Below are 118,753 nucleotides of genomic sequence, written 5' to 3'. Positions count from 1 at the left end.
GACTTTACTGATTTTAGCTATGTAACATCATTGTTTGATTGCCGTATCAAAATATGTTGTAATCATCATGAAATTATTTGCAAACAATCAAGTAGAGACTTAAAAGAGATTTAATTTCAAAACCAAGTTCGTCTAAAAATTTTATCTTTTATAAAAATTTATCTTTAGTTGTTATTATAGACGTGAACAATAAAGTTTGTACATATGAAAGTGATGATATGATTGTCGATGAAAATGACGAACGAATGACAGAGTCATTAACTTCATCTACTTCACGAAGTATGAAATGATGATTGTTGCACTCACTCAAAATTATCACATCGCTTCAGTGTCATAAACACTACTTGTTATTTAAAAACAATTAAGCAGAGGCTAAAGAGATTCAATTTCAAAATCCAATCCCCCTTAATAAAGTTTAGAACTCTTTTAAATTATTCTCACCTAATCTATCGAAAAACTTTATCGATTGATTATAGTACAAATCTTTATTTTATATTCAGAGACGATTTTGTATATTTGTACTTATCTTGTACTCCTATTATGATTATTAGCTTGAATTTGATTTATATACTAATAAAATGTCAGTAAATGTTATCATGATCGTAAAATTTAAATCACAATAAATTAGAATGTAAAAATGTTCAACGTATATATGAATATATAAAGTGTAGAAAAAGTTACGTTTAACCTCGTAAAAAAAAGGAAATAGAAGGGACCCCTTTATTTTTTCTTTCGATAATTAATAGCATATAAAAGGGAAAAAAAAAGAAGTAAATACAAGAAAGTGCTTATATAAGATCCAATTATACATAGCCAAAAATATATATTCGTATATTTATTTATGTGTTATTTGTTGCTTTTTTTGGGAACTTACTTGAGTGTTTGTTAATATTCCAAATCTATTAAAGTAGATGAAAAGTCTCTTAACAAACTTGACAGTCCAGAAAAGTATGTCAAAGTATCAATTTCTTACTTTATAATATACGATTTAATCATTTCCTAGATGATTGATTTTCTTGGCCATGTGGAATTTTTTATAGCTCTAACATTTAGATCGTTTACGATAAAGTTTTTTTGATGTGTGTATATATTAGTCATATTTTTATAAGTTATATTGAACGTTTGAATATAAATTTAGTTAAAACTTATATATATATGTAAAGTTTAAATCGAAAAAATGTATTTAAGATATTATAGTTACACATAAATAAAAATCAAAAGATAGTTTATCAAATAAAAAAAATCAATTTGATCTGTCTCTAAATCGTAGTCTTATCATATCTTCCTCGTGATAAAGAAAACGAGAAAATTTGTCATATGGTGATTAAGGAAATCAAATAATCCATTACTTAGAATATTAAATAGTGGAATGATCACTAATTATAGTAAATTTACGATATCACAATTAAAAAAAAGGTTAATTTATTTATAATTGAAATACCAAAAATACTATTAACCCAAAAATTTAATATGATTATGAACTCCAACCAAATCCTGGGGCACACTTGTTTTGATATGACTTAATTAGTTCCTCAACTACTCCAAAAATATTGTATTAATTTGTTTTTCTTTAAGAGAAAATTCAATAGTATTATAAAATCATCATAAGTACTAAAACCAAATCATTTGTTTTAGTTGATTAAAATAATGTTCCCCTAATTCCAATTTTAAGAAAATAAATTTGACTTGGACACATAAGATTGCATTTGTTAAATTAATTAGTTAATTAGAACAGAGATTTCTTGTCGGCAAATGAGACAATTTATTTTTATATTATTACTATTATAAAACAACTTAAGAGTCCTTAATTATTTTTTATTTTGTAAAAAAAGTACTAATTAAATATATATAATATGTCCAAGCAACATCTTAATCATAGGATTAAGTGTGACAACAGCAATCAGACATAGATTTTTCCGAAATTAAAATATAAATTAAGATATTATATATACATAAAATTTTTGTTTGTCTAATATAATTCATGTAAGTATATTTACATGAATTATTTTTAATAAGAAGGATTTTACTTTATAAAGTGATTTTTCTTTTTACGTGAATTCGAATCAACACATCATAAATATCAAATACTGAATAAGAAAAGAATCATCTTTTTTTAATTTTAGATATTATTAAATTCAAAGTAGTTAAACTTTAGTTGGTTTTCTCCAAATAAATAAATAAATATATTATAAATAACAATCAAGCAAATATTTTATTTAACATAACAGTAAAAATTATTTTTCAGAAAATGAAAATTTTATTTTATTATTTTTTAAAAAAGGAAAATAAAAAATATACGACCAAAAATGCAGTTGAACTGTCACATTCTTGCAAACTGTACAGAGTAAGCTGAGGCAAATTAGTCAATATATCATTACTTGAATTAATTCACTTCATTTACCTAATTTTAAGAATGTAAACATTAATTACTGTTGTGTTAATGATTGATTACCTACTAATCTTGTTTTAGTTACAGAGTTGATTAAACCAAGTTTTCTTGGTTCTGCATTAAGTTATGTATACACTGATTGTCAGTGTATAATTTTCTTTTACACTAACAATAAAAATATGTTATATTATTTTGAAAAAAATTGTCTGAAATATATTTGAACGTCGATCGAAATTATTGTAATAATATCAAACTTTAAAAAGGACCTTTTATCCTTTTGCATTATTTAATGATGTATTTTAAAGATATATATGCGTCCACTTGGACATCATAAATATTGCGTCATTATAAACAGTAATATTTCAACGTGTATATACCTTTAAAATATACCATTAAATAATGTAGGAGGTAAAATGTCCTCTATAAAATTTTATATCGTAACAATAATTTTGATCAAAATTAAAATATCTTTCGAACCATTTTATATTTATACCACTTTATTTAATGTTTATCATGGAACTAATTTTTGCGGCTTATAAAGTTAAAAGATCAAAATAAAAAATTTTAAAACCTATATTATAAAATATATTGTACTAATTATAAAATAGTTATAAATATAAAGCTTTTCAAAATTTATACTTCAAATATGACATAAAATTTCATGACTATTAAGAACATTTTATTAATTGAAAACTTATATACCTAGGTTTATCGAAAATACGCTTTTAATCTTCACTAAATAAAAATAAAGTTATCATTCTTCTCAAAATGAAATTACACTCTAATCTACATTATACATGCAGTTTTTTACTAAATAAAAAATCTTTACACTATCAAAATAGATAGTAATCTCTTCCTATTAAAATTTATAATATTAAAATTTATGGTCTAAAATATTCTCGATAAAATGAGAATTGTAAGTTAATTACTATAAAAACATAACATTATTTTTGAAAATGTGAATATAGTAAAAATTAATTTAAAGATTTTATCAATCAATTTTTTCTTTTGTTTACTCTGTGTTACTCCACCAGTCCCAAACACATAAGCCAAATTATAAAAAGATGCCTTTATTGTTCTCTTTCTCATTCCACATTCTGCTCTGCTTCTTCTTTTTCTCTCTAGTTTCTTCTTTCACCGCTTATTCTCCATTCATACTATCTACTCATATCTGCTTCTGCTTTCGCATTGATTGCAGAAGCAGAAATCATCATTTCTTACCCCCATTTTAAATTCCACAAAATTAAAAAAAAAAGAAAAAAATCTGTTCTCATTTGATTATGAGTTCAATTTAATCTTTTTTTTTTGTGTTTCTGACATTCCACCATTGTTTTGCTTCATCTAGACGCAAAAAATCCCAGAAAAAACACATTATTTTCACTTTTTGCTTTAGTTAAAACCCTCCCCTGTTTTTGTTCTGTTTTACTCTGTTTTTTTTTTAGTTTTAAAGAAGCTCTTTTCTCCCCTGTTTCTGCTCTGTTTTACTAAAATGGATCGGTTTTCGTCGACGACTCTGTTTCCTGATACACTAGCCGGTACAAGAGATGATTTAACAGAGCAATGGACAATAATTTGGGAACAGATTAAAGCTCCATTAATTGTTCCACTTCTTAGAATCGCGGTGTTTTTGTGTCTGTTAATGTCGATTTTGCTCTTCATTGAGAGAGTGTATATGGGGATTGTGATTACGCTAGTGAAAATGTTTGGTCGAAAACCAGATAAACGTTATAAATGGGAATCTTTAAAAGATGATGTTGAGATTGGAAATTCATGTTATCCCATGGTTCTTGTTCAAATTCCAATGTATAATGAAAAAGAGGTTTGTATTAATTAACATGTTGTAAATAATTGCTTTTGTTTCATAATCTTTTTTTCTTTTTTGGTTAAATATTGATTGAATTTGCTGTTCTTATTACAGGTTTATCAGCTTTCAATTGGTGCTGCATGTGGACTTTCATGGCCTTCTGATCGTATTATAATTCAAGTTCTTGATGATTCAACTGATCCTATTATTAAGGTATAACGAAACTCGTTTAAATTATATACACTGACGGTATGATATAAAATTTATAATATCAGGTCATCAATAATCAGTAACAACCTAAAACAAATAGAACTACGAGTAGGTACTTAAAAATGATGTAGGCACCAACATGAGTTGTGATGCAGTGGTAGAACTACTTTCTACTTAATTAGAAATCACATATTCGAGAGCCTCGCGTATGAAGGCCCTGCTGTACGTGATCTGAGTTTAGTCGGGCTTCAAGTAGGTTCTAAACCATTGGACTCTTGGACAAAGAATGGGAAACCGAAAAAATTGATGTGGGCAACCTACTATAAGCATGTTGAATGACATTGGACCATTCGACTCTGGACATCGAGTGAGAAAATGATGTGGGTAATTTGCTATAAGCATGTTGTGTGACACATATATAGTGTCAACTGTCACTGTATATAAGCTAAATTCTTGTCAACTTGCTTCATTTTGTTTCATGTTTAATGAAAATTCTGACTCCGCTACTGTTTTTTAAATCGAGGTAGAATTTGGTGTCAATGGAGTGCCAAAGATGGGCAAGCAAAGGAATAGATATAAAATATGAAATAAGAGACAACAGAAATGGGTACAAAGCAGGAGCATTGAAGGAAGGATTGAAACATCCATATGTGAAACAATGTGATTATGTTGCTATATTTGATGCTGATTTTCAACCTGAACCTGATTTTCTCTGGCGCACCATTCCATTTTTAGTACACAATCCTCAACTCGGACTTGTTCAAGCTCGTTGGAAATTCGGTAAGTTACTCGTTATTTTGTATAATAGACCTTTGTGATTTTCCCCGAATTCCTGCGTAACAAAAACTTAGTATATCGAAATATCTTTTTTTCTAATCAAAATCACACTCGTCATAACAAGAATCATTAAATTAACGGGTCGTTTGGTTGGTCTAGTGAGGAAATCTTGGACTAACATATTTGGTGAAATTTTAGAAAAATATTTGGGAATTAATGTTTGACTAATAAATTTGAAAAAATATTAAAACAGCAATTTGTGCTTGATCGAGGTTTTAAAAATACTTTTAAAAGAAATAATACTTTTACAGTTTCTAAAAAAAAACAATTTCTACTACTATTCAAAAAACACTTATTTTCCAAAATAATAATAATAACAAACACTTCAATCCTCTAGAATAAACATTTTTTATTTTCAAATTTTTTTCTAAGCAACCTATTAATTTTCCCCTTAAAATTTGAACCATTAATTAATAATAATACCTACATAAATTAAAAGAAAATCTTATATAGTATTATTTTGTCTGGAATCGAACGGAAAACAAATATGTTGGTACTTAAATACACTGACATAATAATAATAAGTAAGCTTTTGTTTTATTCAAAAAGTAAACACATAAATATATAAATTTAAATTATATAAATACAATAAACAGTAACATGTAGTACTAAAGTATATATTAAAAATAAATAATTCCTGTTTTATAATCCACGTATTCCTAATTACAGAATAAAACTTTTGTCACTAATTATTGCTTTAAAAAATCACGTGTTATAGTATCATTTTTCTAGCAAAATATAAAATTATTTTAATAGCTGTCGGTGGCTCTAGACAGCTATTTTCTTGTTGTGTATTATGATGATTTAGGTAACAATCTTGGTTGGTCAATTTGGTTAGGCCACGTATACACTCTTATTAACTTTGTGGGACCCAAATGATATTTCGATGCACAAATTATATCGCATTAGTACAGTAAAATGAATTAAAAATATAAACAGTTTATTCTAATACAAAGGTTAATGACGATTTTGTTACTCGAACCATCTAAATATAGAATTGGGATAATGGTCTAAAATTAGTTTTCTAATACTTACTTTAGTTAGCATTTACATTTTTCTTTTACGTGGCACAAATCAATCTATTAGAAAAAAAAAACTTTTTTAAGTATTCATTTTATGTTAATCTTATGATCTAATCTCACAATATATTTAAGAAAACAAATTTCGAAAATAACCTTTATTTTCTTAAATTTGATGCTCTATTAATTTACGCCACATAATTAAAAATGTTCGTTAAATATTAATATATATTTTGTCATGATATAAGCACTTCAATAATCGGTTGAACAACAATATATACTGATGGAATGATTAAATCTTTAACCTGAGATCTCAAGCAGTACAAAAAAAAGCGTAAATTACGTGAAGATTTTTCTGGAGATTAGTATGAAAATTTTGCAGGAAACTTATTTTCCTATAAATTTTTATACAAATTTCACGTAATTCACAGTTTTTTTTTATAGTAATACTCCTTTTATTAGAAAAAGTTTCTATAGAAAGCGCTCCCTTTAGAAATTAGTTATGCAGTGCACAATATGAATACCAAATATCAAACGTAAAACAAATAAATACAGTTCTATCCTTTTGAGCTGGAATGGTACTGAAAAAGCTGCAGTGTTTTATACTTAAAATGTAAGGTTGTTATGGAGTCGTCTTGATGAAGACAAATGGTACATATAATATACAGCCAACAATTGCATGTGCCAAAAGACTTGTGGACCTAAGCCACCTCCTACTTACTTAACCGACACTAATAAGTGAAATAAATTCCACACTACTAGGAGAGTCTCGAAAGCAATCACAAGACGAATTATCTTCGTATGATCTATAAGTTATGAATTTGAATCATGTAATAAGTAGCGACTAATATTTGTGTTAGGCCATTATATATAATGCTGCATTAAAATGCTACCCTTTTCTAGACTTTACGTGAGTGCGAGATGTTTTTTGTAACAATATACTTTATAATAATAGTTTACCTATTGTAACATGTGGTCTTACAGATTTTACATAAACGTGAGATGTTTTATGCACTGAGTTATTTTTAATATAGTTTACTTGTCTTAACATGTGATCTATCAATTTATGCTTGTTTAGAGGTTTAATGAATCAACTCTCCATGTTTTGATTTATTTGGCTTGCTTTCCTTTTTCGTTGGTTGAAAAAAGAATGTTATATTTCTGTAATTTAGAAATAATTTAACTTAAAATATTTTTTTAATTTTAATAAAATAATTTACGAGTCAAACAGGCTAAAGTTTTTTTAGGCCATATTTTCGATTTTTTTTTTTTAAAAAAAAACTTTGTTCTATTTCAACAATGTTACATTAGTCGTAAGATCACATTGGTTAAAGAATGAACTTGTGATTTGTTTAATTTGACTTGGACAATTTAGTTTTTTTGAGTTAGCTTTTGATATTAAGTTAGATTCAAACGTCGTATCTTTTACGATTTTTTGTGGTGTATAATGGTTGCAGTGAATGCTGATGAATGCTTGATGACAAGGATGCAAGAAATGTCCCTGGATTATCATTTCACAGTGGAGCAAGAAGTGGGCTCTTCCACCTATGCTTTTTTTGGCTTTAATGGTACTAACAACAAATTGCTTCTCCATTAATTATTTTCAACTTAGCTCAGCTAATTTTATACATGTAATTAATGCTTTGAGATTGACCCTTTTGAAATCTCTAAGCAACTAATATAATTTAATCGAGCACATTATTGCTCGGACTCTTTAAAAATGTGGTTGAGTGTGTGTTAGATCCTCTAAAAATAGTGTATTTTTGGAGGACTTGACATCACTCGTGTTTGAAAAAGAAACCAAATAGACTAAAAGTCATATATAAGGTCTTTTGGAAACAGTCTCCATTCACGAGGTAGGAGTGAGGTCAGTGTACAACTCTCTCCAGACTCTACTGGGGATGTTGTTGTTTGACGGACTAAAAACATTGGAATGGCAAAATAAGTAGATATTGAGATTGAAACATCTCACACCATGTGTACTACAAGCGCGATCTTAGAACTAGAAACTCTAGTTTTGAACAAATTAGCAGATGAAATTGACGAAGTTTAGGAAAATGTAATAGTAATGAAGTTTTGACGTTCTTTATCGTGCATGGTAATCTGTCTGTCTCCATTAGTCGAAGCTATTTGGGACCCTCTTGGCTGCGGTGTGCTTGGATGCATTAGTCTTACACACGCCAGCGCTGAGATGAAAAACTATTTTTCGTGTATCTCAGCTAATTTTATGCAGTAATTAATGTTCTGAGACTGATCATTTTGAAATCCCTAAGAGGCCAATGAAACAAATTGAACACTGAGGACTCATATAACCGACACTAATTTGCTTAGAATCGAGGAGAAGTAGTTGTAATTGTTGTGTTTGAATAGAAGTAAAGCTCACAATGTGTGAGAATAAACAACACAGGGACAGCCGGTGTTTGGAGAATCGCCGCATTGGAGGAGGCTGGAGGTTGGAAGGATAGGACAACAGTCGAGGATATGGACCTGGCCGTCCGCGCTAGTCTCAAGGGCTGGAAATTCTTGTACCTTTCTGCTCTCAAGGTAATACTTAAAATTCTCCCCCTCTTAACTTATCCGAAATACGAGTGATATATCCTATTTACAAACAAATAAAATGTCATACTTACTGTAGTGAAATTGAGTCATGAAGTGCGAAACTTATAGCTCTTGTTTCATTTGTATAGGTGAAAAATGAATTACCAAGTACATTCAAGGCGTATCGCTATCAACAACATCGTTGGTCCTGTGGCCCGGCCAATCTTTTCAGGAAAATGTTTATGGAGATCATAAGAAACAAGGTAAATTCCTCATGTAATCGTTGTTATGTGAATTTTATAACTGCTTATTACTACTGAGCTAGCTAGGTCGTCCCTGTCGAGCCTTTAAGTTGCATTCATCTTTTCGCAGAAAGTATCGTTGTGGAAGAAGATTCATGTGATTTACAGCTTCTTCTTTGTAAGGAAAGTTGTAGCTCACATTGTGACATTTGTGTTCTACTGTGTCGTACTACCTGCAACTGTATTAGTACCTGAGGTTGAGGTTCCGAAATGGGGAGCCGTTTACATTCCTTCCATTATTACAATACTCAACGCAGTTGGAACTCCACGGTTAGTTCTCATTCCACTTTAAGATTTTATTATAGTACTTAGCAGAAGTATGTTGCTCGGACTCTTCAAAAACGCCTTCTGGTGCGTGTTGAATCCTCCAGAAGTAGTGTATTTTTGGACGATTCGATAGAGGTGCGGTATCATTTTTAGGATAGTTCGAGCAACATTGCTCGGAACGACATAAACAGAAAAGGGAAATAGGAAAGACACTGTTAGAGTTTTACAGATCCTTGCAAGATGATCGATAATCAAAACGTTCATGAGCTACAAAGCAAGTACTTAACAAATGTGTGATACTTATCGAAATAGCTAATAATATATAGTTACCAGTCCATCATTTGAGTGTGAACATTAAGATGCTGAGGTTTTGCGCTTGTGGCTATTTTACAACAGGTCGTTACATCTGATAATATTTTGGATCCTTTTCGAGAATGTCATGTCACTACATCGAACAAAGGCTACGTTCATTGGATTGTTAGAGGCAGGAAGAGTCAACGAATGGATTGTCACCGAGAAACTAGGGGATGTTCTCAAGATGAAATCAGCCATCAAAGCAGTTAAAAAACCTCGATTTAGGTTTGGTGACAGGTAAACAATCCCTCTCGTCGTTTAGATCAAACAGGACTAACCATATATCAAACTAAGTTATTCTTTGTTCTTTTGACAACAGACTACTTTTGTTAGAGCTAGCCACTGGTGCTTACCTCTTCTTTTGTGGATGTTATGACGTCGCCTTTGGGAAAAATCACTATTTCTTGTACCTCTTCCTTCAAGCATTCGCCTTCTTCATCATCGGATTTGGTCATATTGGTACTTTTGTTCCCAACTCTTAAGGATACTACTCGTGGAAGCAACGCTGAAGCAGCAATGTTTTCAGCTTCCTTTTTTTCACACGTAAAGAGAAATCGAGTTGTTCATTCTTTTTGGTTCTAGCATAAAGTATTCGAGTTGATGATTCGAATCTGTTTTGTTCTCTGTGTATATTCCAATGAATATGTTTGAAGGTTAAACAGTACAACAAAGAAAATTGTATTGTAAAAATATGTATACAGAAGACAGGTAAAAAAATGAAGGATAATATCTTGTGCTTATTATACACCAAGTAACAGCTAAATTTTGCTGCTTATTTTTTTGTTTGTTTCTTTGTATTCTCAGTTTTCTTTTTATGTTATATAGAAATTGAAGTGAACTTGATTATTGATCTTGTGAAAAATAATGGAAGGGATACTCTTCTTTTAATCGCTTCGACATATGTATATATTGAATAGTTGTTTTATATGTTCATTCATCTTTCTGGAGTTAGACTGTATCCTTTTGTTCTTCGGGAAAAGTCGCTTCCTTTTTTTTGAATTTTTTTGCAATTTCTTATCACTATTTTACTTTCTATAAAACTTAGTGTCTGGATCATTAACCACTTCTTGCTAACAAAAAGTTAAGAGGGGGGAGGGGGAGGTGGAGGGGTTTGCATTTCGTAACTAAAAAAAAAAGTTTATAAAAATTATTCAAATTTAAATTTGGAGCTTATTAATTAGTATTATTACTACTTTTCAAAATGTAAATTAATCATCAAGTTATTTTTATTGAAACATTTTGAAATAATTGTGTAAATTCACAATGTTTTTAAAGATTTTAAAATAGTGTTGTGTCCCCTTTTAAATAAAGATGATATTTTTTTTTGTTTAACTCAAACATCTTATTAAATTAGTACTAATCAGTTCATTAGATTATATTTTCAAAAAAGAATAACGGCTCCTGATAATCCCTTTTAATGTAAATTTAACTATTTTGTTACCTAAATTTAAACTCAATTTGAAAAAGCACACTATAAATACATCAGTTACACCCATAACGGCTCTTTTCAACGCTCGACTCTCTTCTTCACAAAGATCGCTCTTTTCTTCTTTCACACACACCGTTGTCAAGGTCTTTCTCTCTTCTGCACAACTTTGAATTACTCTAAATGGTGAAATTCCCAATGCCATTTTCAATTTTACTTCTTGTTGGGCAAAAGAAATCAAGTTTTTTTTGGGTCTGTTGCTGCAGACAATGGTGAAGATCATGGTGGCGAGGATAAAATTACTGAGAAACAAGGAGGTGGTTGTCAGGAAAATGATGAGATACAGACATTGGTATGTTTCTCGAATCCCACTGCTCGATCGTATTCAGGTACTTTTTCCTCTTACTTAAGGTTTAAGGGCTTTGTTGATTGATTGATCAATTGAACCTCGAAATCAACTCGTAGAAATGTGTAATTTAGTATATCATGCCTGGGATCATTTATATTGAATTATTATTCCATCGATTTCAAGTTACGTCTTCTGAAATTCATTCACTAAAGTTTCAACTTTATAAATTGATACCCTTGTTTGCCTCTAACGTATATATTACTTCATATTTGAAAAATGTCTTGTGAAATTCAACCTATATAACTACTTTCTTATTCTTCTTTTTCTTTATAAGGGCTTAAATTTTGGTTGCAAGCAATGGCTGCGAATCCATCTGGGTTGGAGAATTGAATGCTGGAGCGGCCAAACTTGTGTAAGTGCTTTCTAATGTCTGGAATCATCAACTGTCTTTGCTCGTACCCATCCTCCTTCTCTTATTCTTCCAAACTTGTGTGAGTGTTTCCCTGTTTTTCGTCTCAACTTTTTTATGTGTATTTTTTTGCTGTAGGAAAGTAATTGGAGTACTGGGTTTTATCTTATTTTTTGTGTATTTTTCTTATTATTGGTTCGATGATTCATTTTCTGTATGTTGGTTATGGCCTATGGGGTTTCTATAAATTTGTGTATGCAAGGGAAGTGATGGTGGGTTTTATGATTCTTTTTGGGGGGTTTATTCTAGGATTAGTAAGTAAAATGATTGAAGATATTGGGTGAAAATTAAAGTTGTGAAAATCAGTGATATGAGGGTTTTTGATATGAGGGGATTTACAGGAATTCTAATTTTTGGTCAAGATTGTGATATTTGGAAGTTGAATCTTTTCTAAAATTATGTCCGAGTTAAGTATTCTTTAATGCTTTTATGAATGGAAAATATGAAACATCTTCCCCCGAATTCCTGCCAGCCACTTGCATTTTGAACATTTGAAGAAAGTTCTAATGAATATGTTATTAGGTTGAAGAAAAGTTCTCATAGTAGGATACCTTTTGTATTATAAGCTATTTTGCACTGAGAGTAAATTGAAAAAAAAGATTGTTTTTTGTATCTGAAGTTGTAACTAACTACTGGGAATCATTTTTTGCTTTGGTACCATGTACATCCAAGACCAAGTATTAAGAAGAACATTTCTATACTTGCAATAGTAATACAGTTCCAGCATCCTCCTCTGTCAGACCAAGCAGTAAACCTGTTATTATTCAAACTGTTCTTCCTAAGATCACTGCCATTCCTCTTCCTGCCACTTGCAGCATAGACATTTCTCCATGTCACGCAGATGGATCATTAGTCTCCATTACTAAGATCCATCTGTATTTGTTTTATCATCAAGGAGCTTCAATCATAAAGATGCTAAGCAGAGGAGTTGGCTCATCCATCATTAGAACTAAAAAAAATCATTTTTTAGAGTTTGATTGCTCAACATGGATTAAAATCCTTCAAAATTTCCTGTTTGGTCATTTAAAATGTGAATGTTTTGTCTTCTGCTCTAATTGTTACTTTTCTCATCTCCTTTATCTTGATTAATTTGTGAAACTTCAGCATCACTTGTGTCATTTTTATATAGTGATTTATACTCAAATGTACATGCAGGGAGGATCAAGATTGAAGGGATAAAACAACACCTAGGTTCGGTCCTTTTTTCATTCCCTTCATTGTGAAAGGTTAGAGAGACTTCATTAGGTAAGAAACACAATATTTAATTATTATTACTCAACCCAACTCAATTTTTTTAATGTCTTCTTTTTGTTAAATAAATTGAATTGTTTAAGTGCATTCTAACTTTGTTTTTTTTCTCTAGGGGGAGGGGGGGGAGGGGCGGCCTCGGGGAACGACGGTGCCTCGGGGCTGCTGGGGGCGGCCTCGGGGAACGACAGTGCGGGGGGGGGAGGGGGGGGCGCCTCGGGGCACGACGGTGCCTCGGGGCTGCTGGGGGGCGGCCTCGGGGCACGACGGTGCCTCGGGGCTGCTGGGGGAGGCGGCCTCGGGGCACGACGGTGCCTCGGGGCTGCTGGGGGGAGGGGGGCGGCCTCGGGGCACGACGGTGCCTCATGGCTGCTTGGGGGGGGGGGGGGCGGCCTCGGGGCACGACGGTGCCTCATGGCTGCTGGGGGGGGCGGCCTCGGGGCACGACGGTGCCTCGGGGCTGCTGGGGGGGAGGGGTTGGCCTCGGGGCACGACGGTGCCTCGGGGCTGCTGGGGGGGCGGCCTCGGGGCACGACGGTGCCTCGGGGCTGCTGGGGGGGGGCGGCCTCGGGGCACGACGGTGCCTCGGGGCTGCTTGGGGGGGGGCGGCCTCGGGGCACGACGGTGCCTCGGGGCTGCTTGGGGGGGGGGGGGGGGGGCGGCCTCGGGGCACGACGGTGCCTCGGGGCTGCTTGGGGGGGGCGGCCTCGATGCACGACGGTGCCTCGGGGCTGCTGGGGGGGGAGGGGCGGCCTAGGAGCACGACGGTGCCTCGCGGCTGCTGGGGGGCGGCCTAGGAGCACGACGGTGCCTCGCGGCTGCTGGGGGGCGGCCTCGGGGCACGACGGTGCGTCGGGGCTGCTGGGGGGCGGCCTCGGGGCACGACGGTGCGTCGGGGCTGCTGGGGGGCGGCCTCGGGGCACGACGGTGCCTCGGGGCTGCTGGGGGCGGCCTCGGGGCACGACGGTGCACGACGGAGCGTCGGGGCTGCTGGGGGGGGGGGGGGCGGTCTCGGGGCACGATGGTGCGTCGGGGCTGCTGGGGGGGGCGGCCTCGGGGCACGACGGTGCGTCGGGGCTGCTGGTGGGGGGGGCGGCCTCGGGGCACGACGGTGCCTCGGGGCTGCTGGGGGGGGCGGCCTCGGGGCACGACGGTGCCTCGGGGCTGCTGGGGGGGGCGGCCTCGGGGCACGACGGTGCCTCGGGGCTGCTGGGGGGGGGGGCGGCCTCGGGGCACGACGGTGCCTCGGGGCTGCTGGGGGGGGGGGGGGGGCGGCCTCGGGGCACGACGGTGCCTCGGGGCTGCTGGGGGGGGAGGGGCGGCCTCGGGGCACGACGGGCACGACGGTGCCTCGGGGCTGCTGCTGGGGGAGGCGGCCTCGGGGCACGACGGTGCCTCGGGGCTGCGTCTGGGGTAGGCGGCCTCGGGGCGCGACGGTGCCTCGGGGCTGCTGGGGGGCGGCATCGGGGCGCGACGGTGCCTCGGGGCTGCTGGGGGGGCCGCCTCGGGGCTGCTGGGGGGGCCGCCTCGGGGCACGATGGTGCCTCGGGGTTGCTGGGGGGGCCTCGGGGCTGTGAGAGGGGGGGCGGCCTCGGGGCGCGGCGGTGCCTCGGGGCTGCTGGGGGGGCGGGGGGCGGCGACCTCGGGGCGCGACGGTGCCTCAGGGCTGCAGAGGGGGCGGCCTCGGGGCACGACGGTGCCTCGGGGCTGTGAGAGGGGGGGCGGCCTCGGGCTGCTGGGGGGAGGGGGCGGCGGCCTCGGGGCGCGACGGTGCCTCGGGGCTGCAGGGGGGGGCAGCGGCCTCGGGGCACGATGGTGCCTCGGGGCTGCTGGGGGAGCAGCGGCCTCGGGGCACGACGATGCCTCGGGGCTGCGGGGGCGGCCTCGGGGCACGACGGTGCCTCGGGGCTGCTTGGGGGGGGCTCGGGGCACGGCGGTACCTCGAGGCTGCTGGGGGGGGCTCGGGGCACGACGGTGCCTCGGGGCTGCTGGAGGGGGGCCTCGGGGCACGACGGTGCCTCGGGGCTGCTGGAGGGGGGCCTCGGGGCACGACGGTGCCTCGGGGCTGCTGGAGGGGGGCCTCGGGGACCATGATCGATATAAAAGAAAAATCATATCCTGTCGGCCAGTGACAGAAAGCAGCACATGTGACATAAAGCAAAGTTATTGCAAGGAATCTTTGGATTCGAAAGAGCCAATAGATAAAAATGTAATATTTAAAGGAAGTCCTTTAAATAAAAGTGGATTGTAAATAGACCCTTCCGGATATCTATATAAGGAGTAGAGTTTCATATGTATAGGGGAGTCGAGTGTGGAGTGTTAGAGAGTCTTAGTGTAAGAAAAATATTTTATGAGTTAAAATTATGAGTGAGTAAGTAACTTCTCCCATTAGGGAAAAGTGTTTCTATTAATGTTGTATTAAGATATATACTTATAATATGTAAGTGAGATTATTATATATGAAATAAAAGTCAGTTTATATATCTATTTTCTTCAAACTTAATAAATAGTTCAAAGTGGAAGTTGCGATTTCCAGCCTGAAGGAGGAATAGTTCGAAAGTAGCCGAAGGTGTGAAGGCGAAAAATACTATTCATAGCCGGAAAGGAGAAAAATACTGCGGCATTGATAAAACTATTTATCAACAAGAGGAAGTAAGGTATAACATATTTTATATGTTATCTTGATTAAGCATTAAAAGAAATTACTTAGGTACCTGTAGGGATTAAAACATATTATGTTTTATATAATGCTTTGCATAATCATATCAAGCTAATTGAATATATAATCTTTTAGATGTGCATCTAACAAGTAAATGTTTAATTGAATCGCATTGTATTAGAGAAATTCACTAAACATGCACATATAACAAAGTGGATATTATAAACTTCAAATATTAGATCAACTATATGACATAATGATATTCGCTCTCATATTTTATCGATTGACTAGTTTGACTAGTGGTTTAGGAATATTCATTGACCTGGTGTTTTAGGAGAATCTAGTCGTCTAGTTTGTATATGATGACTATCTCTAAGGTAGGGTAGGTTAGGCATAGGCGCTATCGCTTTTACTAATATAATAAAAAAGTTATGTTTTTTCTATTGATCGAAGATGCAAGCTTATTTAAAACTTATAATCTAGAAAACATGAAAATAAGTTTTTATTGTATGCCACTATCATGGGCTCACTTTCGCGAAATGAATTCTAAGCGATCCAAATATAGCAACTTGTAGCAATGGTTATTGTCCAGGATACTTTCTCTTGCATGTATAAAACTATCATTAATTATGGCGCTTTTTTCATATGGGTTCTATGTGATTTGAATACAGAAACTTATATGGTATTATCATCATTGATTAATGATAGGTAGCGTTTCCTATAAAATGCGAATATAATACTTACGTGCAATCATCATTGATAGAGACTGTTTCTTATAAATGAGATCTACGTGAGGCAAATCTAAATTAGTTACGCTCTAATTGATTTATTAGAAAATGATGTCACAAAAGTATACCTTTTAAAACTAAGTGGGCTGTTCATGTAATAAATTAATATTAGATGGGATCAAGAATGAAAATGTCAATTACCCTAAAAATCTTTGGCCCCTATTGCAAAATTGATCCTTCATAGTTTGTTCCGTCCATATCCTAAAAGAAGTCTCTAAAAAAGGCCACAAAATCCCCAAAACCCAATCAAATTTTCTTGAGTACAACAACAATGGCTGCCACTACAGCTGCTGCCATTTTCACCCTTCCAAAGCTCTGCAAATCCTCCATTAGCCCAAAATCCATATCCCTTTTTTCCCCAAAATCCACTCTTTCTTCTTCTTTCTCCATTTCATCTGTTCCATTCAAGGTACATCACTCAAAGCGCACCGTACGACCCCTTTCATACACCACTCCAAGAATCTCCGCCGTCATCTCCGTCGGAGACAAATTACCCAATTCCACACTTTCCTACTTCGATTCATCCGATGAACTCCAGACCCTTTCCGTCTCTGACCTCACATCTGGGAAAAAGGTTGTTCTTTTCGCCGTCCCAGGTGCATTTACACCAACATGTTCACAGAAACATCTTCCTGGTTTCGTGGAGAAGTCGAAGGAGCTAAAATCGAAAGGGGTTGATACAATTGCTTGTATTTCGGTTAATGATGCTTTTGTGATGAAAGCTTGGAAGGAGAATTTGAACATTAGTGATGAAGTTTTGCTGTTGAGTGATGGGAATTTGGAGTTTACAAAGGCAATTGGGTGTGAACTTGACCTTACTGATAAGCCTATTGGACTTGGTGTTAGGTCTAGAAGATATGCTATGCTTGTGGATGATGGGGTTGTGAAAGTGTTGAATTTGGAAGAAGGTGGAGCTTTTAATGTTAGCAGTGCAGAAGATATTCTCAAGGCTCTTTAGAGGTTTAGTTGTGTTTTTCGTTTCTTGTTTCTTTCTTTTGAGGGAATGTTGATGATAATCATGAGGCTAAAATGTTGTTTTCAAGTGTTTAATTACTAGTCTCTGTGATGAATAATACAGATGTCTTCAAAGATTATGAAGCTAATTAGTTAAAGTACTGTTTTTTTTTGTTTCCTGTTCTATCTATTTGGAGATTATGACTATATGTGATTCTGTTTTTTGTCTTGAGCCGAGGGTGTGTTGGAAACAGCCTCTCGAGGTGAGGTAGAGGTAAGTCTACGTACACTCTACACTCGCCAAACTACATTCTGTGGGAATATGCCGGGTATGTTATTATTGTTGTTGACTATATGTGATCAATTTTTAAGCTGAATGAACTTGAGACTTGATAGAAATTTTGCCAAGACAAATGAGTGTTGTTTGATTTGACATTTTGCTTAGAGAAATGACTTGTTGAAACTTGAAATTTGTTGAATTTGGAAGAAGGTGGAGCTTGCAACAGTGTAGAAGATATTCTCAAGGCTCTTTAGTGTTAGTGATGAATAATACAGGTGTCTTCAAAGATTATGAAGCTAATTAGTTAAAAGTATTGTTTTTTTGTTTCATGTTGCATAAATTTGGTTGGAGATTATGACTGTTTGTGATCAACTTTTAAGCTGAATGAACTTGGGAGTTGAGAGTTATTGAGAGAAATTTTGCTTTAGACAGATGACTGCTGTTTGACTTCGACATTTTGCACAAAGAAATGACTTGTTGAGACTTGAAATTATACATTGTAGTTTTATGCTTGTGGATGATGGGTTGTTCAAGTGTTAAATTTGGAAGAAGGTGTAGCTTTCGATGTTAGCAGTCTAGTGTTGCGAACAATCTTGATTTCAAGTGGTTGATTACTAGTCTTGTGATTGAATAACATAACAAAGATGTCTTCAATGGTTACAAAGTAATTAGTTAAAACACTAGTTTTTGTTTCCTGTTCTTTCTATATGGAGATGATGACTGTATCTGATCAGTCTATAAACCGAATGAACCTGGGAATTGGGAGTGATTGAGAGGAATGTTGCTAAGACAGATAAGTCCTGTTTGATTTCAACATTTTCAGAAATGACTCGTTGAAACTCGAAAATAATACATTGTTAAAATGTTTTATGCTTGTGGATGGTGGGGTTGTTGAGGTATTGAATTTGTAAGAAGGTGGAGCTTTCAAAGATATTCTCAAGGCCCTTTAGAGGTTTATTTGTCTTTTTTTCCCTGTTTCTTTCTTCTGAGGAAAATGTTTATGATAATCTTGAGGCTAACATCTTATATTTCTAGTATTTGCTTATTAGTCTTATGATGAATAATATTGATGTCTTCAAAGATTATGAGGCTAATTAGTTATAAGCACTGGTTTTATTTGTTTTCTTGTTCTATCTATTTGGAGATTGTGATTGTTTCTCTGGTCCATTTACTTGGAAGTTTGCTAAGACAAATGAGTGCTGTTTGATTGTGATGCATGTAACTTGTGTTACTTTTCGGTGCAAATTCAGATTTAGTTCGGGCTCGAGAATAATGGATCTGCTCCTGTCCTTGAGGAGCTAGACTGATCATGTAATTTGTTGTTATTTGAGCTTTATGTGAATTTTTTTTTGACACTTTGAACAAAGTTAATTTGAGCTTACAATAACACTACGTGACTATCGGAGCTTTTGAGCATTTGACTATCGTGTTCGAAATTTTAATTGTATGCTTAAGTTTTTATAGGAAATTTGCACTGTTCAAAGTAAATCCAGTCTATTTTCATAATATTATAAAAGTAGCTCCTGACTCAACTGTTAACGAAAGATAAATTCATAATAATTTCTTAAAACTTTAAGAAAAAATTTGACATTTTTTTCGTAAAGTATTTAATATTACTACATCTAGGGTTTATGGTTCGGTGTTGATCGATTATTCGCTAAAATCAAAATCAAACTAATTTAGCCGGTTTTAAATTTTTAAAACCAAATCAATTTAGTTAGTTTTAAATTTTTAAGACTAAATCAAACAAAAAATCGTCGGTTTGGTTCTTTTGTAATAAATTTTTTGAGGACGTACGAATCTCGATAGATAGATACACCTAGTTCATGAACAATCCACATGAACGTCATCGTGGATTCAATGAAGTAATACTAGAGTTATTATTACACGAATAAAGTGATTTAATTACAGAGAAAATGTGACTATCTTATGTGATACATTAGATAAAGATCAAAGTAATGAATTTTGACTTAGAGTTGTAGTAGTTGAGCTAAAATTTAAGTGTTGAATTCGAGAAAATGATAAATTTAAAGACTTAGGTTGATTAAAACTTAATAAAATATGTATAATTTATTTATGAATATAAGATGCAATAATTATAAAAAAGTTTATATATAATTTATCGATTTGGTTATACTTACGATTTTTCTAGTAAAATCAAAATCAGACCAAATAATATCAATTTTTAAAAATTTAAAATCAAATTAAATTAAATATCAATTTTACTCGATTTAATTTTTTAACCATAACCATGAATAGGCAGCAACCCTAACTACATCCAAATAAAAGATCACGAGTATGCTTTAGACTTCATTTTTTATTTTATAAAAATTTTAAATTATCTATGAAAATAAATAATTTATATACTATGTAACGCTTCAAAGGGTACTTATTATTTGCCCCTCCTTTTTTTTTTTTTGGTCAAACCTCTAGAATATAAGGTGAAAAAAAAAACTAATGGAAAAAAAATTATTTGTCAAATTTTTAGCGATAATTACAATTTTACCATTGTATCCCAAAAATCCACATTAGAAAACCCCTCTTCAGCCGAATTCAGAAACCCTAGTTTTCACAATAAATTGAAATTGGGGCGGTGCTGGAGAAGAAGAAGAAGAAAGCTTGAGAATCATGGCGGAGCATTTGGCTTCTATATTCGGTACAGAGAAAGACAGGGTGAATTGCCCTTTCTACTTTAAGATCGGAGCGTGTCGGCATGGTGACCGCTGTTCCAGGCTTCACACAAAGCCTAGCATCAGTCCCACCTTGGTTCTCTCTAACATGTACCAGCGTCCTGATATGATCACCCCTGGTGTTGACCCTCAAGGCCAGCCCCTTGACCCTCGCCAGATCCAGCGTCACTTCGAGGTATATATTTATATATGTGTCTCTGTATGTGTTTATATGGATCTATCTATGTCGAATCTAGGTTTTTGAATATATGGTTTCTGAGCGTGAGTGGTAAGGTGGAAGCACAAAAACTAGCTTAGATACGAAGAAATTGAAGATTTAGTTACGATTAGAAATCATTCACTTAAAAATTTAATTGAAAGTTTTAAGAATAAGGGAAATGCTAGATTGTGTAAGCTGAATTGCTATTATTTGTGGATGAGTAGGTTGGAAGCACAGTAGCTAGCTCAGACACTGCTATCATTAAAAAAACATATACTTGTGTATGTGTGATATTAGTAGGTTGGAAGCCCTAAAGCTAGCTCAGACACCGTTATCATTACAAAAAAACATATACTTGTGTGTGTGGACGCGTGTGGACGCACGAACGATACAGTTTTCCTTCTGCTTCGTATGTATATATGGATTGGATGGATACTTGTTTATTTTGTTTTTATGAAATGACTGTCTTAAGAAGTGCTATTATCAGTGTCTTTGGTTTAAACAAAGAGAAGTTGAAGTTTCAAACTAGTTGTCTTGAATAAATTGTTTTTGATTGTTGGCTAATTTCTAGGTTCTGTTCTGTTAGCCACTGGGAGGTTGGGGGAGACTTTTTTGTGTAACTATAGAAAGTTAACTCATAACTGTGTTGCATGTTGTGTAGTATGCACAAGTTTTGCGTTGTCGTTGAATGGGTTTTACGGATTTGTTAAAAGTGAACGTGGTGTTGAAACCTCCATGAGGTAGCGGTAAGGTCTTGCGTACACTCTACCCTCCCCAGGCCCAACTTGTGGGATTTCACGGGGAATGCTGTTGTTGTTGAACTTGGTTCTGAGAGCGCGGTACTGACCGAAGCATTTTCTGTTTCCATATGCTGCAAGAACTTAGAACAATGAAAAAGCAAAACAGTGTGTTGTGAAAACGTTAAGCCCTTTTCGTATGTTAGTGTGCTGATGGGGTTTTGGTGCTGTGATGTAATTGCATGTTAAAATAGAATTCATGTCAATTTTTATTCAAAAGACTGTCCCTCGTTTTTAGCTTCTGTTTTCTCGCTGTGGTGTCATCTTTGAGGAAATATGAGGTTTGTTTTATGTATAGGTTATTTTTGTTCAAGTTCGTAATGGGTAATGTAAGGTGTGCTTACATCCTACCCACACTAGACCCCACTTGTGGGATTACACTTTGTTCATTGTTGTTGTAAGTTTCTAATAGGAATTCTGTCCGAGTAAAAGTAGGTTGATTTATTATCCTGTGTTTCCTCCTGATTTCGTGGGAATGAAATATGTGTGATCACCATTGAACATGCAGGACTTCTATGAAGATTTATTTGAAGAGCTTAGCAAGTATGGAGAGATTGAAAACCTCAACATCTGTGACAATTTAGCTGACCACATGGTATGTCCACTTCTCTATATGAACTTTGCCATAGTGATTTGCTCTCATCTGACCTGAGTGATATTGTGCCTCTTTCCACAGGTTGGTAATGTGTATGTCCAGTTCAGAGAGGAAGATCACGCTGCAAGTGCGCTTCAGAATCTTACAGGAAGATTTTATGCAGGTTAGTTCACTCATTTTGGTTGAATGATGTTTAGTTTCAGTTTTGATTGTGTTAGCAGTTAGTTTTGGTATGGGTTTTCTGGTCAACTTTGTTGGTTCTATAGAAATAACCCAAGGAGAACTCAGTGCTTATCTTAACAAGATCAGTATAGGTGGTTTTTGGTTATATTTATCTCAAGTATGGCGCAATTGACTCGTAGGTCTCTACAAGACAGATAGATATCTTTCAAGTTGTTGCCCCTCATCTCCTTCAATTTCTGGAGATTATGTAGAGTATTATGCTTATGGTTGCACTTGTCTGTGTTTAAACCAAACATTATTTCAGTTTTTAGATCATATATATCCTAAATGGTGGAAAGAAATTTAGGTTTGGACTATGGAATAGTTTATTTTTGCAGGGAGCTTAGTTTATTTCAAAGGGGATGCTATTTTTTTTTTTGAGAATGGGAAGGAACAAATCAATTCAATTTTTTTGTTATGTATTATACTAATGTTTCTTTTTGTGCGATAAAGTCATTCTCTATAGCTGACGATCATGAAATTTGTATATTTTAGGACGCCCAATCATTGTTTTAGTTCACTCATTTTGGTTGAATGATGTTTAGTTTTAGTTTTGATTGTGTTAGCAGTTAGTTTTGGTATGGGTTTTCTGGTCAACTTTGTTGGTTCTATAGAAATAACCCAAGGAGAACTCAGTGCGTATCTTAACAAGATCAGTATAGGTGGTTTTTGGTTATATTTATCTCAAGTATGGCGCAATTGACTCGTAGGTCTCTACAAGACAGATAGATATCTTTCAAGTTGTTGCTCCCCTCATCTCCTTCAATTTCTGGAGATTATGTAGAGTATTATGCTTATGGTTGAACTTGTCTGTGTTTAAACCAAACATTATTTCAGTTTTTAGATCATATATATCCTAAATGGTGGAAAGAAATTTAGGTTTGGACTATGGAATAGTTTATTTTTGCAGGGAGCTTAGTTTATTTCAAAGGGGATGCTATTTTTTTTTTGAGAATGTGAAGGAACAAATCAATTCAATTTTTTTGTTATGTATTATACTAATGTTTCTTTTTGTGCGATAAAGTCATTCTCTATAGCTGACGATCATGAAATTTGTATATTTTAGGACGCCCAATCATTGTTGACTTCTCCCCAGTGACTGATTTTCGGGAAGCCACGTGTAGGCAGTATGAGGAAAATGTATGTAACCGAGGCGGCTATTGCAACTTCATGCATCTTAAAAAGATAAGCAGGTTTTCATCTGCCCATCCCTCCTTTTCCTCTCCCATCACACAGACATCACCAAAACTCTCTGCTTTCTTTCTAATCTTGGTATTTGGTGGCTGATGCATTTTTTTTGGTTGAAGGGAGTTGAGGCGGCAATTATTTGGGAAGAGCAGTAGGCGAAGGCGCAGTCATAGTAGAAGCCGAAGTCCGCGTGGTAATCGCAATTATGAAGAGCAGCGCCCACAGGGAGGTCGTGGTTTTGGTAGAAGAGGAGGTGGAGGAGGTGGTGATCGCTACCATGATAGAGGTAGGAGGCCTAGAAGCAGAAGTCCTGGACGAAGGAGCGGACACAGCAGAAGTCCTGGGGGCAGGAGAAATAGAAGTCCAATTAGGGAAGGAAGTGAGGAGAGAAGAGCAAAGATTGAACAATGGAACAGAGAAAAGGAAGAGACAGGATCTGGGAGGAATCATGGCGGTGGGGCACGTAGGGAAGACAGGGAAGGCAGTGCTGAGAGGAGGGCAAAGATTGAGCAATGGAACAGGGAGAAAGAAGAGGCAGATTCTGCTAAATATGGTAATTTTGACGCTGACAATGGCAGGAATGATGGTGGTGTTCACTATGGAGAACAGTTTGATGATGGTTACCCGAAGCAGCAGTAGGTAGAAAATGGAAGTGATGGCTGCTGCTATGGTAGTGTTGCTCTGGTTAGTGGCACTTCCATCATACTTATTGTTTCACCTGAATGTCTTTCAATCTTAGTGGCACATTGCAGAAGTATAGCTCACTGTCCATTTTCCACTGTGCAGGGTGGAGTACAGGTCCACTGTCCTATGATTTTGAAAAGTGTTACCCATCTTTTATCTTCTTTTTACCAAAATTTTTAAGTACAGGACTTTGTTTAACAGGGATCATAGTGAGGCCTACTTAGAAACACTGCCATTTTTCCCGTCTCTGATGCATCCGTTGCTTGCACAGTGAAGCTTGCAGTGCTCAATTTTTCTTGTTAATTTTTCCAATGTCCTTTTTCCTGTCTCATATTGACAACTATTTATTTCTTATATAGGGAACCAGCCAACGGTAATATAGCATCTGTTAATTTGTAGAACAGCTTTTTAACTTTAGGGCCTCTGATCAAATGATTTTTTTCTCTCGCTGGTTCGTTCTTCCTGAAAATGGAACATTTGATTAAAGTGATTAGGAGTAGAAACATAGCCCTTCCAAGATTTCTGCCCACCTTAGATTTGTTAGTTGTCTACAGTCTAGGGGCTTCTCTCTTCCTAGGCTAATTCATAGAGTTTGTCATTCTTATAAGATTGATGTTATCTATTCCAAGGTTTTGCAGGTTAAAAGGTTCCTGCTTTGCAGTGGTCGTGCCTACCTTTACATAGCAGCTTACAATGGTCTTGTATACAGGTTTTCTCTGCTGCAGACGAGTCCATGGGCTTCTAACATGCTAGGGATGGCGAGAAGTGAAGGAACCAAGTCCATGGACCTATGAAGTTCTTTCCGTTTTGGAGTTTTATCATTTGTTAGGCATTACAGGTTTATATCCTCAAAGACAATAGTGCTGTGTATAACTGTACTGGTTGGTGATCTGTTGGGTTGAGTTTCATTTCAGTACTTAATCGTGTTTTACTTTCAGTCGTTTGGAGGTTTCTGTTGAAACAAATTTGCTGAAGAGAGCAGGATTTTTATGTGGCAGTTGCTAGACTGCAGTATAAACTCCTTTTGCAGTTTCTTTCGTTACATTTATGTTGCCGTCTTTATCATGTAGTCGAAATGATCTCTGCATCTTCTCTTTCGTGTTGTGTGACTCCGATGTAATATTATGCATCAGTGTGAATATAGGCTTGTGGCTTCATGACGTGGAAGCTAAAATCATGAATGTTTTGACATTAGTGATTTTCTAGCCATTTTGAAGCATAATGGTGAGAGAAAAACCTTGGACTAGATGTCAAAACATTCATGATTTTTGAATCTTACTACTGTCAAAACATTCATGATTTTCTCTAAGTATACTACGACAGACATCCACCGCAATTTCACAGGTGGAGTCTAAGGAGGATAAGATATATGAAGATCTTATCCCTACTTACATGAGGTAGAGAGATCATTTTCGATGAATCTTTGGCTTGAAAGGTAGTTATCTGATGTAAGATTGTACGAAAATAGACAACAAAGTAGTAAGATTCAAATTTCTCAATGTAATGATGTGATTTATTTAGACTCGTCCACCGCGAACTTGGATCATCACATGGTTACTAAAGTTCCATACGGCTATGAGGAAGTGAAAAGACACTCTCACTTTATTTGAGCTGAATTATATCCACCGAAATCATTCTCGAGTCACTTGAGAAATGAACATATATCTAAAATAATTCTGACTTGAAATACAAACTATGAAAAAACTAATTACTACTTGTTATTAGAATCTGTAAATGCTTAGTATATTTCTCTTGTACTGAGGATTAATAATTAAATCAATTTAGTGGAGAATTGTTCTTTTCTCATTTGTCAGCATCATCACTAGAATCATAACTTAGGTAAAAGAATTGACATCTCAACTAACAACACTATTTTATTCTTAAATTCACAAGCACTCGATAGTCACAAGGCATGGAAAATAGGTTTCTGGGATTAGATCAGACTCGAGAAATAATGTATTTTTTATGACCACGAAGGAATTTTGATTTCTTTTAGAAAGAAATTGGGGAAGGAAAGGTTTACGTAATTGATACTTCAATTTGTATGGAGGCAGATACATTGTTTCTGATTAAATCATTGGCTCGAAAACGTGTAATCAAAACGTAATATAAAAAGTTTTGTTTTAAAAATGTGATCAATGAAATTCGATAAAGACCTAACATACATTTTGACAATTTAAGAGAGAAGAATTAGTTCGTATTTTCCTGAATTAGGAGTTATCTAATTTCTATTATCTTGCTATAACTTAATCTTTACTCAAATCGATAATAATTGAGAGCAATTCTTAATTAAAAGAAAGGAAAAACATAAAGATGATTCTGATTTTTTGTTCTCTTAACAAAACCTATTTGCTTTGAAAATATTCTTTTGTTGGATAGTTCATAATTTTCCATATAAATGTCATTAAGTAACAAAATTGAACTCATATTTTACTAGGACCACAAATTTTAGGATTACTTTTCTCAAACTCTTATATTAAAAATAAATTTTTTTTAGCAAATAAAAAAGTTTTTTTAAATCATAATATCCTTAATATTATAAATAATTATATAAAATAGTACTAATCAAATTTAAAATTCGAAATTAAAGTTATATTGATTAAATGTATCTTTATTTTTTAAAATATATATATCAGATCAATATTAGTCGAGTAATATGAGTCCGACGAATGAATAATGGGGTCGGGTTTGCGGGGGGGGGGGGGGGGGAGGGGGGGTTAGGACCAAACAAAAGTGTGATGCAATGTTTGTTCAGAGGTAGCTTGGAATTTGTGGCAGAATAATTCCAATGTATTGAGCCTTAGACAAGACATTTACTGTTCTTTCTTGTCTACTCTCCTCGTATTTATCAATTTTTTTTAAAAAAAATTATTCTAACGTAAAATTAACACTCGTAAAATCTCATTCTGATCAAATTTTGGTTATACTTTTGGCTAAAAAGATGTTTTCATAGTTATATGTATACTCTCCTCGTGTTATATTACTTGATCTTTGTTAATTTTGATTTTTTAAAATCAAAATATTAATATTGTTTTATTCTTTCTAGTCAATTTTAAATAAATATTGAGGTATAATATATTCTTTTAGAAATCGCGGAGCTACGTTACTACGAGGGTGTTCAATTGAATTCCTTTCGTCAAAAAATAATATTATATACATAAAAATATTTACTCTTTTAATGCTAAAATGAATAATTAAAAATAAATGACCAAATAAAACGAAACAGACAAAAATTCAAACACGAAAAGCTGTGGTACCGATAGTGACGCAACAGCACTGAAGACCTGGTCATGTAAAATTATTTATTTAAACATAGAAATTAGTGAAATGAGTAATAAAAAAAACATTATTTTTTAAAACAAAAGTTAAAAATATTGTCAGCATATGACTCTCATGAAAATAAAATCATATTTTAATTCAGAAAATATGATTTGTTCAAGACATGAATATGAAGTCAAGTTCAAAATTTATTGGGCTATTTCGTTTAATGGGCCCGCTACATTAGCTCAAGGTCCACAATGTGTTAAATATTATGGTATGGTACTGCAAATTAAAATAAAGATCGTTAAGATTATGTCACGTGCGTGTAATAGGTTTAGTCAATATGAGATTAACTAAAGTCATTAAATGTCTAAAATGACATAATTTAACTAATCAAATATGATTTATTAATTAGATAATTTAACTAAAGTCAACGAGGCTTTGATATAAAAATGGACACCGCTCTTTCCAATTTTATACATCCGTTTCGAAAATAGTAACAAATACCAGTATTTTGTTACAATATTTATACTAATTTATATATATGATTAATCTAGAAAATTGTTTACAAAATAATAGGTAGTTAATATTGATGGTGCAACATTTTGAAACTTTTTTTTTTCTTTTTATATACTAAAAACAAGTAACATAAAAATCTAATTTTGGTATAAAAACTAAGGTCGAATAGGGAGGGTCTTTTGGAAATAATTTTTCTATCTTTACGAGGTAGTAATAAGATTTGCGTATACTTTATCCCTTTCTGACTATTTTATGGGATTTCAATGAATATGTCATTATTAATAGACACAATTCATAATATTTGTAATAAGTTTTATGAATTAATTAACCAAAAATAATAAATGAAGGTAATTATACTTTCTACCATCTCTTATTCTTGATAATATAAGGAACAAAAGAAATTAATAAGAAGGGCAATACGAAAGGAAATTGCTAATTATGATAACAATTTTATATAATATGCTCAACCCCAAAATTAGCAAAATATTTTTAAAAAAAGATTACGTATACTATTTCAGTGAACTCGATTTCTCATATTTGTTTTTTCACAAATAAGTTGTATGAAAACACATTTTTAAATTAAAGTGTTATTCATCATTAACGAAATAATAATATTCTTAACAAAATTACGTATCCTATTTGTTCTTTGCATAAAAAATATATTTTTCAATTGACGTTACATGCATTTTTTTTGTCATTTGCATAAAATGCAGGAATAATTTGTTCTTTGCGTCAAGTTTCAACAAGCTAAAAGTGATAACGTCTCTTTAAAATGTATATTTCTTTTTAATCGTGAAATTATTTAGCTAAGTCTTTATGAAAAAATTAAGCACATAATTATTCTAATATTAATAAAATCTAATTTCAAAATAATTAGTCAACGTAAATTGTATTACTTTAAAATTCTTTTTAATAATTTTTTTCTAAAAAAAATAATTAACTTTAAAAATTGATCGAACAAATTATAAGACAAAATATCGCTTTTTGATTGCGATAGTATCAAAAAGTTAATGCGACAGTTAGAACAACAGTAACGATAACAATGATTGTGTTGTCTTTTTCAACTGAAATTTGGAAAAATAAAATAAAAGTTGCACCAATAAAAAATTACTATTAATGCCTATCAAAATTACCTAGACAATCGGTTGCCTATTATTCTATGTCCTATCAATGGTCCACTATTGGCTTTTTCCAAGTATTTATTTTTTCCATATTATATTTGAATATATATCAAAGATTTAATTAATTTAAGTTTGTGTGACATAAGACAAATATAATTTTTTATTATAATAAAAATGACTATTAGCGACATTTAATTCTTAATTATCGCTAAAATATGTATTTTAGCAGCAATTGTCACTTTTGTATATGTCCCTAAAACCTTTAGCGACATTGATTTTAATGACACTTAACTAATATCGATAGAAACTTTAACGCTCTTTATTAATATCAATGTTTAATACCGCTAAAAGTTATTTTTATCATAGTGTTTTTTTAATCTAAGGTTAGAATTTAAAATCTTTACTAAAGAATGAGAAGAACTAGAGTAATCTCTACCTAGGGAATAACGAATGTTCAGGTCTGAAAAATGGATCAATTATTTAAACACTTGTATTAAGCTATATTATTATCAATAAAATATTTTAAATTTGATTTTTTTTCCTCATTTGTTTATTAAATAGTTAAGTTAACTATATAAAAATATGTCATGTATGTTAACTATACATTATGCATAAATACGCCATAAAATACAATGCATTTTCGACTAGAGTTTGGTGAGAAATGACATATTTAATATGGACAGATAAATAAAAAATACACGTAAAAAAATTCTCAAATTTAAAATTGAAACTAATTAAGTTCGTTTAATTTGCAGAATTAATGATAATTGTGATAAGTTTAGTCCAATGTTTACCAATAAAAATAAATGATGATAATGATATTTTCCAGCAAATTCTTGATAGTAACAAAAGAATTTGATAAGAAGGGCAATACGCATGGAAATTACTGATATAATAACAATTTTATATATAATGTTTAATTCCAAAAATAGCAAGTATTTTAGGCGTATAGTCTTAGTCCTCATTGACTAATTTATTCATATTTCGTTCACTTTTATTAATCACATTTTACTTGTAAAATTTTATCTGATTAATATTTAAAACTAAAATAGATTAAGTTATTGTTCTAAATTTATAATTTAGATATTTAAAAACTATATGAATATATATGAATTGCAATTATTCTCATGTTAAAATGAAAAAATAGAACATAAAGTATTGATCAAAAAGTTCATGTAGTTTGTTTCCAAAAAAACTAAAAGCGGATGAAAAATATGTTTTTATTAAATATTTACTCTATTTATGTGTCATTAACTCGTAATTAATATTTTAGTAGTTTTCAAAAGTAATTACTCACTCTGTTCAAATTACTTGTTTTCTTCTTTTTTTCTAGTAATCTGTAATTTTAAAAATTGTCTTTCTTTTAGTGTGTTTTTTAAAAATATCTAACTTCAAAACTCTTTAATGTTAATATATCATATGACATGTTTAACAACACAAGATAAAAATATATTTTGCTACATTACATTTATTTATACTTTAAGATCGCTAAATTTAGAAATTCTTTTTACTTTTTTAAACTTTATTTTAAATCAAGTTAAGATATATAATTAAAGTAAAAAAAATATTAATTGAAAATAATATTTAAAATAAATTAATTTTAAAAGATTAACCAAACAGACTACGAGACAAGACGTAACTTTTTTATTATAGCCTGAACAAAAAGTTGATGCGACAGTTACAATAAAAATAACAATAATAATATTATCACATAGTTTTCAACAAATTTTTTATTTAAATTTTAAAGAAATGAACCAATTATATACTATCAATAGTTGATATTAAACTACTTGAGTAATCGGTTGCCTATACTCCTATCAGTGACCCACACTGGCTTTTCCAAAGCACTAGGACATCAATTAATTTAATTTTTTTGGATATTTAAAAAAGAGCTTGTTTTTCTTATATATTTTTTTAATATTCATGTTTAAATTTAAAATCTTTACTTAGATAAAAAAAATTTATTCATTCCACTAAAATCTTTATTTAATACGTTAAATTCGCTTCTATGCAAATTGAAATTGTAATAAGTGTAACATATTAATTCTAGAGGAAGAAGGGAAGATGTCGAGATCAACTGGATTTAATAAGTTTAGTTAAATTTTAATCTTACATTTAACTAATTTTGCCATTAGCATAAATAACAAATAAAGATGATGATATCTTAAAACATGTTTTTAATAACAAAAAAAAAATAACAACTAAGGTTTTATAACAACTATATACTAGTATATTTCTGAGGAATAATCGACATGTATTAAATGACTTCATTTCATCATTAACTAGTTATGCAAATATATGATATTTATTTGATTTATGTAAAATTAAATTTTAAATAGACTGATATTTATGTATAGATATAATACTATATCATGTCCATCAACAAAATAGACTACAATTGCTACTTCTTAAAATGATAAAAAAATAATTTTCATTCATGAAGCTAAACACAATTTATTTGATTGAAATCAATAATTGAATAGAGTTTTTCCAACAATATTGCATAGATCAACTAATAGAAGTATAGATTAAAAAAGAGAACAAATTTTACTAAAATTCTTTTAAGATCTTTAACGGTAAAATAAACTTTAGGTGAATCGTCCACTAAAATATTTGAAAATTTTATTCACAAGATTGATGTGTTGCCTTCGATACTATATATATATATATATATATATTGTAATTTGACGGCCTCCATACGACAAGTTAAATTCAATTAAGACTGTTTAATGTCATCCTACCGTAAATCATAGTTCATACCTATATAAAGATATCATATACTGATACAAAAAGATTGAAATCCCATTAGATCCTTAGATATTCAAATAGAAATTAAAATATTATATATTTATTTTTTAAAACTCGTTGCACAACACTTCAAACGATCAAATAAATCCTAAGTACATTTAATTTTATATAAATTTAAATGTGTAATCATATATACAAAAAATTCTAACGTATAAAAAATTGAAATCAAATTAAATAATATATTTACGTATTGTGCCTTCTGACAACGTACGACAAGATATCACTTTTTGATTGACCAAGAAGATTGATGACAGCCAATCAAAATAACAGTTGCAACAACAATGATTATATTATCATTTTCAATTGAATATTTTCGAATAAATGAATCACCAACACAATATCACCTAGAGAATCGGTGCCCATACTCGATGGCCCACTATTTGACTTTCCACATAAATTTCATAATGTTAAAAAAATATGATATTTTAATTTTTTAGAATGACTCAATTAGTTTAACACGTGGTTATCTATACAGATGATTCGAAATTAATTCCTTTTTAATGTCTTATGAGTTGAGTTTGTTACATAGGGCTTATTTAGTACGGTTTACATTTTCTATGTGATTTGCAGGCTATTGCACAATGGAGATTTATCTAGTGCTCACACAAAAGGCAGAGGCTATGACAGATGTTATAGCGATTGCGGGTTATCCTGAGGTTTCAAAAAAAACATATTACATTCTATTCTTGTTATTTTCTAATTATAAAATTTAAAATTTTGTAGAATTTAGATACATCCTACAACGTCCCTATATATTATATCTCAATTTTGAATACATCGTTCAAAATTTCAATATATTACATTTTTATTTTGGATACATCACTCAATATTTCGATACATTATATTTAGTGATATAGCGAATTGATGCATCACATAAAATGATGTATTACGTTACGTTACATCATATATAGTATTGTATCTAACTAATACATCACATAAAGAGAATAGGAATTTTCGTAGATTTTTCAAATTGTGAAACTTTTTTAAAAAAATATAATAAAATAATTTTTTTTTATGACAAGGGAAACACGCAATCGCTACTTTTCGGGTGCGAACAAGGTAAAACTCCCTCTCCTATGCAATAGCTCACAAACCACATAGGAGAGGTAACCCACACTTGGCTAGCTTGGTCGACGAGCTCAACCCAGAAAGCAAATCTCTTGCTTTCGCTAAAAAGAAATTTCAAACTTGGAACGTCTACATGAAAGTCCCAAGCTCAAATCAGAAGCAATATTACTTAGGATTTTTGAGTTTCTGTAATAAGGCTTTTATCCAAAATTTAAGTTAAACAGTTATTTCTTTTAATTCCACTATCAAAAAAGATAAAAAAATATATATATATACTCCCTTTTCATTTTATTATGTTAAATTTACCACTTAAACAAATCTATCTAGTCTAATCTAAGTTTTCAATACAATAATAAGACTTTTCAAAATTGAACTATCAATCCAAACAAAAAAGATATGTTTTTCAAAATAGATATTCACTTATTATATTTCTTTACACTATTTGAATATGCACAAAAGAGTCGAGATACATAATTATAAAAGGAATAATCAAAAAGATAACCAATAATTTAAAATTTAGCTTGATGAGAAAATAAATCTATCAACATAAATTCCATTTAAAAATAATTTTACTTCACAAATTGAGTAAATCTTTTAACCTTCAAATAAGTGATATGAGAACATATAGTGTCTCACAAGATGAGAAACTAAAAGAAAATTAAAAAAATGTCATCCTTTATGATTATGTTATTTTGCTACTTTTCTATAATTGGTCTTTTTTAAGCAATTTTTGTAATACAAATCATACAAAAAAGGTCTTATCTGAAACCATTTTTTAACTCTACAAAAATAGAAATACAGTCGTTGCTCATCATACTTTCTTCAAATAAAATTATATTGAATACATTGTTATTGTATTACTTTTTGTTTTAGTTTCAATGTTTTATGTAATTTGTTTATAACTAAAAAGTTAAAGAAAATTATAATATATTTGACCGATTATTAACTTAATACCACAAATTTAAAAAAAAAACAGTAGATTCTTAAATTTTGTACCAAATAAAAGCGAAACAAATAAATTAAATTAAAAAAAATTCACAAAAGCGAGGGTATAATTTATGTATATTATATTTTCTTGAAATAAAAACATATCGAATAGATTGTTGCTAGTGTAATTCTTCACCTATATTTGTGTGAAAAAAAGATCAAAATATACCTAAACTTTGCTGGAAGGATCATATATACCCCTACATGTAGGGGTGTACAAAAATCGAACCGACGAATAAACCGAATCGATAAAAGTGTTATTGATTTATTATTATTGGGCTATTGGATTAACGGTTTTTTAATGGTTTTATAAAAAAGTTTATTGGGTTATCAGTTCGATATTATAATAATCTCAATATTATATAATAATCTCAATATTTTACTAGTTATTATCTTTGTCATTTAGCCTTCAATTCATATTTCACAATGACTTTGAGTTCAAAATTTCATATCATACAAAACATTAAAATCTAAAGTAAGAACCCTATTCTTCTTAATTTCTCTGTGTTACACTTTTATAGTTCTTTTCATGTTTGTTAATATTATTGTTTCTATTTTATAAGTATTTGTAAAGTTACATTATTATGTTTTCAGATCAAATTTATTAGACTAGTCATATATTTGATTTATACGTATTTACTTATTGGTTAAATCGAAAGCCAAACCGTTAAAGACAAAAACCGATAAAAAATATCTTATGGATTTTGTTATTGGTTTAACATTTTTAAAAACCTAAAACGATAAACCGAACCAATAATACATAAAACCGAACCGAATCGATCAATGCACACCCCTACCTACATGAATTTATTTTATATAAAAGTCAAAAATATAAATTTAAAATATTTTTTATTTTAGTTAAATGAAGACCATATATAAGCTCATTTGTAACGATAGAAATATATGTGAATTGTTCATATAAAGGTAAGAGTATATATGAACTACTGTCATAAGAAGGAGCATATAAGCTCTAAATGACAAAGTTGAGAGATACATCAAATTCTTTTTTTAATTGAATTTTAATTTTCCACATGTTTAAAATCACAAAATTACAAATATTTTAATAAATTTGACATATTTTTAATACACATCCATCTTTTTTTACTTGTTAAATTTTGACTTGGCACAATTATTAAGAATATAACTACTTCATCTATCCACTTTTGATTGTCATATTGCACTTTTCAAAAATCAATTTGACTATTTCTCAATATTAAATTAGATTAAATTAACTCACATTTTACATTAAAAATTTAGATATTTAAAAACTATATAAAAAGTACTATAAATTTCAATTTTTTACTTATCAATATGATGAAAAAATATATCATAGAATATAGTCAAAGATATAAACTTCAATTTCATTTAAAGAAAAATAAAAAATTGATAAGATCCCAAATAGATTCACTCATTATATTTTTCAAAGTCATTAACTCAATGTTAATAAATTTTAAATATAATAATAAAAAATATTCTTTCTTCCTTGGTTAAAAGTGATAAATAAAATAATATATATATTTCATAAGTAAATAGAAACAGAGGAAATATAACATTTTAAATTAAAAAAAATTACTTTCTTAAAAAAATTATTATGTCAAAAAAGGAATAAATAATTTAAAACAAAAAAATTATTAAAAAATTATAAAATATATAAATTATTTAAAATTTTCGTCTCATTCTAATTAACAATACAATATAAGACAAGATGTCGCTTTTTGGTTGTGCTGCAATTAAGAAGATTGATGATGTCCAATCAGAATAACAATAACAATGATTATAATACCATGTTCAATGAATTTCTTAGAAATGAATCACTAAAATACTATCACCTACAATATGACACCAAATATACAAAAGTAATAAACAATTCATAATTGTATTTTGTACCGAATAAAAAATAAATACAGTAGATTACAACCCCCACCACCATCTCATTAAAACTTTATACTAAATTCAGCAAATTCTTTACGTGTATAATTGTACTACTGAAACGGGACCACTAACGGCGAAACTGACGGCACCGTCAATTACGCAATGAAAGGACCAACAAAAAAAAAATTAAATTAACGCCTTCAAAACATAACCTTTTTCGTCAAAATTCTAAAACTTGCTTATCTTTCGGTAAAAATAAAAAAATTGGCTTTTGAAATAATATTTTTGAAGAATAATAATTTAAATTTAATTAATCAACCTAAAAAATTATCCATATAAGAACTGAAAATAAAAATTACTCTTTTCAATTTTTTAAAAAAGCTCGTTACAATTTAAACATTTTTTATCAAAAAAAAACAAATACTAATTAAAATCCAATTTGAATTGATTTAAAAGTTAATCAAACCTACTTATAAGTTAATATTAGTTTTGTGTGTGTTTGAAAAAATTAAAAAAAAAAATAAAATAAGTTAAAAATGACTTAAACAAGTTAAAAACTAAAAGTATGACTACACTACTTTTCTTTTTTTTTTTTACTTAAAAGTCATTTAAAGTTGTGATTAATTTTTTACTTAAAAATATTTTTGCCTATATAAATGGGTTCTAAATATCTAATTATAATAATCACTTCTCTTAAGAAAATAGATACTTTTTACTTCTCAAAAAGCTTGACTAATGGAAATTGTGATGAAGAGTATAACATTAATATTATTTGATAGAAAAATTTTTAAAAAATTGAATTTGAAACAAACCATCAAAATCGACGTGTAAAAACTACTTTATACCCTCTTGTAAAAAAAAGTAATTAATTCTAATTTTGAAAAAAAAAACTTCCATAAAATAAAATTTATCTTTAGAATAAAATACAAAACCCAAAAACAAAACTAACAACCACAAAAAAAAAACAAGGAGGAAGTTTCGGAGATTTTGTACTTTAATTAAGTTATTTAGTAGATGCTTTTGGTATAAAAATTACGATTTCTATTTCTAAAGTGATAATTTGAAAAATTAACTTGTGACATATTACCTTTTTCTTTTAATAAATGACATATTACTTGCTTAACGCTCATAAAAAACAGTTATAACTCTCACTTCCTTAACTATATATGATAAATATTCATAGATAATTTAATTTACCATGTAATTAATTTAATATAGTAAACACATGATAAAATCAAAAAAGTATTAAAGAGAACTGTTCAAATAAAACATACACACATCTTCAGTTCACCAAAAACATATTGTTGTTGTTGTTTCTTTTTGTAAGTGCTATATAATGATTTATTAAATATTATTTGTATCTACTTCACTTCAATAGTTTACTTCCTCTTTAACATTGCGTTGACAAGCATTACTAAAGGCTAAAGCTAAAGATTTTTTTAAAGAACAAAATCTATTATATCCTCTTCAAATTTTATTTATAAATTTATATTAGATATATTTTTATTTTTATTATCAATTTTTTTAAAAAAAAAATGAATAGATCTCTTTACTTGTATGATTTAGATATCTCATATTTTTTCTTGTGATAAAGGTATATGTAAAACACATGTTCTATATCTAATTTAGACCTTATTTAAACATTATTTGAAAATAGATTGGTTTGAAATTGACATTTAATTAAGACATGCAATTTAAATTTCTCAAGTTATATTTTTTCACAAAATAAAACCTACAAATTGTGATATTTATAAGAAAAAAATTATTCTTATTTAATCTTACCAAATAAGTAAATCATAAATCATAAATCATAAACAAGATATCAGAATATCTTACGACACCAGATTAAAGAATCAATACTCTATATTCTTTTGATAAATAAATAGTTATAGTTACAAACTTTAAAATACACATAACATTATAAAAAATTACTACTCAATATGATAACAATTAGCTATTATTTAATATAATTTTTTCACATGATACATATAATTCGTTCACTCCAAAAACATCATCTCTTTCTTTGTTAAAATTAAAAATAATAAATAATAAAATATATATTTATAAATCAATTCTTTAAAAAAAATGATAACTTTAAATAACATACTCAAGCAACTACTTAACATAAATGATATATATAATATATAATATATATAACAACCTGTGACTAGACCTGTGTGACTATATGACAAAAGTTTATTAAAATAATATTAAAAATTTTATAAGTTTTAAATTCTGAATTCGCCTCCGAAAGTTAGTTATAACTACTACTTCCCTAACGGCTAACTTTAACAATATAAGTAGCATGAAAACATGCGAAGCAGGACCACTCTCCTTACACGGCACGTGGTCAAGACCCAAATTAAACGAATTCACAGAGATTTAACACTTTAACTGTAGTTAATCTTTTTTAACTTTAAAGCCTTTTTTTCTCACAACTTTTTTTTCAGATTATAATTAAATTAAATTTAAATTTGTATCGATAAATTTTGAATTCACGTCAGTAAATCTGGAGTAAAATGAATTTGCATAAATTTAAACTCGAGAATTTTTAAATAAATATAAAGAAAATATTTATCATTTTACTAAATTAATTTTAAAAATATATAAGTATAATTAAAATATCACTAACAGTTTACCGAGAAAAACATACATATTTATCGGTAAAAATGAGGTTTATTCCAGTCTATGAATAATCCCTTGTGTATTTCTGTTTTCAGCTTCTTTCCTATTTTCTCTCACCCACCCACAGGAATATCTCTTCTACCATTCTGTGAGATCTCCTTCAAAGATCCATTTTCAGGTGAGTAAAATTCAGCTGAGATTTCTACAATTAAGTTACACTTCTTTTACCAGTTATATATACAAAAAAAAATTCTAAATTTTTTACATTATGAAATTGAAGAACAAAATGGGATTTTTGAGGTGAGGTTTGATGTAGAATTTAATGTTCTGTCGGTTTGCTGAAATTTTCACTGATCAAGTCCTAATTTTTGTTACTCATTTCTTGAATTTGACAAAAAATTGGGATTTATTGTTTTGATGTAGAATCTACATTCTGATTTTGGTCTTTGGGGATCTGTGATAAAATGAATCAGTTGATGTAAATTCACAAATTTGAATGGGACTGTTGATAAATTCTGATTTTGGTAGAGTTTCTGAAATTCTGTTTATGTTTTTCTGTAATTTCTGGGATTTTTTTTTTTTTAATTTGGGTCATTTCATCTTTAATTTTTTTTGCAGGATGATTTCATAAAACAGATTTGGTACTTCAGAATTAATAAAACCTTATCTAAGCCCTGTATCTTTGGTTGAGTTTTTCTCATAAGAAATTCATTATGTCAAATTGAAGAAAATAAAAAGGGGAAAAAAGATTGGATTTTTACCAGTTTGCAGAACTGCAGAATGGAAACAGGCCAAGGCAGTTCATGGATCCCAGCAACTCCAGGGAAGCCAGGTTTTGCCGAATCGCCACCAATTTGCAGTACAGGACAGGAAAACCAGCAAGCTCAAGTTGATTTGTCAGATTTGCAAAGAAAACAAGCAGTAGAGCATGCTAATGGAAGCACAGCTGAAGCTCAAAATGCTGTAGAGCATGCTAATGGAAGCACAGCTGAAGCTCAAAATGCTGCTGCAAATCGCGGTTCAACAAGTTCAGTAGAAGATCAGTGCTTCACGACCTCGGAAGCAGTAGTGGGAACAAAGTCTGAAATGTGTGGAGGTGGTATAAATATGTACAATAACTTCCCTAGTGATAATGTAGAATTGTGGAGTAGTATGTCTTTCGGGGATCTGTTGGCGATGGCACATGCTGGTGGCAGTGGCACCACGCCAGCTGATGAAACAGCTTATAGTGTGAAGAGTTCTTTCCAACCGCTCATCAATACTCAGAATGCAGGTAGAAAATTGAAGTAGTCATTGATTCATTCATTTCTGTTAATTGTAATGACCCTACTGCTTGGAGGATTTTCAGATTACAATAATTGCATTCCATGTATATGTCAAGAGCTTCTTTTTACCTGCCTCATTAACACAACTTTGTCTTTGTGCATTGTAAGACCTGCAAAATGTTTGACAATGAAATATAACAAGTTCAGTATCATTCTTTGGTAATTTGAATCTTACATCTACTAACAATTTGAATGCACAGCATGCACGAATCAGCTCATGTTGAATTGAACAACCCTGTGAATACTTACTGAAGTTCCATTTCAACTAAAATAATGTATCCTAGAACATAATCAAAATGGAAACAAAAGGTCACATATATGATCCATGATACTGTGCTTCTCTGATTGAGTGTTCAACTGTTAGAGTGTCATTCCGAGTCAAATTATCCTATTGTTATCTCTGATTGCTCCAACATGTTTTGTTTTGGTTTCATTTCCATGAAAACAGGTCGGCTAAGCATCACAATATCATGATCTAGGTGACATGTCAAAATCTTAAGAAATTTGTTGCTTCAAGTCTGAGATTATTTCCTTGATAAATTAATATGACATAAGAGAACTCATTGTGCAGATGAAAGCTCTATTTTATCCAGCTTCCCTTTCAACTTGAATTCACCACCAAAAATGACGGGTGCAACCTTGAGCAGCAACATCCAATTCCAGTTTGAACCAGTAACACCAGATATGATGAAGATTAAAGGGCAAGCATCTAATGCATCAAACCTAGATATTAATGTGACAACCGCAGCAAGAGTTATACAGTCAAATGAGGATATAATAAAGGGAGCTGAAGCAAATGAACTCCAACAGAATAAAGAGCAGTCAGTGCTGATCTTGGAAGGCAAACTGGATACTGAACTGAATAATACACCAGAGCAAAAAACAAGACGAAGAAAGCACAGGCCCAAAGTGGTTGTAGAAGACAAGCCTAAAAGGACTCCTAAACCAAAAATCCAAAAGCAGCCTGGTGCAGAGGAGACAAAGACAGAAAAGAGGAAATATGTCCGAAGAAACAAGGTTGGCGAACCTACAGCCACTTTTGCAGATGAGGTAAGCAATACAATTTGTCACGAGGGAAAGCCTCCTAGTTCCGAGAAAACCCCAACAGCAAAAAGGAAGTATGTCAGAAGAAATCAAGTGAACAAGAGCACGGAAAAACCTTCTGAAGAAGGAAGCAGTGTAACAATTGGCACACCTGCAGCCACCTCCACAGAAGAGGTAAAGAACACAACTTTTCATGTGGGAAAGGCTCCCAGTTCTGAAGAAACTCCAACAGCAAAAAGGAATGTCAGAACAAATCAAGTTAACATGAGCATGGAAAAACTCTCTGAAGAAGGAAGCAGTGGAACAAATGACCCGTCAGAAGTTCCTCATTCTAGAAAATCCTGCAGGAAATCATTGAGTTTTGAATTGGAAAGCCAAGCAAGTGATGAGTATTCATCATACAGGCCGTCAACTTTGGATTTGCATGCAAATAACTCTGGGTCAACAGCACAGTCTGTTCAGCTTGGACAAGGTAAAGAAACCACAAGTGAAGAAACAGAAATGGGCATAACTCATAACATCACCCGCTCCCTGAATCAAGAGGTGAGAAATTACTTATCACAGCCTAGAATGCAGTACCCTAGTCCTCCAACTCCGGACAAGGTTGGCTGGAATCATGACAAAGCCATGGTTGGGAATCACAATGAAAGCACAAGAGGAAATAGCAGAATCATTTTTTCAGATGTAACTCATGATAAACAGGCAAGCATATTACAAATGACACCACAGAACCTGAATTCCAACTGCGGCAGCAGTTCATGCTTACCACATGGGAAAGGCTTGAAAAGACAGCATTCATGTAGAACTGATGAAGCACAATTCTACAGCATAAATGCCAAAGGGACGTATTTCAATTCTATGCAGGCTTATCAAGCAATTCTTCCAGCAAATAAACCTGATGTTTATAGTAATGTAGGGATGCATTTTCCTGCTATTTACAAGAAAATGAGAGCAGAAAAGGGCCACATCTCAACATCATCTTACATCAAACTTTTTACTGGTGAAACTAACTACGTTTCTTCATCTCAGTGCTATATCAGTGGTTCCCCTAGTAACAATTCTGCAACCAATATAGGCAATTATGGAATGTGGAATTCCAATGTTATGCCAGCATTTGTGGAAGCAGAGAGGTTGAGGAACAAGATATCAAACGGCCCAACTCAAGTACATGACATTGCATCTCTGCATGAAATTTACAAACAATTTCCAACTTCCACATCTAAAGAATTAACAAAATATGGATTTGGAGAAAGATATAAAACTTCACATCTATCCAGTGCATGCATGGGAACTCCAATTGCAGACACCCAAGCAGCAACGAAGAAAAAAAGGCAGTCAAAGAAGAGCATCCTTGTCAGCTCGGCAGCTTCCAACTTATATACCCATCAACATGTTGCAAAAAATGCAAGGGGTACATAAAGGCATATACTTTAACTATCAATTATATCATAACTCTTTTCTTGCTAACAACATTGAATGCAGGTTCTCTGCCAGCTTTAACATGGAGAGGCATGTCTCCAATCGATGAAATTGCAGAACGCTTGCGGCTTCTTGATTTAAATAGAGAAAGCAGCCAAAATCAAGGTCCACATGGAATCACCTACCACACCAAGTTTCAAAGGGAGAGTGCTCTTGTTCTTTATCAAAGAGATGGAAGTATTGTCCCTTTTGGAAGTTCGTTAGTTAGAAAACGAAAACCACGGCCAAAAGTTGATGTTGATGATGAGACTGATAGGGTATGGAAGCTTTTGCTGCAAGATATAAACAGTGAAGGCATTGATGGAACAGATGAAGACAAGGCTAACTGGTGGGAGGAAGAACGTCGAGTGTTTAATAGTAGAGCAGACTCATTTATTGCACGCATGCGTCTTGTCCAAGGTAATTGTGCAAAGTCTTCAACCTTTCCTAGTGGCTAGGTCAAATTGCCAGCTAGATTCCTTCAGTAGAAACATAGGTAGAAGAAGATATTGCTAGTTTAAATAAGATAAGAATGGGTATGCTTATATCATTAATCTGTGACTCACCATGTGGTAATATAAAAGAATTGAAAAGTGAGACATCAACTAGATGTTGATCTTGCACACCAAGATTCACATACCCTTACTATATTTCCCTAGGAACACTTTAGGAGTTTAAACATGCCATATCAAAAAGTGACCTGTTTTTTCTGTTGTAATAACCATAAACTTTATTCTCTTCTTTTTTGGGTGAGTCAGGAGACAGGCGCTTCTCACCTTGGAAGGGATCTGTTGTGGACTCTGTGGTTGGGGTATATCTTACACAGAATGTTTCAGATCACCTTTCTAGGTAAGCTGCTATAAACTTCTACAGTTTTGGAATTTTTTTCCTGTCTTCCAGCAAATTCCTAAACATTCAAAGATGGAATGCCAACATATTGCTTAGCCCACTTTTGTCCCTAAAACTATTTACTTTATCCTATTTCCAGTTCTGCATTCATGTCACTCGCTGCCCACTTTCCTCTGAAAACAGACAGTACTCAGAAGCATGAAGGAAATACAGGTATTATAATTGAAGAACCTGAAGAGTGTGCAACAGACCCCAATGTTTCCATCAGATGGTATGAAGATCAACCAAATCAGTCAACCCATTGTCAGGATTCTTCAGGAGTCTATAATACAGATTCAAATGAAGAAAAACCAGCTGTCAATGACTCTGAATCAAGTGAAAATAGCACAGAATGCATAAAATCAGCAGAATGTTCTGTAATTCTGCAATCAGATTCTTCTAGAGAAGGCTCAGATCTGTATCATGGATCAACAGTTACAAGTTCCCAAGATCGAAAAGAGTTGAATGATTTGCCTTCTTCTCCGAGTTCTGTTGTTTCTTCTGAGATCTCTGCAGTTATTCAAGCTTCAGAAGGAACTGACTCAAGCAACTTTTGCAGCTCCACTTCTTTTTTGAAGCTATTACAGATGGCAGGAACTTCAGGAGCACAAGGAACCAGGTGCACTGAACATCTACAAGAAGGTGAAAACGTTCCATTCCTTGAAAAGGAACTTATTTCCCCCAAAAAAAGTGTATTGTCAGCAGAATCTGCACATTCAGCACTGTACACAACCCCTCAAAATAAGTTGGACATAGAGACAGTGACTGATGCAGAAGACAATGTTGAACTACAATTTCCAACTGAAGATAGCAATAGCAATGTCCAGCAAGTTCCTGAAGCCCCAGCCTGTTCAGAGACCATTGTAAATGTCACAGAAAGGGCCAGCATAGTTTTTGATTCATGCAAGCCTGAGCAAAGAGGTTTGGAGTCCAGCTTGAAAAATGACAGTAATCATGTTCATAGCAAAGTAGACAAAGTAAATGACAATCCTTCTAAAGCAAAAAATGGACAGCTTGGGAAGGAGAAAGAGAACATTGATTGGGACAGCTTACGGTTACAGGCCCAGGCAAACGGCAAGAAAAGAGAAAGGACAGCAAACACAATGGATTCACTGGACTATGAAGCAGTGAGGTGTGCAAATGTTAATGAGATAGCCCATACAATTAGAGAACGAGGAATGAACAACAAGCTAGCAGAGAGAATCCAGGTACACACATGAGTATTGCATTGCATAACCTTCTTTGCAATCTCTGATGACAAGAGAATATATGCATGTCAGTCCATAGTACTAAGATCCTGCTATGTGTGGGTTCCGCAGAAGGGCCAAACCAAATTGGGTCTATTGTACACGATCTTCCCTTGCGTACTATAGAAAATATACATCTACAGTATTTATTTTGCCTGAAATCCCCATGTGATTGCTCTATTTTAAAAAATAAACTTGCTATTGCAGGCTTTTCTTAACCGGATTGTTAGTGATCATGGAAGCATTGATCTTGAATGGCTGAGAGATGTTCCACCAGACAAAGCAAAGTAAGCCAGCAATTATTCCAAATAATCTCCCTTGTGTAAGATTCTAGTCATGTACAAACTATAACAAAGTTCAAATGTATGGTTTCAGAGAGTATCTACTGAGCATAAGGGGCTTGGGTCTAAAGAGCGTGGAGTGTGTGAGACTTTTAACACTTCATCACCTTGCTTTCCCTGTAAGACCTAAAACCAATTCCGGATGAGTTAAATATACGAGAAACAGTCATTTCATTACACTAATTTCTGTGTTTCTATGATAAGGTTGACGTAAATGTAGGGCGTATAGCTGTTAGACTAGGATGGGTGCCCCTGCAGCCATTGCCTGAGTCACTACAGTTGCATCTTCTGGAACTGTGAGTATTCATGAATCTAAATCTTTAAGCATACATAGTGCAAGGCTAACTCTGTGGTATTCCTACAGGTACCCAATACTGGAGTCAATTCAACAGTACCTATGGCCACGACTCTGCAAGCTTGATCAAAGAACATTGTAAGTAGCATCTATTAAACATATATATATAGACAGATGTCGAGCTCTGATTGTAACTAAAAGTAAGTAATCCAATGACAATCTTTTGGTAATAATCAAATGATGTAAAGTATTGTTTACTCGTACTAAGATTGTTTAGAAATGATTTTATTTTTCTTCCAATCTAATCGTCCATTAATATAAGATCTTACTTACAGATATGAGCTACATTATCATATGATCACCTTTGGGAAGGTATGTCAATATATTAGATGATATCTCCTAAAAGTTATAGATATCTAGAATCAAAGGCTAAAGGCACTCTTACATTTCATGTAGGTCTTCTGTACAAAAAGCAAACCCAATTGCAATGCATGTCCATTGAGAGGAGAATGCAGACACTTTGCAAGTGCATTTGCAAGGTTAGCATACTACTATTTATACTTTCTGCAGCTAAAATACTTCTGTCCTGTTTGTCCAACTATCTTGCTTCTTATACATAAACTATTTACTCAAACCCAAAGGATCATAGGTCTACAATGTTTTTGGTATAAAAAATCTACTATGTGGCAGTGAATTGTCCATTGCAAGCTAACCCTCCAATATATTAAAATATAACCATGATGCATTCTAGTATATAAAATTTTGTTCACTGATAAAGCAATTTCATGCTAAAAATTTTAGATGCATCCATTTTTTAGATGGCTTCTTAAATTAACTAGCTTATTAATGATATCCGTACTGCAAGCACATTGACTGAGAGTCTGAGACTATAAGACTTGAATGACTATTTTATCTGTATAAACTTTAAACAGTCAGATACATTGTATTTCATAAACTTGACCTAATAAAAATGCCTCATTCAGTGCAAGGCTTGCCCTTCCCGCGCCGGAAGAAAAAAGCATTGTCAGTGCAACAGAACAGAAAGCCACTAACAACAATCCAAGGGAAAATTTCACTCACCTGCCTCTGCCATTACCTCCGGGTAATCAACAACCAGTGGAGAATCAGAAATTGATCAATTCAGCTCCTATTATTGAAGTGCCAGCAACACCAGAGCCCATTGTTGAAGTTCCATCCACACCTGAGCAAGAGCAAATAAAAGCACCAGAAATCGACATAGAGGACGCTTACTTTGAAGATACTAATGAAATTCCTATGATTGAATTGAATATGGCAGAGTTCACTCAAAATGTAAAGAAGTACGTGGAAAACAATATGGAGCTTCATCAGGTAGAAATGTCAAATGCCTTAGTAGCTTTGACTTCAGAAGCTGCATCAATTCCCACGCCTAAACTTAAGAATGTTAGCCGGCTCAGAACTGAACATCAAGTGTAAGTAAACCATCCTGATTTTACATCATAAAAATAGAATTATGCTGCCAAAGAAGCACTAACAAGAGTCAAGGATAGACTGTACTTTTCAAGGTAATACAATGTTTAAAGAACTTTTTGGACTAACTATCAATTGTTTTTCCTCCTACAGCTATGAACTTCCAGATTCTCATCCTCTTTTGGAAGGGGTTAGTATTAGTTTTATGTCCAACATATAACCAGCAGCCAAGCAGATATAAAACTAATCCTCCAGAGAATTACATTTTTCATTTTGCAGTTGGACAAAAGAGAACCAGATGATCCTTCTTCCTATCTTCTTGCTATTTGGACACCGGGTATGATCACAAGAACTGTAATGCACTAATGCTATATATTGAAGAATTTTGTTTTGGAAGGCTTCCTTCCACTATTTCTTGTAATGTGGAAAATAAATGAATTAGCTAGGTCATGCTTAAGAAACTATTGATGTAGCTATCACGTTGGTAAATATAGAGTACAAATTTCATGGCTTTGTTTAAGTTGTAGGTAATATCAGTTAATTTTCATATCCCCATTTCAGCACTTGACTGATTTCATCGCTTGTATCAAATTCATATCAGGTGAAACAGCAAATTCAATGCAACCTCCAGAAACTCAGTGCAACTCTCAAGAATCTGGCGAACTATGTGAAGATGAGACTTGTTCCTCATGCAACAGCATACGTGAAGCACAATCTCAAACAGTAAGAGGGACTCTTCTGGTAAGAAAATCCATAGACTCTAATAGTGGTCATTTCATATGAGTAAACGGCCAAAATGATACATACAGTATGATTAATCATTGTTCTTGTCAATAGATACCATGCCGAACAGCTACAAGAGGAAGCTTTCCGCTCAATGGTACATACTTTCAGGTCAATGAGGTAATATAACCAACTTTTAGCTCATTTACAGCTCCACACGTCAAAGACTAGATTTCGCATCAAGTATTGTAATTTTCATTGATAGAAGTTACTTTTCAGGTGTTCGCAGACCATGACTCCAGCCTTAACCCAATCAATGTTCCAAGGGATTGGCTGTGGAATCTCCCACGGCGGACTGTCTACTTTGGAACCTCAATACCAACGATATTCAAAGGTGAAAGAACCACTAAACTGATGGAACTCATTAGAAAATTTTGGGAGTAAAATAACATTGAAATTTGTTGTGTTCATCAGGCTTAAACACAGAAAGTATCCAACACTGCTTTTGGAGAGGTATGTAAATGGAAAATCCTTAAGATTTTTGCAGCGAAAAGCTAGCTTCTTATCCATTTCAACAATGTTAATCCCTGAAAAATACATGTTAAACTAGCTTAATGTTGAGATGCCATCCTGTTAAATACACAGATAAAACGGATCACAGTCTAGTCTGTTTATATTTAAACATGCCATTGTCAAAATTTATAATGAAAGAAGCATCAGAAGACCTTGGAAACAAGGATTATATAACCACTCATTGTCAGGAGCAAACCTAAAACATAGGAAACAAGGATCAACAATGCTCACCTTTGTTGGGAATCCTATTTATTTTCTGTTTGCCTTCTACCTCTTGAGTCCTCCGGCCCTCGCCTTCACCAATCTGAGTCCCAAAAAAAGGTCCTCTAAGCTAGGGTCTAGAATATACAATAGATGTACTTTTAGCTTAGGACTATGGTAGTATACAATGACAATTTATGTTGTTCTATTCTGTCTAATTCATGTGATGATTGATTTCAATGCAAAAATGACTTCTGTACAGTTTACACTCTATGAACAAGAATCTTGTTTTCAACATTATCTATTCAATTTAAAGAGTGAGACCCTTTGGACAATAAGCGTTACTAGGACTCTTTTTTTGGTACATATGAAGCAGGAATGAGGTACACACACATAGCTGTAAGATTCATTTGAAAAAGGACACTGGTTTTGAACATATGTTACAAAAGGTCTGACATAAGTACTAAAAGTATACAATAACAGTAAAAAATGCACCATTTTTGACAATTAATATTTTGTTCCACAAGCATTTGGACAAATGGGAAACTTTGGCTATGACAATAGAATATTAGCTAACAAGAAGAGTTTGACGTCCCCTGCTGCAAAACCTTTTTGCTTTTCTGATGAATAGATATTGTATTTTTCTCAGGGTTTGTTTGTGTGCGAGGATTTGATCATAAGACACGAGCACCTCGACCGCTATTGGCAAGGTTCCATTTTCCAGCCAGCAAGTTAAATAGGACTAATGGGAAAACAAATGAAGACAAAGGAGTAGCCTCCTGAACATAGCTACCCAAGTACTCATGCCAAAGCCAAAACAATCTAACAACATTCAATATCATGTAGTTCTATTCCAGTCGGTAAAAAGAAGATAGGTGTATCTGGTTAACTTGTAAATGAGATAATAAGTTTTTTTTAGGTTATGGAGTTTCTTTAGTTAGCAACAATTTATTGAATTATTCAATCAGTTTATTCTCAATTAGTTCGCTTGAAGTCCGCAATTTACATCTCCTTTCTCTTTCAAGTCGAGGGAAAGAAAACTACATTGACACCAGTAGGAAAATCAGATCTATATATGGGCATGTATAACAGACTTACAGAGCCCCATTATCTTTCTTCAGGTAGCAACAACACCGCATTGTGTTACGTAACAGCCCTAAACTGGACAGCATTGTAGTATTATAAGTTCTTTGCTACACATAGTTTGAACTTTGAAGTAATAGTACTACTCAAAACTAAACATGTTAATGCACCTGCTACTGCTAATGGTATCTTAACGTACTGAAATCTCACTAAAACTACGTGCGTTAACTGGAAAAAGAGGATTGTTTTAGCTTGCAACTTCGTGAAGCTGAGAAAAAAACTACATTCAATTTCAGCAATTTTGATGACAAGTTCTTAACCTGAACAAGCACAGAGGTAGATTCAACATTTACATCGATCGAGTTGGTTCAAAAGTGGTTACTGCACACAGATACTATTCACAACTTTTTTCGCATATTTACATATACATGATTCTGAACTCAACCATTTATACAACAACAATTTATCGAGTGTATGCACATTTTCAAACAGTTAGAGAAGGGGAACACAATAAGAACAGAATTATCAACAATTCACCCAGATGAAGCTTCACATTTGATCATAACCACATAAATAGGCGATACTAATGCTTTTTTCAGGACTAACAATTACAAAAGGAACTACACAGAATCACGAATCATCACATATTGATAATAAATTGCACATTAATCATCACGCATAATCGATAAACCTTACTCAAATATCAAAATAGTAAACACAGCATAAAAATGTTAACCAATGTACCTTCGTATTCAGATATCTGCATCCTCTCGCCTCAGATGTAACTCGATCCATTGAACTCATAACATTCGACTACAATAAATAATAGATATGAGAGACGTACGAGTTCGAATCCTGAATCTAACTCGGCTCAGCTACAAGGTAACTCGATTCATTAAGGATACAGAATTCGAACTTTATGAGTTTAGAATTCAAAATTCTAATATGATTTGATAATAATGGATGAGAAGAAGAGAAAAATGTGAATAAATGCAGAGTTTATGTAATTTAACTGCATTTATTTATTGGCTATTTATTTTCCCTCCTCGTAGCTTTTGGAATTCCCTCCATTTTTTGGGTCAGCGTGTTTTGAGCAAACGCGCCATTCGCGCGTCTGGGTTGCACCGTTTCAGCATTTCCGAACCGTTACCCGACTCGATTAGTTGATGGGCTCTTATAATTCGACCCAATTAGAAATGATGAAGTTTTGGAGTACCTACTACCTCCAATGGGCACATTATACTTCCGGAAAAGTTTCACATATAGTCACTCAAAAATAATTTAATTATATTTTATAGTTATAATTTGGTAATTACGATTTGTAGATACATGTCATAGAGAGGAGAGTGGCGAGCAAGATTGGGAGAGGGAGGAGAGTTGAATTTGTATATGTATATCTGTTAGATAATTGTATATATGTAACTATTATGTATATGTATCAATAATTGTATTTGTATATCTGCATACAATTTGAATTTGTATATAATTGAATCAAGTTAAAACATTTGTATTTATATATCCAAATTATCTCGCTTTAACAAACAGAAATTGTAAATCGTATTTATATCATTTGTTTTTTTATAAAGCGAGAGAGAGAAAAGCAAAAGAAAATTGGGTAGGGGAGAATTGTATTATTATAATTTTAATTTATTAGTGTATAAGACGAAGAGATATGTATTTGTATATCCCGTCTCACCTTTTATACAAATACAAACACAAACACAAACACAAATTATACATTTGTGTTTGTATAAAACGAGAGACAGAAAAAGGTAAAAGAGAATTGGACAGTGAAAGATTTGTATTTGTATAATTATGAGTGTATAAGGCGGAAAGATATGCATTTGTGTATGTATGAAGTGAGAGAAAGATTGGCAGAAGAGAAGTGAGAGAGAGACTGGACAGTGAGAGGATAGAGGCGAGGGAGAAATGACTGGAAAGAAAAAGTGTCGAGCAAGATTCTAGAGAGAGCGGAGAGAGATACGAGAGAGATGAAGAAAGGAGAGAGGAGAGAGAGAATATAAATATAGCTAAAAGTAAGTCTCGAATTGTAATTATAATACAAACTATAGCTATGTTAGCTAAATAACTAGTATATATTTGCTTAATCTCATAATTTTTTCAATATTTTTACACTATTTTAAAAAAATTATTACTATATTGATCAATTTTAATATTTTGTCATTTATTCATATTAGTTAGCTTTTTTTAAAAAAAATTAAAGGAAAATGGAAATAGTATTTTAATCTTCTTTCTGTATTTTAGTTTTATCAAACTTATTGGGTAGATTAGCTTATGATTGAGATACAATAAATTTGTAGAAAAGAAGGTTGGGAATCAATTTTCATCTATTTAAGTTTATAAATATGAGATCTAAATTCTGATTGATCTAGGACACAAACATGACAAAAAATTAAACAAAAAAGAACACATCAATCCCCAAATATTTGGTTCTTTTATATGCATGTTAACATTCATGTTCGTTCAAATCTTATTGAGTATTTCAAAGACATCAATTAGATTAGATAAGCCATGAACATGTTTGTGACAAAAAAAAATTGAGATTTCATTGTGAAGGAAGTGTTTAAGTGTGTAAAAGTTTCGTATTATTTGGAAAAAAGGATTGATAATGATCTGTTTATATGAGTTTGAGAAATTTTTTCCTTATGCTAGTGTTTAAAAGTTGAATTAGACTCGTATATCATAGTTTTATTTTATCATGCAAGCAAGGTTGAGGATACATTATCTTTGATTCTTTTCTTTAGAAAAATATGAACCCTAAATTATGACATATAAATCGTGAAAATACAAAAGACATAACATGAGATAAGAGAGAAGAATAATCAAACCTCTTAATTTTCAACCAAAAAGTGCTTCGAGATACTTCTCTTCTTTCTTTTGTCATGTCATAATCAGAATTATGATGATTTCTTTTTTCTTTACCCTAAAAAAATTTAATCTTAAAAGATAGCTCGAGAAAAACAAATTTAAATCTTCTAAATCGTAATGTGTGGTGTTATAAATATTTTGGATCCGACTCATTGATATTATGTTTAAACTTCATTTGTCTATTCATAATGAAGGTTTGAATATAAATCTATTGAATGATAATGTGTGGTGGTGTAAATATTTTGGATCCGACTTATTGATCTTATATTTAAATCTCGTTTGTCTACACACAATGACGGTTTGAATATAATATGTGGTTGTGTAAGTATTTTGGATCCGACTCGTTGATCTTATGTTTGAACCTCGTTTGTCCACATATAATGAAGGTTCGAATAGTAATCATTTAGATCTAAGTTATTATGTATACTTATTTATTAAGTTTGAATTTTCGATCATTTAGATCTCAAGCATTAACACTTAGTTTGGATGATTGTCATGTATCTATTCATAATTTATTGTATTGTATTATATTATATTATATTATATTGTCTTAATGAAATACAGTGTCCGAATAGATTGTATTTTTTCCATCATTCCATAATATTATTCACTCATAATTTGAATGATAATCCTACAAGAAAAATAGGAACGAGAGGTAGGGTAAAAGATAAACACAATTATTAAATAACGAATAAAGACAAATGAAAAGAAAATATCAAGGTAACAATGTGATTACACCTAATTTATTGCTACATAAAATGGATCTTTATATCGTTATCTAACAATAGATTTAACGATACAATATGATAGAATTTAAATAACAATCAAAGTAAATATTGTATTTAAACTAATAATATAATATAATATAATACAACGAGTAACGTGTAACAACCATCCAAATAAGTTTTGCTTTTTTCCTTTACATTACAACCACTTCATTGGTTTAAATAGAACTGGATGATCAAGACTTGTAAGAAATGTCTTAATATCTAAAGAATTAATATATGTTTGAATATAATTGCATGTATGAATATTTAAATTAAGGCGTCTAAATCTAAATATATGTTTGAATATTGTGATTTTGTATCAAAATTTGAATACTAAATAATTATGATGAATTATTTTACATCAACAATTAAATGTATTTATTTTGTCAAAAAAATAAATAAATACAAGAGTATATGTATATTATTATGGTAGCATTAAAGTTTCTTATAAAGAAATTACTCACCAATCAATAACACTATACGTGTATGTGTGTGTATATATATATATATATACACACACACAATGATTTAATATCAGTTAAGTGAAATTATCAGCCTTAAGGATATCAAACAATATAAGGTATTGATATAGTAGTAGATATGCGAAACTAATTTGGGGGAGATTGGGGGGAGGGGGGGATATAGTGTAATTATTTACTCAGTGAGGTATTAATGTAAAATGGTATATATTTTTAATTATTTTAATTCTATGGGGTATTTGCTTAATATCCATCTGTCTAACTATGACATAATTCATGTATATGCCCTTTAACTTGATCTCATCTCATATTTATACCCTCAAACTTTGGGTGTGCATAAATAGTCACTTAAATTTGTAGAAAGTTGAACAAGTAGACACATTAGTTCAATGTATGCGACATAATACACATAGGACATCATGTGAGACACAAATTGTCGTGTAGAATGTCACATAGGTCATGTATGTCTATTTGTTCAATTGTATACAAATTTAAGTGTCTATATTTACACACTTAAAGTTGGAGGACATAAATATAAATTTAGGCAAAGTTAAAGTGCATATGACATATAATAAAGTCACTCCACCTTTGTCAATTTTTAATTGTTATAGTATTTTTTTTTTTAGTCAAACTATTAAAACATTGACGGACATTTTACGATATATTATTTCATCATATTGATATGTAAAAAGTTACAATTTATAATATGTTCCGTATAATTTTTAATATTTTTTATTTAAAATATTAAATTAATACAATATAATATAATTTTAAAAATTAATTAAATTAACTTTCGAAAATGTAAGATGACAAATAAAAATGAATGGAGAGTATATTTGTATAAAATTAGTAAGTTTGACAATTATGTTATCATTAAAAATTCTATCTTGATGGCTGTCTCGACAAATTTGTTAACTATACACATTATAATAAATTTACTAACAGTTGATTTACAACTTATAACGTGTGATTAAATGTGGTGGGTAAATTAATTTTATTTGAGAAAAAAAAAAATATACCAGATAAAACTAATATATATAGCCTTTGTAATTTGATTATGTGGCTCACTTTGAAGTTGAGCAAGTAGAGTCATATTTTGCTTCTTCTTTTGATATGATAAAAAAAAATCTCTAAAAAGTAAAAAGAATAATTTAAGAGGGAGAGATGTATCATTAGAAAAAAATAAAATCTTGTACTAAATTAATACATTTCAAAATCTTATATGATTTCCTCTTTCATATGTCCAAATTTTTGTATAGTTATTTTGTAGAATTAGTTAACATATGGTGTTAGATAATATTTAATTATGAGCTATTAAAGTATGTTTAGTCAATGATCAATCTCCAACTTAAGCTGATTAGTACAATTATATGTTAGCCACGTTTTATTTATTTTACATGTCTCTAACTTATTTGTACTCGATTATGATCTATTTTCTTAACTTTATAGGAGATGGCTGGATTAGAATTGTTTAAAATTGAATCAAAATCGATTAGCTGAATCGATAAAAAAGTTATTGGTTTATAGTATTGGGTTATTAGTTTAGTGATTTTTATAACGGTTTTGATTTTTTTGTTATTGGGTTATCGGTTCTTAACGGTTTAAAGTTTTTTCTTAACGGTTTAACCGATAATCGATAATAAATTAAATAATTATATTTATACCATTTTGTGTATAAAATTATCGACTTAGAGTTTAATTTTCTACTTTTATTTTTGGTCGTCTCCGACATTTGATTATTCTACAATGTAAAAGTGTTTGCTTTTGAGCAAGATGTAACTTGTGAACTCAAGTGCATGATTTATTTGGTTTGTCGCCTTGTTTCTAAGTGATTTTTAATGTTTTTTCTTTTGTGTTAAATCTTAACGATTAAATCGATAACCGAATCAATAACGAGCAAAAATTGATAAACCAATAACCGCTCAGCCAATATCTTAATGGTTCTATATCGATTTCACATATCTACAAACCAATAACCAATAAGCCTACCTGATAAATTTCAAAACCGAATCGAACCGGCCGATACACAGCCCTAAGCAGGATGGTGGATTATCTTTTAAGAAATCCAGACAATTTTGGTTAATTTGGAAATTTCCATCCAAGAAGGGGTAGGAATGATACATACTAAAGGTAAGAATAACTTCATTTTAACGGCAAGTATAAAATCAATTAATAAATAAAGTTGAGGGGTATTTTAAAACTATTTTCCTATAATAATAACATGCCCTTTATTAATTTAATTTAGCCTTATCTCACATTAATGCCCTTCAGTTTGAGTGTGTACATGTATACATTTAAATTTGTATAAAGTTGAATAAATAGACAATACGTCCTACATAGTATACCACACGACAATCTATGTCATACATGGTGTCCTAAATGTATTATAGAAACGTTGAACTCATGTGTCTACCTTTTAAACTTTATACAAGTTTAAATGTCTAATTATTCATATTCGAATATAAATATGAAGTAAATTCAAATTAGAAAATATATTTTTGTATTATAATATTTTTTTATTATTGACATCACGTAAAATGAAACGGAGGGAATAGTATGAACATGAATTTGTCCTTAATTCAAAGTTAGAGGCTAAAGCGATGGGTTAAGTTCAGCTCACCAGAAGAGGAAAAAACAAGTTAAAGAGGGGAAGCCGGAAACCTTCACGTATTTACGCACAAAATTCTATGCATCTTTCAGCCTCATGACCAAACAGCCCCCACTTGCTATAATTAATTCAAGTTAAAGTCCACAATTCTACTTTAATAGCTTTTTTACACCTCAAAATTTCTCAGAATATTACAAACACATCCATTTTCTCCATCCTCTTTCTTACTGTGAGAAAATTTAGAGAGAGAAGTGTATTTTGAGCTGAAAATTGCTAATGGCAGTTGGTAACTGAACGTTTTTATACAGGGAAATGTCTGGTAGACGATCGAGTTATACTTTGTTGAATCAAATTCCTAATGATAATTTTTTCCAGCCGCCGGCGCCGAAGTTCTCTGCCGGAGCTGGTGTAGCGCCGTACGGTGAGTCTAGTTCTGCTGAGAAGAACAGAGGTAAAGTATTTGATTTGGACTTGATGGATCAACGCATGATGCAATCACATAACCGGGTCGGATCATTTCGGGTACCGGGTTCGATCGGGTCGCAGAGGCAATCAAGCGAGGGTAGCTTCGGTGGTAGCTCGTTATCTGGGGAGAACTACGTGGGGACTTCCTTTGGGCATAAGAATGAGGGCTGTGGCTCGTCGGTGGCAAGGAGCTGGGCGCAGCAGACGGAAGAGAGTTATCAGCTGCAGTTAGCTTTGGCAATAAGGCTCTCTTCAGAAGCAACCTGTGCTGATAGTCCAAACTTCTTGGATCCTGTGACTGATGTATTGGCATCCCGAGATTCAGATTCTACTGCATCAGCGGTAACAATGTCACATCGATTGTGGGTATGACATTTATTGCTAGGAATCCTTTGATAATTTCATATTGGTAAAAGAGAGAATTAAGAGTAATTGTTTAGTAATGATTTTCAGCTTTACCAACAGTGAAGGATGTAGTGTAGAAGCTAGTTGGCTCTAACTGGTGTATACTTTAAAGATTCATTAAATAAATACAAATAGTAGACTTTGAACTTACTCAATCCATATAGTTTTGAACTCAAACTCGTAAAGTTCAATCGTGGATCCACATATGATTACAAATGTCTTAGCTGATTAAGTGGTGGATTGTGGGAGGCTTTGAGTTTCTAATCCAAAAACTTAAGGTAATAGGTGAAATGTTCAACACCCTTATAATCACGTAGAACAAGAAATGACTATATATCATCTCACACATGAATTACAATATGGCCCATAAGGGTGTTAGGATGGGCATTTCAAATGTTGGCTCTGATTTGTCAAAAAATTTGATTATCCAACCTAAATTCTTTTGACATTAAGTGGAATTATCCGGGACCTTTTTAAACTCTTTAAGAAGTTCTCAGACAACCTATGCAGGACAACAATATAACTCAGTTTAGGATTTAGTTTAGACTATTAACGTCTCCATGCATAAAGTAGGTGATTAAGCGGGGAAGGAATGTGCTTTTCAAATGCAAATACATGCATAATTATTATATATTGTAATTGGTGGATCCTTTGTTAGAGTCCTACGTTGATCAAATATTTTATATTGAAGTCTCTCTGTATGGTTTTGGACAATTTTCACATTATAAACTAGCTTTCGGGGTGAGTTAGACCCAAAGTATATTCATCATGTTACAACTGGATCCATCCCTTTTTATCATGAAAAGAGTTCATTAATTATTCTTGTAGTGTCTTGATTTTGATTCCTAGCATCATCTATTGTTTATTGTGTTTCTGCTATCGCACTATTTTGTTGTTGTTGCTGTTTCCTTATTAGTTGTTATGGTTCTTCACTGCTTTTCCTTTTCCTACTTCAATTTGTTGTACTCTAGTTGAGAGTCCTCCTGAACTCTGCCCCCATGAGATATGAGTATGATCTGCATACACTCTACCCTCCCAAAGCTCACTTGTGGGATTTCAATGGGTATGTTGTTGTTGTAATAATTTTTTATTAATAATGGACAAAAAATATCAATATACAAGAAGTATACCAAATTGTACAAAAATCTAAAATATTTGTGAACCTCACCTTATTTTCTAATGCTTAAGGCTCTCGGCTGAGTAGCAGGAGCAATTTTTAATTTATTACTTTATGACGAGCTCAAACGATGGATTCAAAATAATTTCTTGGCAATAACTTTGTCCACTGAATAGAAATATTAATCACATGTTCCATAGTCCTGGGGCTATCAATTAGCCAAACACATGGAATCCTGCTCTTTCATAAATTCTCAGTTGTAGAGTAACCCAATGTTGGACCTGTATAGTAACCCAAAGTTGGACCTGTAGTCCACGCTCCAGAGGTCCAACTCTGCTATGTGGTTGTGTGTTAATTCCATATTGTTTGAAAGTGGGGATTGAGTTGTGCGTGTCTTAGAGTTCCAGATGGTTGAGAATATAGACTGTATTCTCTTTATATGGTTTTATATAATTCTTAATGCTTAAACTAGCTCTTGGGATGGAGTTAGGCCTATTGTTCATTTCTTTAACTTCCTTCCCAATTTCAAGAGATCTTAATAATTCTACTCACAACGTCTTTATGTTTATACCATGTGTCAAGACTCTTAAATCTCTAAAATTTGATATGGAGGTGAAAATAATTGATTGCTTGTGACAAGGGAAGGATGGCCTAGTTGTAATCCACACCTTCAACTCTAAGGTTGGGGGTTCAAGTCACTAAAGGAGCGAAGTGGGAAAGTACAATTGATGGGCTCTTGCCTCTTGGGTAGGGCTGTAGGAAGTCAAACTTTTCTAAGTGCTAATCGCGATCACCCCTTTTCTTCTTTCTACTTTTCTATTTCTTCTTTCATTGTTGCCAAATACAATGAGGCTGAGCTGTTTACACTAGCTCAAAAGTTTTAAGCCTTTCTCGTAGTCAAAATGTGATCTTGGCATTGACAACCCCCTTCCTTTTTTCTGCAAGGCCCTAGAAAATGATATGATAAAAAAAAAAGTTTGATCACATATTCTTCTGTTAGTTTCATGTTTTGCGGTAGGAGCTACTTCATACTACCTTGATGTTTTTTTGAATGTAGTCATACTCACCTATTGACTAGATGTTGCCTTTCTATTGTGATTTTAAATTATCTTACAGATCTCTTCTCATTCTCAATTGAGAGTTGAGACAGTCTCTAGATTTCCAGGTCATCATTCCTAATGTCATTTTATTGCTCTGGCCTCTTTATTTATGCCAGATAAATGGATGTATGTCATACTTTGACAAAGTCCCTGATGGATTTTATTGGATTTATGGGATGGATCCATATGTTTGGGCTCTCTGCTCAGTTGTGCAAGAAAGTGGCCGTATTCCATCAATTGAATCATTGAGGGCGGTTGATCCCTCTAAAGCACCATCTGTTGAAGTGATTTTAATTGATCGCTGTAATGATCTCAGCTTGAAGGAACTGCAGAATAGAATTCATAGCATATCCCCTAGTTGCATCACCACAAAAGAAGCTGTTGATCAGCTTGCCAAGCTGGTTTGCGATCATATGGGGTGAGTACTGAAAGCTTTTTCTTAGAAGCTCCAACAGACCCACTTTTTTCCTATTTCTTTTTGTAATTAGCTTTATTCTCTCTATAAAGGGGTGCAGCTCCTGCTGGAGAAGAGGAACTGGTTTCCATGTCAAAGGGGTGCAGTAATGACCTGAAGGATCGTTTTGGAACTATCGTGCTTCCCATTGGTAGCCTGTCTGTTGGGCTTTGCAGGCATCGTGCTTTGCTTTTTAAAGTATGTACTTGTTAAGTTGGTTCTGGTATAAGTCAGTATATCTAATTTGTAAAGGAAAGATTTAAGGATAAAATCAGACTAATGTGTGTATTTATCACTAAATAGAAACCTTGTGGATATTGTATTTATTTTTTATTTATTCTATGCTTAGAGTGATATTGTTTGCAATCCATAGTGTCTTAGCTTGGTTGTCATGTACAAGGTTGATGTTTTATCATTAACATCTATGTAATCATTACAGGTGCTAGCTGACATCATTGATTTACCATGTCGAATTGCCAAGGGATGTAAATATTGTAATAGCTCTGATGCTTCCTCATGTCTAGTTCGATTTGAACATGACAGGTAAAAGTTCAGATTACATATGGTGTGTATTATAATCTTTGGTTCATTTGAAAGAAATTTTACTAGGATATAAAGTGGGAAAGATACTCAATTCACCTTTTGTATACCTTTTTCCTAGATAGAATAGTTTTGGGGATGGTGTGTTGAGTCCTAAAACGAATGGTAGTTGATGCTGCCACTTACTTTTATTTGGATAACTGATACCCCTCATATATATTGTATAAATGATCAAGATTTACTTTCCTACTGCTATAATGTGTCTGCTGATAACATTGTAATTTGTATAGATGCTTTCTGCCTTCTTTCACGTGGTTATTTTATTCCTGCTATGCCCAACATCCAATTTTTCTTCGGTTTCATAAAGCTGGTGAAGAAAAACAAATTCAAAAAATGATTTATTTGTCAAAAGAGCTGCTCAATATATATTCGGAACATGACTGGCAAAATTTCTCGTTGTAATAGCTAATACTGTGACCTTCCTGATGTGATAATATATATCTTTAAAGATTCAGTCGCTAGCAGAAGTTTGCTTCTCTTAGTACTTGCTGCAGCATTCTTAGTAATTTAGAATTAAGATATTTGAGTGGAATGGTAGTTCTTACTAATATGCAGAGATTGAATTTTTTAAATGAAACTTGAAAAAACGGATCCACTGTTGATGAGATAGGGAATGTACCTAAAGTTGTCATACGGTCTTAATCACTCAGATTTTAAATCATGATCCAAATTCCAATGCAAAAAAATCCTTCTCTTCTTCCATGCAGCCCCAAATGCAGATAAGAAGAACCAAAGTACTAGAAGGAAGTAGAATCAGATATCCAAAGCAGACTGCTACTTTAAGTTGGAAATAGATTAGTAACTGGATATGTCTGTTATTTTCATCTGTTGAGCTTTTCTGCTGGATTCAGTTTACATGATAAGACATATATAGTTTTAAAATATGCTAAACATTTGTGTGCTACCTGGTTAGCCTCATATTAGGAAGGAGTGCTAGTATTGACATGTAACTCTTGACCATACAGGGAGTACTTGGTTGATTTGATCGGTAAGCCTGGAGTTTTAAGCGAACCAGATTCCTTGTTGAATGGTCCATCTTCCATCTCAATCCCTTCACCTTTGCGCTTTCCGAGATACAGACAAGTTGAGCCTACAACTGATTTCAGGTCATTGGCCAAACAGTATTTCTTGGATAGTCAATCACTTAATCTACTGTTTGATGATTCTTCAGCTGGTGATTATCTAACTCTTTAGCTGCTTAAAAAATGCATTGTATTTTGTTTGTTTTGAATTGTCCTTTCCCAACATCTTACTTGGCCCTTGCCATGATATGTTGACAAATATTCAGGTTCATACACAAATTTAGAATTGCTTCAGTCTAGCATGCTGCATTCCACCAAAATGCCCCCTTTTCCCAAGTTCCCTTTCATATTGTGTCAAAATTGTGGTGTCTGATAATCAGTCGAACTTATTAGAATCTCCTGAAAAGTTCGCCAGTATGTGTGGTTATTTGTCTTACTTGAACGGAGTATACTTTCAGCTTGCTTATAACATTGTTCAACACTGTAATGTCTTAAAACACAATTGAGTACATTGACGATCCAGAGTTTCAAGTTTTTTTTTTGGAACAGGTGAAGTGGTGTATATTATAGAATAAAATTAGAAACCTGGTGTTAAGCTGGTTCCTTGATAAGTACAAAGTGTGAAACCCTTCTGTACAAAAACAAAAAGAAGGTTCTCTCACCAGACTAAGCATCTATTCCTGTAGTGAATCTATGAACTCTAACGTACCATGTTCATCTTTAACATATTGTAAGGTACACCTCGAGCTAGTCCAGATACCCCATAATCGTGCATCCACATGAGAATGCAATAACAGGTGGTCCACATTTTCTCTTGAACATCTGCACATAAAGCACTAGCTAACATATGTGATCCTCTTTTTCCTCAAGTTTCCAGTGGTCAGAACTGCTCCCTTGCTGCCAACCAAGCCAAGCACACTTTTTAGGTGTGCTAAGAAGCCAAATAATACATGCAGGAAGCCCATCTTTCCTCACTAAAAGCTTGTGGTAGTATGATTTTAATTGGAAAACCTCCATCTATCCTTGCTTCCCACCTCCACAAGTCCTATCTACTGAGTGTTGAGTTTTGTTTCTAGAAAATTTTGATCAACCTTTGGAAATTCATCAGTATATATACATGTATATATACATACTTCGCATCTTCCTTCTTTTTTTCTGGGACAACCTAAATTTATAATATGCAAAGGCTAATTAATAACACTAGTGATCTACCTTGTGCCTTGACTTTTATCTAGGAAAGTATGTAATCTATTTTTTTTTAATTGTGCAAATAAATATTAGTACTATTTTGTTTTGGACGATTTCTCTTCAGTTTTTTTAGTGAATACTAGATCCATCCAGTCCTGTTTCAGAGATTCATAATGATTAGTATTTGATGTAGGAGCTGCAGCTGATGGAGATGCAGGACAATCAGACAGAAGTTGCATTGACAGAAACAATGTAGTCTCTAGTTCAAGTAATCGTGATGAAATTTCTCAGTTACCTCTGCCTCCATTAAATGCATGGAAAAAGGGACGAGATAAAGAATCTCAACTTTCTAAAATGTATAATCCTCGAAGTATGTTAAACCCAGTGAACATGGACGAGGACCAGGTTCTTGTGAAGCATGTTCCTCCATTACGGGAAGATGCTCAATCACCGATGACACGACCAGATACAGTAAATGATACTAGGTTTCTTGCTGGAGGAGGTCATGTTGTTTCTGCTATACCAAGTGAAGAACTTGATCTCGATGTAGAAGAGTTCAATATTCCATGGAATGATCTGGTTCTAATGGAGAAAATTGGGGCAGGTAATCTGTCTCCTGGATTTTAGCCATTTGAATAGTGAGCTGTGGTTGCTTGGTTAAATGTCAGTTATTTTCTGTTATTTTTTACCCCTTGAGGGGACACATTATATGGGATTGTATAGTACCATAACATTCTTACTTGATTAAGCTAACATAGTTTGTCTATTTTCAGGGTCTTTTGGTACTGTTCACCGTGGTGATTGGCATGGCTCTGTAAGATACTTATCCAATTAGATCTCAGTTTTTGGAAATCTTCTATCTGAAAAAATATCTCAACGTATCTTCTACTTAAGAGATCCATTTTTGCAATGTGAATTTTTTCATCTCTATTGTACTTCTTTGGGGGGAAACCGTATTTTTGTTGTAGTTTAATCGAGTTAGCTCTGAAGCTCCCTCTCAAATACTTTTTACTGGCGTTGTTGTTTCTTTTTCTCTTTCAGATTTTCACTTTTTTATGTTGGGGAGGAGGGGTAGTCTATTTTATGTCTAGTGGAGATACAACCATGTGAAGCCTGCTATATTACGTTGGTCTTATTCCTTCCTGATTGTATCTCATGGAAGTTTGTATCATTTAGGATGTTGCCGTGAAGATCCTCATGGAACAAGATTTTCATGCAGAGCGACTCAAGGAATTTTTGAGGGAGGTAAGTCTGTGCTTTCTCCCCCAACATCCGACTAGCAATCAGGAAGAACTAGAAAGGGACCAGAATGCACGGAGATTGAGGATCTGCGGACGTCAGTTTGTTATTTGTATTCCTTCTACATCCTTCTAATTCTGTTATTTTTTTGGGTGTCCTAGGTTGCAATTATGAAGCGGTTGCGACATCCAAATATTGTACTTTTTATGGGTGCTGTCATTCAGCCACCAAATTTGTCCATAGTCACGGAATATTTATCGAGGTCTTAGCCTATTTCTCTCTTCAGCTTATTAGAGAAAGCACTTTGTTTTTCCTGATTTAGCTGACTGGTTGCCATGTTATCATGTATTTCAGAGGTAGCTTATATAGACTTCTTCATAAACCTGGTGCGAGAGAGGTGTTGGATGAAAGGCGTCGGCTGTGTATGGCTTACGATGTGGTATGATAAATGTGTCCTACTCCTCTCTTCTTTCTCATTTTACTTATTCACTGGGGCTGATCGCTTAATATGATACCATGCAGGCAAATGGGATGAATTATCTTCACAAACGCAATCCTCCCATTGTGCACCGAGATTTAAAATCTCCAAATCTTCTAGTAGACAAAAAATATACAGTGAAGGTGAGAGTAAGAACTTTAGCAAGCATAAAGGTTCAATTTTCTTTGTCATGATTGATGTATTCTCAGACTTGGCTGTCAGAGTAGTCAAATCTGAAGGAAGCATCATCCTGGATAGGACATTTTTTTTTCCATTTGAGAGGCGTCTTCAAACCCAACTTCCTCAGACATTTTCCCAAGGGTCAAGAGAAGCATATAAAAGTTGTAGTTTCAGAATCTTTATAACCTAATCAAAATTGCTGAATAACATAAAGCAAGTATTTATCAGTTTCTCTGATGAAAGTTAACTTTTCATTCCATGAAATGAGTTATTTTTCGATAAGAGAGGATATTTCTTGAAAATTCTGTGAAAAGGGGAAAAATAATTATACATTATTTGACATTTTGGAGGAAGTCTGGTCCATAATCTTTCTTTGTGATCTTCTAGATATATGCCATCTATAAAGTGCTTATTTCAACTGCCATTTATCCAGCATGTTTCAAGAAATTTAGGAGTCAATATGAGAAGGAAGTTTCTATTTCCGGTTTAGATTGTCTTTCAAATTTTCTTCTTATGTTTTTCCATGACATATCTTCTCCTCTTTTTTCAACCTCTTGGTGCATTAATTTCTTTTTTAACAGGAAATATTTAGGGTAGATGTGTCTCCTCTTACTCTGGAAATGCGTGTGTGGTCCTCTTCCTTTTAATCAACTTGGACCATCGAGGGAAAACTAATAAATTCTTGATCATTCAATTTGACTTTTCAAACCCAACCAAAAAAAGATTTTTGTAAAAAAATAAGTTCTTGAGATCTGATTGAGAATTTGCTTGAGAAAGAGGAGGGGTTTTGGGATGTCCGTGATTTAAGAAGGCTCTGTCCTTTACAGCTAGCAGCATCCATAGTGTAGTGTGACTATGTCTAATATTACCTCTACTTTTATTTGTGATTGATGCTTAATGATGAGAGGAATATTGCAAGTTAACAAATAATTTACGCTAGAGTTTGTCTAGAATATTGAAAATAATATATGAAGCTGTTCTTTCTCTTTGTTCAGTAAAAGGTACTAAATGTTTTCTCTTGTCTAATGTCTTCATCAGATCTGTGATTTTGGTCTTTCTCGTTTCAAAGCGAATACATTCCTTTCATCAAAGACTGCTGCCGGAACTGTAAATTCTTAATTCGACTCTGGTGCCTTTATGTTCTGTTGATCTTTGACTTTTTTCTTGATGATTGAATTGGGGAAATAAATGATTTGGTGCTTATTGTGACAGCCGGAATGGATGGCGCCTGAAGTTATTCGTGATGAACCATCAAATGAGAAATCTGATGTATACAGCTTTGGTGTCATTTTGTGGGAGCTGGCAACTCTTCAACAACCATGGAATAAATTGAACCCACCACAGGTTTGTATTTGTTTGTTTGAAGTATTTTAATGTTAAGAGCATTTAGGTAAAAATGATGATTTAAACAGTGCAATCTAGAGGTGAATAGTTTATATATCAACAAAGGACCAAAAGCTATTTCTTGGGATGTGAAAATGAGTCGGTCTCATATGGCTCTGCCAGGGATTAGGGCACCACAAGTCGGGATGAGCCATTCCAGGAAGAGTCTTTTCAATTTGCTCTGCGTCATCTACACTCTTCTTCATGTAGTTAATGTAGAAAGCTCGGCATTCATGAGCCATTGAATGGAAGAGTTCCAGGGGTACTAATTTCTATTTGTGTGTAGGTTTTATTTTACTTCTTGTGTAGTCTTTTAATAGTTCATATTTTGTGCAACATATATGTAAACAGTTTGTCAAAATAATATTTAAGAAGAGAACTATGGAAGTGGCGGCGGTGAGGTTGACGGCCAGCATAAAAGTAGTACGAGTATGATGAATCATCTTACTATAATTGTAATGCCTGCCTATCCAGACATGTGCTATATGAGCACTGGAGTATGTGTTAAATGAGCTCGGGGTTTCATCACATCTCCCTCTTAGGTGAGAGCAAATATTTTTTATTAAAAAGAAAGTGAGAGCAAATATAAGCAAGGTTTCCCACACCATATACAGGTGTGACTAAAGAAATTAGTCTGACCACATTGACGAATTAATGTGGTGCTCTATAGGACAAGCTTGCCGTGTGTTAGAGGATGGGGAAGAAGAAGCTAATACAAGAGAGTAAGATTCAAATAAGTTGTTGGAATAGACTTGTTTGACGGGAAAGCAAATAGATTCAGCTCTGCTAGCATGTGGTGGAGTATCTGGGAAGGAGTGGAATGGAAGATGTTAGGGGCATTAGAGCTCAAGTTCAAAGTTTAATCTGACTGTATTTTATGGTCTCTTCCTGGTGTACAATGGATGTAGTTGAGGATGCTGAAACCCTGTTACTGTTCATAGATATTTTGTATTGATGGCCAGGGTTCACTTTTTTTTTTCTCTGAGTGTAATCACAACACTTTCTTAGTGCTAGTGACATCAGTAATAGTTGCCAGTTCCCAAAAGAGAAGAAGGTGGATGCTGAAATCTAGAGATATTGGTGTTAAAGAATGACAAAAAATCTCACATCAGTGGTTAATGAGATGGGTGGACTCCTTATAAGGCTTGGACAATCTTCCTCCCTTGGAGCTAGCTTATGGGGTGTGAGTTAGGCCTAAGACCTAATTTCACATGGTATCAAAGCAGGTGGGGTGTTAAAGAATGACAAAAAGTCGGTTAATGAGATGGGTGGACTCCTTATAAGGCTTGGCAATCCTCCTCCTTTTGAGTTAGATTTTGGGGTGTGAGTTAGGTCTAAGACCTAATTTAACAATTGGCAACATATGTTGTAAAATGTGGTATTGTGGGATAAAACTGGGAAGAAAGTGGGACTCATTGCAGTATTAGGATTTAAAGTGAATTGTCGAAGTAAAGAAAATCAGCGATATGATTTATCTCATTAAGTCTATTGTAGGAAAAGTATGAACTCAACATCATGGGTTTCTATGTACTACAAATAATAGACAAGAGAACTAAAACAAAAATTTGGGAAGATATGGATAGTAGGATAACCTTGGTCGAAGAGATCCCATGGGACTAGAGGCCATAGAAGGAAGGTAAATGGGAGTTGGAAGCTGATGTAGATATTGTGGGAAGTAAATGACAAGTTGCATTATGAAAGCAATAAGAGTAGTCTTTGGTACATTTTAGAGAGGCTTAGGACTTGGGAGCTCAATTAGAGAAGCGTGTAAAGAGCTGTTAAAATAAAAAGACAGAACAAATGGATTATGAATATCAAAAGCCTTTAAAGAGTATTATCAATATAAGAAGTCAGTTCCCTCATGTTCTTGTAGACCTCCATGTGCACCAGTCTATAGGTGCAGCAATATGCAGGTTGAAGGCGATAAGAGGGCACAAGCACAAGAAGAAAAGTAGTTTCAGAAGATCAATACAAGCTTATGTAAGAATAAACATAATAGAAGAAAAAAGATCCATATAGGGTACATTAGCTAGTTGGATTAACTGTTGAGTTTAGCTTTTACACTTATTTTGTGTCCAATTTTGTGAGAAGTTCTCTTAATTGGGTAGAGACTCCTATGTTCATGTAGAAATAAGTTTGATTCATGGAAGACCAAATGAGACAATACAATATCAATGCCTCATGATTATTAAAACTGTTTCTCGTTGATATATAGTACATTCTAGCTTCTGCTACAAGTTTGATTTTTGAAAGATCAAATAGAGGATCATCTGTCAACCCTCGTGATTATTGAACTATTCCCTTCTCTTTTCTTTTCTTTTCTTTTTTATTATTGTGAATGGCAGGAAATGTGCTTTAATGAATTTGACTTTGTAGGTTATAGCAGCTGTCGGCTTTAACAGGAAGAGGCTTGATATTCCAAGTGACTTGAATCCTCAAGTGGCGATTATTATTGAGGCTTGCTGGGCTAAGTGTGTTTCTTTTACTTGTTCCCAAGTTTGCACCATTTAGCATCATGATTGTTTTAATGTGTTATCTTAAAGTTACTTTTGATGATGTTGCAGTGAGCCGTGGAAACGCCCCTCCTTTTCCACTATCATGGATATGCTGAGACCTCATCTTAAATCTCCTCTACCTCCACCAGGTCACACAGACATGCAGTTGCTCTCATGAATACCTGTGCTCTCTGCACATATTCTGCCGTCATTGCAAGCCATGTTTCTGGGAGGAAGAACATTTGGATTATGTCAGGTTTGTCTATCACCCAAACTGTTTCTTCGTTACACTGAATTTTAAAGTTATTACCTTGGGTATGTCACATCTTAGTTCAATTCTAGGTAAGTTAACTCTAGGTGACTGGTGCCAGCAGTAGTTGAATAATTTGGTAGAATATTTGGAATAACTTCTCTCGATGACACTTTCTTGGGTTTTGGTGGATCCTTTGGGAATTGCTGGAGCCTGGAGCATCTGAACTGTTTGTGGATTGAGAAGGCATTACTTTAGACTGACATGCAGCCAGTATTCTGTGAGATGCCCAGCCTAACAAACCTAGATATCGGAGTTTATTTTCGATAAAAATGGGTCTAGCTCTTTGCTTTCTTGCAGTTCCAACGGCACATGTTTTATGACAGTACTTGTAAGCAAGTTTCTTCCCCTGTATATGGCGGTGAAGTCTGATGGATACATTGTATGTTTTTCAGGCTTGCATGATGTACCTGTTCATATTAATTCAGATTGGCTTTGGAGAAAACCAAGTTTTCTTCGCAAGCTCAAGCAGTGGCCACTGCCTCACAGAAGATCCTTCGTACTGGGCGTGTCCATTTCCTCTTTGAACCATTGTTTGAGCAACTGATTTTGTTCAATTCCAATTTTTTGTAATTTCTGCCCAGGATTCTTGTATAACTGTATGTAAAAGCATTATAATGGAAATTTGGATCATAAAGTACGTTTGTTTCATATGATTTGTTGTTTTTCCCTTGACTGAATAAAAAGAGAGAACACAGTTTGGTAGAGAGAGTTCCTTCTTAGTTGAGCAAAGAATGACGAAAAAATGAGAAAAATAAAGAGTGTTCCTTCATAGTTGAGCAAAGAATGACGAAAAAAATGAGAAAAATAACTTCTCTAGTGAAAGTAGACACATGGACTTTCACATTGATTGAGTCATTGTCTGTCGATATACTTCATATTTACGCTGATACCACACCACGCCCTTGCTCCACCTATATGTCTAAAATCTAAATGATACGTAAATGCTTTAAAAATACTTAACACAAGAAAATAAGTAAAAGTGCATCAGAACGGTATTTTTCATGAAAAACATTTTCCTTCCTACCAAACAGGTGCATTACAGAGTGGCGTTAAATTGTGCTCTGATGTAGTAATTTGACAGGACAATTGGGGTTCCATAGTTTTTTAAAACTTGAAAATAAGAAACAGCTGGTTGAACTATAAAGCTACAGAAGAGACCTTCTCAAGTTATTCATGAACTAAAAATAACTAATTTAATTTTTTTTTTTTATAGTACTGACATTTCCAAACAAGTAGAAATACATTCCATAATATACCAAATGGGAACAATCATATAATGAATTTCATTCAAAGATAAGAAAAAACAAAACAACAATGATAATTGATAACTATGGCTCTGAGGTCAGAAAGCTCCCAGATGATATCTTTTGACAACAATCACCTGGCATTAGACTACTTTGAACGTAGTAGATTCGAAACCTACTGTGACCATCCGTTTAGTGAGGGTTAGAGCCAAATACGTTGTGTGCCTATATCTTATACAAAGGCAGATAGAACAAAATTTGATTTGATCCAGTAGGAGAGAACCCTCTAAGGCCTTACACTGCAGAAGGGTCAAACAAAAATCACTCGGAATCCAGCTTCTGCTTCTTTTCTTCGGGCAGCTCCTCTGTTGTTCCATGTTTCAACTTAGCTTCTCTACGCTCCCTTTTAACTCCTTTGGCATTGTGAGGCAATGGCACACTTCCAACCTACATAAACGAAGAATTTGTCACTGGTAAACAGATACATAATTATATATACAATATTCAACCAGGTAACGTCTCCTTACCTTCTGATCAGGAATGTAAATCTTCCCGAGTTTTCCTTGAATAGCATCTTTGACAACATTTTTCTCCTGAGAATGACCGCAGGTAACATCAGTATCTCAAAACTCATGTTAGTAGAAAAGAACAAGATTTGAGAAAGTAACTAAGCAAATCAAACCTTCTTCTTTGCTTTTTCAAGAGAAGTTTTCATAGCTTCTTTCCTTAAACTGTCATCAGGGAGACGATGTCGCCGAGTTACCAAGTCCATGGATGGCCCAACCTCCACTAATTCTATTCTTGGAACAACTGTGCCAGATTTTTTAAGACGTAATGCACAATGTGTGAAGAAAACTCTATTTGGTGACACAGCTACACAAACATATACACGATCTAATCCGGCTAGGTTCAAGTTGGTCACCACCTGCAAAATTGAACCCACAAACATTGATGTCACTCTTTCGGATTCAATGAAGCAAAGCAGAGAAGTTATCGAGAAAAGGAACAAACCTCGCCATGGAATAGATCGAGCAAAACTTCTTTCAAATGTTTCAACTCTTCAACACTCTCAAATCCTTCTCCCATAAAGGCAAAAAAAGGTTTGGACCCAATTTTAGGAGCCAAATTCTTATCATATTTGAAAGACTTCATGCTTTTGAACTCCTCCACTCCTACCTCTACAAGATCGTAAATGTGGTGATCATAGGTTCGTCCAAGAACAAGATTGTTAGGGCGCTTCTTGGAGTGAGAACCATACTGAAAAACAACCAGACTGTAAGTGGGTGCAGAAAACAAAAGGTAGGAATGTCCCGAAGATAAAATCAAAGAAGATAATCATGATGACAAGAGGAGTTGCTCAGATGGTAAGCACCCTCCACCTCCAACCCAAAGGTTTTGGGTTCGAGTTGCCAACGGAGCAAAAAAGTGGGAGCTCTTGAGGAACGATTTAAAAAAAATGTTCCTGATAAAGGGATATGTTTTTCAACAGTTTAAACAAAGATAATCTATTGCTGAAACCAAGGTATTCAACACAGTACCTAGAGTCCAAAAAGACTCAATCTCATTCTTGAGTATCTAAAGTAACAATAGGTGTACTTATCTGCATAAATAGTTGAAATCTACTATTAATAATAATACTAATTGATGCTTTAACAAGGGCAATAGGACTTGGAACTGTGCAATGTAGAACCTGAGACTTCACGTCAAATGGAAATCATACGCAAGTGATGGTTAAGGACTACGGCTTAACCTAATAAAGAATATAATGCACTTCCATGTCAAAGTGAGCACCCTTGAGACTTTCAGGAAGACGTAACAAATGGCTGAATATTGCACCTAATTTCTTATTCCTGTATTTGATTTACACATGTAGCATCTTTTGACACAAGTTCCGACTGTTTTGCTAGCTGAATAGTTGGAGAAGATCAGATATCTCTAGCTTCAGAACAAACCAAACAAAGAACAACATACTAGTCCGAGAGCCACAAAAAGAAGATCATGTTAATATGAAACAAGTCATTATAGTCAGGGAGTCACAAAATAAATCCTGATTAACATGGAAACAAGCTATAAAAATAACACCTTTGTAACCATGAACAGAAAAAAAAAAGATTCAAAAGAAAAGTGCCTCTACCCACTTACCACAAAAAGACTGCAATCTGTCTTAAGGGAGAAAAACTCGAGAGAAGTCTCGCCCCCGCTCTCAAATGGTCTAATGTTATCATTCTTCCGGGTATATTTGACGGAATTATCCCTCTTCAAGTGATAAATTTCGGTCATCACATCATTCAATACTTGGCTTGTTTTCGTACCGTGTAGTATCAAAGTCTTCTTCCCAGTTTCAACCTGCCAAAAATAGTTGTCATCACAGTCAAAACCCCATCTTTCAAACCCCGCCACCTCCCACACAGACAAAAAAAAAGGTTACCACCTAGCGTGAAAATAACTAACTATTGATAAAGTCCAAATACACTACTCAAAGATAGAGTCTTTACAGCTATATGCAATACAATTAACCCAACTATTAGCCGAGGATGAATCCTACAAACTATAACCATATTTTTCTTTTTCTTGGGGAATACAACTATAGTAATACCAGTAAAAAAATCGAAAATTAGCTCAATAATGGAACAAAAAAACACTCAAGAACTCCAATATTCAGCTGAGCAAACTCACCAATTTCGGAGCACGCTTTTCAAGCTCCCTCCTGATTCTTCCTTTTTGTGGGGTTTTGAATTTCATCATGATTACCTGAGAACAACGAAAATCAATTACACGATCAGCAATATGAATTACTCATATTCATTTTATGAAAGAAAAGAACTATGCATTAACTCACAAATACAAGAGAAAAAAATGGCGAAGAAAGGAAGAAGAAACAACTAACTGCAAATATTAGGGTTTAAGAATTGAGGTTTTTGTGCGGGTCTTGGGCCTAATAGTGATGAAAAACATGCATAGGCCCAAATATATTGAGGTAATTTCACGGGCCTAAACTTAATATGTTTCATAACTATAGTTCGCATATTCACGGGTTATAGTTATAATTTATACTGTCTTATTTGTATAATTTCCCGATTTGTGTAATTTGTGGGTATATCTATATAATTCCATTATTTTTATATGAGCTCGAAATAACAAACTTATACAAATACAAACATCAAAAGTGTAAACAGTTGTACAAATTATAAATTATACAGAAGTTACACAAATTTCAAATTATACAAACATGCGAATTATACAAAACCAAAAAGTTGAGCCGCGTAATTATAACTAACAGTAGGTCGCAGATTGTAATTAAGACAAACTATAGCTTTGTTAAGTAATTAACTAATATATGATTATTTATACTCGTAATTTTTCCCAAAAATGATTCATGGTAGCTAAATAAGATCTTATGTTACTAAAAATATAGAGAATTTCATTTATTTATCAAACATAACACAAAGTTACAAAATATAGCATATTTGTATCTCCACTATTTGAATCTAAAGAACTTTAAAAGGCCATATGTATGTGTGAATAGATTGGTACTTAAACTACACATTTATATTAGGAGCAATATAGAGACAGAAAAAAATGAATTGAAACTTTTTTTATCTCTTTATTTAGGTATGATGGGAAATGAATAAATAGGTTAAAAGGAGAATTTCATTTCCTATTTATTTTGTAGCTATTTTAATTTTTTTGTTTTCTCATTATTTATGCTATTTTTATATCTTAAAGATGAACAAAATCAAGTCCTTATATTGTTCCTATATATTTTATATGGTTTTGAGTTATCAAATGTTTAACAGTAGCAGAGTTTAATTCAAATCATACTTGAAGCAAGAAATGTTAATTACCCTTATTAGTCATCTTTTTTATTTATTTATTTTTCAATAACATAAACTGTCTTTTATACAATTTATATACATGTGTCATATCAATTTTATACAATTTTCGAGCAAGAAAATTGTTAGTGAAATTTTATATACGTTTTGAAAATAAAAGTCATGTTATATTTGATAAAAATTCCGTTCATTTCATAAATATGAGTATATAGTATGTTTCGATCTTCATTTGACAAATAAACATTGATTTTAAGGTGAATGTCAAATTAGAAATCTTTTAATTAGATTGATTCAAAATAAATAAATGAAAATTTGTCACGTAATTAATGAAATAATTAACATCATTTTCTAAAATGAGCCGTTAGAAATTGGGATACGGCTTATTCAAAAAAGTTGACATCAAAACATTTTTAGTTTAATATATGGACGGAAAACAATATTATATCAAATCTCAGATCTTTTCAAACCTTCTTTTATTATTCTAAATTAGCTATGAAAACCTTATATTATGCGTAAGATTCAATTAGATTATTTTATGAGAAAAAATAATTTGGATGTGTAGCTGTTAATAAAGAGAAAATAAATAAACTTAGCCGCACAATTTAATTTAACATTTAAATGTTATGAGCATTTAAATACCCCTAACATTTTTGAAGTAAACTCAATACAATAAAATAAAACATAATAAGTGCTTCAATGGGAAAGAAGACATTTGGAGAAGACAACAAAATAAAGAGACAACAAAAAGATTAGATATATTTAAAGAAAAAATTGAACCTACAAATTTCATTTATTTGTAAACAAAAAATTTCACATTTCTTAAAACTTTAACTTATATAAAAAATATAAAATTATTAGTTATATATTGATCAATAAAAAAAATATCATTTGTATGATTTTACCTTTCATTTTTCATTTCACGCGCTTTGATGAGACTGAATACACTCACCTTGTCACGTCAGCTCTTAGGGTAGTATTTAATTAGTTCAAAATATATAAGGAGTATTTAAACACCCGTGTAGTTAAAGTAATAAAATAAGTTTTGTGATCACATTCAAGATTCTTTTTAATGTATTTTCTCTTTGATAAATAATCATTGATTTTAATAATACTTTTTATTTAGAGTACCATTTATAACAATACATTTGCAATATGTATTAAAAGTAAATTATGTATGTAATGTATATGCAATATAACTGTTTTTTTAAAATATATTATGCTTGTTTGGTAAGAAATTGACATATTGTATCATAAGTAGTGTATTAAAATGTGTGACAAAAGTATTATCTATGAGAAAACATTGTATTATATGTTAATAATAAATTATTCTCTGTAATATGCATTAAACCGTATTATAAATGTATTTAAAGTGACTAAAGTGAAAAAAATATTATTGATATAAATGATAAATATTTTTTTAAATATAGTATATTTATATAAGTTTTCCTTATTTCAAATTGTTCTAATGGGCAGGAGATAATTTACGTTAAATCCAACATGAAATAAATAGATTTATTCAGTTCAAATATTCTTCATTGATTGAAATAAAACGGTTTTCTCAATATAACTTAACTCTGTCAAGTTTGTACATATAGCGAAAAAGTACAAAATTGATTATTATTCATGAAAAACACGTAAGAAAAAGCAAAAGAAGAATTTCGATGTTAATTTTTTTTTATCTTTTTTATTTTCTTAACGACAAAGAAACTTACGAGTAGGGTATTTTCAATAATTTTTATACTTAAATATAATTTGTCAAAAAATTATTTTTTAAAAAGTACATCAAATTTAAGTTTTGAGTTATTTTTTCCATTTACTAATCCAAATGGTCAAAAAATGTCAATTTCTCAATTTACAAACCAGGACTCTTTCAGGCATATATAAGAGCTAGTACTCTTTTTCTCTCAGCTAAAATCAATTGAAACCATATGAGCACCCCACCCCCCTCTGCCCCCCCCCAAATTCCCCAAATTCCGTCCGGTTGCTCCGTTTTTGAATCGCCGATCAAGCTCCGACCTCTCAAATTTTTGGATTCAATGTTCGTTGTAATTCTGATATCATAGATGTTAAAAAGTAGTGTATGTTTGTTTAAATTTCTGTTTTTTATTTGCCAATTTGTGATGTAATCGGTGTAAAATAGTTTGCATTTTAGGGTTAGGGTTTGGTTTTGGTTCATAGAGATGAAGAGTTCTCGTAGATCATGTCTGGAATCAGATACAAAAAAACCCAGATTAAACGAAGATTCTATTGGAATCAATCGCATTTCAAATGAAGGGAGTTTTATCCCACAACGGGCTGTGAATTCAGGCTCTGTTGCCCCGAGGTTTCGGGCAATTGATAGTTGGGAAGATCCTGAGAACAGTGATCCACTCTGTGAACCTTACCAGCCGCAACATCAGCAGCAACACCAGCAGCAACAACAGCTTATCAGTGAATACAAGAGAGCCTTAGCAGAGCTCACTATTAATTCCAAGCCGATAATCACGAATTTGACTATTATTGCTGGTGAAAATATGCGTGATGCGAAGGCCATTGCTGCTATTATCTGCGCGAACATTCTTGAGGTGATATTCCAGTCTAAGTGCTGTTCTATGTATGTTTATTGACTTCAATTAGTTTTCAGTAGACGTTATGGTGCTAAATTATTTAGATTAGTGTAGCTGGCACGTTGTAAATGTGATTGCATAGTGAAAAGTAGAGCATACAGTTTGTAACAAATGTGGGATTTCAGTGAAAGAAATTTGGTTGTGGAAGCAATTCCGTCGTTTACTATAATATATGGTTGATTCTGTATGGTGATTGTGATGGTATGCTTATGAGATCAGTAATCAGTCACAATGATTTCTTTGCTGTGTTTACAAACGTTGAATGATGAGCACAAACAAATTTTCAACTGTGATTATTTTCAGTAATCAATTGTGTAAGCTCTCGTGGATCCAATTTAGAGTTATTTGTCCAAACTTGCAAAAGTTATCTGATCTGCTGAATTTCAAGTACTATTTGTCACCGCTTGGTTTTAGACAACTCAAGGTCCCTTCAACTGTATTAATCTTGTTAGATACTCAAAAGGACAGTTTCCAACAAGAAACACTAGGTGATTTCCTTTCATATGTCCAAGCACCTGGTACTCTGTGCTGGTGGGAGGGTAGCAGGTACCCCGTGCAATTAGTTGGGGTATGGTCAATCTGGACGGAGAACTACGGTTATCAAAAGGAAAAAAGGCAGCTTTAAGTCTTGCTTTACTTTAAACAGTGACAAGGATGCTCCAGCCGCATAATCGTGAAGCAGTTCTTATTACTTGTCTAGTAATTGAACTTGTTGGAAGCGTGTCTGTAAATAATCATCTATGTAGAGTATCATTGGAGCCGGTTTTACACACTTAACCTGTATGAAGGATATGCAGGAATTAACCTGTATGAATGATGCATGCAGGATAAATTCCTTTTCTTTTATTATTTGTTCGAAAAAGTATTGAAGTGCTCTCCATGTTAAAAGGGCATATTGTCTCAAATGATTTTTCTTTTCTCAGTTGTGCAATTTTCTCAGCCCATTTATTTTTTAAATAAGTTGATATTTCTATGTTTATCTTGGTTCTTTTGGTTTTAAAGGGTAACTAGGGGATCTTATTTCAAGCTGTCTTATGGTACATGTTAGTAAATCTTTCTCATCAAATTGACTTATCTTGGAGTTGTACTAAATAGACCCTACGATGCACCTTCAAGTAATTCTAGTGACACCTCTGATTCTGTGAAATTCTTGTGATACAGAGATGGAATCTTGTTGGGACAATAACATATGATAATCATAAGATCTTTCAAAACAGTGTCTCGCTGCAGAAAATCTTCTTTGTGTACATGTTTTATTGAGATGTCAGAGCTTTAGATTCACTAGGAGCAAAGTTTTGCCTGTCTTTTTACCGAAGACAGAAAACCTCATAGTTTCTAAACATTTCAACAAAAAGGGTCGTTCTTTCGTTACATTCTCGAATCATGCGATCTCACTTTTTTTTTTTCTGATACGGCTCATGACCTACAAAAATACCTCCAACTCATCACTGTTCAATGGTTGCTGGACTATTCTTAAGTTTTTGATTGATTAAACGCACAGTCCCTCTAGATTAGAAGGGTAAGAATAAACACACACTGAGCCCCTAGCAACTCTGATATTGATTTCTGCATAACCCTTTAAGCAAGAGCTGATGTTGTCTTGAAGAATCTACTTCCAATCTCTGGATGGTGTCTGAAGTCCTCTAACTTAGCATAAAAGTAGGTGTCTCTTATCTTTATTTCCAATTTCCTATTTGTGGTCGAAGGTATGTCTGAAAGAAGTTACAGCTGCTTCATGACAAGTTTCAAATAGGCAGGTTTCTCACTCTACCGCTCATCAAAAATCTTGGATTCTCTGAATGGTTGTTCTCCTTGCGACATTAAATTGCATTGGTAAAATAAAGACTATGCAGGTAAAACTAGTTTACAATGCAGTTTTAGTTAGTTCGGGATTGAAGTGTAGTTGTTCTTCTTGGTTGTAGGTAGTGGATTCAGTTGTTTCCTATGTTAGTAAGTCTCCGTTCATACAGGGTCAATCTTTCTGAATATTAGATGGTTGTATATGGTGATTCTTCAGCCTTGTTACTGCTCAGTTTCTGTATGCTGATTATATAGACATGTATGAGTGTCCAGTAGCTCCTTCCTGCATATTAGAATGTCCTGTGGGACTTCACATTTGAAAGGGCATAACAGTTTTCTCTTACTTCATTCACTGGTTATGCTGTCTTTCTTGCTGTTTGCTTTTCGTCATCATTTTGAGAATTTGCTTTCATGCTCTTTCTTTGCTTTTACTCTGTATCACCTGACTTTTGATGGCTATGGCGAGCTCATGTTAATCTACCTTTGAACATCATTTACAGATTCCTAGTGAGCAAAAGCTGCCATCTCTCTATCTTTTGGACAGTATTGTGAAGAATATCGGGAGGGATTATATCAAGTATTTTGCTGCCAGGCTGCCTGAGGTCAGAATTTTATCTATATGCAGTTCATTGAGATTCTGTTTTTTCTCTTTAAATTTTGTAATTTCTTATGTCTTGCCTCTGTTCCTGAGAAAGGCTTAGTTGCATATTCTTGTCCGCTTTCTATTTTTTCAAATTTCCCACCTGTGATGTAACAAACATCCGAATGGATGAAGATGTAGAAATGAAACCCATTCTGTCATCTACTCATCTCTTATATAAGTAAATACCTGTAGTTTGGTAAGTGTGCTAATTGGTGCATAATAGGCTGTTAAGTTTTTTCGTCATTATTGGTTTTCCTTTTTATGTTTTAGGTTTTCTGCAAGGCTTATAGACAGGTAGAACCTTCGGTACACTCTGGGATGCAGCGTCTTTTTGTAACCTGGAGAAAAGTATTCCCTCCACAGCAGCTTCAACTTATTGAGAAGGAGCTTGGATTTACAACTGGTGTCAATGGCTCCTCATCAGGAGCACGTAGAGATGATTCGAAGGCTCAACAGACTGCACATAGCATTCATGTAAATCCCAAGTATTTAGAAGCAAGGCAGTGCCTACAACAATCAACCAGAGTTAGTATTTTCTATGCTTGGTTTGAAAACGTTTGTAAATTCTGTTTGATTTAACGATCAAATTTTATTTTTGAAACACTTATCCGGAGAAAAAGATTTTTTTTCCTGTGTGTTTATGTTTGCGGAGCACTTATGATAGTGCCTGTAGTTAGAATTTTGTTTTGGAGTTGGGATGAATCGTTAGGTAAGTGAACTATTGACCACCAGTGTAGTGGAGTCTAGATGGTAAAATATTAGTGGTCTTGCCGAGTGCAAAACCGGTGTTTAAATTGAGCTTGTGCTTGTCAAAGATAGTATAGATAATGTTGATCCCACGAGGATTGAGTTTCTAATATGCTAATTAGTATTGCTTGAATACTATTTGGGAAATTTGATAATTTTAGAAATATAATTTAAAACTTGATAATGATTGGAAAAGAAATAACAAACCCTTATGACATCGGGAGATAAATGAGTTGAACCAAGAATCCACATATGGAAAATGAGTTGAACCAAGAATCCACATATGGAATAACTGATGATTTTCACTTCCTTTCATCAAACCTCGTTAAAATATGAATGTTTCTCACGAATACATTTGTTCCCTCTAATCCTTTATAATTAGTGTACTCCTTTAGGTTATACAATTAATAGAAAGAAAAGATTTATAAAGATGCGAAAGTAGTATTAAATGATTCTCTAAAGAAAGAAATATATAGACTTCTCTCGAATATCTATCACTGCTATCGAAGGAAAAAAACGCAAAAAAACTCTTTAAGGTTCGTTGGGGCTTTTAGCACAAATAAAGTGTGGGCTTAATGAAAGAAGGTGCAAAGTGAGAAGATATAAATGTTTAGTCTAAGCCTAGTAATTATAAACATGAATGACAAATATATGACCAAAGGAATTGAAAATATATTTTTTTGAGAATTAAAAGATAACAGACTGAGCAAGTTTGCTCTCGTTAAGAGTCGAACTCAAGACCTCCCGCTTACTAAACGGGTTCTCTAACCAATTGAGCTACGGGAGCTTGAAAGTAAATTATGATAAAGTGAAGTGTTTAGTGTCACCTCTTCAGAACGGGCTCATTGGCAAGGAAAAACACGCCTTAGAACCTAGATAACGTCACTGAAGCGCTCATAAAATAAGGCGAAGCGCTCAACACGTTTTGCACCTCACTTCAGGGCTTAAGTGTTGCGTGTCAACACTAATATCTACGTGACACAACTAAGTTAAAATACTAATCGCTTCTCGCGAATAGAATCAATTAATAAAACAACAAAAGAATATCATACACACTACCCTTCGGGGTGGCCCAGTGGTTTGAGCTTGGGACTTCCATGTTGGAGGTCTCAAGTTCAAAACCCCTTGCCAGCGAAAGCAAGGGGTTTGCCTTCTGGGTCGAGCTCGTCGCACCAGGCTTGCCTATTGCGGATTACCTCTCTTATGTGGTTTGCGAGCTATTGAATAGGAGCAGGATTTTACCCTGTGCGCACCCAAAAAGGTAGCGGCTGCGAGTTTCCCTTGTCGTCAAAAAAAGAGTATCATACACACTATCAAATCGATGGAGAAATTGATATCTATAACAAATCAATGAACTCCTCAAGAGGTCAAATAAGTACATGCAATGGAAGATAAAATTAAACCATAGGTTTTAGCCAACCTCAACTACGAGAAAGACACTCAATAAATGGAGTAAAAACAACCATAAAAAAGTTAAGATTCATCGGGTTCATAACAAAAAATTAAGAGATGAAGGCTTAGAAGAAGCTCTTAAGTCTAAATCTCTTGAATACTCCTTAAATTCTTAAGTTTTCTCTTCTTTTCTCCTCTTTCTCCTAGAAGTTCCGTTGTCTAAAGTGTGCAGGCTCCTCCCCTTTTTGTACTCAAGTCACAGCGAAAGAATGGTCAGGCTGCCTAACAAATTCTGAAGGGGCATCACACTGATCAAAACTTTGACTGCTGCGATGGTCAGGGCTGTTTTGTGCCCAATTATTCTTCAACTGTTTTTTCTTCATTTCTTGCATCTCTTTTGCTTGAATCTTATGTATTTCCTCCTCATCTCCTTCATTGCATATCTATCATCAAAACTATACAAATATGTGAGGAATACATCATGTAATACTTAAAATTCACTAATTCAAACATGAGAAAAGGCATAAATACAGATATAAATGCGCCTCATCAGTTCTCAATACTCATATCCTCATTGATTGGTGTACTCACTGTAATTCTTGAAGAATGTCAAAAGTCTCACATTAGTGGTTAATGAGGTGGGTGGACTTTAACGCTTGAGCAATCCTCCTCCCTTTGAGCTAGCTTTTGGGGTTGAGTTAGGCCCAAGGATCTTTGCATGATGTTTTGCCAACCTGTCATGTAAACTGGTTCAAGCAAGTAGTATCAATGCTTTTGTTATAAATGATGCTCTGAGGAATTTCCTTACGCATATCTCTCCTGGTCAATTATCCTTATTATTGTGGTTTATTATGATTAAGGTAAAAGGATCAGCTGATGACATCACTCCAGGGGACATACAGAAACCAGAGAGAGCAACCAGTGTAGGTTCTGAAAGATCTTGGTTCGATCTGTCTGCTAAGGTGTGTGGTATATATGTGTTTCTAACATATACATGCATGATTCTTCTATGAGTCTAAGCCAGTTGATATTGCAATATATGTAGTTTGTTCAGAAAGAGCAGTTGAATGAGCGAATCCGTGAGAAAACTACAAGTGCAGCATATGGAGATCCTGAATATGTTTCTGATTTGTCAAGGGGTTCTGGCTTTGGATTAAGAATAACAGGTGAAAAGCTAAAGGAAGAGGGACGTGATAAATCTTGGTACAATCTTGCAAATGGTAAGATAATTCAAAGAAATGGCTTGGACCTTAAGCATGGAGTCCAAAGTCTATCTCAGAATACAGCAAACTCTGATGCATATCCACAACCGACACACTCCTTTGCCAATCAGAGTGATACGTTGATGGGTCGGAGTTGGCAGAGTTCTGATGAAGAGGAGTATATGTGGGATGATGTCAATTGTGCAGATAAAGATCAACGGGCATCCAAAGAACCATATAAATCTGTAAGTGTGAATATTTACCTGATTCTGCCCCTCACCTCCTTCAGAAAAAGAAAGCAACCTGTTTGTACTTCATCTGCAGTGCATCTCCCTTGTAGATTATGCTCTGGGTAGAGTATCCCTTCTAAATTGAAAATATTGCTGATTATTTTGTTGAAGATTTTCAGCAATATCTAACCTACTGATGTGGTTTCTACATCAAATTCAAAATGTTACACTTATATAATTTTCACATTATACCAGCCAACTACTTCTCATTCTCAAAAAACTTTACTTCAGTTTTGAGTAAGACTACTAGTTGTCAAACATGAAAAGGAACTTCAATCCCCAGTTTTCTGATCCTTGTGGCCTCTCTCTCTCTCTCTCTCTCTCCCTCCATCCCTCTCTCTCTATTGATATCGCAAAGCACCTATTGTATTACTTCTCTACCCTACCAATCTTCTTATTATATGATATATATCAGCTTTCTTCTCACCTAGGATAAACTGAGGATGGATACTTAAGTAGTTCCCAGAATAAAAATTTGCTACCTTTGTTATAATGATATAATCATGCTTTAATTTGATTGTGGAGAGGTTTTAATTCATTTCAAATTGGATGTTTTGTCTGACTTTTTATATGAACCTCCTCCGTGGTTTGTTGTCTTGTTCTTTGGTTGTTTAGTCTGGTGTTTCTGCAATGTGAATAGAGAACCTCATGCTAGTTTGGACAATTCATCTTGTTATTTGCATGAATGTGCAGGGCTTAGATAATCAACATCCGAGACCCCAAAACATATTTGGGTTAAAGGCTGAAAGTGAAGCCTCGGCTGACTCTTTTTCCAGAGAAGACAATGGCCAAGAATCTTCCGAGAATCAAATATCATCGATGTGGTCAGATGAAGCTAGGCATTTGGCTTCTGTTCGAAGTACTCCAGATCATCCAAGAGGTTATCTACCCTCTTTCAGTGGGTCAACAGCGACAAATTCCATAGTTGGGAAATCATTCCAGTCACAGAAAGATTCAAGTCATGAGGGGACACCAAGTTATGGAATAGCGAAGACTGCAAGTTTATCCAGGGGAACCATAATGCAACCGCTAGAAACTCAGGGAGCTGCCCCTCCATCTTTAGAGTCAGCGAGGCGTCAGCTTCCTCTGTCTCCATCAATCTCAACCGGCAATTTTAATCAAGTAGTTAACAGTCGTACTAGCGAGTATCATACACAGACTGAATCTCATGCAGATCCAAGAATGTCTCAGTTTTCGAGGAGGTCAAATTTAGATCCCCGTAAGCAAGTTCTGCCAATGACATCGCAGAGTGCTCATTTAATTAGTTCACAGATATCACATACTTCAAGATATAATCCATCTTCCGTGATGTCATCTTTTCAAGAAGAACATCATGTCTCTTTTCCTGAAAAAATCCAGCAAGAAAGTCCTGAATCTGAATTTTCCATTCCCAGCCAAAAGTCAATAGTCACTCAGCTTTCTGGTTTTGCTGATCATTCTAGCACTGTGCCTTCCATTCTTCATGGCTCTGAATCCTCAAGTCAAACGAGTATGAGTAGTCTGTTGGCTGCTGTTATGAAGAGTGGAGTACTTAATAGTAGCTCTAGTGTCGGCACACCACTTAATTCTCGTGATAAGGGGCCTCTGTCATCCCAAGCCGGTGCACAGTCTCCTTTACCAAGTGGTCCTCCTATCCAACTTTTGTCATCTGGACCAAAGGCTCCACGTTCTGTTGTGAGCATACAATCGGACAGAAATGCTTCAAATCCCCCAAGTTATTCCCAGAGAAATGGAGAACGACCACGACTGCCACCTGACAGTGCTCCAACTCCGGTAGGTAGTGAATCATTGCAGGCTCCAAATGTGGTAAATGCTGCTTCTAATCCTGTTGCAAAACTTTTGAATTCATTGATGGCAAAGGGATTGATATCTGCGTCAAAGGAGGAGTTTCCAACTTCAACTCCTCCACCGACACCTCCACAAACTCAGTTCCAGTGTCCTCCTGCAAGCATCAGTTCAGTTCCTGGTGTATCTGCTCCGATTACCTCACCCACCTACTCGTCTCAAAAGGATGAGCTGTCTCTCTCTAAACCTGCTGCTAAAATCCCTGTTGCACTACCTCAGTCCAACAAAGAAGAGAGAGAAGATGCATTTAAACCAGGTGTAATTCGGGAGTCCAATCCTGGTGTCATTAGTGAACTTCTTGATGACGTTCCACATCAATGTGGCATATGTGGTCTTCGACTTAAGCTCCGACTGCAGCTCGATAGACACTTGGAATGGCACGCATTAAGGAATCCAGATGGGAAACTGTTGCATAGTGAAAGGAGGTGGTATTTGAATTTTGGGGAATGGATTGATGGAACCGGTAGCATCCCACACTCTGGTATATTGGCAGGACCAACTGGAGTTTCTAGCAAACTATCAGAATGCACTGAGGTTATGGTTCCTGCTGATGAAAGTCAGTGTGTATGTGTCTTGTGTGGTCAGGGTTTTGAAGATTTTTATGATGAAAAGAGTGACAAGTGGATGTTCAAAGGAGCTATTTACATGGATGATTCATTGAACGAAAGCGGTATTCAGAATTGTATAGTCCATGAGAACTGTACATCAGAGGGTTCTCAAAATTGGATGCTTAAGGATGATATAAAACAGGTACGTCAATTCTATCCATAAATTTTTTCTTTGACATGTCTGATCAATAAAATAAATGAGAATGGTTATGTAGATTCAACTCCAAGTTACCGGTCTGATTTAGTTTGTGTTGTATTAACAACATTAAGTATAACATTTTTATGCTTTATTGAACTGCGTATAAACAAAATGGGGATAATTGTTGTGCTGAATCAACTCGGTGAAAGGGTGTCATATAGTTTATGTTGGATTTTTTGTGACTTTTTGGTGTTTGATCTACTTGTTTGTCATTAATAAGCTGTTGAGTTATTTCACTATATGCTATTGAATAAAGACAGATTTGCAATATCAGCATGCATCAGGTACAGTTAAATGTACGGAATATCATTTTCTATCAGGATATATGTGAATATTGATGGATGATGTTGATATTCTGGTTTTAACTCTGCTTATATGTGAATACAATTCTCTAAGTGTCTGAATTGAGGTTTAAATGGTTAGCGGACTTACTTTAAGTCTTTGTTTTTATCTTCTCATTCAGTTGTCGGTGCTTATTGGTTAGGATACTGATTGAGTTCTCTAAATAGATGACTTCTGTGGCCTAAGTTGAAAACTGGAACTCACTGACACAAAGAAGAGGAATCTTAATGCAGAGAATTTCTGGGGATCGGTCATTCCTTTAACTATGCATAGGAATTGCCAACTTGCTTTATTATGCTTGTTATAGTTGATATATCGTTCTTTGGTATTTTTTTTTCTTTGCACAAGTTACTGCAAGCTGTGATTACTTCTGTGCTTGATTGGATTAGTTGTCATTACTTAACTTACATTTGATACCACTGTTTCAATTTCGCAGGAGTCGGAAGACTGGTTTTCTGATTTCATGGATTAAAAGGAATTGCGCAGGGGTATGTTAATTTAAGGTATCCAGGTTCAGTACAATTTACTTGTACTGACTTGTGCATTTTCCTTGTTAAGCCTCTTCTAGGCTTCGCTTTTAAGTTATAATATGATGACAATCTTACATTTTTGGCATCATGTTATCCAATTTCGGTTGAATCCTTTGTTATCTTACATCATCCTGAGGAACATGGTGGCGTTAGAAGCTCATGTGCGGTTCGGCTGAACCCATTAGGCTTTGCTCAAACAGTGTATGTGTTAGAAAGTTCATAAAATATGTACAACATTAAATTTAGAAACCAAGTGCTAGTTATTAGCACTTGAAGTTGTCGTTCTAAAACTTAGAACCCCTATAAAGCTGAAATCACAGCTTCGCCTCTGCTGAGCAACTGTTGCCCCTGAACCAAAATCATCGAGCTGCATTTCCATTCGAACTGGAACATCAGAGTTATGCCCTAAGCAAGCTACTGTATCACCTTCTCTATGAGCTATGGTTTAACTTTTTAAGTAAAGCATTACATCTTGTTACTGATTTGACGCTGCAAAATAGTTGAAGTTACTTTCTTTATTTCGGTGTTAGTGCTATTATCCCTTTTTATGGATGGTGTATTATGTGTATTTTGGATGTAAGATAAAAGCATAGCTAAATTTGGGATGCACTCTTGTTGTAAGTTCTTGCTTGATGCTGTTTCAAGCTGATGGTCCGACACTATGGACCCGAATAGAGCAAAATCAAAACAGATGAATTTTCATATAGCCGACTCCAATTAGTTGCAACTGAGTTGTAGTTGATTGATTATCGATATTATCTGTTGCTATTTGTTGTTTCTTATAACATAAATGAAAATCCTGCACAAAATAGGGAGCACTTGTATTAGATGTCAAAGAGATTTAGAAAAGAGGACTTCTTGACGGGTCATTTGCACATTCGTCCCTATTTTGTGCTGGTTTTAATTTATGTCAAAACAAAGTTTATATTTTCGTATTATGATATTTCTCAAGTTATGTTCGGGATGACTTTAGTTCCTAGAGAATTTATGTCTCACTAGCGATAAGTTTATTGTACAATTTTATGACTTCTTAGAGGTTTTAGTGGCTAGACTGAGTTAGGACATGTGAAGAGGAGGAGATGCGTAGACCCTTCAATGATGAGGTGCGGAAGGTTGATTGTAAAAGGGATAGACAGAGGGGTAGATGTAGACCAAAAAAGGTACCGAAAGAGGTGATTAGACAACACATTGTACAATTTCATATTATGGAGTACACGAGTGGCGGAATCAAAATTTTCAATAAAGAGGTTTAAAATCTAAAAAAAAAAAAAGACACAGAAATAGTCTATAGAGGTTCAACCCCATATAAATTATAATATAATTTTTTATCGAAAAAGAAAATTCGAATGAACCCCTCATTATAAGGTGACTCCGCACTTGACACTAGATTAAAAAAAAGAGTGGGAGGAACATGTTAAATGACCATATACTTGTGAAGACGCATGAAAGAGCAATTAAAAGTTTCCATTACTCGTTAATATCTCATAATACATATAGTCCATTATTAAAAGATTAATACTACATCTTATATTAAATTAATTAAAACAACCTTTGTTGGTATAAAATATCATATTTAAACTTCTTTCATATGTAGATAGATATTTAATCACTCTTTAGGGCTTAGGTTTGTTTTGAGTATATATATAATCCAAGTGAGCCTCAGCTACCATCCTTCTGTTTAAACAAACTTCATCTCTGTCTTCACATTTCTCCATCCCCATCAGCTGTTCAAGAACCATAAAGGACAATATATTAAAAATAAGAGAAAATGTACAAGTACCCCTCAATCTATGTCTGAAATCTTAGAAACACATTTATACTGTATTAAGGTTTTATTATCCTCCTAAACTTATTTTATAAGTAATTTTTTACCTCTCTTCGGCCTACGTGTTACTATCTTGAAAAAAAGTCAACCAGCGTTGGGCCCACAAGATAGTGTCACGTAGGCTGGAAAGGGTGTAAAATTATTTATAAAATAAGTTCAGGGGTAATAGGATCTTCGTATAGTATAAGTGTGCTCTGAGATTTCGGGCATAGGTTGAGTGAGTACTTGTGCATTATTCCTAAAAATAATAATAACAACTAAAAAATATTAAGTGTCAATTTTAGTTTTTTTTTTTCATGCATGTAGAAAAATAATAAATACAAGGTAATCATTTATTAATTTGTTGACCTTATTTATTGGATTATTTTTTTGAATTGAACATAAGAGGAAGTAATTTATTAATATGAGAATATAGTTGAAAATAATTATTAATTTATTGTCTTGAATTTTTTAAGCAATAATTATTTCAGAAGGATGGTGTAAATGTTACTTTCAATATTTATTATTTATGTCTTTTAACGCGCCTCTCATGTTAATCTGATTTTTTTTTATACTGAATTTAAATTCAAAATATATATTTGTTCTGATATTATGTTACGTTGCGTCGGAGTGTCAGAAAAAGGGTTAAGCCCCAGAAATGACATATTTTTGTTTAATTAATTATATTTTTCAACAAAATTAATGGAAAATGAATCTTTTAATTTATACACACAATCGAAATCATTAAAAGCAAAATCAAAGTTGAAAAAAAAAAACTTACATTGGTGAAGTCGTCTTCTTGTGTGGGAATTGAATGAATAATCCCATTAGCTTCAATCTTGTTGTTATCTATATGAAAATCATATTAATCATTAATGATAATTTATTTCATAATTGGACCTTAATTATAAGCGTTACAAAATAAATAAAGGGACTATACACAAACAAAACAAAAAGATAGAGAGAAAAGGAATTAGCAACGAAATTCATTGTTAATCTATTGCTCAAAAACATGTAATTAACAATTTTTAGTTATTCATAGCTAAATAGAATTAGCAAGAAAGGGACTCTACACAAACAAGACAAAAGACAGAAAGAAAAGGAATTAGCAATGAAATTAATTGTTAATCTATAGCTCAAAAACATGTAATTAATAGTTTTTAGTAATTTATCGCTAAATAAAATTAGCGAGAAAGAGACTCTACACAAACAAAACAAAAGATAGAAAGAAAATGAATTAGCAAAGAAATTCATTATTAATCTATCGCTCAAAAACACATGATTAACATTTTTAAGTAATTCATCGCTAAATAACATTAGCCAGAATTTTTTACTGTTTAACAATAGAAGTTATCCGTACCTTGAATAGTTGTAGGAGGTAGACGAACCGATACTATTTGCGAAATGAGTAGTAGTATAATGAAAGATGAAATAAGAGATGAATTAATAATAGGCTTCATTGAGATTAATCTTCTTCTTTAAATTTCTTGTGTGTGAGAGAGAAATGAGTGAATATTGAAGAGAAAAATTATAATATATAGTATTAATGGTGAAGGGAGTATGTATAAATAGCAAACGATAATTTAGATAGAATGGCACTAAAGAGTTTGGCAAAAGTCACATGATGGAAAATAGTATTTTGTTTTCTTTTCCATTTTTAAGAAAAAAAGGAAAATGTTGAGTATTCTTAATCTATATTAAAAATTTTACAGACACATTTATATAAGTATTTTATTATTTAGAATTTTTTATAAATAATTTTTTATTCTATTGTGATAATATCTTCTGGATTTGACTCATATTAATTAAAAATTTTAAATTATCTAGTTGATAGTATCATTAGATAAAAAATATAAAAGAATATTTATAAAAATAATTTATAAAATAATAAAATCAAAAATACTTATGTATTTTTCCTTTAAAAAATAAGTAAATAACGATTTTACTTTTGAGATAAAAGAAAATATCTTTACAACAAAAGTAAAAATAGTCACGTTTTTGCTTATTCTAGAGTTAACTAGTCATAAATGAAGTATGCCATGTGGTTTAATTTGATTTTTAAAAAAAAAGATGTTCAAATTTGTATGACTATAAATATTTTTTTTTTTTTTTGTATGACTATAAATATTTTATTTTATTTTATTTTATTTTTATTACTAAGAATAAAGGGGAAAAAAATTAAAGTTAGCTATTTTTAAATTATGAAAGACTTACATTTTCTTTCATATGAACTAAAAAGTGTGTAACATAAGTTGAGATAGAATAAAGATCTTACTATTTTGTATTGTTTGGTGAATTGAGATAATTAAATTTGTTCGTTGAATAAAATATTTTTCTAAGGTACCTTAATTAGTTTGGTAAAATCCATTTTAACTTTGAATAATCCATGACATATGGAATTTATTGAGAATATACACTTTCAAATAAATTAATAACTCCTTCTTTTTGAAAATATATGTTAAAAGTCAAAATTCAAACAGGGTCAAGAACAATTTATAAATATCGTATTGTCAAGTGTTAATCACGAAGTTTGAATTGTAGTTGATTATATCTTATTGACACGATTCAAGATCACGATACATATTGTTTACTTTGAGCTTTTAGATCTAGATATAATTGTGTTTTTCTTTTAATGTCGAGTCACACTAAATTCTGATTAAAAGTGTGTGTATCATGTGAACTTGAGTTATGTCTTATTAAACTCTTCACTTGTTTTTTTATCTATATTTCAATGTAAGATTCGTTTAAAATACAATATAACCTCATCTTCAAAAATCTATCAATCTTATTTGATCCGTCCTTATCAGTCTGTCCTCCACAAAAAACGTCACATATATGTGTTTGTGGAGATATGAATTATGAAAGAATTTTCCTACTTATATAAATACGTGTTAAAATAAGAAATTGCTTAAAGAGATTAAATGTACCACATCAATTTTTTTTTCTTGATACATACATTGCATATTTGATTTTTCATAGATTTTAGAATATCACTCCTATAAAAGACAAAAAGTACTAGTTCTAATTAGAACTTATCTTGTAACTAACTAGTTATAATGTAATAACATCATATATTGTCAATAATTCATAATAGAAATGATTTAACGTAGTGGTTTATTTTTAAATCATAAGTCAAAGAATTAATAATATGTTGAGATGGCCGAGTTGGTCTAAGGCGCCAGATTAAGGTTCTGGTCCGAAAGGGCGTGGGTTCAAATCCCACTCTCAACATTTTTTTTTTCTTCGTTTTAACTTCTTTGTCCATCATCTTCAATACCTCAGGTCTCAATAATATTCTTTGGGTTTAATATATCTTTGGGTTATTTGTTTTAATTGTGAATATAGAGTGATTGTCAAATTATTCATCACTTATGTGAGTTGTTGCTTATGGAAAAAAAGATTAGTACTACTATTATATATTACTTATTATTATTAAATTAAAATCTTCACTTAATTCTTCTAGTGCACAAAATCTTACTAATGACTTCGAAATCTAACACATGGTCAATATTTTTGTGCAAATAAAAACTATAAATGAAGATGCTTCATACATTTCAAATTAAATAACCTATTTTTAAAATTTGATTTATCACGAAGATTAAGAACGTAAAGAATTTTTAAAATATTATAATTATGTATTGAAATGTTCTTTAGTTTTATGTTTTTAAATAGGTGTGGAAAGTTTAAATTAAAAAACCAATTATTCTTTCTAAAATAAACTAAAGAACATTTGAATTAAAGATTGTTAAATGTATTGAAACTATATGCTATTAGCCTTAAATATTTGAATATAGCTTGAATTTCCATAATTAATGATTATTTGCCTGTAATAGAAGTTTTGATTTTCAACAGTAACATCACATCCAATAAAAATTTACAAAATAAATTCTAAAAAATAAATATTTGTTCTAATACTATATTCATTAAGATAATATCTTGGCCTCATATTAGTTGATCATTTTTCTTTTTATACGCATATTAAGAATTCATCATAAATAAAAAATAAATTTATAATTCATACCTTAAAAAACTTTTTGACAATAATACAAAAACAAATGTGAACACTTACAAAAATAAATATAAAAAGTTTTTTATTAATAATTTCTTAATTTATATTAACGATCAATTAACATGAGATACGAGTATATCGTAACAACCATCAAAACAAAAGTGTAATTCATGAATTTGGCTGTATTTTAAAAAAAAGAATATTTGAAAGACGCAAACAACACGAGTTTTTAAAGAAAAAAAAACAAGAATTGTATTGGCATGGTGGGTTTTTATTATTTAACCATCGATCTTAGATTCAAGGCTCTATAGTTACTAAGTTGTTTTTGCTTTCACCCAACATATGAATTAAAATTTATACTCCAGAATATGAATATCGTCAAATGGTAATTTGAATATCGAATATTAAGTAAAAAAAGAAAGGGTTAAAAGACAAATATATTTTTAAATTATCGTAAATGATATACAGATATCCTTAGTTGTACTTTTGAGACGGTGGTGTCCTTGTCATCCAAAAACTAGATCACATATACCTTTCACTCTAACAGAAGACGAAACAGGGACACATAGTGCAATCTTATCCGTTGAACCAGTTGATAAGATGATGACACATGTTTATCGATTAGTGAAAATGATATTATATGCCTTAGTTTCTGATTAACAAGAGTATCAATATTCCAAAAATATGTACATAGAATTTACGATAGTTTCGAGTCATTTTCTATAAATAAAAAAAAAACGAAACACGAGTTTGTAGAGGGTAAAAGGGTAAATAAAGATCCGCTATTTTCGTGCAGAAGGGGTCGAAAATTGGCGATAACACCGATGCGAACGCTGTATTAAACCTAAATTTTCCCACTCCTCCATTTGTCTGTGATCTCTCTCTCTCTGCAAAACTTCTCTTCTACACTCTTCTTCATCGTCGAAGCAATAACAATGTCGTGCTACAAGGGAAAATACGCCGGTAAAACTTCACACTCAATCTTCATTCCTTCACAAATAATGAACTGATTTTTAATTTTGCTTATTTTGATCCTAAATCTGTGTCTTCTGCTCATAGATCCAGATCTGGTTGGTTTGCATTTTAGTTTTTAGATCGTAGTGGTTGATTTTTGCTTTTTTTATTTGTGCTCATTTTGTTTTGTTTTGATTTAGTTGTTTAGTCCTTCATTACCGATGGTTCCTTCCTGGATCTTGCGTTAGTGTGTTTATACTCTTTGCACTACTCTATTGTTTCAATTAGAATGTATTATTCAGTGCGAGGGCGAATTTACTTAGTTTTCTGCATGTATTTGGGCGTTTTTCTAGTTGTGCTGTTTCTGTTTTGTTTTGTTCAAGTTTGATCATTGGCAGCGAGGTCCTTTCCTGGATCTCTCGCGTTAGAGTTTTTATACTCTTTACAATACTCTATTGTTTCAATTAGAATGAATTATTCAATGCGAGGGTGAAATTACTTAGTTTTCTGCATGTATTTGGACCTTTTTGTAGTTGTGCTGTTTTTGTTTTGTTTCGTTGAAGTTTGATCTAGTTGTTTAGCCCTTCCCATTCTTGGATCTCTTGTGTGAGAGTGTTTTATACTCTTTCCAATACTCTATTGTTTCAATTATAACAAATTATTCATTGCGAGGACGAAGTTACTTAGTTTTCTGCATGTATTTAGACATTTTTCTAGTTGTGCTCTTTTTGTTTTGTTTTGTTGAAGTTTGATCTAGTTGTTTAGCCCTCATTAGCGAGTTCGCTCACTAGATCTCTTGCGTGAGAGTGTTGTTTATACTCTTTTAATACTCTATTGTTATAATTAGAATGAGTAATCCAGTGCGAGGACGAACTATATTTTCTGCATTCTTTAGGACATCTTTTCTTAAATTTTAAAAATATAAAATTTCATTTTGTCTGAATTTATATTAAAAATGTCAAATACGCATATTCTCTCAGAAGTGTCAATGTTTGTTCTTTTTTCCTTTTTGTAATGTTGTGATTTGTTTTCTATTAAGTAGTATCTGTTATGAGAAGTAAAATTAGTTCATTTTGATGTAAAAGTGAAAGCCTTTTAGCTCTTTTGACTTGTAAAAATAAGGGAAGTGAACAGTCGAACTTTTGAGGGGCTTGATGGTTGATATGCTCGTCATAAAGAAAGATATTTGAAAAAATTTGATGAGTGTATTATGCTTGTTTTTGCACCATTCGCTCCAATTGTAGATCCTTGCTATTCAATTTATCTGCAACTCACTCTGCCTTCGTGTGTTTGTGCTTCACAGCTTGTTTGCTCTATGGTGTTATTAATCTGCCGCCTTTGAAGACTGTTTAAATTGGGAATGTTGTTTCCTGCCAATTGGCGTTTATTGATCAACTGATCTAATAGTATCGATATACCTACCTTTTGTAGTTTATGCTTTAACTTTCAGTTTGGAATGAAATTAACTGATCTGTTAGTGTCAAGTAGTACTCACGTAAAATGGATATTGGAATTGATGCAGATGAACTGATCAAGAATGCTGCATACATAGCTACCCCTGGTAAGGGTATCCTTGCTGCTGACGAGTCTACTGGTACAATTGGCAAGCGTCTATCCAGCATTAATGTTGAGAATGTCGAGTCAAACAGGAGGGCTCTTCGAGAGCTGCTCTTCTGCGCACCTGGAGCTCTTCAGTACCTTAGTGGAATTATCTTGTTCGAGGAAACCCTTTATCAGAAGACAGCAGCTGGTACGTTTATATGAATTCTAATGTCTATTTTTGTATGTGGAAAATGGATCAATAATCTTGAGCTTATCTGGTAATTGCACTTCGATATTTTACATTATTATATTCTGACAGTTTTTACTTGCATCTGCAGGCAAGCCTTTTGTTGATGTTATGAAGGAGGGTGGAGTCCTCCCTGGAATTAAAGTCGACAAGGGTACCGTAGAGCTTCCCGGAACCAATGGTGAGACAACTACCCAGGGTCTTGATGGCCTTGCGGAGCGCTGCCAAAAGTACTATGAAGCCGGTGCTAGGTTTGCCAAATGGCGTGCAGTGCTCAAGATTGGTGCCAATGAGCCATCTCAGCTCGCTATCAATGATAATGCCAATGGCCTTGCCAGATATGCCATCATCTGCCAGCAAAACGGTCTTGTCCCCATTGTTGAGCCTGAGATCCTTGTTGATGGATCCCATGACATTAACAAGTGTGCTGATGTCACAGAGCGTGTTCTTGCTGCTTGCTACAAGGCCCTCAATGACCACCATGTCCTCCTCGAGGGTACATTGTTGAAGCCCAACATGGTCACTCCCGGATCTGATGCCCCTAAAGTTGCACCAGAGGTCATTGCGGAGTACACCGTACGTGCCTTGCAGCGAACAATGCCAGCTGCTGTTCCTGCTGTGGTTTTCCTGTCTGGTGGTCAGAGTGAGGAAGAGGCTACCCGCAACCTCAACGCCATGAACAAACTTCAAACCAAGAAGCCCTGGACCCTCTCCTTCTCCTTCGGACGTGCTCTCCAACAGAGCACCCTCAAGGCCTGGTCAGGAAAGGTGGAGAATATCGGGAAGGCCCAAGCTGCACTTCTCACAAGGTGCAAGGCCAACTCTGAGGCTACCCTTGGAAAGTATGCCGGTAGTTCCAACTTGGGCGACGGTGCTTCCGAGAGCCTTCACGTCAAGGACTACAAGTATTAGGACATTATTCGGTTCCCTCGCTCTCTTTTTGGTTTCTGTTTTGATGATGAGGTTTTGCAAGATGGTTTACTAGAAGTGTCTTTTACCGGTCATAGTGTGCTAGTCTTTTCTTTTTGTCACACGATTTGTTCAATAAAAGCTTGAGAAACGTCGGCTTTGTGACATTGTAGGGGTCTTTATTAGTGTGTTAATCTAGATTATGTTATCGGATTTATTCCCTGTTGGGGTTTTACATATTAATCTTTGGTTTTTGCATATCATGATCTTTATGTTACTTCATTTTCAAATAATTCTAGTTTGAGTTCATAGATCTACAATGAACGTACCCTGTATCTCAAGTCCCTACTCATAAGGCCAATCTTACATTCGATCAAGCAGACTCAAACTCACTTAAAGTGCATAACGGACTAGTCTTACCAAAAACAGAACTGGCTATCCATCAAAAAAATTAACCCCAGGCTTCTCTGTGTTTGGATTGAGTCATGTATCAGGTACAGTATCTTGAGAAAACTGAAACATAATTTGTATTTAAGCAAACTATCGCCCCTCTTAAGTAATTGAATAGCGTTTTTTTTTTAAAAAAAAAATTCCTCAATAGAGTTCCGATAAAAAATATCCCCTAGTTAAAATACAAATCTTATGAAATCGTATTGAATATGTTATTATTACATGCATGATTTAGATGAATAGTGTGAGAAACTATTGTTTGCAGAGATCTGTTTCTGAATAGTGTAAGATGTTGGCAGATCAACAATACTACATATTAAAGGTTCTTTTTCTCTTCCGATCTGTCTTCAGTGTATTAATGAATAGTGCTGAATTACTGATAGCGTTTCTGATCAGCCATTCTTGTGGATAGTTTTGACTTCTCTGCTTCAATTTGTTCGTTTTATTTTTTTTTGTCTCTTAAAAAAATATATTTTTTTTTTGATAACTTTTTAAAAGGAAAATGCACAAGTACCCCTCAAGATATGCCCGAAATTCTAAAGACACACTTATACTATACTAAGGTTCTATTACTCCTGTGAACTTATTTTATAAGTAATTTTCTACCCTTTTTTAGCTTACGTGGCACTAGTTTGAAAAAAAAGTCAATCATTGTTGGGCCCACAAGATAGTGCCACGTAAGCTAAAAAGGGTAAAAAATTATTAATTAAATAAGTTCAGGGGTAATAAGACCTTAGTATAGTATAAGTGTGTCTCTGAGATTTCGGGCATAGGTTGAGGGGGTACTTGGGCATTATCCCCTTTTTTAATACTATCTTTTTTCATGATAGATTTAAATTACAAAATTAAAGAATATTTTTTCAAGTTCAACACCACAAAACTTGGAGGTTCCTTTGTTATTTCTTAAAAATTCGTGCCCAGCTAAAATGAGACAAACAAACTAAAATAACGGATGTAGTTAAAAAATATTTTCTATATTTCAGTTTATGTGACACATTTCATTTTTCGAGATTAAGATGATTTAAGCTTGATTGAAGAGAAAATTTGCGCATGAAATCTTCAATTTTTTTGAAATAAATTTATATGTTTGTAAACTATGTAAAATATACTGCAAGTCACAATGATTAACAATTCAAAATATTGAAAGTTATACTAAAAAATAACGATCAAAGATAAATTTATTTAAATCTCAAAATTTAAAATGTGTCACGTAAACTGTGACGGAGGAAAGAAGCATCCCCTCTGGATTTACAAGATGACTAGAAATGGCAAAACTGATCAATCAGTTCCCTAGCTTTATTCTCTGTTTAATTCTTTTCTCATGAAATAAATTGTCTTCTTCCAATGTTTTCTAAAATCACCAAAACAATTTATATTCACTCCAAACAAGTTGCTAAACAAATATTCATAAAAAAATTGATGAATTTTTGTGTCATAAAAAAAGAAAGAAATATTTTATATGCATGGATGATGGCATTGATTTGACAAGTAACTGTGATATACTATAACAAAGGTACTTATTTTAGTTTTCACCTTATTATCCAAATTGGAAAATCTGACCATAGTATGTAATTAAGCCCTGCAAACCATAGTATAAATGGTTAAATATTTACTCCCCCTTAAATGATATTAATTTATCATTGATTAAACAATTCATTGAGGTGAGAATATATATAGTAATATTTGTATTGTATGTATCAATTTCTTAGCAATTATAAACTTAAAAGACAGTTGTGGTGAAATGGAATTTGGGTTTGAGTTGTGGGCCGGGCCGGATCTACCCGTACTCAACGGTGTCAAGCGATGTTTTTTCGTGAAAAATTTATATTGTATATAAATATTAAATTTTAAGTATTGACGTTACTTGACACAAGTTAAAATTTTAGTCTTATGGTTAAGGTATTGTGAAAAATTGCTTTAGGTCGTGTGTTATAGCCATACTTTTATTACAAACATTGACACCCGTTAATGAAAATAATAGATCCACTTTGGTTGTTGATACCGACAATCATTAACGCCTCTGAATGGAAATTCTAAATCCTCTACTGATTATAGATACCGGGTATGGAAAATCTTGATAGAAGATATTTTTTCTTATTGAAAAAAGAAGATGAAGTATGTAGAATAATTTGAATTCACCCATGATTTTAGTCATTTTAAAATAAGATACACAAACTGCTTGAATAATATTTAGCATTGAATTGATTTCAAATAATTTTTTACGCATAAATTTATGATCCATACCGAAAATATTAAATTTAAATAAACTCGATTCAATTGCTAAGGGTTGGTAAGAGTATGTAACTACGATTATTAAAAAATCATGATACAAATAAACTATCATGTCATCTTTATCTGTTCCATATATAGATAACAAAATCTCATTTTTAAGATTTCAAATTCCACATTTTAAAAAACTTTCCTAAAAATATTTTATCTAGTGTGACTTTTCTTTTTATAAATAATGTGTAGAAAAGTTATAAGAAATTAAAGCTTTCTGTAAATATTGTGTGATGTGTTTCACCACTTTACAAAGTCCTTGAAAATTAGTGATATTAATTAAGGAAGAATACCAAATTATTCAAGCATGTTCAAGTTAGAAAATGAATATTAAAAGGCATTTGAAGATTAATTATATGATTAGCAAATCCAACTAGAAGCTAGGAGGAAACTAAACCAACAAATTAAAAAGAGAAAAAAAAATTGAAGAAAAATTAAGCACATCAGACCAACAAATATGAAGAAAAAAATCTCAAAAGAATGTCTAAAAGTAATTAAAAATTTAGATATAAATAGATCCAAATCTAATCTCCTAGAATTAGTCAACTTCAATCCCTCTAAATTCCACAAAAAAAAATAAAAATTAATCAACTAGCATCCTCAATAAAACAAAAATAACATAGTCAAATTTAAACTACTTACCTCCTATCACAAACTCTTTTTCTGGTTCAGACTCTCCAAAAATATTATCTTATTTGTGTCAGATCCTGAAACATGCGATACTACACTTTCAAAGAATCCGAGCAATATAGCCATCATCCATTGTATCATGAATATTTGGCACATGTCTTGATGTTTCACAATATGAACTCAATGAATTCATTTCCTTTTGCTTCTTGTTACAATAAGACATTGAACCATATTCATCATTATAATTTATAGTACTATTCATCACGATTTTTTCTCCATTTAATCTACGTAACGTATCGATTAAAACTGCGTCGCGCTCTTCAATCCATGCTCTCTCATCAGCCCAAAATTTTTGTTGTTTTTCTAACCTAATTTCCTCTTTTTTCCTCCATTCTTCTTCCCTTAAAATCCTCTCTTTTTCCTTATCTTCAATTGTCTTCATCATTTTCTCTAACCAAATATCTTGTTTTTCCATTAATTTCCTCATTTGTATGTCCATAAAATCACTTATCATACCTTTCCAACTCCTTTTCCCTTTTTTCTTACTATTCTTCCTCTTTGAATCATCATTAGACGAATTATCTAAGTCATCAGAATCAGAGGAATCATAGAGATTGTCGTCAGATACCTTGGGACAATGATGAGGTTGTTGATTGTAGTGTACTTGATATTGATGAAATGTGTTTGTATTAATTGTGTTACTTGTTTTACCATAAAGAGCTTCAAGTTGTCTAAAGTATCTATAATGTTTACCATCTTGTCTACCAGCTTTCCCATCTTTAGTCTTCTTGTAGTATTTGTACAAATTCTCAAATTTCTCCCTACACTTTTTCCCACTTCTTTGATATCCATATTCCTCAGACATAATCCTAATTAAAAAAATAAATAGATGAAACTAAATCAGAAGCATAATTATTGAATATTGTAATATACTTAATATCTAGTCAATTTTATTCTATATAACATTATTTGACTAGATACGAGGTTTCAATCAATCAAGTAAGACTTTGTAACACATGAGCAAAACCTATAGAACTTATAAACCAGTCAGTTAGGGATGTTCATGAAAAATCAAAAAAATTGAACCAAAGCATAAAAAGAATCGAATCAAACCGACCATGATTATAAAAGAATGTTATTAATTAAGGTTACGCCCCATGAATATTTTGGTTTGATTTTAGTTTTACGTATTTTTTCTTTTTTTAAGTTTAATGTGATCATAATAGTAAAACGAGATATCTAAAGTTACTCGTTAAGAAAATATAGTATCATATAAATTAAAAGAGAGAGACGAAGAAATTAAGATCGGAGCCCTAAAACCAAATGATGCATCAAGTTCAAGTGATATTGACATAAGCATGATAAAATAGTGTACTTGGCCTTCCAAAAGATGTTCTGCCATTTTTTCTTTAACTAAAATGAAGTAAAAAAAGTGTCCTTTAAATTAATAAGACTACTCATTCTCAAATTATGTGCTGATAAATTATCAGAAAAAAAAAGAAGAAGGTGAAAATAAGTACACCTCATTCTTCAACTTCAGTGTCATTTTCTTACACAAAAATAGTAACCAAATTAATTAATTTACTCAAGAGGTTGCTTGCCTATCTAGAAATTAAAAATAAAGGAGGAATAATAGGTAAATTAAACTAGTATATAGTTAAATTTTAGCGCTCAAACTATCAAAAAAATCTGCTATTTTCCATCGGAAATAGCGAACAGTAATTAGTTGAATATCTTTATCGAAAAATTATGCAATAAATATAAAGAATTATTTACTTTTCTATATATATGTAATTACAATATATTGTAAGTATTTTTGATAAAATTTCTGACTCCAATTCTATTAGTTTCGACAAGCAATTTCTCATAGACTTCAAAGGAAAATTCCATAAGAAATACTACAAAGTGTTTTAGTAGTATTAGTAATAATCATTAGAAATAATATAATTAAGTAATTCAAAATACACAGTCAAATATGCAGATTTTCCAAGAATGTTCAGAATAGTGAAGAGTAATTAGTTGAAAATCGAAAGATTATGCCGTAAATACAGAAGATTATGCTACATATATGGTACAAAATTTACTTTTTGTACATGTATATTTACTAATACGGTATATTTTAAGACACATCCTTAGTAAAATTCGTGACTTCACCTCTGTTTAGTTTCTACAAGCAATTTCTAACCGATCTCAGAAAGAAAATGAATTATGTTTTAGTAATAGCAATCGCGAGACATAATATAATTAAGTAATTAAAAAGTAGTCTGTCACGCAATTTGTTTTCATACAAATTAGAATTAGGTTAAAAGAATTTGTTACCTAGAGACTTCATCCCAAAGAGGACCTTTTTGAATAGCTTCTTTGAACTTAGAATCAAGTTGTGATCTAACTTCAAGTAGTTTAAGTGTCTCTTGCCTTGGCCACCTCCCATTTCCACCCTCCGTCTCCATCGCGCTTAACGCGCACCCACGACTAACAGTACTACCTGCCACCACGGTGCTAGATTCGGGATGAAACCCGTGATGATAATGATAATGATGATGACGAGGAAAATAGTCTTCGTGTTGAGGCACATGAGTAGTAGTTGTAGTAGTAGTAGTAGAAGTCATTAACATATCGAAATGTTGGTTACTACATAATAAATCTGGTGTCAGATTTGGTGAAACTGAAGAAAATAAAGGCCTTCCATTTAGGTACTGCGTTAGATCCATCATACCATACTGATTGTCATCATCCATTTTCTTCCTCCGAAATCGAAAAAAGCTGCAGCGCAGTTGTTTGGGAGGTATGAAGAATTTAAAATTAGTGGCTTAAAATCAAATATTAACGTGACAGAAAGTAAGAGAAATGAGATGATAATAGAAGCGGCTGACCCGGATCGTGTCGAATTTAATTTTTTTTAAAAAGTATAAATTTGAGAGTATATAAAAAGGGGAGCTATAAAGGAATGAATATATATGGACCCATTTTTCACTGTTCACAGGCAGCTGCAATGTAAAAGCTTATTCACTTTTTTTTTCTTTTTCTTTCTGTTGCTTCTGGATGTACATGCAGAGGTGGAGCTAGTAAGGTTTTCGGGGTTCATTTTAATACATTTTAACGGATAATTATTGAAAATGTTTTTAAATTTAAAGTAAATTATTAGTTTCGTCTCTGAATTATTGATAGTCTATTTATAAATCACTATCTACTTGGATAACTAATTAACTTAAAGGAAATTTAAAAATAATTAATTACTCTCTATAGCTATAGTTTGATAATTATAATTTGTAGCTACATGTTATTTGGAGGAGAGAGAGGCGAGGGAGACTGGGAGAGAGAGGAGAGAGAGGGGGGAAAAGAGTGGGAGAAAGGTGAATTGTATATGTATATTGGTTAGATAATTGTATATTATACTTATGTAATTGTATATATGGCAAGAGAAATTGGGAGAGGGAGGAGAATGGGAGAGAGAGGAGAGAGGCGAGTGAGATCGAGAGAGGCGATCAAGAGAGCGCAGAGAGTGGGAGAGAGATAACTTGTATATATATATATAATTGTATATTATACATATACATTTGTATAAATGACAAGCGAGATTGGGAACGGGAGGAGAGAGGCGAGCAAGAGAGGTCAGAGAGTGGGAGAGAGGTGAATTGTATATGTATATTGGCCAAAAAATTGAATATTATACATATTTATTTGTATATCCTGGCGAATTATACATATACAAACATGACTAAGTATATAAACTCGAAGTCAGCCCACGTAATTAATGTATAATGTTAATCGCGAGTGATAATTATAGCAAACTATAACTATGATGAATAAGTTTGTTTATCCGTGTAATTTTCTCTTAACTTAAATACATTTATGATCTGTCACATGACATATATGACAAGTGGTTTCAAACTCTTGTAAAAGCATATAACTTTTAATGAAAAATCGAGAGAAGTTTGAAAGCATTTCTAAATTTGACAAGAACCTAGAGATATATTTCACTCAAATAGCAAGATTCGAAGTATGTTTAAGTTCAGTTAGTCAAGTAAAAAGTGTTTTTAAGATTGTCAATAGTTCAGAAATGAAGCTAATAATTCGCACTAAATTTAGAAATATTTTCGATACTTCTCTCGAATTTATATTTTGTTAAAATTGTTTTTTATGTATAGATACCTTGAACCTATTTAATAAAAATCTTAATTCTACGCTTACATAATATTAGTGCACAACTCATAAAAAAATTCAGCATTAATGTGTTCAATTCCAATTTTTTGTTTTTACTATTCTTGATTTAAAAAATCCAGGAAAACTTAGGGTTTTTGGAGCTAGGTATAAATGAAAGTGATGGTAGAAGCAGAGTACTTTATATTTTATATAGTTACGTTACACCTTATTGGAGTAGTGTCCTTGTATATAATTAATCACACGAAATATAAAGTACAATTTGTTGAAAAAAAATTACTTTCTGTCACAATTTATGTGATATTTTTATTTTTGAAGAATCAAACGGTTTAAGGTTGATTGTAAATTTACGCTTAGAATTTTCATTTTTTAAAATAAAATTTATATATTTTTAAACTATGTAAAAAGTACTATAAATCAAAATAATTGATAATTCAAAAATGTTTAATTAAAAGATAAATGAAAAATTTATCATCAAAGATAGATTTATTTAAATCTCGAAATTCGAAAAGTGTCACATTTAGACATATAATATTATCTAACTACTTATTGCGCTTCTAATTGATTTTTCTCAATATCAAAGTTCGAAATTTGAGACATTTAATTAAGAATAAAACAGTCTCACTAGCGCAACACAACTAGATTATGGTGAATTAGTCACATTCTTTTTGTTCTCTTTAACAACAATATTAATTTTCTACTTGGGTTTCAACTTTCAAAAAAGTTGTCTTATTAAATTTCCTTTAAAATGTATATTGAGTAATACCTCTACCATTGTTTTTGCTTTAATTTGTATTTGCAACATATATACATGTTGTGCAGACGTAAGACACAATAAGATCTAAAATAACCTATACAAAATATTCTTATCGTTAACTTTATACGTAGCTTAAAAATAATACTCTTATCTATCGTTAGTAATTCAAAAATGCATTCCAAACTATTGTTTGCTCCGACCCAAAAAAAAAAGATAAAATTTACCCTTATACTATTTGAAATAAGAAACTTTTGTTCGCGATTATTTAGTTAATATCATCATCAAAACATTTAAAACCAGTGAAATTGTGTCTCTGGTCATTTTTAACATATCATAAATTATCCTGAAAAAAAGTTATATTTGTTTTGTGATCATTCTTAAAGTCATCAAGCCCGATGATGTCAAGAAAAGGCTCTTGAAATTTGAAGTGACGTTTAAATGTGTATTCATATGAATTTAATATTTTCAATGTTTGAATATAAAATTATATTCATAAAATTTTATAAAAGTTAAAGATACGAAATATAATAAATTTAGTATTAACTTTTTAAAAATTATATTTACAAAATTTAAATTCTAAATATGCTTCGAGCGGAGCTATTTCCATTCTTTGAAAGTAAATCTCTCCAAAAGAAGAATCCAAACCGCCCAAAATCAAAAGTACCCACCCACCTATGTTTAGTGCACAAAGCTACCTTTGTCTCCCTTTCATCAGACACCTGAATGAAAACAAAAACAAAATTAAATTTCTCAATATAAATATGTTAATAGGAACTCCGATACATTAATTTATTAGTGTTGTTTCGATATAGGGAAAAGAAAAAGGATAGGTTATTTCAAGCTATAAAATCTGATAAATTTTGAGACGAAATGCTTCATATAGGTATAGGAATGTTTCACATTAAACGAATTAAATAAGACTTCAAAATATATGTGACTAATACTATAAGTAAACAAATAACATTTTTTGTAGATAGTTATTTTTTTATCAATACATAACACATAATCGTAATTTCAACCCTCGCTAAAACAATTATTCTGATCTTCATTCATATTCATAAATAAAATAAACAAACATCATCTAAGCTCGAAGCTATTTCTTAAAATATCAATTTTTGAATAAGTTTGTTTATATCAAATACAAAATTTTGGTCTAAACTACTTCCCCCTTGGTCCCCCTTTTTTTTTTTTAGGAAAAAAAGAAAGACTTCTTAAAACTTATAATCTAAAATAAACCTTGAATATTTGTTTGATAGCAAATCATTTCATTGATAGTAATAGAGATATTTTCAAATTAAATTATTTTTAATTATAGCAAAATAAAATTCTTTCTGAAAACTCTAACTCCGTTCCCGATGAAAAGCTTCACATCTCTGATGACTTCTTGTTATTACATCCATGCATTGACATTGTGATAAACATGTGGACAATGTACTTGGCTTTAACTTGCAGAAGACAGAGCTAGCTAGCACAAGTAATCAGTAGTTACTTTTGAGTACTGGTCCATATTTACTATTAGTACGATAATAACATATTTTGTGAAATTTCGAAAATAAGATATGAAAAAAATTAAATAATATACATAGAAAGACTATTCTCAATAAACTGAATTTCACATCACTTTTTCTCCATAGTTATAATTATTAAAGTTTGAAACGAAATTTAAAATATTATAGTACAAAGATGGTGTTATTGAAAATAATAACAAAGTTGCATAATTGAGGGCCTACTATATATGTGACATAAAATGTTATTATTATGATTATATATATGAGATCAAAAAGGGGTAAGAATTTTGAAAGCTTTGGGAGGGGACTAGGTGCTTGTTTTTGCATAATAGGAAAGTATACCCTACTTACTTAGCTGGCTTTATCTTCGTATTTTTCGTTTTAATTTATGTGATAATATTTGACAGAATAATAATTTTTTTTAAAAAAAGAATATTTTAAAATTTTAGCATTTAAAACAATCCAATCTTACATTGTAAATGTCTAGCTTCGAAAAAGTAGGAATTAAGGGTAAAATTAAAAAACTTTATTGATATAAAATAAATATAAGTGATTTTAATGGATAATCTGTCATATTTGGATAACCATATAAGTTATTATTAACTCCAAAGAATCGAGTTGATGGGTCTTTAGTACATATGTATTAGTGAAGTTGTTGGAATTCCTATGCTTTAAATAAGATATCTCGAAGTAAATGAAAGAAAGATCGATAGAATTTGAATTACTAGCTTTTGTTGACTCACTTAGCGTGAGGTAAAATTATTCGACAACAAAATTACATATACAACAATATTAATATAAGACATCTTGCAAACCATAAATTTTATAAATTTATATTTTTTAAAGCTCCATACTAATTCAACAAAATCATATAACATAAATTGAACTAAAATGAATATTAAGAAAAATTAACATTTTGTTTAATTTTTTATTTACTGTCCAATGTTCATTTAAAGCCTCAATAAATTTAAATTCTATTGAATTTTTTTTTGATACTATAAATAAGACGCTTCTTAACGAATACGATTATATATCAGAGTTATTTCAAAATGTGCTATATAGGCCTAAATACTTTTGACATATGTATATTAATACATGTTTTGTGGGTCCAAATTAATGTGAGATTAAGAATTTCTAAATATTGAGGACCCACAAAATCAAGACTCCACCAAATTAAAGATGCTACTAATTAATCAAACAATAAGTATGTTTATTGAAAAAGTTTAAAGCTAATAAACAAACCTTAGTTATTATGGATTGATAGGATTATTCAGATTCATCCAGAAATATTTGGTAGGACCCTCTTGTACAAATTCTATGATGGATTATGATTTAATCAAGACCCTATCAATTCATAGTAAAATTTAATTTTCTAATTATTCTTTCAATGGAAGCTGAATAATTACCAATATTAAAAGTGAGTGAGTCACAACTCACAACTATTAATAACTAGTGAAATGCGAATGTCACATGAAACTTAAATTATTATGCTAAATGATCAAAAAATTTAACCAGAAATTTTAAAAAATTATAATATTTTTTATATTAAAATAAACTGATCATTTTTTATATTTAGTTAAAAGGATAAAAATATTCAAAAAGGTAAAATAACATAGGTATAATGCCATTCGGATCAAATTCTGGTCAAAAGATTTTTTCTTTTTATATATGATCAAGATACTACGAAGGATATTGTGAAATTAGAGCCTGAATTAGAATTTTGAATTTGTAGTTTTTGAATATTGCATTAAAAATGTTGAATTTTGTCAAAATTGTAATTCGAAAGTTATGTGATATATCCACTGTAATAAAAATAACTTCAAGCAGTAATAATTGTAACATTAACTAACAAAGAGTGTTAAAGTCTTTATCAATATTAGTTACTTGTTGTTAGATAATGTCGATAAAGGTTATAAAATTACAGCTAAAAATATATATTTAACACAATTAAGTTATTATCATTAAAAATCATTTTTAATGATAATGATACTTAAATTAAAATTATAAGATTTTAAAAATTCTCTATATATATATTTTTTATTTTGGAATGTTAAAAGAAAAAAATGGGGAAAAGAAGATTTGATTGGTGGCCAAAAATAAAGCAGCCGCAACAAAAAGTGGTTGATACCTACCTTTTAATTTGGTGAAGTGTAATAATTCATTGTATTTTAAAATTTGTCTTATCATTTGATATGGAAATCATAAATTGTCACCCCAAAGAGGAGAAAAAAAGTGATACTTAATCATGATACTTAAGAACTAATATTACAAGATTATTCCTCGTTTATCGTCTCAAAAATATTTAACCGTAATTAGAAATAATTTATTTTTAATTTTTTTAATCTTTGACGAAATGATTTCGACCACACAAATATCCAAGAATTGTTTCATTTTACAAATTATTCTTAAATATCGCGGAAGTCAAATGATATCACAAAATGAGACGGGAGAGAGTACTATTTTCCACTGAAAAATGTTCGATGGATATTTTCATAATTCACACATGTTAATGACACATCATATATAAAAGGAAAAATGACAGAAATCTTACCTTTAAGTTCTCCTGTTGCCATTATCCCCTTTTAATTTTACAAATCCCCAAAATCCCTCATTTTCAAGCATCAAATTAATGTATCAGCGAAACAAATAAATGTATCTCGCGCATCAGATTAGTGTGTCATGTATAAAATGTGTACCAGATTAGTGTATCATATATAAAATGTAATGTATCTTACTTAACGATTAATGTATCTCGCGCATCAGATTAATGTATCAACACTTATATCATTGTATTAGTTTGAAGAATTTTTGTAATTATTAACTTATAAGGGACAAATGATAATAATAACTTAAATGTATGTGATTTCTGTCCTCTGCCCTATACAAAAATGTGCAAAATAGACTTTTGAAGGGCTGATATATTTGGCCCAACTAAAGTTAGTATATGGGCCTCTTCTCAGGCCCATTTAGATGGGCCTTAATAGTCGGTACAATTGGACACAAACATTGCATTGTAACTTGAGGCCCATTAACATTTTGAATTGGGCTAAATTGACGATGAAATTGCGCTCCCAATAGTTTCTAATTTTAAAAAATAGCTAGTGCTATGGAGTTTCAAGTTTTACGGGTGAAACTTTATGGAATATCTTCTCTTGACATCGACTATTTTTCAATTGCAAAGACTGAAAATGACTACTCATAAAATTTACCCACTTCAACCTGTCTTCGTAAATACGTTTATCTATTAGTGACAGTAAAATATTTAATTTATAAATCAAATCAAATTAATTTTGAAAAAAAAAAGTTTGATTTATAAGTCAAATCAAATATGAAAATATGAAATATATTAGTTTTTCAACTTCTCTAAATAATTTTTCAAACTTCTCTACACATATCTAGCAAATATGAAATATATATTAAAAAAAAAGAATAATAATATTAGGTATATATATATATATATATACCACTAACATATATTTTAGTAGTTGAAGTAATGGTGTAAAGTAAGATTAAGATGTTAGCGTCATGTGAATTATAGTAACCAAATTGGTGAAAAATAGTGCGGTAAGCTCTCATTGGTTGTTCATTCTGTCCACATAATATTTTTTTAGTTTTAATTTATTTGATCCAAAAAGAATGTATTTTTTGAACTAACTCATTAATTACACAATATTTTTAACACCACAAGATCATCAAGATTATTTTGATGCAAATCATAAGAATAAAAATTATTCTTATTTTTCTTCAAAATCATTACCAAATTTTTCATAGAATGGATACAACATTACGAAAAATTGAATATAATATATAAATTTGATAGGCTTAACTTTTAGGTTTTATCACATGAATTTGTTAAACATTTAAAAAATTATAGGTCCATCAATTCTTATATACGTGAAGGTGTTGCTGAATTTTAGAATGTTTAAGAAAAGATATATATAATATTTAAATATTCATCCTCACTTAGAGAAATGGATCCAATCATCATTGCAATATATAATAATTCGAGTCTGGATTTTTACGCAACTATATTCAAATAATTATAATACTCCATTTGTTTTCAATTATTTGTCTACTTATCCTTTTTTAATTGTTCCTAATTATTTGTTAGTTGTTCCTAATTACTTATTCATTTTGACATATCAAGAAAAATAACTTTTTTACCTATTATATCCGCAATCAATTAATTTAAAAAAAGTAGAACTTGTTGAAAATATTAGGTTCTTGAATAATTTTTTTAACCTATAAACGTCAGTCATTGTTTTTAAAGTAGGTGTGTTAATTCAAAAGTGGACAAGTAATTAAGAAAAGAGAGAGTACTATTCAACATGATTTTGGAGTAGGGGTGTACATTCGATTTTTCGGTTCTATTTTATACTATTCGATTTGAGTTTTTGATTTTTGATTTTGGAGAAGTATATTTCGTTTGGTTTGATTTTTCTCTTTTTGGTTTGGATTTTTTCGGTTTGGTTAGTCGGTTATGTCAATAATTAGAAACATAACAAAATTATTTGCAATTTAAAAATTATATATATATATATATATTAAATTTCTTAAATATACTTTTAAATATAAATCACAAGTAAACCGTAAAACACAATACTTAAAAGTATATCAATTATAGATGTCCAAACATTATATATATAATTCATTTTTTTTTTCTAAATCCAAACCAAACAAAATAAATTATAAATCAAAACCAAACAAAGAATCCAAAAACCCAATTCAAATTAAAATTCCATTTAATTTGATTTGATTTTTTGGTTTAATCTAAATAGTGCATATTCCTAATTTTGAGAAAAGAATATGAATTCACGTGAACTTTAAAAACCCCTCCTACCTACGTCCTTGCTAAATCAAATAGACTAAATAAATTAAAACGAAAAGCGTAATATCAATTGATGTGAAGTTTTTACATTGCAACTAACCGGGAAACGCCGCAGACGGCAGGCGGCAACGCGCTGAAATTATATATTTATTTTACACGGCATTCAAAATTCAACCCTCCTATCTCTTACTTATGAATTAAAATTTCTAAAATTTATTTTTTAGTACTATGATTTTTATTTATTTCTTTCATTTAATCAAGCCCCTTTCTAAACCTTATTATACTTTTTCTTACTTTTTTTTGGGCGTATGTTATAGAGGAAGGAAGTTTTATGAATAAGTGGATTTTTTATTTACTTTTTTATATTAGTTGTATACAAGGAATTTTTTTTAAGGAATAATTCTTTTTTTATATATAATTTAGATAAATTTAACGTAGTGAGAGATGGGGAATTTTCATTAATAGTCATTATAATAAATTTAATCATGCTTCATAGCTATAGTTTGCATATTTTACAGGTTGTACTTATAGTTTAAGCTGTCTTGTTCGTATAGTTCACGAATTTGTATAATTAGCCTATTTTTGTATAATTTATGGATGTGTTTGTATATTGAGTTATTTTTGTATAAATTCGAAATGACAAATTTATAAAAATATCTGAACGTAAAACAATTATACAAATTATATTATATAGAAGTTGTACAAATTATATTTTTGCAAATTTAGAATTATACAAACACGAAATTTCAGCCTATATTATTATCATTGAATATTGATCGCAAGTAGTAATTAGCTAAATTATAACTATGATATTTTAATTAAATGAGATAAAAATTTGTTAAAAGTTGGGAGAACATAATACGAAGGATATAAATGCGCTAATTTTGAAGAAAGAGTTATATTATTATTTACATTATTTGGATATAAGAGTTATATTGTATGTTAATAAAAATATAAATTAATAGTGGAATTGGTAAAGATAACTTACTGGTGAAAATTTGAAAATGACATTATTGATAGTTCCAGCTGTAGACTTTAAAAAGATCCTTGATAATATAAAATATTACTCCAAAGGATATTTTTGGAAGTTTTACTATTGGAGTAAACAGTTCAGTCTTAATTACATCATTACATCTAAAAGTACCAAAAACAATTTTATAATTAGCTAATCTTATTCATGAGGGATTTGCCCTTCCAATTTTGTTTTATATTTTGTAATTGTGGTATTCTAATTAAGTTGTGTGTATGTATAGTAAAGTTAGAATATACGGAAAAAATTATTTAGTGTATTCTCTCTATTGTAATTTGATTATAGAAGTGGTTAATTAAATTTATGAACACTAATCCTTACCCTAAGATGCTGATTAATTGTCGAAATTCTTATTTCAACAAAATATGTTTAATTTTTTCTTTTAATAGTTTGTTCGTCTTAAAATATTTATGTGTTTTTTGTTTATATGTACTTTTAAGAAGTGGGCTTTGTTTGTCAATTTACCTATATTTTAAAATAGAGTTCTCCTTCTTTTGAATAATATTGGAATCTTGAAGTATTAGTAAAGTTATCGCAATGATCGATATGTCATAAGTTTGAATTGTGAAAGCAAATATTGATGCTTGTATAATTCTAGACTCGAGTTTCATTCTCTTAACACGAAATCAATTTTACAGTAAGTCGTTAAAATTAAATAGTTACAGTTACTTACTAATAAAAATGTACTCTCTCGACTCTAGAACCCAAAAGATAGTCTTGATATGATTTCAAACTAATATATGTTTGGTATGGATTTGAAAAAATAATCCTTTATCTTCCAAATATTAACTATTTAAGACAAATCTTTTTAGTATGAAGGGAGTAAGATTTGATTTTTCATTTTTTAAAAACATAAGAAAAAGACTAAGTAAACACTTTAAGGATCATTTAATATGAAAAATGAGACAGATAAAGTTCTCATAAATTAAAATGTCCCAATATAAGACTAGCTATATGAGTAAAAATTAACTTATAATCTCAAAGTACTACAAATAAAGACCGAACTCATCAACAAATTCTTAAATTTGTTGGATTTTTCCTTTCAGATAATTCAACTACGTTATTTTCCTATTGAATCATTGAACCATCTATAATTTGTTTCTTTTAAAACTGTTGGCTGATTTTTATCGACTTTTCTATTATAAATGTCTTTAATAGTGTTCGTATTGTAATGATTTTGATTGAAGGAATGAAGACAAATAGTGTGTCAGTCTCATTTCTTTTCTAATTTGTTCAAATGACTTCAAGTAAAACATAATTATTCTCGAACAGTTTCACTATCAGTTGGACTAATGAGTTCTGGAACAACATATGCATCCTCTATCAATACTCCTCAAAAATTTGGTTCTACATCAGCCAACAGCATTTAAAAGGAACAAATTATAGATGATTTAATGATTCAATAGAAAAATAGCATACTTGAGGTATCTGAGGGGAAAAACCCAACAAGTTTAGAGATCTGTTTTTTATTTTATTTTAAAATTATTATTCATTATCTGTCATACCGATTAGACGGAGTAGTAACAAATAAAGTAATTTGTGCAAACACTTGTAAAATAATCAAGTAAGACACCTAATTTTGAATACATGAATGCAATGATTCTAACATCATATTGCCAACGTAACGTCGTATCAACGTCTCACATTATATTCTATCACATTCTTCCACCTTTGCACTATAAAAAAAAATTACTGTTACATCTAAAATCTTGTAAATATTTCACTATTCTAATTAACACTTTTCTATATATGCGCGGTTTTTATATTTCCTTTCAACCCATTTTATCTATCCAGCAAAATATTTCTGGCTTTCACCCAAAAAAAATTTCTTAGCAGTTCATTCCCAACTGGTTACCACTTCTATCCAATTTCATTAATTTTGGCTGCTCAAGGCCTTATTCTTCCTCTTCCATAAATGGCTTCCCTAATCCAATCGAATCTTACACTCATTTCGAAATATTATAATTATTCATTCATACAATATATTATAATTCCGAAATGTCTGGAGCAAATAACGGATCAGGATCAGGATCAGGATCAGAATCAGGACGGCACCCGGTATACAAAGGGATAAGAAGAAGGAAAAGTAGCGGAAAATGGGTGTCAGAAATTCGGGAGCCGCGTTCCCCTAACCGGATTTGGCTCGGTACATTCCCGACCCCGGAAATGGCTGCCATCGCTTATGACGTGGCAGCACTTGCACTTAAGGGTCGGGATACCGAGCTGAATTTTCCAAACTCCGCCCCCTCTTTACCTGTCCCCGCTACCAACTCGCCCCGGGATATCCAGACTGCTGCGGCCTGTGCGGCCGCAGCAATTGGAGCAGCCGGGGACGCGTTAATAGGAGGGCGGAGTAACAATAGTAATAGTAATAGTAATAGTAGAACCGTTTCGAGAGACGTGGAGGATAATTATTTGATACCTAATAATAATGAGTACAATTTTATGGATGAAGATTTGATATTTGATATGCCAAATGTTATTATGAATATGGCCGAAGGGATGCTACTTAGTCCACCACGTCTCAACCACCTTCCTCCAGATGATGATTATATTGGTGGTGCTGATCAAAATCTATGGAATTATCCATAGTTTCATCCTACAACAAATAAAATCTTACTTTCAAGTTTTTTTCAATTAATATATATACTAATATATGTCTATCCTACTCTCGTTATTCTGACCTATAGGTCACAGGTTTCGAGATTATTAAAGAAGATATTAATGTTACACTAATACTTGCATCATGTTAGGATGTCTACATTACGTTCCTCGGAGTTCAGCCCTCTTCTGGATCCTTCTAATACGGGGATGGGATGCTATGTGTGCCGGACTATAATGAGTAAAAATAAAATAAGATGGAAATTAGTGACTAAATATTAACATTAGCTTGGAAGGCTACTGCAGATGAAAGGATATGGGGATGGATTTGTGTTTTGCATGTTCTTGAATTCTAGTTTCTGTTAGTAAATAATGGGTTTTTACTGTTGTAAATTAAGCTTTGTCACACTTGTTATATATATATATATATATGCGCGTATTTTTGTTTTCGGTCTGTCTAAAAAAGAATATTACATTTCTTTATTAACAAATAATATCTATAAACTTCTTACCTTATCCTTGATAAAATGTTGAGTTATAGCCATATATTGTTTATGGTTTGTTTTTTGATATTATAGGTTTAAAAAAAAGGTGTTCAGTCAAATTGATATATAAATTGAAACACAGAAAATAAATAGTTTTTAAGAAAGTGTACATAGTCTTATTTTGATTTCATAAGTTACTTTAAAGTTTAAATTTATTATTACTAGAACGCTTTAAAATAAAAGACGGTTATTAAAGTCTTATTGAAAGCTATAGTACATGATATATATATTTTTTCTTTTTAAAAATGGTTTGATACATGAACTAATAAGGTATCAAATCAAAAGAATTAATTAGCAGCAAAGCAAAGATTCTCGATGTTAGGTAGATCAAGATATGATAAAAATTGGAAGAAATTTAGTCAATTAGAATCATTAAAACGTTGACCTAAGAAGTGTTTTGTCAAACAAACCATCTTATCTATTCCACTATATATTATCTTTTTTTATATATTTAAGAAAAAATACACTGGTACTCCCTCAATCTATGCATAAAATTTCATTGACACATTTATACTATATTAAAGTCCTATTACCTTCCTTAACTTATTTTATAAGTAATTTTCTACTCCTTTTCGACCTACACGGCACAAGTTTTAAAAAAAAAATCAACCATCATTAGGCCCACAAGATAGTGTCACGTACGCCGAAAAGGGGTAGAAAATTATTAATAAAATAAGTTCAAGGGTAATAGGACCTTAGTATAATATAAATGTGTCTCTAAAATTCGAACATAAATTAAGAGTTCGTGTGCATTATCCCTTTATTTAATTATACTCTAAGAATATTCTAAAAGGTATTGTATTAGAAAAAAGTGATATAAGGGGCTACAAAAGAGTTGAAAGATGCCTTTTAACATTCCAGGAAGTTGGTTGAATATAACATGTTTATACCGTCAAATGATATGATGCAACAAATATGATTTTTCTAATGAGAGGTTTTAGATCTTTAGATTCGAGTTTTGGATATAAAATTCTTGATAGGAATACTTTTCCTAAATGGGGTTCGACCTAATGAGAATTTGAATTAGTTGGGTTCCTACGTAGATACTGAATAAAAAAGAAACAACTTTAATTAATAGAGTTTAACTCCTACACGTTACGCGTTGTAAGGAACTTATATACTTGTATGTGTTTTCAACAAATTAAAAAAAGGAAATTTATATGAATTTCATTGAGTTAAGAGCTAGTTACATTGTTATTATAATTAAAAAAATTATAATAAAGTCTTTAAAATTATAGATTTTGGATACATTATTGGACTTTCGGATACATTAGCAAACATACGTATACATAGGTAAGGGATGAGAGATGAGAGATGTATTAGGGAGGGAATATGACATCCGGATATATCAGTGGACTTTCGGATACATAGTCAAGGGATGTATTAGAGAGGGGATATATAGGACATCCAGATATATCACTGAACTTCTGGACACATGAGCAGAAATCTAAATACATAGGTGAAGGATGTATTAGAGAGGAAAGAGATGTATCCGGAAGGGGGATAGAATGTATCAGAGAGAATAATAGGACATCCGGATACATTACTGGACTTCCAAATACATGAGCAGACATCTAAATACATGAGTGAAGAATCTATTAGAAAAGGGAGAGATTTATCCAAGAGGGGAATAAAAATTAAAATAAGATCTGTATTTAAGTAATTTTTCCCTTAAAATATGTTAGGATCGAATAAATCTTTGAAGTATTGAATTTGTAATGATCAACTTAAAAAAGAAACTTAAATTCATTATGACACGTTATTATGTAATCGATGCATTATTATATAACTGAATATGAAGATATACAAAATCGAATTTGTTGGCTTACTCTTTGTTCACACATCATGCATATAAAGAATATGGTAAATATTAATCTTTTGAAATCATATTTCATAATTATCTAGCTAATTCTTTTCCTTATGGTAATTTAGTTCCTTGCTTTTACATGTTCTAGTGAAATTTATGGTCTTTATTTTCATAGGTACAAAAATATTGATATATTTAATGTTAAGTTAATCTCCATAGTTGGTCTTTAATTCATGAGTCATTAATTGTTTGTTATTATTTAATCAACTATCGTACAAAAATCTTGATAAATGACAATTTTTCTTAAAGATGTACACTTGATATTGTTACGCTGAGATCTCTATAATTATATTAATTATATAACTATATCAATTATATAATTAAGAACCCAATATTGGCAAAAATATGTATAACATCGTTAACTAAATTACTGAAAATAATTTGAAAAATATATGAGATTGGCATTTGACGTGTCCAATTATTTTTACTGTGTCAAATAGGGTAAACTTTACGGTGCAAAATTATGTTGTTTCCCACCTGGGTGTGTGCGCCTTTTATTGCTGACGTGGATAAATTTATTACTCCACGTGACTTTTTTTTTTTTTAAGGATCAAACAGTTTAAAATATTTTTTTCGGTGAAGATCTATCGAAAACAACCTATCTCATACGGCAAACACACTTTTACTAGTTGTTTTAATAGTAGTATCCAAATTATTTCAATAGTGTACTTAAAATATTTCAACAGTAATATCTAGGAGTGTCAAAAATGAATCCAAGTATAGGTAATTCGCTCAGAATTTTAAGGGTTGAGCTCAAGATAATTTGAATTAGGTTCAATCTCAAGCAAATCAAGCTTAACCAATTTAAGAGTATTCTCAATGGAGCTCAATTCAATCTCCAATCTCAACCCGTTTTAAAACTTTTTATTAAGATATGTTTCGATATTGAAGGTATGAATTATTATCTATTTAACATTTTTTAGGATTTATCTAAAAAAATTCTTGAGCGAAAATTCAAATTGTGATTATAAAAGTCAAATATCAATATGTTAAATTATTGAGATTAATCTAGTCAAACTGGGCGGGTCAAGACTCAACCCGTTTCTTAACCCATTTGAGCCCAAAGAAAACTTGGACGGGTCAAGACCCAACCTAATTTCTATTCAACCCATTGTAATTTTCCCATTTCAACCCAAATCCCCCATTTGACATCCCTAGTAATACCCGATGATACCTAATCCTTAAATAATTGCTTCAATATTACAAATTACTAGTATATAATAATTCCTAGGGAGACCAACAAAGGTTGTGGTGGAGTACTCCTTCATCCTTAACCAATAGATTTCAGGTTCTAGCCTCTTTGGATATGGACTCGCTTTATTAAAAAATATTCTATTTCATGTGAGATTTTTCGATGCGAATCTGAATTTAGTTAGGTGAAAAAGAAATCTCCTAAGGACAGGCATTGTTTTACCTTTTTTTGTGAAAAAAAAATTATTATGGCCCATTAAAGTTTATGATAATGCCTTTCTTGGTAAAAGTTATAATTATGACCAAAGTATATTGTTAACTCAATAGTAGAGTTGTTAATTTACCATAAAAATTTTAACTCCTCAAAATGGAAAGGACTAAAATATACAAGTTAAAAGAGAACACATATATGAGTTGATAATACAGGGAGTTATATTATTTTAATTTAATTAGTGTAGTGTAAATTCCCAACAAGGTGCATTATTGTAGTAGTAAAAAGGAAGAGGGATATATTAATTAATTAATTAATATTAAAGGCAGTCAAGGTATGTGATAATTAGAGATTAAGCAAGAGTATTAAGCTCCACATAAGTATAATAATCACCTTCATTGACTGTCTCTTATCAAAATTAAAATGGGTGTTATATGTAAATGGATCTACTGTTCATCCACAATTATGAAAACAAGATTTACCACTAATAAAACAATTGTCCCCACAAAGGGTAAATGGAAAAGACTCCAACAATATTAGAAACTTATAGATAGCGAAAGAAATAACTGTTGTCTCTTTATTTTTTATCAGAGATTTTGAGTCTGAGTCTTGGATATGAAGAAATTATATTGGAAGTATGACACTCAGAATAAGTTTTATAATGCGTGATTAAAATTTAATTGAAGCTCTAATATAAATACTGAATCCGAATAGAACCCCATTAAAGAGTTGTGAGACGATAGCTATAACTTTTCATCCCTCATTAAAATTTTTGAAGTCGGGTTATAAAGATAATTAAAAAATTTACTAGTAAGAGAAGCATTTTTCTTTTCATTAATCTTTCATTGCGTAAATAAAAATTAATTAAAGTTTCAAAACGAACGATGAACATTGAATAATAACAATAGCTAGGGCTTAGAAATGTCAAATGAGTGAGCTGAGCTAAATTTGAAAATGTTAAACTTGAATAAGTTAATAATAAATGGATTAGCTATTGATCTGGTTAAATGTTATTGGAACTAAATCGGATTGAGTTGTAATGATAACGAGGCATAACCCTACCTATATCTAGTTCTTATAATTTATTTGAGTATCTAATAAAAATTTCCCCTTATATTATTATGACTACAAAATCATATCAAATAAGAAAATATCCTCTAAAAAAAATTCGATAAAATTTCTCATAAACCAATATAAACCACATATTAATTCAGATTCGAAATGAACTGAACTTATCATGTTAAAATAAGCTCATTTAATAAAATAAGTAGATAATTAACCAGTTCAAACATAACTAATTAAACGAGTTACAATTTTATGGACTGATTTTAAAACCACCACAACAACAAACAATATATATAGGAGATAATTAAGGAAAAAAGTGTTACAAGATATAATTACATATCAGAGTTTTAAGGTTCATTTTACTTGGTGAAAATGTACAAAATTTGTGTAAAAAAGACATTTTTTTTCTTCTTTATAAAAACATGCATATGTCTAATAATATAATTAATATATTTTGACTGTATTCAACAGTTGCAGATCTAAGATTAATTAACGAATAAATAATTAATACTATTATTTACCAATTAAATAAAATAAATAATACT

At 32.5% G+C, this 118,753-nt stretch overlaps 11 protein-coding genes, 1 long non-coding RNA gene and 1 other non-coding gene across 23 annotated transcripts; 10 read left to right on the top strand and 3 right to left on the bottom strand.

Annotated features, from left to right (window-relative positions):
• The first annotated feature begins 3,445 nt into the window (after positions 1-3,445).
• Positions 3,446-10,605, top strand: LOC101264271 (glucomannan 4-beta-mannosyltransferase 9). The gene is made up of 9 exons (XM_004249413.5): positions 3,446-4,208; positions 4,308-4,406; positions 4,931-5,183; positions 7,717-7,827; positions 8,667-8,803; positions 8,947-9,060; positions 9,170-9,369; positions 9,763-9,957; positions 10,040-10,605. Exons 1-9 carry the CDS (start codon positions 3,879-3,881, stop codon positions 10,200-10,202), a joined length of 1,602 nt encoding a protein of 533 aa, XP_004249461.1. The 5' UTR covers positions 3,446-3,878; the 3' UTR covers positions 10,203-10,605.
• Positions 10,606-11,223: 618 nt separating this feature from the next.
• Positions 11,224-15,861, top strand: LOC138338990 (uncharacterized). Of its 2 annotated transcripts, none has more exons than XR_011211924.1 (5): positions 11,224-11,292; positions 11,413-11,535; positions 11,830-11,907; positions 13,120-13,209; positions 15,749-15,861. It is a non-coding gene; the product is annotated as an uncharacterized lncRNA (long non-coding RNA). The 2 variants fall into 2 exon arrangements; XR_011211923.1 differs by having other exon boundaries at positions 15,723-15,859.
• Positions 15,862-16,769: 908 nt separating this feature from the next.
• LOC104644379 (peroxiredoxin-2E-2, chloroplastic) lies at positions 16,770-17,786 on the top strand. Its single transcript, XM_010313946.4, has one exon. The coding sequence runs from the start codon at positions 16,931-16,933 to the stop codon at positions 17,615-17,617; it is 687 nt and encodes a 228-aa protein (XP_010312248.1). The 5' UTR covers positions 16,770-16,930; the 3' UTR covers positions 17,618-17,786.
• Positions 17,787-20,291: 2,505 nt separating this feature from the next.
• On the top strand, positions 20,292-25,286 carry LOC101263952 (splicing factor U2af small subunit B). 3 transcript variants are annotated; one of them, XM_010313943.4, is made up of 6 exons: positions 20,292-20,758; positions 22,088-22,174; positions 22,256-22,337; positions 23,463-23,589; positions 23,704-24,268; positions 24,978-25,286. In XM_010313943.4, exons 1-5 carry the CDS (start codon positions 20,522-20,524, stop codon positions 24,221-24,223), a joined length of 1,053 nt encoding a protein of 350 aa, XP_010312245.2. In that variant the 5' UTR covers positions 20,292-20,521; the 3' UTR covers positions 24,224-24,268; positions 24,978-25,286. The 3 variants fall into 3 exon arrangements, with proteins under 3 accessions (XP_010312245.2, XP_010312246.2, XP_069146258.1); XM_010313944.4 differs by having other exon boundaries at positions 24,907-25,286; XM_069290157.1 differs by having other exon boundaries at positions 24,371-25,286.
• A 12,911-nt stretch (positions 25,287-38,197) lies between these two features.
• DML2 (DNA demethylase 2) lies at positions 38,198-49,052 on the top strand. 3 transcript variants are annotated; one of them, XM_019216041.3, is made up of 21 exons: positions 38,540-38,707; positions 38,953-39,053; positions 39,148-39,802; positions 40,426-42,309; positions 42,381-42,776; positions 43,115-43,205; positions 43,345-44,452; positions 44,699-44,778; positions 44,867-44,951; positions 45,037-45,128; positions 45,197-45,265; positions 45,463-45,499; positions 45,584-45,666; positions 46,111-46,578; positions 46,730-46,766; positions 46,856-46,913; positions 47,178-47,317; positions 47,414-47,479; positions 47,579-47,693; positions 47,774-47,812; positions 48,723-49,052. In XM_019216041.3, exons 3-21 carry the CDS (start codon positions 39,310-39,312, stop codon positions 48,854-48,856), a joined length of 5,475 nt encoding a protein of 1,824 aa, XP_019071586.2. In that variant the 5' UTR covers positions 38,540-38,707; positions 38,953-39,053; positions 39,148-39,309; the 3' UTR covers positions 48,857-49,052. The 3 variants fall into 3 exon arrangements, with proteins under 3 accessions (XP_004249459.4, XP_019071586.2, XP_069146257.1); XM_069290156.1 differs by having other exon boundaries at positions 38,588-38,829; XM_004249411.5 differs by lacking the exon at positions 38,953-39,053 and having other exon boundaries at positions 38,198-38,707.
• Positions 49,053-55,898: 6,846 nt separating this feature from the next.
• Positions 55,899-68,972, top strand: CTR1 (ethylene-inducible CTR1-like protein kinase). Of its 5 annotated transcripts, none has more exons than XM_010329385.4 (17): positions 55,913-56,730; positions 59,103-59,404; positions 59,494-59,638; positions 59,880-59,983; positions 61,006-61,214; positions 62,444-62,854; positions 63,024-63,064; positions 63,427-63,495; positions 63,651-63,751; positions 63,844-63,928; positions 64,012-64,110; positions 65,186-65,254; positions 65,360-65,491; positions 67,907-68,001; positions 68,095-68,281; positions 68,368-68,555; positions 68,731-68,972. In XM_010329385.4, exons 1-15 carry the CDS (start codon positions 56,212-56,214, stop codon positions 68,201-68,203), a joined length of 2,490 nt encoding a protein of 829 aa, XP_010327687.2. In that variant the 5' UTR covers positions 55,913-56,211; the 3' UTR covers positions 68,204-68,281; positions 68,368-68,555; positions 68,731-68,972.
• A 587-nt stretch (positions 68,973-69,559) lies between these two features.
• On the bottom strand, positions 69,560-72,551 carry LOC101263361 (ribosome production factor 2 homolog). Of its 2 annotated transcripts, none has more exons than XM_004249410.5 (7): positions 72,422-72,551; positions 72,259-72,333; positions 71,725-71,928; positions 70,594-70,839; positions 70,265-70,507; positions 70,110-70,175; positions 69,560-70,029 (listed from the first exon to the last, which is right to left on the bottom strand). In XM_004249410.5, the coding sequence occupies exons 2-7, from the start codon at positions 72,325-72,327 to the stop codon at positions 69,904-69,906; spliced, it is 954 nt and encodes a 317-aa protein (XP_004249458.1). In that variant the 5' UTR covers positions 72,328-72,333; positions 72,422-72,551; the 3' UTR covers positions 69,560-69,903. The 2 variants fall into 2 exon arrangements, with proteins under 2 accessions (XP_004249458.1, XP_010312243.1); XM_010313941.4 differs by having other exon boundaries at positions 72,470-72,520.
• A 2,770-nt stretch (positions 72,552-75,321) lies between these two features.
• Positions 75,322-86,323, top strand: LOC101246003 (polyadenylation and cleavage factor homolog 4). The gene is made up of 7 exons (XM_010313940.4): positions 75,322-75,979; positions 78,322-78,423; positions 78,735-78,989; positions 81,464-81,565; positions 81,649-82,050; positions 82,789-84,690; positions 85,526-86,323. The coding sequence occupies exons 1-7, from the start codon at positions 75,596-75,598 to the stop codon at positions 85,559-85,561; spliced, it is 3,183 nt and encodes a 1,060-aa protein (XP_010312242.2). The 5' UTR covers positions 75,322-75,595; the 3' UTR covers positions 85,562-86,323.
• Positions 86,324-87,064: 741 nt separating this feature from the next.
• Positions 87,065-88,962, bottom strand: LOC101262762 (phytosulfokine precursor protein). The gene is given in 3 exon segments (NM_001346989.1): positions 87,065-87,343; positions 88,205-88,272; positions 88,784-88,962. Coding segments are annotated over 3 exon segments (279 nt in total). The 5' UTR covers positions 88,884-88,962; the 3' UTR covers positions 87,065-87,232.
• A 1,611-nt stretch (positions 88,963-90,573) lies between these two features.
• TRNAL-AAG (transfer RNA leucine (anticodon AAG)) lies at positions 90,574-90,654 on the top strand. The gene has a single exon. It is a non-coding gene; the product is annotated as a tRNA-Leu (tRNA).
• A 1,532-nt stretch (positions 90,655-92,186) lies between these two features.
• On the top strand, positions 92,187-95,342 carry FBA8 (fructose-bisphosphate aldolase). The gene is made up of 3 exons (NM_001346988.1): positions 92,187-92,395; positions 93,909-94,136; positions 94,267-95,342. Exons 1-3 carry the CDS (start codon positions 92,368-92,370, stop codon positions 95,085-95,087), a joined length of 1,077 nt encoding a protein of 358 aa, NP_001333917.1. The 5' UTR covers positions 92,187-92,367; the 3' UTR covers positions 95,088-95,342.
• A 2,930-nt stretch (positions 95,343-98,272) lies between these two features.
• Positions 98,273-101,329, bottom strand: LOC101245712 (trihelix transcription factor PTL-like). Its single transcript, XM_004249740.5, has 2 exons — positions 100,764-101,329; positions 98,273-99,313 (listed from the first exon to the last, which is right to left on the bottom strand). Exons 1-2 carry the CDS (start codon positions 101,180-101,182, stop codon positions 98,545-98,547), a joined length of 1,188 nt encoding a protein of 395 aa, XP_004249788.2. The 5' UTR covers positions 101,183-101,329; the 3' UTR covers positions 98,273-98,544.
• Positions 101,330-112,493: 11,164 nt separating this feature from the next.
• On the top strand, positions 112,494-113,489 carry LOC101245414 (ethylene-responsive transcription factor ERF024). The gene has a single exon (XM_026027865.2). It carries the CDS (start codon positions 112,727-112,729, stop codon positions 113,318-113,320), a length of 594 nt encoding a protein of 197 aa, XP_025883650.1. The 5' UTR covers positions 112,494-112,726; the 3' UTR covers positions 113,321-113,489.
• The last annotated feature ends 5,264 nt before the right edge of the window (positions 113,490-118,753 follow it).

This window comes from Solanum lycopersicum, chromosome 10, assembly GCF_036512215.1.
Source record: "Solanum lycopersicum chromosome 10, SLM_r2.1".
Lineage (NCBI taxonomy): Eukaryota > Viridiplantae > Streptophyta > Magnoliopsida > Solanales > Solanaceae > Solanum > Solanum lycopersicum.
The sequence above is the reverse complement of the archived record's forward strand: the minus strand, read 5'-3'. Positions and strand labels throughout refer to the sequence as shown.

What these genes read in the sequence shown, in the direction of transcription:
- LOC101264271 (XM_004249413.5), top strand. Translation starts at nt 3,879, where the DNA reads ATGGATCGGTTTTCGTCGACGACTCTGTTTCCTGATACACTAGCCGGT. An exon ending in TGTACCTTTCTGCTCTCAAG is followed by an intron (nt 8,804 to 8,946) that starts GTAATACTTAAA and finishes TCATTTGTATAG; the next exon opens with GTGAAAAATGAATTACCAAG. An exon ending in CGATTTAGGTTTGGTGACAG is followed by an intron (nt 9,958 to 10,039) that starts GTAAACAATCCC and finishes TTTTGACAACAG; the next exon opens with ACTACTTTTGTTAGAGCTAG.
- LOC104644379 (XM_010313946.4), top strand. Translation starts at nt 16,931, where the DNA reads ATGGCTGCCACTACAGCTGCTGCCATTTTCACCCTTCCAAAGCTCTGC.
- LOC101263952 (XM_010313943.4), top strand. Translation starts at nt 20,522, where the DNA reads ATGGCGGAGCATTTGGCTTCTATATTCGGTACAGAGAAAGACAGGGTG. An exon ending in ACAATTTAGCTGACCACATG is followed by an intron (nt 22,175 to 22,255) that starts GTATGTCCACTT and finishes CTCTTTCCACAG; the next exon opens with GTTGGTAATGTGTATGTCCA. An exon ending in TACAGGAAGATTTTATGCAG is followed by an intron (nt 22,338 to 23,462) that starts GTTAGTTCACTC and finishes TGTATATTTTAG; the next exon opens with GACGCCCAATCATTGTTGAC.
- DML2 (XM_004249411.5), top strand. Translation starts at nt 39,310, where the DNA reads ATGGAAACAGGCCAAGGCAGTTCATGGATCCCAGCAACTCCAGGGAAG. An exon ending in ACGCATGCGTCTTGTCCAAG is followed by an intron (nt 42,777 to 43,114) that starts GTAATTGTGCAA and finishes TGGGTGAGTCAG; the next exon opens with GAGACAGGCGCTTCTCACCT. An exon ending in CATACTTTCAGGTCAATGAG is followed by an intron (nt 47,480 to 47,578) that starts GTAATATAACCA and finishes GTTACTTTTCAG; the next exon opens with GTGTTCGCAGACCATGACTC.
- CTR1 (XM_010329385.4), top strand. Translation starts at nt 56,212, where the DNA reads ATGTCTGGTAGACGATCGAGTTATACTTTGTTGAATCAAATTCCTAAT. An exon ending in CAATGTCACATCGATTGTGG is followed by an intron (nt 56,731 to 59,102) that starts GTATGACATTTA and finishes TATTTATGCCAG; the next exon opens with ATAAATGGATGTATGTCATA. An exon ending in AATGGAGAAAATTGGGGCAG is followed by an intron (nt 62,855 to 63,023) that starts GTAATCTGTCTC and finishes GTCTATTTTCAG; the next exon opens with GGTCTTTTGGTACTGTTCAC.
- LOC101263361 (XM_004249410.5), bottom strand. Translation starts at nt 72,327, where the DNA reads ATGATGAAATTCAAAACCCCACAAAAAGGAAGAATCAGGAGGGAGCTT. An exon ending in TCGATCTATTCCATGGCGAG is followed by an intron (nt 70,508 to 70,593) that starts GTTTGTTCCTTT and finishes TCAATTTTGCAG; the next exon opens with GTGGTGACCAACTTGAACCT. An exon ending in TTTACATTCCTGATCAGAAG is followed by an intron (nt 70,030 to 70,109) that starts GTAAGGAGACGT and finishes TCGTTTATGTAG; the next exon opens with GTTGGAAGTGTGCCATTGCC.
- LOC101246003 (XM_010313940.4), top strand. Translation starts at nt 75,596, where the DNA reads ATGAAGAGTTCTCGTAGATCATGTCTGGAATCAGATACAAAAAAACCC. An exon ending in GCCTACAACAATCAACCAGA is followed by an intron (nt 78,990 to 81,463) that starts GTTAGTATTTTC and finishes ATTATGATTAAG; the next exon opens with GTAAAAGGATCAGCTGATGA. An exon ending in GGTTCGATCTGTCTGCTAAG is followed by an intron (nt 81,566 to 81,648) that starts GTGTGTGGTATA and finishes CAATATATGTAG; the next exon opens with TTTGTTCAGAAAGAGCAGTT.
- FBA8 (NM_001346988.1), top strand. Translation starts at nt 92,368, where the DNA reads ATGTCGTGCTACAAGGGAAAATACGCCG. An exon ending in CTACAAGGGAAAATACGCCG is followed by an intron (nt 92,396 to 93,908) that starts GTAAAACTTCAC and finishes GAATTGATGCAG; the next exon opens with ATGAACTGATCAAGAATGCT. An exon ending in TTATCAGAAGACAGCAGCTG is followed by an intron (nt 94,137 to 94,266) that starts GTACGTTTATAT and finishes TTGCATCTGCAG; the next exon opens with GCAAGCCTTTTGTTGATGTT.
- LOC101245712 (XM_004249740.5), bottom strand. Translation starts at nt 101,182, where the DNA reads ATGGATGATGACAATCAGTATGGTATGATGGATCTAACGCAGTACCTA. An exon ending in CTTTGGGATGAAGTCTCTAG is followed by an intron (nt 99,314 to 100,763) that starts GTAACAAATTCT and finishes TTTTTTAATTAG; the next exon opens with GATTATGTCTGAGGAATATG.
- LOC101245414 (XM_026027865.2), top strand. Translation starts at nt 112,727, where the DNA reads ATGTCTGGAGCAAATAACGGATCAGGATCAGGATCAGGATCAGAATCA.